The sequence below is a fragment of the Polypterus senegalus genome, chromosome 7 (genome assembly GCF_016835505.1).
Source record: "Polypterus senegalus isolate Bchr_013 chromosome 7, ASM1683550v1, whole genome shotgun sequence".
In the NCBI taxonomy this organism is placed as follows: Eukaryota; Metazoa; Chordata; class Cladistia; order Polypteriformes; family Polypteridae; genus Polypterus; species Polypterus senegalus.
Genome location: NC_053160.1, coordinates 152,300,412 through 152,444,590, shown reverse-complemented (window position 1 = coordinate 152,444,590; position 144,179 = coordinate 152,300,412). Strand labels below are relative to the sequence as shown.

At 38.1% G+C, this 144,179-nt stretch overlaps 2 protein-coding genes across 5 annotated transcripts in view; both read right to left on the bottom strand.

Annotated features, from left to right (window-relative positions):
- LOC120532918 (myosin-IIIb) overlaps positions 1-67,186 on the bottom strand; it is a 173,347-nt gene extending 106,161 nt beyond the window's left edge. The window contains exons 1-4 of the mRNA XM_039759409.1: positions 66,720-67,186; positions 41,729-41,794; positions 34,726-34,856; positions 7,013-7,115 (exon numbers count right to left, since the gene is read on the bottom strand). Coding sequence (XP_039615343.1) covers positions 7,013-7,115; positions 34,726-34,856; positions 41,729-41,794; positions 66,720-66,821 — 402 coding nt within the window. The 5' untranslated portion in view covers positions 66,822-67,186. The remainder of the gene's footprint in view (positions 1-7,012; positions 7,116-34,725; positions 34,857-41,728; positions 41,795-66,719) is intronic.
- A 12,163-nt stretch (positions 67,187-79,349) lies between these two features.
- LOC120532916 (protein FAM221B-like) lies at positions 79,350-143,378 on the bottom strand. 4 transcript variants are annotated; one of them, XM_039759405.1, is made up of 8 exons: positions 142,536-143,378; positions 142,199-142,342; positions 139,015-139,125; positions 105,918-106,109; positions 93,672-93,836; positions 83,761-83,832; positions 80,992-81,067; positions 79,350-79,527 (listed from the first exon to the last, which is right to left on the bottom strand). In XM_039759405.1, exons 1-8 carry the CDS (start codon positions 142,903-142,905, stop codon positions 79,476-79,478), a joined length of 1,182 nt encoding a protein of 393 aa, XP_039615339.1. In that variant the 5' UTR covers positions 142,906-143,378; the 3' UTR covers positions 79,350-79,475. The 4 variants fall into 4 exon arrangements, with proteins under 4 accessions (XP_039615339.1, XP_039615340.1, XP_039615341.1 ...); XM_039759406.1 differs by lacking the exon at positions 139,015-139,125; XM_039759407.1 differs by lacking the exons at positions 79,350-79,527; positions 80,992-81,067; positions 83,761-83,832; positions 93,672-93,836; positions 105,918-106,109 and adding exons at positions 129,192-129,385; positions 131,244-131,363; positions 134,279-134,482 and having other exon boundaries at positions 142,536-143,351.
- Positions 143,379-144,179: the final 801 nt, after the last annotated feature.

Genomic DNA, 144,179 nt, shown 5'->3' with positions numbered 1-144,179 from the left:
AGACCATTGAAAGTGGATGCAAGAACAAACCATATAAGAAAAATCTGTAGACACATGTGGATGGTCTGAGATCCAGTGATCAAATGATCTCAAATTAAACCCTAACAACATTTCAGGCCAAAAATGACAGTTTTGTGATGTAAATCCCTAGGATGTTTAGGATGAAACCTTATAACTGAAACACATTAAAGATGAGTTAAAAAAATCCTATAATTTTTACCAGTTATGAAAAATGTTACCTTTCAATGTCTTTTGGGTCAGTGTTGAACCACAACTGACTTGTCATTTTACTCTTTATTTAAGGTAGTTTGTTTGTTCACAACCCATGAAAACATCCTAAATGTCATTTGTTCTAAAAATTAAGATTGTCAGGGAGTACAAAATAAGATTATGGTGAAATATTTGATGTCCCAGGCACCTAAAACTGGGTGTCAGAATCAGATAATTTTTTTTTTTTTTTTTAAATCTCCATCGAGTCAGCACTCAAAGATTTGGTGAGGGTTAATATAAACTAGTACAAAATGTATTTTTCTACCTTACAGAAATGTTCAAAATTTCAACATTCAGTACATTTTATTAGTTTTATTTAGCGAGAGCTGCTGCTGACATAGTCACTCCTGAAAAGACAGTTAAAAAATCCTCCAACACTGTTACACCATGGAAGACCCACAGAGTGCCCGTTTTAAAGAAAGCATGCTAGAGAGCAGAGTGTAAATGGTGAAAAACTAAATTGATTACCCACTGTGAGATTTTGAAGGCTAAAATAACAAAATACAACAACGTAGTCTGTCTTGAGAGGTGGTGCTATTTCTCTAAAATTATAAATAATGATGCTAGTAATCAGAGAATTTTATTCTCAACTATTGATTGTTTGCTAAAACCAGGTCACTCAATGGAATGCCTTCAAAAAACATCCAGTGAAACCTGTGAGGCTTTTGCTACATTTTTAAATCACAAAATTAATGATATTAGAAATAATATAGTACATCCCCCAATACTGACCCTCTTAAACCCCTGTATTCCATTTTAAGCAAGTTAAATTCTTTTACCAAGATAGATTTACCTGATTTATATAAAACAATTTCTTAACCAAGACCCTCCACCTGCGTCCTTGACCCAGCACCAACAAGTTTTTTTTCGAAGTATCATACTAATACAGCATTTTTCTACTTAAATACTGTACAGCAAAAATTAGACAACTTATAACTTCACAAAATGCATAAAAATTAGTTTACATTTTTGTTTTAAGTCAGGCATGTCCAAAGTCTGGCCCGAGGGCAAATTGCAGCCCGTGTTCAAATTTCCACCGGCCCGCTGCCTCAGTCATAAAATCAATAATATGCATCCCGCCGGCACTGTTGACCACAGTATAAAATACACATGTACAAAAAAGCTATTTTATATTTCACCAGAATATGGCAGTAGACCTGTGGCCGCATTCTCGCCGCGTGACCCTTGTGTGATCCTTTCCAGCCCATTTCTAAAATGGCGATTAACTGAAAAAAGGAAAGTCGACAGCAAGGGCCGCCGCTTCCAGGACAAGTGGAAATTGGAGTATTTTTTCACTGAAATACGAAACAACTGTCTGCCTAATTTGCCAAGAGACTGTGGCTGTTTTCAAGGAATTCAATATCAAGAGGCAAAACCAGATGAAACATGCTAACTACAACAAGCTAACTGGGAACAAACGCGGCGAAAAATTGAAGCAGTGCAAACAAATTTAGATCTCTGATAGTGAGCTTTTGAAATAACCCAGAGCTTCACTTCTAGATTTTCTAGTTTTGGTGATTTTTGACCTTGCTTTTTTTAAGATTTGCAAGTTCATTCTTGTAGTTTAGTTCTTACTGAGATCTTCAATTTCTGGGTTTTTTTTTTTTAGCAACTGGAAGCTGTTTTAGCAACACAGCAGCCCTTTTGCACAAGAGCTCATTAGTCAAATGAAAATGCCACAATGGCGAGCTCTTCTGAGGGGAATAAACTCTAAAATCTCAGTTAATTGATTTTTTGTGATGATCAAAGCCACAGTTTTGAATATTCGCCGAGTCTTTTCAATCTGTGTATCATTTGTTCTTTTGTTTTTCAATTGACAATCAAACTGGGTCTCGTAAACCCGACAAATTAAATATTAAAATCAAATTCGTTCCGGCAGCCTGTTTTTCCATTTCGTATTTTTGATCAGAGTCTAAAATTGAAATAATAAAAAAAAAAAAAAACAGCCTTTTGTTTTTGATATCCGATTCAAAGTCAAATAACATTTTGTTTTTTGATTTTTAATGGTCAATTGACAAACCAAAGAACGAGTGATACATGGATTCAAATGGCCCTCAATGTTTTATAATTCTGAATAAGATAACTGTTAAGTGTTATTTTCCTGTTCACGTTTTGAATTTAGAAGTTTACAGTGAGCATTTAATAGTGAATAATATGTAATGTTTCAAATTAACCTAGATATGTTCAATCTTCCCGAAATTTTTTTTCCCCAGACAGACTTTTTCTTCATTTTATGTGGTCTTCAAATATGAAAGGCAGAGTAATTTTGGTAAAAACTTGTTTAGATTTGTGTTTTGTGTGAAGTATGCCATTTGCAATAAAAATAGTTAATTTGCATTTAATGTTAATGGTTCAAAGAATGTCAGGCTGAATGGTCGGCCCACACACATTTTTACCTCACCAAATCTGTCCCTCTTTGCAAAAAGTTTGGACACTCCTGTTTTAAATCAACTGGATTACTGCAACACACTCATCTCAGGACTACCCAAAAAAGACATCAATCGATTGCAAGTAGTCCATGCCGAAAATGATGCCAGAAAACCATGAGGACTGATTTAGATCATTTATGTTAGGTAGAAGGCCTAGTGGGAGCTGGCCAATCTCATGGACTTGGAACCCCTGCAGATTTTTTTTGTTTTTCTCTCCAGCACTCTGGAGTTTTTGTTTTGCTTTTTCTGTCCACCCTGACCATCGGACCTTACTTTCATTCTTTGTTAATTAGTATTGCCTAATTTTTCTATTTTTTCTGTTATCTTTCTTCATCTTGTAAAGCACTTTGAGCTACATCATTTGTATGAAAACATGCTATACAAATAAATGTTATTACATAGCTTTAAATTTTCAGTTTGTATATTCTTTTTCATATTTGTAATATAGTTTTCATGTTTCAGTTCAAATGGATAAGGGCAACTTTTAAGATTTAAAGAGATACTTTATTAATTTTTCACACAAATCACTACAGAATATGTACTTCAGTTGAAGTCTGAAGACTTATCACATGGATATCACAAAGCAGCAGGAGACATCTGCCATTTCTCAAGTTTTATTTTAAATCCTCCATTCATATTACTGCAATGTTTAAACATTTGAGATTTCAAAATTGTTTTCAGCTTCTTAGTTAATAAAACCAAGTACAGCATCTGCCAATAAAATATTACATAGATCAGTAAAGTAAGGAAAGAGGCAAAAAAATTATCGGCTCCTTATTTATTTTAAAAATGTCAAAGTGCAATTCCAGTGAAGAAGTGGGAGCAATCAGTTGTGGACAAGGATTATCAAAAACGTAGACAAAGTATTTAAAACTAAAAACAAAGCTGAAGTGTTTTTCAAGCTACAAAAATTTACTTTCCATTAAAAGCAGAGTTTAAAATTTTAAACAGACATTTTAAACATCACAGTGAAAATGAACGGAGGCCAATGGGACTTAAAAGTGAACATAATTTTGTGGAAAACTCACAGACCATTGTGATATAGCAGTCTATTTATTATATGTATTCACTGATGAGTATTTTTAGAGCTCTGGAGTGAGAGAAATACAGTATATCATCACTGAAAAGCCATTATGCCACAAAAGAAAGATTAAAATGTTTACTACTGTAGCAGAAAATTCCACAATTAAGCATAATTAACAAAATAGAAAATTTATATGGCTTAATTTACACTTTTACCATTGGGAACTTTATTTTTAAGTTTATTTTCACTTTCCATGAATGAAGCCAGAACAATCATGCATAAAAGCAAAAATTAAGTTTTACCAAAAAAAGAGTTTTCTTGAATTTTAATGTGGTCTCTTCAATTCACACATCCTTTGAATCATTCTCAAAATAAAAAAAAAAACATATACAGTATGTTTAAGAAATAAAAAAATAAAAATATTTCTAACTTGACCTACTGTTTTTTTTTATTAACCATACCCTCAGTAACATGTTCATTAAAAACATTTGTAATTCAGTTTTTCATTTATTTCAATACAGTTTACAAATGATACTTAAGAATTTGCAAATAAATGTAGTGGAAAAAGAGCAATGAAGATTGGAAAGTTATTTAAGAGCATTCACAGCAAGAATGGCAGGATTAACAGCTAGGCAGATAGGCAGAGAGATAGACAGAAAGATTTTAAATAGTGTGCCTGTATAAAAGGTGACAGCTATGTGAATAACTTCAAACCAATTTAAGTTAAAAATCATTTGTAGAGTTAAAAACCTTTTAGTGGCAACTGTAAAATGTTAAGTGAATGTAACAGTGTCAAAGCATAGCACAGTTTTATACCAGTATGCTAGAGAGCAGGAGGTCCAGTGGACAAAAGGTGCATCAAATCTTAACCTGACAGAAAGTATGAGACCATGGAGGGTTATAGCAGATGGTGGGAACACCTCCTTATCTAAAAACGGAAGCACATTTTCCTCAGTAGAATTAAACAGTCTTATGTTGCCATTTCCAAAAGGGGTATGGGTACTGTGCAAATCTAATTATGAAAGCCCAATAGGTGGCATAAGGGAAGTGCATCACAGGTCAATACAAGTGTTCTAGCCTAGTGTTCCTGTTGCAAAAGTAGAGCAACCCTGCAGGCGTTTCCGGCACCTGGTTGAAAATGTCAAACTGATATGGGCTCAGAACTGCCTTAGTACTAGTATTCAAGTGGCCTTGGTTCTTTCAAAAATCTACCTGTTTTGACAAAAACATAATGTAGTGTAATCCTTGTAATGGAAGTGCAATGGAACTCTCACATGCACACTTGACCAACACACATAATAATGTCAAAACTTGGTATGGTTTTTTCTCTATAAATTATAACAAATGACAATGTAATTAGCAAAAAGTGGCCCCTGCCACAATCACCCCACTATTATGATACAGAATGTTTACATTTTTCTGACCTTTTTTGGCATCTGTTTGATTTCTTTTTACTTTTCTGTAAACAATTTTATTCACAAAGTATCCAATTTTGGCATTTAAATTATGACTTAGTAAATATATTTTGTGTTCATAAGTATTCTTTGTCTCTCTAAAATGCCATTATTGTTTTATTATGGGTTTTGCCATATTTGCTTAGGGTTACTATGGCTACGCTACCTAGAGATGGCCGATACTGCATAGTTTGGTTTAAAGGTTGGTGCTGTGCATTTCCCGGTCATCCAAAGTTGCAAATAAAAACAAATGTGTGCTTTGATATGAAATACTCCGTTACTGAAGCCTTTGCTTTGTTTTTGTCTTAAAATTTCTGCTTAGCATTAATGTTTTTATGACAGAGAGGACAAATTTTGACAAATCAGCAACCGATTTATTGGAGCATCACTAGAAGAAAAAAAAAAAAATTGATAGAGGCTGACTTGTTTAGTTTCGGAAAATGTTACTTAACTAAATGTCACACAAGGTGATATCCCACACAAGGTGAGGCCCATGAAAACTAGCAAGAGTTTTCTTTTTTTATTTTGTATAAAATTACAATTGTATTGCTGTAAATTAGATAGTTCAAGTTAGTTAATTTGCCCAATATTTCCTTTCTGAAATGTTCTGGTGTTTTATAATGAAGTTATGTTCCATCCTGTACACATTATAGAGAATGTAGCTCTCAAAACAAAAGTAATGCATGGATAATTTTTATTAGAATATTCATATGCAATGCAAAAACCACCCCAATGGCCAAATTTTGTTGAAACTCGGTACACATTATTTATAAAAGTCACATTTGTCACAAAAGTTAGAATTCCATGTAGATACTTCAGATACTGTTTAATGTGTTGTACACGTTTTAAAAAATTTAAAAAGTACTGGGAGAATTTCAAAAGTGTCCATTTCAAAGTCAACCTTTTGTGCGATTTTCATTACTGAAAAATTAACTGTTTCAAATTTACCTTGAGAGAATTTACTTCAATTTCCATATATTAAATACTTTCCTCTTTCTTGATAGTACAACAAATCCCAAATGCAAGTTACTGAAATGCCACCTGAGGCACATAAGTGGATGGGAACATGTCCCCAGTTACATCAGTTTCTTGCAAGAACTTCTACATATACGTTAACCATTCCTGCTGTCTGAAGTCAAAACAAGCAAGTTAAATAATCTTTATGACAGTAAAGGTAATGAATCAAATAGTAAAGCTGCTGTCTAAAAGTAACATTGTAAGTCATACTAGCATACAGGTGTTATTTACGTTACACTAAACACAACCTCATAGCTGCATTACCTGCAGCTTAGAATTATAGAGTTTGCTGATGCTTTCATTTGCAATAAGAACCACAATAACCTGCTTATCCATCATGGTCAGTTGCAGCCAACAATTTTAACTTGAGAATTTTTAAAGTGAGACAGTTTTTACTTCTCCATTGGTTTTTTTTCTTTCAATATTTTTGTTTAAGACACATGAACTACCATAAAGCCATACATAATCAACAACTAACTATACAGGAAACAATTTTTTTTTAAAAATCGTTTTGAGTTAGAATCTGCTCTCTATGAAAGTTACTGCAGTCACTTCAAGCCTATTAGAACTAGGTTTTTAACTATGATATTGTAAACTGCAGTTTTTAAGTTTGAAGCTATGCGTCATGACATAAATGAGAGAAAACACATGAACAATTCACTAATCTAAAAGGCATTCCATTCTTTTTTAATGTGCTTAACAAGAGTGCACATTAGAAAGGAAAACAGGTAGACTTAAAATTTTACTTTTTAGTTTAGTAGCTTTTTAGTTCAGCATTTATTTTGTTTCACAACAAACACATTCCTCTCTGCACTTACCTGCAGTATTTGCCGCTCAAGCTGTGAGTTTGCTTTGCACAATTCCATGATCTGCCTTAGAAGCAGTTTAGTGCTTTCAGTCTTTCCTGCTCCACTTTCTCCACTGCAATAAGCACAAGACAAGAGGTTACACTTAATTTTGTCTGCAATCGTGACATGTTCCTATAGTTTCAACACATGGCAAAAATGTCTTACAAAGAAACAAGCATTAAGCAAATGGCTCTGAAGAGATAATAAAAATACTGTATATAAACGGTGCGTAATTGAATGTTAAGGTTGTTTTGAAATAAATTAAAGAATGACTGTTAATACTGTACTATGTGACAGGTGTTTCTAACCTTACTTTATGAAAAATCCAATTGTGCAAGTTCTACAAATACCACCGACAAGAACCGAACATACAGCTTGTGAATAGGAAAGCAACACTTAAGTAAAGGAGAAATGCCAAAATACAAAATTAAATTAACATTGTTAATAATGAAAAGGATAACCTTTCATTTTTCCCATTACTACTGCATTAAGTCTACTGTAGTAGTAGCAGTAATATTTTAAATCAAGATACCACTCAAGCATATTAAGGAAATGAACAGAAAAATAAATAACCCTTAATTCACATGTTTGTGGTTTTCGCCTGTAAAGAGTTCACTGACATGCCAATTACTGATAACTCAAAAAATACTTAACCATTTTGAGACTATACATAACTAACTAAGTGGCATTACTGAAATAACTGACATCAGAATTACCAACAAGTGATCAAAGAAGAAAAAAAAAAGGTGTATAAAAAACATTCTTTCCATAAGGATTTTATGACATTGCTCAATACATGGGGAATTTCCAGTATCTAAATGCTAGAAAATGTACTACTATATGTAAAACTGATTGGGCCAACCCAGTTAACTTCAGAACAGTTACGTGGATATGCATCACTTGACAATTAATGAAAACAATTAAAAGACACAAGACTGAGCATCTGCTAACAGTTTTTGCTATAGAGTTGAGAAACATCAAGGGGTAAGGATTTCGATGACTGTGTTTCACTAATATGCCACTGGCACATTTCATGACTTAAAGTCAGAGAGCAGTTTAGACTTAAAAGGTTACATTTGCTGGATCATGTTGACTTGAGGACGTCAAACTATAGGATTAGGAAAATAAACGGATGACAAACAGAACTCTGTGATGACTTTTCAAAACAGTATTTACATTTCCAGTTTTAAATTTCATGAGCTAATGGAGGTGCTGCCTAACAGAACCAGTGCAAATGCTTTCTATGTATGGCAAGTCCATCCATAATTTGGGCCCTTTTTTCCTTGCTTTTCATTTTTTTGTGGTATGACAAATATGAAACAGCAAACATAGGAGTCATTCTTCTCCTTCCTTTCCTTCATTCCTTTCTGCTGCTTGAATGTATAGTACCTCTGTGCGAGTACTCTTTGGTTCTCAGCCTTTTCACACACAAAAGCCCCACCACCAGTCACACTTGGGGTAAAATCAAACCTATCTGATTTTGTCTAAGCAAGCCGCAGACTAGTCTGACTGAGACACAGGATATTTCAAACTGTCCATCTATATGTCATCGGAGCCCATAAACTTTATAAGGAAGCAATTAAGCATTTCTTTAAAATGTGGCATACAATATTACATAAAATATCTTGACTTTCAAAAGGCTTTTAATAAGATACCACATAAGAGGCCAATCATTTACTTATCATATGCTGGTATTTAAGAAGCAGCTCTCTTTCACATACAAGATAACTGATAATTTAAAGTACGAAGAGCATTTTTAGAACTGAAGTCAAAAGAGGGATTCTACAAAGGGCAATGATAGGTAGAAATTAACATAGCAGTGATTCGAAGTCACATGTGATCTCTGCTGAGTGTATTTTGTACATAGCTAAAAATTTGTAAAATGTTAAATTACTATGGGTATTGTACGACTATGACCCCAACTAATATTTATAAATCTGAGAAAACATTCTTTAGCTAAAACAAACTTGGAGATCAAAGAATTGTCCTTCATATTTAGTTAGTCATGACGGAAAAAAAAACACACATACTATATTCAGCATTAAGATGGATGTATTCAAGATACTCTCTAACCAACAGGGACCCAAGAGTGACAATGATTAGCTCTTAAGGTTTAGTTTTTCTGTGAGTCACAATATGGAGGAATATTTCGGACAAAATGAAATAAATAAATAAATGCGTAAATAAATAAAAGTACTGTGAAATGTGAGCATAAATAAATAAATGTATCATGAAATGAGAGCCTTAATAAATAAATATGTCATGAAATGAGAGCATAAATAAATAAATGTGTCACGAAATATGTTTTTCGTTGCTTATTTATTTATTTCATTTTGTCCGTAACATTCCTGCAAACCGTCATGAAATACGGCTTGAAATAAAACTGTCACTTTCACTCGTCAAAGTTGAGAGGGTGGGCTCTAACACGCCCTCTAGTTACTGATTGGTGAATCGCTAGCACAAGAATTAATTAGAAAAATGCTTACTACTGCCGATGAAATGGATTCTGCCGAAGATATTACGTATTTCAGAGAGAGAATTGAAGATTTATCGGAAGAAATTACAATGTTGGCGGCCCTTTTAGAACTGAGTATTTGACCCTTGTTTTACGAGTATAAAGTCAGTTGCATATTCGCAGCTACTTTTTCAAACAACTGTACAGCTCTGATCAGTGGTAAAGTTGCTCAGTTCAAAATATTAGTTGGAGCTGCTTTGGGCATTCCATGTCAAAGTACCTAAACTAATACAGCCGTTGCAGCTTATCAGTATATCAAACTGGCTCATTAAGCCTTGTGATCGTCTTCTCCGATACACCATATAGATCTGCAATCTGTTGTACTTTTAAACCGCATAACAGAAGGTGTTCTATTGACTCAGCTGGAATGTCAAAGGTTGGACGTCCAGAGCAGGGAACTGCGTCACCTGAACTGGAATGTAGTAGAGTCCGTTCCACCTGTTCTTCGATAATTTCAAAAACAGTTTCATCTATATCGGAGTCTAAAAGGGCCGCCAACATTGTAATTTCTTCCGATAAATCTTCAATTCTCTCTCTGAAATACGTAATATCTTCGGCAGAATCCATTTCATCGGCAGTAGTAAGCATTTTTCTAATTAATTCTTGTGCTATCGATTCACCAATCAGTAACTAGAGGGCGTGTTAGAGTCCATCCTCTCAACTTTGACGAGTGAAAGTGACAGTTTTATTTCAAACCGTATTTCATGACGGTTTGCAGGAATGTTACGGACAAAATGAAATAAATAAATAAGCAACGAAAAACATATTTCGTGACACATTTATTTATTTATGCTCTCATTTCATGACATATTTATTTATTAAGGCTCTCATTTCATGACACATTTATTTATTTATGCTCACATTGCAAAGTACTTTTATTTATTTACGCATTTATTTATTTATTTCATTTTGTCCGAAATATTCCTCCATACTACAAAACAGGTATCTTATTATAAATTTAAGTATTGTTTATTATTTAACTGTTTTTTTCCCAACACAGGTTTATTTTCAAGTAAAGCTGTTACTGTAGTGGAAAATATGACTGAATCTCACTATTTGACACTTGTTTGCTACTTAATCTGATGTTTATCGTCAACATTTTTCTTTTGCTGTCTTTGCGTGTCCTGTGGGTTTTTTTTAATCCTTGTACTGAATTCTTCTGCTAATGATAACTGCTTGGTTTTCCTGCTAACATAAACATTTTTTGCTCATAAAACTATCTGATATTTTTAACTCACTGGCGGTTAAGTTAGAAAATGTACCATACTTGTCACCTACACTAGTTTCCCCAGACAGTGTTAAAGGGTTAAAAGTTTGATTATAAAAAATATACATGACTCTATAATTCAGTACTGCATCAGTAAAAATAATTCCCATTGCACTAACATAAGGCTATTCTGGTGCTAGTACAAGCCTAACACAAAATCAAATAACCAGTACATCTCTAATCACTACTGTGCAGTACTGTGTACTGTTTCATACTTCTGTCCCATTAAAAACATGTACCGTTTCATTTGTTCACACTGCTCCCTGGTTCACACCTTAACTCTGTCAACTCAAGGCCATGATGGGCAGACAATTGGAGCTCCTAGCTAAGACGAAGGGTCTCATTGTATGTAAGTAAATGTATTCAGATCATATATTAAAATACAAAAATGCTCTCTTTTCTGCCAGAACTGTATACTATTCTAACATTATTTATACATAAGGAAAAAATACTAGAGCTCTAATTTCTACAATGAACAGGCTAATTTCACCACCAAAAAACGGCATTCACCATAACCTCACCGTTAAGCATTGCTGTACTTTTTTGTATTTCTTCAGCTCAAAAATTGAACAAAATCCACCAACAACTTGCTTCTTCTATTTCTGTAGAAAATGTCATACTTTCCACTATCGTCCATATTCCCTTTTCAATCACCTTATTCTGAGAGTTCAGTCCACCAGCTGAAAATACTGTATCTCGGAGTTTATAACAAAGTCTAATTCTTCCACTTGCCAAATGGATCCAGTCCCTACACACCTTGTTAACACTAGAATTACCAGAGTCTATGAAAAAACTCGTAGATCCAGCCCACCTTAAACCCGTTCTCATCTCTCCGCCAGCGTCCTTTGTCTTCTAAATGTGCCGAATAAGACAAGCAGCTGGCTATTCCATCTCCCACCGTCACAGAACATTCACTAAGTTTTCCCAGCTCATGCCTTGTTTGATTATCTGGGAGTGACTCAACTGGTGGATTTTTGGAGTGGAAATAATAGATCGTTATTTGGAGCACACGCATTTCATGTTGGTTCCGTTTCTACAGTAGTCTGTGTAAACATATTGTTAAAACAGAAACTTTGTCATATTTTAGTAATAAATTTTACAAAATGTAGGCATAAACTATAGAATGTAAAGCCTGATTTCAAATAAAAACTTTCACAAAATGTTCAAGAACCACACATAGTTTTGGAGTCTGTGGCCTTGTCCATCAATGATTTCCTTCTTGCCTAATGCAGTCGTTACGCAAGGAATTCCACAGGGCTCGGTTTTGGAACCGCTTCTTTTTCTCATCTACAACTTCCTAATAAGTAATATCTTTCAACATCATGATATTAAATTTCATTGTTATGCTGATGGCACACAGCTTTATCTCTCCACTAAATCCACTTCTGTTTTCCATTCCAAATACTCTTATGGCATGTCTCCAAAACATAAAGGCACAGATGACTTTGGCCAGTTCTTACACAACACTGAATTATTGGTTAATGCCTTAGTCACTTCATGTATAGATTACTGTAATGGTATTCTATTTGACATCCCTAAAAAACTTATCCATTACTTTCAACTTATACAAAATTCTTTTGCTAGAATTACCGGTTCTAAATCCACATGTTACACCTATTCTCTCCCAACTTCACTGCCTACCTGTTTACTACTGAATACAATAAAAAATACTGCTCTTAACATTTAAAGCTCTCCATAATCTTGCTCCTCCCTACCTTACTGATCTCCTACAGACTTACACTCCCTCACGGTCACTCATTATTCTATGGGCGCTAAAGAATTTTTTCATAGTGCCCCTCAACTCTAATTCTCTTCCTCTCATATCCATCAGTTAGGCTCAAAAATGGAATTTAACACTGCCCTCAAAACATATTTTCAAACTGGCAAACCAATTATGAGTTTTTCACTGTTACATCTTTGATGTTTGTTACTACTTCTGTACCTTTATTGCTATTTGACTTTATTGTCCTATTTGTTTTTATCTGTTTTTACTGTTGTTTAATTCTTCGTAACGTGACCTTGAATGCCAAGAAAGGCACCTATTAAATAAATTGTATTACAGTAATCCTCCTCGATCGCGGGGTTGCGTTCCAGACCCCCCCGCGATAGGTGAAAATCCGCAAAGTAGAAACCATATGTTTGTATGGTTATTTTCATATATTTTAAGCCCTTATAAACTCTCCCACACTGTTAACATTATTAGAGCCCTCTAGACATGAAATAACACCCTTTAGTCAAACGTTTAAACTGTGCTCCATTACAAGACATAGATGACAGTTCTTTCTCACAATTAAAAGAAAGCAAACATATCTTCAGGAGCAGAAAATGTCAGAGAGAGAGAGCTCGCAAAGAAAAGCAAACAATCAAAAAATCAATACATGCTTTTAAGTATACAGAAGCACCGCGATAAAGCGGCATTTTGTAGAAGAGCGTCCGTGTCCTCTGTGCAAACAGCCCCTCTGCTCACACCCCCTCCGTCAGGCAGAGAGAGCGAGAAAGATAGAGAGAAGCAAACAAGCGCCACGCGGGAAGCATATCTTATAGCATTGAGGAGTTTTAGTTAATATGTAATACATGCTCTGATTGGGTAGCTTTTAAGCCAACCGCCAATAGCATCCCTTGTATGAAATCAACTGGGCAATCAAACTGAGGAAGCATGTAACCTAAATTAAAAGACCCATTGTCCGCAGAAAGCGACAAACCAGCGAAAAATCCATGATATATATTTAGATATGCTTACATTTAAAATCCGCGATAGAGTAAAACCGCGAAAGTCAAAGCGCGACATAGCAAGGGATTACTGTATTTTGTATCCTTTGATATTATTCTCAAATGAGTTAGTGAATTATAGGAGAGGATAGATGACAACTACCGGTACTTGTATCTCAATACAGAAAGAACTGTAGACCAGGGCAATATCGCTGCCAATTTTTAAGTCCATTGGACGAACCATTAGTTTTACTAAATCAACAACTTAGACATAATCTTTGACAAGATCATGTCTTTTAAAACACATTCGTTATGCAGTTCTAAGTTAATTCAAAATTCTACTGCAAAAAGTGCTACAACAGCTAAGAAAGTATGACCATTTCATTCCTGTTCTCCAGTCTTTACACTAACCTCCAGTTAAGTTTAGAGCCAATTTCAAAATTCTCCTTCTTACATGTAAACCCTTAAATGGTCAAGGTCCTGTTTATCAACATACCAGCCTACTAAAGATTTCAGAGAGAGATAGATAGATAGAGAAATACTTTATTAATATATATGAGATGTCCCTTTAGTCTCAGCTTTTAAATCCATGCCGAATACTTACTTAGTCTTGCATATCCGGACTAGAGATGCTCATAGTTTATCTAATTTTGTTAGTCATATTTACAAAAATATAAGTATTTCAATAAGATGGACCATTGCAAACTTTTCTCTACTCTGTTTCTCTTCTTTGTATTTATATAAGAAAGGGAACAATAGACTATTTTCTTAAGATACATTACTTCAAGGGAAGCCCACTGAATCAACAAGCTAATTAAAACAGCAGGCTCAGTTATGAGACATATTCTTAACCCCCTGAAGGTTGTAGTAAAGGAGACAATGAAAACAAAACTAGCATTATGAAAAATGCTGCACATCCGGTTTCTGACATACCAGCACGGAGTAATTTCAGCAAACAAATTATACAGCAGAAGTGTGTCAAGAAAGGCTATTGGGGCTCATTTAAACCAATGTTAATTCACCAGCCTGGGACTGCAACTGCCAACTCATGCCAAGTTAGAAAGTGTTATCTTTTTAGTCTCTCTCACATACATTTAAAAGGGAGTCATTTGTCATATAACAGTATCATTTATTTATTTATTGAGCTTATGTAAAGAGTCAAAATTAACATGGTGGACAAATAAAGTTGTATCCATCTATTCTGCTTTGTTACTCGGTTGTAACTGTTGGATTTCAAAGCTGTTTTCCTGTTCATGGAAAGACATTTCAGATACTGTGAGCCTTGAAATCAATGGATGGATTCTTTAAGCCCAGCACACATATACAGGCAGTCCCCGGGTTACATACGAGATAGGGACTGTAGGTTTGTACTTAAGTTGAACTTGTATGTAAGTCAGAACAGGTACATTATTTTGTACAATAAATGCTGTTGTTGACTGACTGTAACCAAGTGTTCTGCCAATGAATGATGCAGTTTCACCTCTCTCTGACCTTTTTATTATTTCTACTTTATTTTCAATGTTGATGGTTTTTCTCTTATTTACTGTATCACCAGCACTTGCATCAGATTTGTGTTTCAGAGACATTCTTGAAGGGTGAAGACAAAAGGTTAAGATGAGCTCTTCTGCACAGCACTGTACACGCTATCACAGCAGGAAGGCACCCCTCGTCAACACGTCTGATGTACTGACAAGAGACAACTTCCTGCTATGTACGTAAGAGTACAAGCAGGCTTGCTATTGAGAATGAATGGGGGCGGCGAAGGGTGGTTCATTACCAGCCCACCTCACAGTCACCTTCACTACAGTATGCTGCCTGCAGTGTCCGTCCACCGAGAACGAACACGAAGCGGACAAAGGCGGGTAGTGAATCGCCCACCACCGCCCTCATTCAACAGGCAGCCATCCGAGGCACACTACAATGCTACCCTCCGCCGCCCCGTTCACCCTCAATGGCCTCCGTTCAGCAACAACCGGGTCACTGGAACAAACAGGGCAGCTGTGTGTGGTGGGTGGGCAGTGAAACCGCTTCCCACCGGGAGCCGCCTAAGGGACACTACACAAGCAGCGATATAACCCCGCCCCATACCCCCTTTGACATTCACAGCTATAATTTACCATGGATACAACAGAGGTTTGGTTTACTTTCTCCACGGATGTTACTGACTGGAGGTTTTGTTTTCCTCTCCTCAGTTATGCGATTTGTCCTGTAACACTTGTCCCAAAACTGTCCCCCAGACTGATGTTTATTCATGTCAGACAAAATAGGCATTGTCCATTTGGCTAGGCTTTTAGTGGCACACAAGGCCTGTTAAGACAGCAGACTTAACAGAGATGTAGACATTCATCTGCACCACCTGCCCCCATCTACATTCCGGAGTAAATGGCTGAACTGCAACTTTAAAAACACTTTAGTCAGCTCAGTACTTAACCTGATAATAAAGATATAAATCTTGAGTTGACAACTCTGCAGCGATTCCTTCTGACAAAAAGGCATCTAAATGCCCATCCATTTCAGGCTTGTAATTGCAAACTTAACTCTGGCTAGATGTGATGGAAAAAATAAGCTAGCTAAGGGCCTGCCTTTACCCGCCTCTACACGACCAGAAATTTTTAATTTCCCATAAATTTATATCAAATGTAATATAATTTTTTTCTGTTATCCATTGTCAGCTAACCTTTACGTCATATATTCAGTTTTTATAATTTAAATTATTAATATAATAAAGCAAAAAATTAAAAACTTAGACAATATGCATACAGTGCATCCGGAAAGTATTCACAGCGTATCACTTTTTCCACATTTTATGTCATGTCACAGCCTTATTCCAAAATGGATTAAATTCATTTTTTTCCTCAGAATTCTACACACAAACACCCCATAATGACAACATGAAAAGTTTGAGGTTTTTGCAAATTTATTAAAAATAAAAAAAATTGAGAAAGCACATTATAATAATCTATGGGAGCTATTGATCCTCTACAATATACTCATTTACATACTGGATGCCACTTTAGACTGAAGATGGACATGACAGACATTCAACTGTAAATTTCAATTTACAGAGGAGCAGGTATTTTGATAGCCAAGTCCATTCTCTTTTAGATTCTCAGTTTACAGTTGATCCTGGAGTCCACTATGAGGCTGTAGCTGAAATATAGTACAGAGCAGGGGCTTGGACCATACCTGAATACTCTCATTTGCAATTAGTCTGAGTTTAAGTGCCTCCCCCCCCCCACAACATATGCATTTGCATATGCACTTAAAGTGGATTTTTGACCCAAATGGTGATTATTAATACAGGTAATTATTTTATATTGACTGCATTAGTAATCCATGATTTATTAAAGACTTATAAAATATGCAACACAAAGATATTTTCCTCCACTTGCACATCTGCCTCTTTAGTGCTAAAGTCTCTTAAACTGATTATGCCTTCATTGTTAGGTGCAATAATTATGAAGCTATCCTAATCTCCAAATCATCCTCCAATCATAACGGAACTGTAGTCACATATTAACCTTTTCAATTCCTACCTTGATATAACTCATTCCAACTAAATGACCATTCCTTCCTTACAAAAGGTCTGACAGAAACAGTTTTATTGTTAAGTACATTTATAGTTTCACATACATATCTATGGCAGTCTTTCAAGACATATACTTTGATATTAAAGACTATATCTTGTACTCCGGACTCTGATCTCAAAAAAAGACTAAATAAATCCTTACTTATACTATGAATACAGAGATGAGGCAAATGAACTACAACCTTTCGCCAGGAGAGATTAAGTCTTGTGGAGCAGACATAATTGCATCCTCCACTCTAATCTTAGTCAGTTAGACAAACTGCAGTGGGGTCAGGTGGTCTACCACAACAGGAATCATATACAGTGGAACCTCGGTTCGCAAACGTTTCAGAACATGTACAAATCGGTTTACGACCAAAAAGTTTGCCAAACTTGCAACTGTTCACGACCACAGACTCGATATACAAACCAGTTTCCCTTTCGGTTTGTGCGCGCCAATGATTTCCGCACGTGTTCAGTCTCTCCCTGTGCTGAGAAAGAGAGAGAGAGACACACACATGCGCGAGACACACACACACACACGCTAGCGAGCGAAAGAGAGAGAGAGAGAGAAAGACGAATGGAGCATTAAAGCAGAGAAGGCAGTTAAAGAATACATCAGGCTTGTTTATAAAGAGACAGATCCAAGCATTGTTTTAACCTTGTTTTATTTAATGAAGACTTTTTTCTATTGGATTTTAACCTCCACTTCACTTCCGTTTACAGCGATTGGTTCGTAGTGTGCATTGTTGCAATGTTACTTTTCTTGGTGGTTTATTAAATTACGGATTTTTCAAATGTTCATTTTTTTTCCCTGTGCTTAAAACTCATTTAAAAAAAAAAAAAAAAAAAAGGGGTTTTAGCGAAGGGTTTGTAGCGGTATAGCGCGAACTCTTGCGGTGTTAGTTTTCTCTGTTGTTCAAGGTTTGCTCAGCGTTATTCAATGTTTTTACATTTAGTTTACTATTACGCGGTGTATTCTATGGTGTAATTAACTATATCTGTGCTTAAAAATCTTTAAAAAAATATATATTTACACACAGTTCGTACGGTCTGGAACGGATTAATTGTATTTACTTATAATTCTATGAGGGAAATTATTTTGGTTCACGACCAAGTCGGTTTACGACCAGAGTTTTGGAACGAATTATGGTCGTGAACCGTGGTTCCACTATAATCCATGGCCAGCCTCTCAAAGATCTTCATGATGGGAGATGCAAGTGCCATTGGTCTGTCTTACGTTTTTGGTGAAGCAGTGCCTGCCTTCTTTTAAAGTAGAGGGCTTTGTATAAAAGCATTTATATAATTCATTTATGTATTTATATGCATTGATTATATCCACTTGCTTGCCTATTGCTAGTCTATTTGCTTAGTATATTTAAATATGCATACTATTTATGTATTTTCTTTAAATATGTTTTCTATGTATGTTAGTTTATTTTTCGTTTTGATTTATGCATTATTGTCACTATTGATACTGACCCCTAATTATATTTAGCTTTCTAATTTATATTTCACCGAAGCTTTCAGCTACTTTGCTGTGGAACCCACGCAACCTGGAGGGTCTGCAGTTGTAAGTCATACTATAATGTAAGAAGAGCACAGTCTGGTGAGATAGCAGAGAGTACTATAGTCACAGGCTTGGACTGACTTAATCTTGAAGCTTACTGAGGTCAGGCATAAAGCAGCTCAGTCAGTCATACCAATATGTAGCTCACTTAAAGAAGTCTGGTCACAAATGCCTACCTGCTGGAATAAGGTTTTAAAAAAAAAAAGCAGCAAAGTATAAGTGTGTTTTTGAAAATGTGTTTTAACCTAAAAGTTTTCTACTGCACAGCTAAACAAAAATAAAAAACTATATACATTTTACAGGGTTTCTGATCTCTACTTAGATATAGAGTGACTACAAGAGCTGAAGGTTACAGAACCTGAGAAAAAAATTATACATAAAGTAGAAGGAAAGAGTTTGGAAAAATTAAATTGCATGAACATATGTCTCAGGCTTTGGTTGCTATCTTTTTAAACCAATGCTTTTCTCATAAGTATGAGGTTAGCAGACATTCATGTAGTTCCTCTTCTACACACACACAAACATATACATATATATATATATACACATATATATACATACATATACACACATACATATACATATATACATATACATATATACATATACATATATACATATACATATATACATATACATATACATATATATATATACACACATACACACATACACACACACACACACATCTATACTAATAAAAGGCAAAGCCCTCACTCACTCACTCACTCATCACTAATTCTCCAACTTCCCGTGTGGGTGGAAGGCTGAAATTTGGCAGGTTGATTCCTTACAGCTTCCTTACAAAAGTTGGACAGGTTTTATATCGAAATTCTACGCGTAATGGTCATAACTGGAAGCAGTTTTCTCCATTTACTGTAATGGAGATGAGCTTCAACGCCGTGGGGAGTTTCGTGTGACATCATCACGCCTCCCACGTAATCACGCAGTACATAGAAAACCAGGAAGACCTCAAAAAAGCGCTCAAGAAAACATGCATTATATAATTGAGAAGGCAGCGAAACAATAAGAAGCGAGTTCTGCTACTTGAAACAAAGCACGATGTAAACCTACACTTTAAATTAAGTTCATAGACAGGCTGCCGCTGGCGTTTGTAATTTAGTGCCTGCCCATATAAGGCCATCCGTCAGCGGCAATCCAATAGCAAACTGCCACGGGTAAATATTCACGGGTGAAGGACTGTGCTTATGGAGAGGAAGATGAGATGGTCAGGGTGGTGTTTGACACAAACTCAGCGAAACTGCCAGAGAAAGTTTTAAGTGCCAGGACTAAGGTAACATTAAATAAAGCTATGGACATAGCACGAGATGGCACCAGCACAGCTGGGAACCTTCGATGCAAGTACACCGAGTGGCTCACGTGAACTGATGCAGTGCACAGATAAAAGCAACAGTTCCAAAGAGCTGAACAAAACCGAATTACACAATTGAAAAGGCAGCAAAAAATATGAAGCGTCTGATAAGCATATTCATAAATGCAGCTACTGTGGAAACAAAGCACACGGTGGAAAAAGTCAATGTCCCGCTAAAGGAAGACAGCGTAAAAAAAAAAAAAAAAAACCCGTGCATGCAGTTTGTCACATCACAGATAAAAAGGAAGACGAGCTGTTTATTGATGCAGTAAGGAACTAATCGATGAATGAAACCTCTTATCTTTACAACGATTGACAAACACGGAATGTAACTTGAACACATCGTACAAATACGAGCCTGATTGAAAGAAATAATGATAATCAAATCCTTGATGACAGCAACATTCAATAACACTCACAAAACAATTACTGTATATTGACAATCATGTTACGTTATTTTTAAAATGTTCCCTTTTCTTTTCATAACTTCTACTTCTCCACTGCGATACGGGTATATATATAAATGTATATCTATAGCCCGATCTACAATACATACTTTAGCATAGACAAGCGGTGGTGCAATTGTAGAGTCTTAAGCCTCTAACGCCGACATTGAGGTTCGATTCCGAGAGGGATGTACTGACTATGTACTGCGCTACCGATTCATTTTACCTTCCCATCTCCTTGGTTTGGGACGTATGAAAAAATATTAGGTTAGCAGAATCATGTTACGTTATTTTTAAAATTTTCCCTTTCTTAGCACAAGCACAGTTGAGAAGCTTCGATGCATGTACTCCATAACGCGTTAAAAAATAACGCATTTAATCACACTTTCAATTCCAAGCAAGCGGGAACTTTTGTCAATGCATGATTTCCTGGTACATCCATTACACTGATGCACACATCACAGCTACAAAAATGTTAGAGTCGGAATAAAGCGCGTTCCTACGACTGATCATTTCGACTACCCGCGAAGCCTTGATAAAAGCATGGTTTTGTGCACACTGAAAAGCAAGCAAAATTAGATGCATTACAGAAAGCGGACTTTGTGGCTCTTACTGGGGATCATTGGACTTCCGTGACCGTTAGTAATTCTAAATACATCTAATTACAAAATGTTCAATGATCACACTGTTTTAGCCTAATGTACAAAATAATTTTGGCTAATGTTACTCAGAGTTTAAAGAGTAAGCTGGTCAAATTACCTTTTATGTTTCTGACTTATTTTTTAAGAAGAAAAACTGCACTTTATGGTGAAATTTTGGTTATTATTATTTAAAGACAATACTATTCTGAAAATGTACTTAAAGTACTTAAACTACCACTTTATTTTTAAGTCTGCCCAATTTTAACCAGGGATGATATTTTTGTTTCTGTTTTGAATTCAAATGCAGTTTAAAAGCTTTTTTCAGAAATTAAAACAGCTTCAGTTTACAATATTCATGTCCATGTCTATTATTTGATTCTGTAAGCCCACTAAAACCGTTTTAAATAAAAAAAAAACATTTGCGATTTGGGGCAAATTTACGTGTCGATTACATACGATTAATCAAGATTAATTCTTACACAGCCTCTAATTAATTGGATTAATTTTTTAATCGAGTCCCACCTAATATATATATGTAGATATATATATGTAGATTTGTATATATATGTGTATATACAGTATATATGTAGATATGTATATGTTGTATATACAGTATGTATATATGTGTGTATAGATGTGTATATATATATATATATATATATATATATGTATATGTGTATATATATATATATGCCAGCAACACTCATATCAATGACAAAACAATTACATTGTCAATCATGTTACGTTATTATTAAAATGTTTGCTTTTCTTTTCATAACTTCTTTAACACACTACTTCTCTGCTGCTGCTGCTGGTATTCTGCTAGTACATATATATACACACACACACACATACATATATACACACACACACACACACACACACACACACACACACACACACACACATATATATATACACACACACACACACATACATATATATACACACACACACACACATACATATATATATACACACACACACACACATACATATATATACACACATATATATATATATATATATATATATATATATATATATATATACACACACACATACATATACACACATATATATATACACACACACATACATATACACACATATATATATACACACACACATACATACATATATAAACATATATAAACATATATACATACACACGTGGACAAAATTGTTGGTACCCTTCAGTCAATGAAAGAAAAACTCAAAATGGTCACAGAAATAACTTTAATCTGACAAAAGTAATAATAAATAAAAATTCTATGAAATTTAACCAATGAAAGTCAGACATTGCTTTTCAACCATGCTTCAACAGAATTATTTAAAAAATAAACTCATGAAACAGGCCTGGACAAAATGATGGTACCCTAACTTAATATTTTGTTGCACAACCTTTTGAAGGCAATCACTGCAATCAAACGATTCCTGTAACTGTCAATGAGACTTCTGCACTTCTCAGCAGGTATTTTGGCCCACTCCTCATGAACAAACTGCTCCAGTTGTCTCAGGTTTGAAGGGTGCCTTTTCCAGACGGCATGTTTCAGCTCTTTCCAAAGATGCTCAATAGGATTGAGGTCAGGGCTCATAGAAGGCCACTTTAGAATAGTCCAATGTTTTCCTCTTAGCCATTCTTGGGTGTTTTTAGCTGTGTGTTTTGGGTCATTGTCCTGTTGCAAGACCCATGACCTGCGACTTAGACCAAGCTTTCTGACACTGGCCAGCACATTTCTCTCTAGAATCCCTTGATAGTCTTGAGATTTCACTGTACCCTGCACAGATTCAAGACACCCTGTGCCAGATGCAGCAAAGCAGCCCCAGAACATAACAGAGCCTCCTCCATGTTTCACAGAAGGGACAGTGTTCTTTTCTTGATATGCTTCATTTTTCCGTCTGTGAACATAGAGCTGATGTGCCTTGGCAAAAAGTTCAATTTTGTCTCATCTGTCCATAGGACATTCTCCCAGAATCTTTGTGGCTTGTCCACATGTAGTTTGGCAAATTCCAGTCTGGCTTTTTTATGATTTGTTTTCAACAATGGTGTCCTCCTTGGTCGTCTCCCATGAAGTCCACTTTGGCTCAAACAACAACGGATGGTGCGATCTGACACTGATGTTTCTTGAGCTTGAAGTTCACCTTGGATCTCTTTAGAAGTTTTTCTGGGCTCTTTTGTTACCATTCGAATTATCCGTCTCTTTGATTTGTCATCAATTTTCCTCCTGCCGCCACGTCCAGGAGGTTGGCTACAGTCCCATGGATCTTAAATTTCTGAATAATATGTGCAACTGTAGTCACAGGAACATCAAGCTGCTTGAGATGGTCTTATAGCCTTTACCTTTGACATGCTTGTCTATAATTTTCTTTCTAATCTCTTGAGACAACTCTTTCCTTTGCTTCCTCTGGTCCATGTTGAGTGTGGTACACACCATGTCACCAAACAACACAGTGACTACCTGGAGCCCTATATATAGGTCCACTGACTGATTACAAGATTGTAGACACCTGTGATGCTAATTAGTGGACACACCTTGGATTAACATGTCCCTTTGGTCACTTTATTTTCAGTCTTTTCTAGGGTACCATCATTTTTGTCCAGGCCTCTTTCATGAGTTTATTTTTTAATAATTCTGTTGAAGCATGGTTGAAAAGCAATGTCTGACTTTCATTGGTTAAATTTCATAGAATTTTTATTTATTATTACTTTTGTCAGATTAAAGTTATTTCTGTGACCATTTTGAGTTTTTCTTTCATTGACTGAAGGGTACCAACAATTTTGTCCACGTGTGTATATACACACACAGCTATTTCATATCAGTGCAATACGCTGCTTGTTAAAATGGATAACTCCCACTCTTACGTGCAAGTCTGCGTGGATATTATGAACTATCGTATTTGTTCAAGTTCTATTTAAATTTTAAATAGAAGGAATTTTTATTTAGTCGACAGAAATATCTTTGGTAGGAATGGTAAAAACAGACAGGAATATTATTCGTGAATAAATCAACTCAAACCTTAAATAACTTAAAAGAACAAACATTCAAATTTCTTTACTCTTATGTAAATTTATATAAAAATAAACTTAGATTTTAATATCCCAAAAGATTTTGCTCTCCATAAAATATATCCTTTCAAAATGATACAAATTCAAATATGAACATGCTGCATAACAAAACCTGGAAATATAAATAAAATGTGTTCCTTTCAGCAATAACAAATCAAATCATTAAATTGTCTTTGCTCATATGTCATTTTAGAACTGGACGCCTGGCATCTATTTTTGGCAACAGGTTCGTTTATGTTTGGTGTGAGGTTCTGTGTTGTGGAGATTCTCAGGATGGATTGCAGGTGCTCATCAGTGAGGTGACTCCTGTGTGCTGTTTTGTTAGTCTTCATGACTGAGAAGAGCTTCTCACACAGATATGTGCTACCAAACATGCACAAGGTTCGAGCCGCATGTAGACGGACTTTTTTTGTTCTTCAAAGTCACCAAAGCGCCGTGCAAACTCAGTGCGCTTGGTTTATCAGCAAAGTCGCGTTTGGGAACACCATAGTGGCGACTTGGTTTAACATTACTTGGCAACAGGGAAAGTTGCACTGGTGCATTTGTGTCTCCCATAAAAGCAACTTCACTTGAAATCACTTTGTGATTGTGCACGGTAAAACGTCGCTGGTGTCAGATTCTTATTTAATTCTTCTGCTTTCTGTATCTTCTGCATTGCATTCAGGTCTTTCAGCCTCACTGATGAGCACCTGCAATCCATCCTGAGAATCTCCACAACACAGAACTCCCTGATGTTTTGTCTCATAGTGCCGTCTTAGATTAAATTCTGTAATTACAGCCACATTAGCTCCACAAATGACACACGGGTTCAGTAAACATATACGGTTTTTAAAGGCTCTATTTTCACAATCAACTTTTCTCTTCAGCATCGTGTGAGCTAGCTTCGCAATAACTTGCAGCATTATAAGCTAGACTTGATTAACGCGTAAGTGTTACGGCAAGGCAGCTGAAGCGCTGCATTATGGGATCTGTAGTTTATTGTGTTACCAGCGCTTCATATACCCGGGCCATTAATAACAATAATACAGTATATAAAATGACTAGCAGAATACCCGCGCTTCGCAGCGGAGAAGTAGTGTGTTAAAGAAGGTACGAAAAAGAAAAGGAAAAATAACGTAACTTGATTGTTAATGTAATTGTTTTGTCATTGATATGAGTGTTGTTCTCATATCTATCTATCTATAGAGATAGATAGATATAGATATATATACTGTATATATATATATATATATATAGATAGAAAGATAGTTTATCACACCACTGTAGATCTATCTATTTGCCCCTTCCTGATTTCTTATTCTTTTGCATGTTTGTCACACAAAATGTTTCTGATCATCAAACACATTTAACCATTAGTCAAATATAACACAAGTAAACACAAAATGCAGTTTTAAATGATAGTTTTATTATTTAGGAGAAAAAATCCAAACCTACATGGCCCTGTGTGAAAAAGTAATTGCCCCTTGTTAAAAATAACCTAACTGTGGTGTATCACACCTGAGTTCAATTTCTGTAGCCACCCCAGGCCTGATTACTGCCACACCTGATTCATTCAAGAAATCACTTAAATAGGAGCTGCCTGACACAGAGAAGTAGACCAAAAGCACCTCAAAAGCTAGATATCATGCCAAGATCCAAAGAAATTCAGGAACAAATGAGAACAGAAGTAATTGAGATCTATCAGTCTGGTAAAGGTTATAAAGCCATTTCTAAAGCTTTGGGACTCCAGTGAACCACAGTGAGAGCCATTATCCACAAATGGCAAAACATGGAACAGTGGTGAACCTTCCCAGGAGTGGCCGGCCGACCAAAATTACCCCAACAGCGCAGAGACGACTCATCCGAGAGGTCACAAAAGACCCCAGGACAACGTCTAAAGAACTGCAGGCCTCACTTGCCTCAATTAAGGTCAGTGTTCACGACTCCACCATAAGAAAGAGACTGGGCAAAAACGGCCTGCATGGCAGATTTCAAGGCGAAACCACTGTTAAGCAAAAGAACATTAGGGCTCGTCTCAATTTTGCTAAGAAACATCTCAATGATTGCCAAGACTTTTGGGAAAATACCTTGTGGACTGATGAGACAAAAGTTGAACTTTTTGGAAGGCAAATGTTCCGTTACATCTGGCGTAAAAGGAACACAGCATTTCAGAAAAAGAACATCATACCAACAGTAAAATATGGTGGTGGTAGTGTGATGGTCTGGGGTTGTTTTGCTGCTTCAGGACCTGGAAGGCTTGCTGTGATAGATGGAACCATGAATTCTATGGTCTACCAAAAAATCCTGAAGGAGAATGTCCGGCCATCTGTTTGTCAACTCAAGCTGAAGCGATCTTGGGTGCTGCAACAGGACAATGACCCAAAACACACCAGCAAATCCACCTCTGAATGGCTGAAGAAAAACAAAATGAAGACTTTGGAGTGGCCTAGTCAAAGTCCTGACCTGAATCCAATTGAGATGTTATGGCATGACCTTAAAAGGCGGTTCATGCTAGAAAACCCTCAAATAAAGCTGAATTACAACAATTCTGCAAAGATGAGTGGGCCAAAATTCCTCCAGAGAGCTGTAAAAGACTCATTGCAAGTTATCATAAAAGCTTGATTGCAGTTATTGCTGCTAAGGGTGGCCCAACCAGTTATTAGGTTCAGGGGCAATTACTTTTAACACAGGGCCAAGTAGGTTTGGATTTTTTTCTCACTAAATAATAAAACCATCATTTAAAACTGCATTTTGTGTTTACTTGTGTTATATTTGACTAATGGTTAAATGTGTTTGATGATCAGAAACATTTTGTGTGACAAACATGCAAAAGAATAAGAAATCAGGAAGGGGGCAAATAGTTTTTCACACCACTGTATCTATCTATATATATAGATAGATATATATGATCTATCTATCTATCTATCTATCTATCTATCTATCTATCTATCTATATATATATATAAGATATATATATATATATATATATATATATATATATATATATATATATATATATATATATATATATACACATACCAGCTTGGCAGCGAGAGTAGTGTGTTAAAGAAGGAAAGAGAAAGAAAAGGAAACATTTTGAAAATAGCGTAACATGATTGTCAATGTAATTGTTTTGTCACTGTTATGAGTATCACTGTGATATATATATATATATATATACCGTATATAGCGATGTCATGTGTTAAAGAAGTTATGAAAAGAAAAGGAAACATTTTAAAAATAATGAAACATGATTGTCAAAGTAATTGTTTTGTGTATTTGGCAGCGTCACAAATTTTTTCGTCTACCTGCATCAGAAAATGTACCACAAATGACACGCCTTTTTTAGTGTTTTCTCACAGCTTGGATTGCTGCTGTCATATATATATATACACACACACACACACACACACATATATATAATTTATATCTATATACATATCTACATATACACATATATATATATATATATATATATATATATATATATATATATATATATATATATATATATATATATATATATATATACATATATATATACACATACACACATATACATACATATACTTGTGTGTATGTTTGTATGTGTCTATATGTGTGTGTATAGCTTTGGTCACTGTGTGCAAGGGAAAAATAATAAAATATAGTCTATAAGTTATTAAACAGTAAAACATTAACGTTTTAAGAAGTACAGGTACATTGAGCACTACTGGAGTGGTTTCAGGTAAACTACATTTTAAAGACGGTGTAACACAACAGGTAAGTAACTAACAGCAGCTAAAATGTATATGGATCATCTCTCGTAGTAGATCCCTTTTGAAAGGCGCTACACGGGCTGTGGTATAGAAATTACATTTTCTATGTGAGCGTTCAAATTTGTGCCTCTGGTAATGTGCCTTACCGGCATTTAAAGAAAATTAGTTTTGTGTCCTCTGCACTGTTAAGAGAGAAGGCTTTGGTTTTGGATAAAAGGTGTAAAGAAAGGAAAGTTGCCTTTTCTTTTATATTGTATAGAGATGTGTTCGCTGGCGTTATGATCGCCTTTTGGGGACAGTTGCGTTGGGTCTTGTGTAGACTGGTGAAACGTCCCTGCCATTAATCAGCTGTGATGACACTGTCAGTCCTCCACTCGTGTGCGTGTCTTCATAATCCGAGGTGAGGATCTCATAATCGTTACGTGCAAAAGAAAGTGTGAATCGCCTTAATATTATTTTTCCGTGGTGTAGAAAAGGGGTCCGTGTTTGCACTTGTCTGGGCTATAGCGCAGGGGGAGGATGAAAAAAATTAAAAGTGCTCATTTTGACTTAAGGCAGAAGCGCAGTCAGCGTCTCAAAGGCCGGCACAGCTATGTACGCGCGCTGGCTGTTCGACCTTTGCTGGGCAGGAGACCACAGTTTTTGCAGACACGTTCATGATATCAAAAGTCTCAGCGCTCTTTGGAGGTCATTCATATAATATATATATAGCAAAATACCAGCGCCTACTGCGGAGAAGTAGTGTGTTAAAGAAGTAATGAAAAAGAAAAGGAAACATTTTAATAATAACGTAACATGATTGACATTGTCATGAGTGTTGCTGTCATATATATGCCTGCCTAAATAAGTCACCCTCGCTTTGCTCTTACTTTATTTACCGTTCATTTAATCATGGCTATTGGCGGAAAAATTATAAAATGGAAGGAGGATGGCTTTACCAAAACAATTATTGATGGCGAATCGATTATTCATAAAGCTTGAATTGGTGATGTTTTTCTGTGTTAACCTCATATTTTTCAGACTTCTTCTCAAACTAAGGTGGTGCCAGCGTATCTGCGGAGAAGTAGTGTGTTAAAAAGCTAGAAAAGAAAAGGGAACATTTTAAAAATAACGTAACATGACTGTCAATATACAGTATTTGTTTTGTGAGTGTTACTGAGTGTTGCTGTCATCAAGGATTTGATTATCATTATTTCTTTCAATCAGGTTCGTATTTGTAGGATGTGTTGTGTTCATGTTACATTCCGTGTTTGTCAATCGTTGTAAAGATGACAGGTTTCATTCATCGATTCGTTTCTTACTGCATCAATAAACAGCTCGTCTTCTTCTTCATCTGAGACCTGACACACTGAATGCACAGGTTTTTTTTACACTGTCTTCCTTTAGCGGGACATTGACTTTTTCCAACGTGTGCTTTGTTTCCGCAGTAGTTGGATTTATGAATATGCTTGTATGTATGAGGCGCTTCATATTTTTGCTGCCTTTTCAATTGTGTAATTCGGTTTTGTTCAGCTCTTTGGAACTGTTGCCTTTTATCTGTGCACTGCGTCAGTTCACTTGAGCCACTCAGTGTACATGCATCGAAGGTTCCCAGCTGTGCTGGTGTCATCTCCTGCTATGTCCATGGCTGTATTTAATGTTACCTTAGTCCTGGCACTTAAAACTTTCTCTCGCAGTTTCGCTGAGTTTGTGTCAAACACCACCATGGCCATCTCATCTTCCTCTCCATAAGCACAGTCCTTCACCCGTGAATATTTACCCGTGGCAGTTTGCTATTGGATTGCGCTGACGGACGGCCTTATATGGGCGGGCACTAAATTACAAGCCAGCGCAGCCTGTCTATGAACTTACTTTAAAGTGTAGGTTTACATCGTGCTTTGTTTCCGAAGTAGCAGAACTCATGAATATGGTTGTATATGTCACTCGCTCGCTTCTTATTGTTTCGCTGCCTTCTCAATTATATAATGCATGTTTTCTTCAGCGCTTTTTTCAGGTCTTCCTGGTTTTCTATGTACTGCGTGATTACGTGGGAGGCGTGATGATGTCACACGAAACTCCGCCCCGGCGTTGAAGCTCATCTCCATTACAGTAAATGGAGAAAAACAGCTTCCAGTTATGACCATTACGCGTAGAATTTCAATATAAAACCTGCCCAACTTTTGTAAGGAAGCCGTAAGGAATGAACCTGCCAAATTTCAGCCTTCCACCCACACGGGAAGTTGGAGAATTAGTGATGAGTGAGTGAGTGAGTGAGTGAGTGAGTGAGTGAGTGAGTGAGTGCTTTGCCTTTTATTAGTATAGATCTATAAGCATGTTGCAACTACATAGGTTGCACTGACCAAATAATGTCTGGACATTGCTGTTCCATTGCAAATTGACTGGGAAAGTGCAAGAAGCGTTTTTTGCTCTTTCTGTGCTATGAATAATCATTCTGTGAAAACTGCTTGTACCTTTATGACTCGATTCCTGAGGCATACTAACAAAAGTTTTAGAAAGCGCTAAAAATAGAGAAATCAGACTTTTGTTGAGTTTGCTTGAGAAATAGAATCTTTGATAAATTTTGTGCTTCTCAAAAGAGATGTAATTCTGTCGGAGGATCTTAGAAATTCACCTCCTAAACGAATCATGGGCTACATAAATGAGCAAAAACAGCTAAAACTCTCGCAAACCCACACCCACACACACCAAAGCCTTTGTGGAGTGAGAACATTTTATGAAAATGTAATCCTTAAAAATGTGCTTTTACTAAGCAACAAATTCTTGCCTGTATTTTATCTAACACTGTCCTCGACTTTATATTCTGATCTAATTATTTCTCTCAATACTGATAACAGTACTGCGGTTGCTAATGGCTTTCCTAACCAACTGCAATGTCCAACCAGATAAAAGCAGATTAAAATAAAAATAGAATATAAATCGGCAGAAAATATATAGTTGTGGTGAACAGAAAGGTACCTATGTGCCTTGTTTGTAAATAAAGTGTGGTGGTAGTTGTGTGTTGCTATATTCCAACCCAGGCTGGGTATACTATATAAAGTTCTATTTTTTGTCACTCAGTAAAATGAAATTTGAAAACCCTGGTTTAGACAAAGGGTTGACTGTGCCACCTCTGAATTATTTTAAAGTAGAACAACAAAGGGAAATAAGTCCTGAAAACTGAATGTACGACTGCAATACAGCTGATTAATAATAGTGAACTTTTTATCACTAATGGATTTGTAACAATATCTAATAACCCTGATGACCATAGGCCTGTTAAAGGTTTACTAGTGCTGCCCAGTTTTTGTTTTTTTTATATAATTCAAAGTGGTCCTGCTCTGCCTGATACAACATTGTATAGGTCAAGTGTATTAAAACAAGGGTTTGAAGTGGGCTATGAATGTTCTACTCCATACTGAGGATTTTAGATCTGATTTAGCATTGGGATGCAATGCTGTTGAAGTGCATATTACATTGCTTGTAGAGTGGATTACATTTATTTGAGCTATGGATTTGATAGTGCTATATATATTCCTGTGGTCATCAGGAAACGGTTGTTAAATCCAGAATTAGATTTGAGTGAGCTAGCTGTGGGTTTGTCAAATGCCTTCTTTAGCGATACTGAACACACACTATCTTCTCTTTAGCCATGTTATTTGTCTGCATGGATGACTGAAATGATATCCTGCCAAGATGACAAGAAGCAAGTCAAAAAGCAATGTATAGGATGGACCAGGAGATTAATGGTAGAAAGGGGGTAATAAACTTTTTTTGAAAAGGGGTAATATCCACTATACCTAATGTGTAAACCAAAAATCCATGTCAAAAATTCTAGGAAAATTCCAATCTATCTAAAGAGAAATATTTTTAGCTAGGACATACTATACAAAGACTTTTATAAATGAATCCAAAAACGTGGACTAAGTGTATAGTGTACCAAAAACCAGCTCTAATTAGAACTGTGGTTTTGAAGTCGCACGTGGTTGGATCTGACAATTCTGCATACAGTTATAAGCCATTCATTACTCAGGTAGACCACCCACCCTTATGTGATAGAGAGAACCCAAACAAAAAAAAAAAAAACACACTAAAATCATATGAAAAACACAAATGCCATATTAAATAAATCCATTAAAGAAAATGTAAGCAGCTGCACAAAACTGAAGCAAGGTAGAAGGAGAACACCAACTAAACTATGTAGTTTAATAAAACGTTACACACAAGCCACTATTCTAACATCTTACAAAGCAATTAAGACACAACAGATGAAGATATACAAAACATTGTCTAGATAAATCAAAACTTAAATAAATCAATTTAAGGAAAAGCCAAGCCATCAAAACCTCTCTCTTGATCTACTGAACATATGCCATCTCCTCTTTCTCTTCCTGAGAAATAAACGAATTTTATAGAATATCGGAAATCTTGGCTCAATCACAATAAGACAACTTATCAGCCAACCAAATTGAGCAAGCATCTCAAACAGGACAACTGCCTAAAGGAAGGAAGTTGGTGTGAAAGAAGTGAATTTAGAGTAAAAATGCACAGATCAACTGAGGCATGTTTTTCTCCGATTGATGTAGAATGTATATTATAAATAACCAAATTCCATTCCATGCCTAAGACATTGTATTGAAAATGTACCTATAGTACACCTTTTGATCAGCTATATCTTAAATATCCTGTGTTAAATGAATTCCATATTTTATTTACACATTAGAAACCTTTGAAAAGAACCAAGCATCCCTAATTTTCATTCAATATCCACTTATGAATATATTTTACTAGAACTGTGATAGCAGTATGCATCTCTAGAGAATCTTAGGTAACACTGAGAAAGGAATCTCCCCATTAATAAATATTTCTTTTCATTCACTGTTATCAGCCATTTGGTAATTCCTACATGTACTAAAACAAAGTGTGTTGTAAAAGGAGCTTTAAAGAGTTTTTTTTTTTTTTTTGTAACTAAGGTGTTGGAAATGACAATACTCTGGATAATCTTGGTACTTACTGATTCGTACGTCACTAATATAATAAAGCTTGGAATCTGACTTTGTTAAAATTGATATTAAACCGTATTTATTTTTCAGGAAGCAAACAGAAAATGGCAGTTAATATATTTACCAGGTGCCGACAGTGTTATAAATCAGAACAGGATTACCATATTATTCTTTATTAAACCCACACGGATATCTGTAACCTAAGCCATAAATCCAGAGAGGGATCTCCATATCTGATCTTTGCCTTTAAGAATTTAGATAGAATCATACATTTACTTTTTAATAACAAAATCAACTGACTTTCTTCTTGAAGCCTAATCTATAGTAACTCTTTTCAGTCTGAATATCATCTTTTGATTCATGGCTCCACATTTTCTTTAACATTACTAGTACCTATTACTATATACCTTTAATATTGTATGAAGTTGAAATATTTAACAAAATGTTTACTCTTTTATTTTGCCTTCATAATGTTGCCAAATTTATAAAAAATATGTCTCAACCCTTAAACAATAAATCACAAAAACTGACAAAGCAGAAGTAGGCTTCTTGCAACTATGAAGATTGGACAATCAAAATTAATAAAAATTCATAGCTAGACAGTCACCGCGGGGGAACTAAAGAGTAAAATCACTGGTGAGGAAAAATGTGTTTACAATTAATAAAAAGCAAACAACTTGCTTATTATAATAAAAATACAAACATGGAAAATCAATTACCATATGTTTAAAGGTTATTACAAAACAAAAGGCATGTACTCTTCAGACAGCACAGCACCATACCAATATGCAGCTCACTTAAAGTCTTATTACAAATGCCTACCTGCTGGAATAAGGTAAAAAAAAAAAAAAAGCAGCAAAGTATAAGTGTGTTTTTGAAAGTGTTTTTTTTAACCTACAAGTTTTCTACTGCACAGCTAAACAAAAATAAACTATACACATTTTACAGGGTGTCTGACCTCTACTTAGATATAGTGTGACAGGATGTTGTTCAAAAAGAACTTCATAAGCTGTTAAGCTGTGAAGGCTTATATATTTTCCTGCACCAAACAAACACCTACATCCAATGCAAATCTAAAAAACATCCTTTCAACAAACTACACTATGCAGTAGTTTGCATCCCTATTTAAATTCTGAGGTGAGATGTTAGACTGAGGATTGACCAATTTGACTATGATTTTCTTGTTTATTCACAATGCAATTATCAAAGCCCACTTTAAATCTTAGACTATATTATAATTAATGCAACATGAATTGCAAAAGGCTGTAGGTATTGCTATGTATAAATTCATATTACAACACATACACATATTGTTGTATTATAATACTGCATAAGTGCATTTTTCTATCTAAAATATATGTATTTTTTTTCCCTAAATACATACTGGGATAATCTGGTTACTAACCACATACCTGTAGTGCCACAAGCTACCCATTAATTGCTCCTCTCACTCCCCACCCAGTCTGACATAAGCATAAAAACTGGAAACCTTTGCTGAAGTAATAAATAAGACAGCCTCTCAAGCTAAAGGTTCTTAAAACTGCAATGCTAATGTCAAAGTTGCCACTCTCATGTAAACAGCACTGCATAATAGGTTTAAATATAACCTCACCTCAAAGAATGCCTCCTGTCACATTTTAATACACTAAATAAATAGAAATACCCCCTCCGTTTTACAGCAAGCCATTTCCTTTCATTATGCACAAGCTTTCCAACTTCAAAATGCATTACTGTGATTTTTAAGTAACACAAGAAGCTTTCACAAAAGGGATTATTTCAAACCAATATTATTTTCACATCTGCACTCACCTTATAACAATACATTGATTTCTTGGTCCTGTTGCTAGCTTTCCCAACATAGACTGATATGCTCGATCAGCAACAGAGAATATATGAGGGGGCAACAAAGATTTCTCATGGCATTTATATAGGTCAGATACCTTCAAAAGGAAATAAAAAAAAATGAAATAAATAAATGCCTGCTTAACTTTTCCAAAATCCAAAATCTAGCTTTTAGACAATCATGACACAGACTGCAACAATCAATTATTTTTTGATGATAGTGAGAATAATTTGCCCAGGAGATTCAAAAACACAAGGTCATGTGATAAAACAAGTAAGGAAACACCCATGAAATGTTTTTTCCCTTTATTAATATTTGTGAACTTATTAAGATTTGATCTTCATATGAACAGTATCTATAGGTAAAGCTGATGTATGGGGGGTTTGGGGGACCTTTACTGTGTAATAATTTCTTCACTGAAAAATGAACAGATATGTGGTTTCTGTCTGTAGGAAAAAGTAAATAACCCATAGCTCTAATAGCTTGTATTGCCAACTTTGATAGAAATAATTGCAAGTATGCCTTTCCAATAATTGGCTACAAGTCACTGGCATCAACTGGGAGAATTTTTTTTCAAACTGCTTCTTCTCCAAGGTTCAAATAAGACAAGATTCCTCCAGCATTGATGTACTAATCATAAATACCTGGTGATCCAATTCATAATTTTAGTAAATGTCTGTGGTTGAAATAAGACAGGTTATTCTAGGGTTCTCTGTAATGATTTTCTAATTATTAAACCCTGATCTCATGCACCCATTTATAATTTTAGGTATTTAAGGTGATAATAAATGTAGGGGTGTACTGACTTTTTTCCATATGCATTTATCTTGAATTAAACTATACAATGGACTACAAAATGTAAATCTGCCATGATTTGTTATATCATCTTTACCTATAGATACTGTATAATAAAGATCAAATGTAAATATCCTCATATATTAAAGAAAAAATATTTCATAGGGTGTACTTTATCACATGACTGGATAGCGAAGCAGACAGACACTTGAGTAATAGTACTTTAAAATTCACCTAACAGTCAAAAATGTAAGGCCTGTAAATACTGAAGTGTTTTATTCCAGACTTTTTTTATTGTATGTTTAACTGATTTACAAACTTAAATGTTCACAAATATCACACAGAAAATGATTACTCTTATTATCGGTTTACTAGTGAATAAATGCACGGATTTTGATAAATTTTTCCACTTAGACATTGCTAAAATAACAGGAACTTAAGTTTACTGTTTCTTGTAGCAAAATGTAATAAATATTACATTTAGAAAAATTACTCTATTTAAAATGTCTTCAGTATTTATGTTTCCCATCATTTCTAGTACATTTACATTTTACATTTTTAACAAAAAATATTGTTATACACTGTTATATGAAATTATGGGTATTTTTTGTTGAAACATTCAAATAAAAGTTAATGGGAAGAAAAACTTTCTGTATGTTAATTTTTTTTGTAAATCCACCACCACGTTTGAAGAACGAAATTATCAAATTATCTGCAAAAACTCCCGACATGTCCACATGATAATACACCATATATCTTTAGATTCCTGCCCTTGACAGAAGTAAACTTGGCAAAAATGTCTGTCAAGGGCTCTCCGATCATTTTTGCTATTTACATACAGTGGTGCCTCGGTTTGCAAGCATAATTCGTTCCAGAAACATGCTTGTAATCCAAGCATTAGTATATCAAAGCAAATTTCTCCATAAGAAATAATGAAAACTCTGATTCATTCTACAACCAAAAAATATTCATATAAAAATGATTAATACAATATAAGGTAAAAATATGTAAAACAAATTAACCTGCACTTTACCATTGAAAAGAATCATGGCTGGTGTGAGAGAGACGAGAGAGAGTGAGAAGGAGGAGGAGGATTATTGTGTAGGACGAATTCCACTCTGACTACTGGAATCATTGCTATCTGTTGGCTCACTTGAATCTTTTTCTTTTTTTGTGACTTTAACAAGGAACCTATCCAATGAAAGTTGCTTTTGCCTGAAGAGTCACTACACTCGGACACAAAATTTTAAAAAAATGCTTTACACACCGTAAGGATTCTAAACTCTTTTGGGATTCCCCCCACAATGGTACGACATGCAGAAGAGAGAGTGTCCCGAAGCAACTGCAGGCTCCCAGCTCTGTAGCAGTTTGCCGTAAAGATCAGTCGCTCTATAGGTGCCCGCCGCCGATGGTTGATGCAAGGAACGTTATAAATGCAAGGGCACAGTATTACTTGGCCACTAACCTGGTCATGACCCTGCCGGATTGCTGTGTCTGTATTGGAGAGCGGTAGATCCCGCTAAAATAAATACCCGTGACGTTCCCGTTTCAAGCTGAATTAAAGCTGGTTTTGCTAAAGTACTGAGACTCAGCCTCATGTTTTGGGATGCATGACAGAGACTCACATGATGCCGCACACACACACGTGGTCACCATGATATAGTAAACCGTATACACTCGTACGGATGTTGATTATATGAGTGAGGCATATTACCCAAAATCCCGCGGCGAGAGAGAGAACCAACATCGGCTCAGTGATCACGTGACACTTGCCCAACGAAGTGTATACGGACTACTCGTATTGCAAGACCTCGCTCGTTTATAAAGTTAAAATGTATTAAAAAAAAATTAGCTTATCTTGCAAAACACTCGCAAACTAAGTTACTCGCAATTCAAGGTTTTACTGTATTTGGAAATTGAGCACAACTGTGCTTCCAAAAGAAGTACTGTAGAGAGAAAACTACACGAAAGACATATACAAAGCAATTGTTTAATTGCTTGTACAAGATGCATGGACATTAAAATCAGCACAAAATACACATTTAAAATTTTTATTTACTGAATCTCATCTGTCATGTTAACACTAGAATCCCTGAAGCCTACAAAAATATTTGTAATGCCAGGCCACCTTAAATTCCCTTGCACCTCATCATCAGCGTCTGTTTTGCAAAAATGTCAATCAGCACTGGCAACAGCCAGCTTGCTCACTCATCCCCCACTGAGGTAACAGAAGTCAAGTCAGACTCAAAATACTCAGAGCTGCTAAAGTCTATTTATCTGGGAGTAAGGTGTCTGGAATTGTATAGGATAAACAATATATCGTTATTTTGAATACAAATATATATTTCATGTGTGTTCTGTGTCTACAGCAAGATGTGTAAATATACAGTAGGATGACAGGAAATGCAAGGCAAGAAGTGTTGAACAAGACTAAAACAAACTTTTTCATGGTATAGTAATAATAACAAAACGCTTACATGAAATGTATAATGTGTGAAGGCTGAAGTTCAAATATCAAATAAATACTTTAATAAAAAGGTATAAAAAACAAGTGTGCTTTTATTCAAGAATATAATAAAAGAAAAAGAAATTATTCAACTAACTTGTTACTGGCAATGTGTAAATCTGAAGGCCAACTATCAATTGATATGAAATAGACATGCCCACTTGGCTGGTTCAGAGGTAAGGACTGCTGCCTCATAATGAAAAGGTTGCAGGTTTGATCCCAGGTCCTCCTTGCATTTACCATTTTGAGTAGTGAGCTGCTATTATTGTTACAATTATATAATAAAAACATACAGTGCTATGTAAAATTGTGGGCACCCCTAATAAACATCACTATATCAATTTATAACTTTATAAGCTTTTGGAGGCAGCAACTTAAACTTTAACATATTTTATACCTTATGGAAACAGCAGCATTTCAGTAGTGAAATATTTGTATTGGACCAATACAACCAATTTAATGTGCATTTAAACAAAAATAGGCAGGTGCATGAATTTAAGGCACCCCAAAGGAATAATCCTATCAATATTTAGTAGAACATCCTTTTGCTGAAATAACAGCCTGAGTGTAGACACCTCCAATAGCCACTGACAAGTCCCTGAATTCTAGCTGGTGGTATTTTGGACCATTCTTCCATACAAAATGCCTCCAGTTAAATCAGGTTTGATGGCTTCTGAGCGTGGACAGCCGGCTTCAAATCAATCCATACATTTTCAATGATGTTCAGGTCTGGGGACTGAGATGGCCATTTTAGAACATTGTATTTGTGCTTCTGTGTGAATTCCTTGGTAGATTCTGAACAGTGCTTTGGATCTTTGTTGTGCTGAAATATCCAACCCCGGCGTAACTTCAACTTTGTTACTGACTCTTGAACATTTTTGTCAAGAATCTGCTGATACGGGGAGGAATTTATGCGGCCCTCAACTTTAACAAGTTTTCCGGTACAGTACCTGTGCTAGCCAGACAGCCCCATAACATGGACCATCCACCGAATGTTACAGTAGGCAGCAAGTTCTTCTACTGGAATACTGTGTGTTTTTTTCGTCATGCATAGCACCTCTGGTTGTGACCAAATAACTATCTTTTAAAGTTTAAGGTTTCTTTATTTAGTCATGTTTACACAAGAAAACATGAAATTTGCTTTCTCAGTTGCATCTAATAACAGACAGAATAAAATAAAACAGACAAATAGAAACAAGAACGGTTAAGGTAAGGCAGTTAGATAATACATATATACACCAAAAGAAAAAAAAAAGTTACAGGATATATATATATATCTCTCTCAGATAGATAGATAGATAGAGATAGATAGATAGATAGATAGAGAGAGACAGAGAGGCCAAGCAAAATGACACCTTTTATTGGCTAACTAAAAAGATTACAATATGCAAGCTTTCAAGGCAACTCAGGCCCCTTCTCCAGGCAAGATGTAATACAGAAACTGAAGTTCCCTGTGTTTATATCCACACACTAGGACAAGAAACAACAATGGTAAATCTTTAAATGAAAAATCTTAAATGTAAAAAATTAATAGGTTCATTCAGGCTAAGATTAATATTAACAAGAGAGAAGAACAATGTATGGTCAAGATCTTTGGATAAGATAAACTGTCCAACAAAGTCCTTTGAAGTCTATGATGAGTTTTTTCAAAACAATATGGGTCTGTAGACAGGTTATCTGTGTCAGTCTGAGAGATGCAAACAGTCCTCATACCTGGCTATAAAACTCTTGTCTCTATTCAAGCCATGCTGTAAAGTATTAAATTTAACATGAGTTTAACTTCCCATTCTTTTCTCTCTTGCTGTGTTTTGAAGTTGCCCATAAGCACTGTGACTTTAAAGTCCCTCTCACAGTGTCCATGGCTGTTGAAGTGGGCCACTACAGGAACATCTGTGCTGCCATGTTTAATGTGGAATCTGTGTAAATTCATTCTCTGACGGAGTGTTTGTTTAGTTTCTCCCACATAGAATGCATCAAAACCTCAATCATTATCTCCGATATTTCTTATTAAAAAGTCTTATGGCACTAGGAAGAAAGGAGTTTCTGGAGCGATTTGTGTGGGTTTTCAAAGCGACTATCCTTCCTGATTTACTGAACTTTAGTTCTACATGTAATGGATGACTGTCATGAGTTGAGATGATTTCCAGTTTCTTTAACATTGCCTTCTGACACACACTAGTCAAATCATCTACATAAGCCCCAATAACTTATCTTAGTCTCATCTGTCCACAGTATTTTTTTTCCCCAAAATGTTTCTGGTTAGTCCAGATGCGCTTTTGCATACCTCATGCAACTCTTCTTGTGGCAAGTACTCATAAAAGGTTTTTAGAGCATCACCCTTCTACCAAGCTGTTCCTGGTGCAAAGTGTGCTGGACTGTGGAACGATGGTACAATGACACCACTAGCATCCAGATGTTCTTGTAGCTCTTTGGAGGTGGTCTGTGACCATTTTAACCAGCTTTTGGCTGTGCCATTCTGATATTTTTTCTTGGCCTACAACATCTTTCTTTCACAAGGACTGCCCCTGTGCTCTTCCATTTCCTAACTACATTTCTGATTGTAAAGACAGACAGTCCAAACCTTTGTGATAATTCTTGCACCCTTCTCCTAATTCATAATGATGAATTATCTTTGTTTGTAGGTCAGTAGAGAGTTCTTTAGAGGTTCTCATGTTGCCACTCTCTAAGAGAGAACCAAGGACAAAACACAAATAGCAATTACCTACTGTATGTTAGCCTTTTTCATGATTGGTTGCATCTGTCTTTGTGGTTTAAGATCTAATGTGATAATCAAAGCAATTTTGTGCTGCAACCTGTCAGCATTAAATGACTACAGGTATTCAAATTAATGCAATTAAAAGGGTGTCCAAACCGTCGCACATCCCAATTTTACATTTTATTTTATACAACTCAATAATGCTACACTGAGAATTTTGGTCTGACAAACATCCCCTTGTCTACATTTCTCTAGTAAAAAATGGCATATTGCTGTGATCTTCTCTTATGAAGACAGAGCAAATTATTATTCAATATCAGTGGGGTGCCCAAACTTTTACATAGCACTGTATATTTGATTTGAGTCTGTTAACAGCCAGTGTAAATTTATGGTACTTGTAAAAGTTAGCTTGAAGGGATAAAAGTAGACATACAAACGCAGCTCAATCATTTCTTCTTGGTGTCTTGTTGAGCAAACAAGACACCACAGTCTATGGTGAATGTTATTTTTCCTCGCACATGGACATTCACATCAACATGCAATTTGAATGATTTTTTTATTCAAGCATCCAAGAATAAAAATGAATAAAAAATAATTAAAATTAAGTTTTATTCAAGAAAAACTGTTCAAATGACATATTGATATGAATGCCTATGTGTGAGGTAAAGTAACATGGGGGTAGGGGATGTAGCAGGCGGTGTTCTTCTAAACCACACATCTGCAAAACAAAAGCAGGCTATTCTGGCAGTGTTAAGGAGCTATGAGCTTCTTGGTGTATGTCAGGAAAATGTAAGGAGGTCGGGGACAACAAAAAAAAAAATTATAAGCTTCAAGTATTCTAGTGTTACTTTTTGCACAACAGTTAAACAGCATCATACAATAAATGGAACTGCTATATTGTAAATTGGTTTCCATAATGAAGATTAAAAATAAACAAATAATGCCTACTTACTGTTTTTTCATATAGAGGAAGATATTTAAAAGGATTAACAGCAATCAGAATGTCGCCAATGTATGTCTGAAATGAAAAACAAAAATCCTTTTAGTAATGCCATTTTAAATAAAGGACAAAGCAAAACAAACCAAGCAAAAATCTGCAGTCTGCAGCATTCTACCATGAAAAATTCAGTTCTTAATATATAAAATATATATAAAATTCTGCTTTATTAATGGAGGAGATAACTTTTGGCAAATAAAATGATTAAGATGGTCAGTCTACCTCTAAACATAACTTTCTGTCTGGATTTCCACTGAGAAAAGTTTGCCACATAAAAAGGAGATGGTCCAGTGAGGGCTTACCAAAGACAGGAAAATCCACACTGACAGAAAGAATGCAAATCTACATGCTAGACCTGGACAAAAGTATAGAACTTAGGGGCACCAAAATTAACCAGACTCTTTCAGTATAACAGGAACTAGGCTTTCATCAGTTGCCAGGGAAAGAAGAAAGAGAGAAAAGAAAGACCATGAAGCTTTGGGATATGGCTAGAATACCCTATCCACATATATGCTACATATGGTATCTAGCCTCCCATGATGCCCTTGAGTTTGAAGTCCAAAAGGAAAGAACACCATTTTTAACTTTCCAGCTTATTTGGTGGTAGAACATGATTCCCAAATGGGGATAGTTAGACCCTTTGAACTTTTAGACCACCCACAAACTACATGAAGGACATGTCAATTTTAGGGCTACTGAAGATAAGGGGAGGAAAAATACCAGTAGCTGCTTGAGGGGTCTAGGCCTTGTGTCTCTACAGCCAAAACAGGGTCACCCTGGTCCCAAAACCTACTCTAAGCTTTAGCTGAAGGTGTCCCCATGAAAGGAAACCACAAGTCAAAGGTGACTCAAATCTAGCATCACAAAAACAGCTAGAACTAAAAGAACAGGACTGAGAGAGACTTGGTAAGTAAGCAAGCCACTCTAGCTGACTGACAGGAGTTCAAGTCCTGCACAGGTAGACCCTAAGTATCAGTTTATTTACACAAAAATACATTGTGCACTGTGAGCACTTATGCAAAGCCTTTAAACGTGTTAGTAGTCTGTGTGTTACTTTTTTTGAACAATTGTTTACAAAAAAAATTGAATATGTCATTTTTTTTTAACTTTATGTATGTTTACAAAAAATTGCAATACTTATTCAATTAACACTTAATGGTAGGGCTGTTCGATATAACGATATATATCGGATGACAATATAAAAACGTCTATCGCTGCACATTACGCTATCGTTTTTTTCGTGGTGTCGCAAAATAAACTGTTTACGGCAATATTTTTTTCATTGTTTTGATGGCCACCACGTGGATGCAGACACACTAGCATGGCTGATGAAGACGAGGCAACACCAGGTAGCTCCACACAGAAGGACCTTGTTCCTAAATGAGGGGCTACCTCTGTAGTATGGAGATGGTTTGGATTTGAAGAGTCTGACACGGACCAAAAAACGGTACTGTGCAAATTATGCTGCAAACCGATCACTACCACAGACTCCAACACGACAAACCTCTTCTACACCTCCGCAAAAAGCACGTGAGCGAGCATGCAAAGAGTTTACAACTGAGAGGCAGGCCACGTAGGATATTACAGTTGTAAAGGTACTATTTAAAACGAGCATGTTAAAAGCTCGGAAGATTAATTGCTACCAAAACAATTTGCTTAAGGCATAATTTTCCCTGCAGCGTTTGCGGTCAGCGTTAATCTTGTTAAAATTACGTTTACGCCACAACTGCATTAACACGGCAAATCTCCGTTAGCGAGTTACCGCGGATCGCCCGTGCTTGGGGCTGGGCGGCATCAACACGTTAGCGCCGTCCAGTCCCACGCGGGCGATCAGCTGTAACTCATTAGCGGAGATTTGCCACACTACGATGTGCAAATTAACATTTTACTAGAATGTAGCCTAAAAAATATTATATTTAATATTATATATCTATACTAATAAAAGGCAAAGCCCTCACTCACTCACTCACTGACTCACTCACTGACTCATCACTAATTCTCCAACTTCCCGTGTAGGTAGAAGGCTGAAATTTGGCAGGCTTATTCCTTACAGCTTACTTACAAAAGTTGGGCAGGTTTCATTTCGAAATTCTACGCATAAGGGTCATAACTGGAAGCTATTTTTCCCATATAATGTAATGGAGTCTTGAGTTGGAGATGGCGCGGGGGAGTTTAGTGTGACATCATCACACCTCCTACGTAAGTGCGTAGAGAACAAGGAAGAACTCCAGCGATGAGCACAAAGCGCCATTTCACAATTGAGAAGGCAGAAAAACATTATGAAGCAAATGATGCATATGCGGAAACAAAGCACGGCGTGAACCGTAAGTTTATATTAAATTAAGTTCATAGACAGGCTGCCACTAGCGTTTGTAATTTAGTGCCTGCCCATATAAGGCCGTCCATCAGCGGCAATCCAATACAAACACTGCCGGTAAATATTCACGTGTGAAGGACTGTGCTTATGCAGAGGAAGATGAGATGGTCAGGGTGGTGTTTGGCACAAACTCATTGAAACTGCGAGAGAAACTTTTAAGTGCGGGTCTTAGCTGACATTACGAGATGGCACCAGTACAGCTGGGAACCTTGATGCAAGAACACCAAGCGGCTCACGTGAACTGGCGCGTGCACAGACAAAAGCAACAGTTCCAAAGAGTGCTGAACAAAACCGAATTACACAATTGAGAAGGCAGCAAAAAAATATGAAGCGTCTTATACATACAATCATATTCATAAGTGCAGCTACTGCGGAAACAAAGCACACGGTGGAAAAAGTGAATGTCCGCTAAAGGAAGACAGCGTAAAAAAAACCCGTGCATGCAGTTTGTCACATCACAGATAAAAGGAAGACGAGCTGTTTATTGATGCAGTAAGGAACTAATCGATGAATGAAACCTCTTATCTTTACAGCGATTGACAAACACGGAATGTAACTTGAACACATCCTACAAATACGAGCCTGATTGAAAGAAATAATGATAATCAAATCCTTGATGACAGCAACATTCAATAACACTCACAAAACAATTACTGTATATTGACAATCATGTTACGTTATTTTTAAAATGTTCCCTTTTCTTTTTCATAACTTCTACTTCTCCACTGCGATACACGGGTATATATATATATATATATATATATATATGTATATATATAGCCCGATCTACAATACATACTTTAGCATAGACAAGCCACACGCTGTGGCTAATTGTAGAGTCTTAAGCCTCTAACGCCACATTCGAGGTTCGATTCCGAGAGGGTGTACTGACTATGTCAGCGTACCGATTCATTTTACCTTCGCATCTCCTTGGTTTGGGGCGTATGAAAAAATATTAGGTTAACGCAGAATCATGTTACGTTATTTTTAAAATTTTCCCTTTCTTAGCACAAGCACAGTTGAGAAGCTTCGATGCATGTACTCCATAGCGTTAAAAATAACGCATTTAATCACACTTTCAATTCCAAGCAAACGGGAACTTTTGTCAATGCATGATTTCCTGGTACATCCATTACACTGATGCACACATCACAGCTACAAAAATGTTAGAGTCGGAATAAAGCGTTCCTACGACTGATCATTTCGACTACCCGAAGCCTTGATAAAAGCATGGTTTTGTGCACACTGAAAAGCAAGCAAAATTAGATGCATTACACTGGGGATCATTGGACTTCCGTGACCGTTAGTAATTCTAAATACATCTAATTACAAAATGTTCAATGATCACACTGTTTTAGCCTAATGTACAAAATAATTTTGGCTAATGTTACTCAGAGTTTAAAGAGTAAGCTGGTCAAATTACCTTTTATGTTTCTGACTTATTTTTTAAGAAGAAAACTGCACTTTAATGTGAAATTTTGGTTATTATTATTTAAAGACAATACTATTCTGAAAATGTACTTAAAGTACTTAAACTACCACTTTATTTTTAAGTCTGCCCAATTTTAACCAGGGATGATATTTTTGTTTCTGTTTTGAATTCAAATGCAGTTTAAAAGCTTTTTTTCAGAAATTAAAACAGCTTCAGTTTACAATATTCATGTCCATGTCTATTATTTGATTCTGTAAGCCCACTAAAACCGTTTTAAATAAAAAAAAAAAACATTTGCGATTTGGGGCAAATTTACGTCGATTACATACGATTAATCAAGATTAATTCTTACACAGCCTCTAATTAATTGGATTAATTTTTTAATCGAGTCCCACCTAATATATATATATGTAGATATAGATATATATAGATTTGTATATATATGTATATATATATATAACACTATATATGTGTATAGATGTATATATATATGTTTATATATGTGTCTGTGTGTATATATATATATATATATATATATATATATATATATATACAACAACACTCATATCAATGACAAAACAATTACATTAACAATCCTCTTACGTTATATTTAAAATGTTTGCTTTTCTTTTTCATAACTTCTTTAACACACTACTTCTCCGCTGAAGCCTTGGTATTCTACTAGTTTAATATATTTTTGTCGTAAGCCTTATTGCTGCTACAGTTTGAAGTACAATGTTTACATTTGGTTTTGACAGTTAATGTTAGACTTGTATTTATTTTTTTTAAAGGGTTTATTGGCCTTATATAGTTTAGTTGTTAGTGCTTTGATCCTTTTATATTTAATATATGTTGTGAGAGTTATTGCTGCTACAGTTCACATTTTGTTTATGTCAGGCATTTTATATAGCAGTATTTTATATTGGGCCTTTAATAATTTGTTTTTGAAAAGTGTTTTATATTTGATACATTAACATTTTATGTTTACATTCTATGTCAAACATTTGCTCAAATGTTCTAAATAAAAGAACAGAAATAATTACAAGTTGAGTACTTCTCATTTTTGATTTTTTTAATTTAAATGAAACAAAAGGAGTGGTGATTATATAAACTATTCACTGAATACAAAGAAAATGTACTATATCGTGATATCGGGATATGAAATGAAATATCGGGATATAAGATTTTGGTCATATCGCACAGCCCTACTTAATGGCATTTGTAACAATTCATTGCAGCAGTATTTGTTTTCCCCCATTGATATATTACATGTACCGTAGATCCCGGAATACAGGCCGACCCGGTATATTAGCCGAACCCCTTCTCTACCTACTAAATTACATGTATTTGCCGATGACCGGTATTTAAGCCGACCCCCTTCTCCAAGCAAAATTTTCGAAATTTCCTTAAAAGTGTCTCTTCGGGTATATTTATAATGTTTATCGGCAAGAATTTGAGACTGCCGGCATTTTTGATATATAATATAATGTGCATAATTTACCAAAACACCAATCATTTTTCTAATGTACTAACCAAAAAGTTATAAAAAGTGCCAGGCCTACTTTGATTAAGCTAGGAGCATGGCAGCAGCGGCTCAGGGCTCTCCTTTTCAGTGCACTTTTTTGTTGTTTTTGTACTTTTTTTTTGTCCTTGTTTGTGCACGATGGGTTTGGCGAACATCCGCTACACTATTCAGAACCTTGTACACATCAGTGTCCAGAGCCAGACATCTGTTTCGAGTGTTTTTCATCACACACACACAACATCCCAGACAACATAGCGAGACTAGCGGGCTCTCCGTGGATTGTTGTCGGGTCTAGGAGACAACACAGACGGAGGAGGGAAAGAAAGCAGAAGCGGGGCGCAGATCCGGCGTTATGCTAAAGCTAAAAAACAACCATACAAGCCCTATACAGAACTTTTTTCTGCACTGAAGGAGCTGCTTTTAATCTCATTGTAGATGCGTATAGTAACAATAAAAGGCATTCTATTCTAGAAACAATTTCATACTGTACTCACCATTTAATTTGACATCTTTGGGCTGCAGTAAGGGAGGAGATATTTCCACACAATGTCCATCTTCGTTTCGATTGCGATTGCTTACTTTTACCTTCTCTTCCTTCCTTAGCAATTATGTGTCTTGCTTGCATGGTCTTAATGAATTATATATATAGGTAAATCATTGCAATGACGGAAATTACATCCACAAACACATGTATCTGGGCTCCGACTGACGCTAGTAACGCTCTCGGTTGTTTGTTTACAATCGCAAGCGGATACACGTGACGCATCCGTTTAATAGCGCAAGATGTTGATCGTAAATCAAAACAAAAAATTTCATTTTAAACTTCCCGATAATTTATTATAAATTTTATTAATAAAATCAACAACTAAAACACTTTTTTGAATAAATTCTTTATTTAATTTAAAGTACCGGCATGCAAAGTTACTTCTTCATCTGAAAGATGGCTCTGTGGTTTCGTCATTATTTACTTCCGTATTTATCGGCAAAACCGGCATTGCGCTGGAAATCTTGAATCTGAAACGATACTCGTTGTATAAACCGACCCCCAAACTCCAAGCCAAAAATCTAGGACGAAATTCTCGGCTTATATAACGGGATCTATGGTAACAGAAACATGTAAATATTAAAATATCAACATAAATACAGTAGGAAAGGTGTGTTTAGTGTCCACTGCCTTACTGATGCAGCTACAGTACAGAACATTCATATCAGATATTTTGAGACAGTCACCAAAGAACAACCGAAACGTTACAATCGAGACAGCAGAAGTGCGTTTCTTTGAGCACTTTCCCAAAAATATTTTTTTTTCTGTAGCATGCACATGAGTGGGTAGAATGCCAGTGCCCAATGCTCATAATGGACCACTTGTTAATGTACCATAGTACAAGGCATAGCGACTTCATTTCTCCCAACATCCTGCCCTTCCACTTGATCACAATCATTTTGCCTTTTTGCCACATACAGTGCCCCTCCATAATATTTGGGACAGACATTTTTTCTTGATTTACCCCTCTGTTTCATAGTTTAAAATTATAAATCAAACAATAGAGATGTGAGTAAAGTGCTCTTTGTAAACTTTAGTTTAAGGGTATTTGCATACATTTCGCCCACACCATATAGAAATTACAACACTTTTTAAACATGGTGTCATAGGTTTTGTGATGAAATTACCATACATTTTATGACAATTTGGTCATACAGTATGTATCTGTTTTTCTATTTTTGTCAATGTCTGATGACCAATTCACATTGTCATCACTAACGTTTCATTCATCTAATGGTAGTTTCAGATTGTTCCAAAACGGACTTTATAGCCTCTCGTTTACATATGTTTTAGTTGAAGGCTCTGCCCCCTCATGAATTTTGATGTTAGAGTGGCAGAAAGCATAGAAATAATTTTTTGCAACATATTTCATCCACTAGGTGGCAGAAGAATACTGTCCCGAGAGTTATTCAGTCTTCACACTGTAAAGCAGATGATTAATCATCACCCTAGAGTATAGCTTGTGGTTAACTGTAACTACATTGAATTCTGAACCAGAGTCACACTCAGGGTTAACGCCAAGGAGGTTAATAACTAAAATTTCCATTATGTGCGTTCAGCAATGTAAAAATTTTAATGCATACAGAATTGTACTGTACATTTTTTTATTGAGTTGCATAATCTATTGTTGCGGTAGGGCTCCTGCCCAGGTTTGCTTCCTGCCTTGCGCCCTGTGTTGGATGGGATTGGCTCCAGCAGACCCCCCGTGACCCTGTAGTTAGGATATAGCGGGTTGGATAATGGATGGATGAATGGATAATCTATTGTACTGCATATCGAAATCCAATTTCAGTACTTAGTCGTAAAGATACAAATTTTGGTATCATAACTCTACAAGATACAGATGATCCCTTACAGAATTTCTCTTGTTCACAGGCACAGGTTAGAGGTAATTGTTTGTGACCAAGTCCAACATACATGTACCTCAACTGATGGAGCAGCACACCTGGGAACAGATTTATAAAATCTGTGTATGCAAAAAAGAGAGGGTTATAATATTGGTAAAGACGTTTCAGAGCAAACCTTGGTATTTATTTATTTATTAACATTTGATTAACATTTGATGGGAGTACGTATGTACAGTGCATCTGTAAAGTATTCACAGCACATCACTTTTTCCACATTTTGTTATGTTACAGCCTTATTCCAAAATGTATTAAATTCATTTTTTTTCCTCAGAATTCTACAAACACCCCATAATGACAATGTGAAAAAAGTTTACTTGAGGTTTTTGCAAATTTATTAAAAATAAAAAAAACTGAGAAATCACATGTACATACAATGGTGTGAAAAACTATTTGCCCCCTTCCTGATTTCTTATTCTTTTGCATGTTTGTCACACAAAATGTTTCTGATCATCAAACTCATTTAACCATTAGTCAAATATAACACAAGTAAACACAAAATGCAGTTTTTAAATGATGGGTTTTAAAAAATTTTCCAAGTAGTAGCCCAATGGCACATTATGCTTTAGCACTGTCAGCCACAGATGAGAGTGGGCACATGGGAATATGACAGGAACCAAACAGTAGACGTATCGGCAGAAGTTCTGCTAACTTTATACCTGTACAGTTCAGTGGTATAAAAATCTAGGTCCAAAAAAAAAGTTATTATTCAAAGTGGGTTTCCTGTGTAGGACTGCTGCTAAATGAATTCTTTGTAATGGAATAGGAACCTCAGAACAAAACAGCTGCTTCTGCAGCCACTGTGCTCCTACCTGTCAATTCAACACAAGCACATGGAGATGCTGCTAATGGCACGATATCCACAAACTGTGTTTTACCACTAACACTCACACCAAAACAAACAAGTGGTCAGTGCAGAACAATGATTTTAAATCTTAAAACTGAACACAGGCATTTTACTTTACAAAACCAAATATGAATTCTTCTTGCCAGGATGTGCAGCATTTACTTAACAAAACTGATGATTACTAAAAAAATCATCTTGCTTTTCAGTAATTGAAAATAAAACTTTAGCCCATGGCATAGCAGCACATTGGTGGTGCTGCTGCCTTGCAGTAAAGAGACAAGGGTTTGAATCCCTGGTTCTCTCTGCGTGGAGTTTACACATTCTCACAGTGTCTATGTGGGTTTCCTCCAGGTGCTCCAGTTTCTGCCCACAGTCCAAAGGGATACAAGTTAGGTGGACTGGCAATACTAAATTGGCCCTGTTGTTTGGTTGGTGTGTGCGTGTGCATGTGTGTTCACCCTGCGATAGACTGGCATCCACCAGTTCGTTCATGCCTGGTACCCTATGCTGGCTGAGATAGCACTCTCCACAACCCTGTTCAGGACTAAGCAGGTTAGAAAACGGACTTTAACACGTATCACAGAAATAATTTAACTGTTGTCTGTATGACCAAAAAAGTTTAAAATAACCAGTAAAATAAATATTATGCAAGAAGAAAAATAAAAGCACAGTAAAATCCACATGCCTGTAAACCCAAACCATATAATGGAATGGGAGAATGCTTTTTACATTCAAAATTTTTAATATAACTACATATTCTCACAAGTGACTCTTATGAAGTTAATAAAGCAGTTCTTTCAAAATACATAAACTAGTTAAAATAAAATTATTCAAAATATAAATCACAAAAAACACAAAAAGCCATAGATTACAAAATTAGTTGCAATGGAGATATCCAACTACTATACTAATCAACTCAATTAAACATGGTCTTTAATCCACCCTAGGCTCTAAAAAATTTTGTTTTTAATTCAGACAAAAAAAATTGAATGTATCATTTTAGATTCCAGAATGCAGAGTCACCACCCTTCCACATACATGTTCATTTTAAACTGAATATGAGAAATGAACTAAAAACCTCAAAAAAGCAAAGCTAGTCTTCAAACATTACCAACAGGAATGCCAACCCTAATATCAAATATCCTGGAAGGCACAGGAGTATGTCTGATGTTGACAAAGTACAATTAGGCCTACTCAAGTCTGAAACGCTGGGCACAGGCTGGCAAATGGAATGGAAACAGGAAAAGAGTGACAGGCGGCATTTAAAGACTTGCCATCTAGCATTCATGCTGGCCACTACCATACCTCCATATTCACATACAGTATTTGAATTTTGTTTTACTTTTTGATTTGTATTCATGATGGATCATCCATGAGTGCTGAAAACAGAAAACGTGACTGAACTACTACATACAAGCAGGTCTCAGATTATAACTATTACTCAGATACAAACCAGCACATAAAACCCAAACATTTTCCATTCAATTGAATTTATTTTTTTTTTTTTTCCCCCATTTGGCGTCCTCTGTTTTTTTTACTAACAAAGCATACTAGTTTTGGTCAAGATGAACATATAGCAGCTGACACTAATGATGCAGAACACTACTGCATACTAGTATAGTCTATGTCACCACTGCCAGTCATTTTGTGGTTTCATCAGCACATATTGCCAGAAGTGAGACAGCACACACAGCCACACAGTAAGTTGTCACATCTAAGCAATGTTTTTGGTCGCTGGCCATTTGGCTGACCGGTACAAACTACTGGTAGAAATTCCCAGCATCCTAAAGTTACGAAGTATTCATTCCAGACAGATATTCTCTTGGAATATAAATTGCTGGGAGGGCAAGGTACCACTGAGAAATTCTTCAGCAAAGAGAACACGTTTCACTGAATGTAACCAGCAGCAAATGTGGCTGTGCAATGACCTCACAGATAAGCAGCTCAATTGACCGTTATTTAGCCGAATGGTCTAAACCGCTGCTTGTAATCCCTAACATCCTAAATTCCTAAGTATGCATCCCAGCCAGGCACTCTTATGAAATATAGGGCAAGGTGACACTGAGCAATCCTACAGCAAGACAACACATGTCACAGAATGTAACCAGTAGTACTCATGGATGCACAATGACCTCTATCACAGATAAGCAACTTGACTGACAGCTAGTCGTTTGGGAAAGTGGTAGAAGCTGCTGTTTATACTTCTTGATATGGGGGTGTCAGGAATTACAACTGCTGGAAGGGAGAGGTGACACTAATACCAATCCCTCAGCAAAGGCAGCAAGTCTCTGTTGAGATATTATTCATCAGTTGTTGGATTTTCATACCATTATGCCTTTTACAACTCTGAGGTATGGAATCATTATCAAAACCTGTATAATTTTTAGGCATAAGGGCTGCATAAACTGTACATACCCATGGCTCTTTCTATTTAAATTATTTGTCTTTTGTGATTTAAAGTTTGCTTCATTCTCATTTTATTAATTTATCTGAAGTATTTTTCTGTAAACTAAGAAATGACTGCATTAATTAGGTCCTACCTAGTGGCATCTGTGTTCAAGTTTTGGCACGTGACAGCAGGCAACAAATCGTCAACTCTTTGAAAATGGATATGGAAATGTGCAAGACGAAATGGAAGCAAATTCAAGACAGATACGTCTGTGCAAAGTGGGAAACGTCAGAGAAAAGTGGGAATTTGGCTGTTGCAAGATAACAGTGTGACAGCAAGCCACATTGCAGATCCAACAGGATCAATAAGGGAGCTTCGATGTTTGATGGAAGGTTCAATGCGGTGAAGCAAATCAAACTTAAATGCATCGCATATTCCCTATCATAATGACACTATACGTTTAAAGGTTTCACATACCATCCTCTGTGTTGCGGTCTTTTTTTGCACCTTCGCAAAAGCATCAGAATCTAAAGAATTTTTATCTTCAACATCTTTTTTCTCTCAACCACCACCACACCAAAACTGGACATTGTTTTCTCACCATGATGATGTCTCACACTGCCACCTGGTGGAATCCTCCAGATTTACATAAAGTACGCACGCAAGTATAGACAGTACACTTTTTCCATAGCAGCAACACCCGCATAACGCCAAGTAATTCCCGTCCCTTAAATAGCTGCTGGTTTGTCACATAGTGCCAAAGACAATGAGGTGTAACTGCTGATGTAGTTCTGCGTCTGCTTTGGAGGAACCAAAAAGAGACAGAAAATAAAACAAAAACTAAAAGACACTGTAAAGACCCTGACTTCATACTGTGACAGTCTTGCTCTTCTGGGTGAGGATGCAAGTGCCAAATGCCCGTTTTCTTTTCTGAATGCTGTAATATTAATGGGTGCCCTGCTGCTGCACATTGGCCACCTCCAAACTAATAAAACAAGTCCGCATTCAATCTGCCTGCATATTGCTTGCCCTTTTACTTCAATTGCTATTCATTCTCTGTTGCTGTCTCACTAACTAAATCCTACTCTTGATCTTAAACAGCTTAGGGATACATCTGCACTGCAGGAGCTCACCTAAGCTTTGCAAGTAGACCCAAGCAACAGTGTCATAAGCATTTCATGATTTGCCGGAGCACAAAATAAAAAAAAACGAAAAATAATAATAATGCAGCGCGCATGGTGCCACTGCATGATGGTCATAAGGACTTCAGCTCCTTTTCGTGGCTGCATTTATGGTTACCTGCCCTAAGATGGACTTTCGCACCCAACTGTCATTATGAAAGTCATCAGGCAGTTGCTCATGATTTTAATAGCTGTTAAATTTAAAAACTCCAGCGGTATTTGGGCAACTATTATTTATTGTTTTTGGTGTTGATTCTTCCTGTGGATAACACTCTGGACATTACCATAAAAATAAAGTATAAATAAACACATAAACATAAGTAACATCCAGAATCATTAACCTCGAATATATAATATTCAAACCTTATTTTTGCTTTATTCAAACCTTAATTTTTTACCGTACTACATTCTGACCTGTCATTGTCATTGTTTACACACGTCTTAAACAACTATTATCATACACTGATAATTTTTGTATTATCTATATCTATTATTTATTATATTACATTTCTTACACATCAATATAGCTGCTACTTCTTTGTCCTATCTTTGCACAATGTCTTGTCTTGTTTGTGTTTTAATTTTAAATTTTTATTCTATTTTTAATTTACTATTTGAACATTATGTTGTTACACTGTGGACCCTGAGCTTCGCAATTTCGTCTATCTGTATACTTGTATATGGTTGAGATGACAATAAAGTTCACTTTGACTTTGAATATCAAACGATGCCAACCATTCATGAGACCAACTGCTGAATTTTAACAAGTCATCCGGGATAACCCTCTTTTGACACTGATGTTTACTTTCCTGGTAATCTTCAGAAAGTTTTCTGATTTTAAGGCAAAGGTACATTTTTATTTAGGACTATACATCCAAACTTTACTCCTCATTTGTATTCTAGTTTTTTTCTGCTTTTACTACTCTATTTTTAAAAAATACTATTTTGCTGTTATATTTCTTGCATATGTTGTATAACTGAAGTGATAAGGTCAATACTGTGTGATAAGGTCAATACTGTGCACCTGCTCTGGGGTTAGTAGGCTGAGATAGATAGATAAATAGATACTTTATTAATCCCAGCATACTGATAAAGAACAATACTAAATTAAAAAAAAGAGTGATAACAATGAAGGTATAACAGACAGACAATTTTGTATAATATTAACGTTTAGGGGGTGGAATTGAAGAGTCACATAGTGTGAGGGGAGGAACGATCTCCTCAGCCTGTCAGTGGAGGAGGACAGTGACAGCAGTCTTTCACTGAAGCTGCTCCTCTGTCTGGAGATGATCCTGTTCAGTGGATTTTCCATTATTGACAGGAGCTTGCTCAATGCCCGTCACTCTGCCATGGATGTCAAACTGTCCAGCTCCGTGTTTACAATAGAGCCTGCCTTCCTCACCAGTTTGTCCAGGCGTGAAGCATCCCTCTTCTTTATGCTGCCTCCCCAGCGATCTTATTTTTTTAGTGAGTTCACATTTCCCAGGATCAAAGAAGGCACCGAAGGTTTGTAGAGCCACTTTCTCGCTAGACGCTTGGCTTTTATCTTAGAGCCAGCTATGCTGCCCCAATACCGCCTTCTTACATCGTCAAGTAAATTTGGAAACACACTGGCGTGGGCATTTGTTCTCAGCACTTAAAGTTAACTACTTGAATAGACGAGTCTTGGCGTGTAAAAATTCATGTCCAGGTAGTAAAAGTAGTAAAAGTGTCCAGGGAGCGAATCCACATAAAAGAAAGTGGTAGAAATAATCAGTGAAATAGAGAAAAATAGAGAAAAAAGGTAGAAAGAAAGTCATACATGGAGCTGCACTTTGTAAGTAATATTACCCAAGGTGTAGCAGTCTTTATTAGGGATGCTCCGATCAATCGGCCGCTGATTTAATTGGTAAATTTTCACTGTAAAAGACTCAATCAGTGATTGGTAAATTGGCAAATCACAAAATCCAAACTTTTCTGCCACTGCTTTTCTAAAGGTTTACGATAATTTAGTTGCAGTGCTCCTTTGCAAAAAGTACTATGGTAGTTGAGACAGTGCGGTCAAACATCCTGCAAACAGCAGTCAAGGCTTGTTTAATCAGAGAGCTTGGCCTTTACGTTAAAGAAAGTGGAGTAATAAACAGAGAAAACAATCAGAGAAGTCATCCTGTGTTTTTAGACAAGAGGCTAGAAAAACTACTTTCAGAAATTCAGACCTTTTTATTCTGTCCTTTAAATTAAAACAGATACCATTTCAGTTTGGACAACAAGATTGTTTTAAGCACAGCAGCTTACATTTTTAATTGGAAAAAGAAAAGATTAAAAATAATTTGAAATTGCTGCTTAGTAAACAACAGGCATGTTAGCTTAACAGCAAAACATAACTTTTACTAATAAATCCGTTAGAATGTTAGTCTAATGTCTTCTTGATAAACAACTTGTAAATATTTGACACATTTGCAGCTTTATTAAAGATTTGTACTGTTTATTTCAGTTTATCATACAGTATACACTTTGGTAAGACACAAATGGTAATCCATATTTTATAATTACATATCAAGAATTATGAATGTCTAGCTGATAAAATAAAAAAATAAAAATATAGTAAAATGTATATTTTAACAGCAAAAAAAAAAAAAAAAGCTGGAATACAATTAACGACTAAAAATGATTTCAATCTGGAAGTACATGCATATTTACATTTAAGCAGTGTTTAAATTGCCAATATTAATTAATTGATTGTGTGAAAAATATATATATATATATATATATATATATATATATATATATATATATATATATATATATATATATATATACAGTTGAATTCTAAAAATACCAAAAGGTAACACTTTAATATAGAACACAAGATTTCTATGTGTCTGGTTATGCAGAAACTTAGCATAAAACGTTTTTTAAAGGGATGATTAAAAAAATTCTGAATCAGTATCAGCATTGGCTGGTCAAATAACATGAAATCAGAGATAGATTAGATAGATTAGATAGATACTTTATTAATCCCAAGGGGAAATTCACATAATAAAAATAAATAAATATCAGTATCGGCCTCAAACAAACCTGACTAGAGCACCCCTAATCTTCATGTGTATAGGTTAATCTTGAGGACCAAAGCAGCTTTTTGGCTTAAATTATGCTTGAGAACGCCCATGTGATGTTCAAACCAAAGACAGCGAGTTCCTATGTGGAGTACTGACAAGTGTCAGGCAGTGCAGGCATCACACTAACCGTGAGCAAGTGGATAGGGTCTGTGTGTGCGCTTGTTAACCTTAAGGTACGAGAATAGTCCAATCCAAAAACAAACTTTGCAAGTTCCTCTCACCAAACAATAATACATCTTGCTATATACTCTTCAGCCTCAAGTGACAGTCCCAGCTTTGTAACGCTTATGTGTAGAGCTCTTTTGCACACCATTCCTGTCTAACTGTATTTAAAAGTTACCCATCTGTAAATCATATCTATATGAAAAAGAAGAGCATTTATAAAGAATCTCTTTACAAGTTGTAAAAGAAGGATAAAAAATAAATGTATGCAACAAAATGAATTTAGGCTGCAGCTGTTACAAGTTGCTATCAAAAACATTCACAAAATTAAAACAAAATTTATAAAAATGTATGTCGTTTCCTTAGAGACAAGTACATTTTTTATTAGAATTCAAATCCCCAAAAAAACTGTGCATATGGAAACTCACCTAGGAGAAACATCTAAGTAGACTTCTTGCTCATTCTCCATTACAAATGGTATGGCAAACCAAAATATAGTCAATTCTTCATCTTCTTACAGGAAAAAAAATATATATGCTTTCAGTATGGTGCGGCTTTACTGTATGTGACACAGAGTCTGTCCAGGTGAATACATTTATTGTATACCACATGTATTACAACATTAATAATGAAAGAAATCTTTGGGAGTTTTCATTCGTTTTTTAAATGATAAAGAGTACAAAATTTAAATTGGCCTTTACTCAGCAGACAAAATGATATATTAGCATTACCTTCTAATAAAAAAAGTATGAAGAGTCCACATAAATAAAAATGAAAATATATGACAGAACGGAGTGACAGTGTGAGCTGATCGTACAAAGGTGTCATTTATAGGTTGTTATAAGTACAATGGTTTAAAATGCATTAAGAGAGAGATGGTCATATTTTGAAGTGTGATCTGAATGTGATCAAAGTAAATCTAAAGTTTTTTTTTTGCAAACATCTCACATAATTTAGAGCACTAATGTCTATAGCTCCTTAAGTCAACAGCAGATTTCTGAAAGAGATATATATGGAGCAAAAGTAGTAAATCTAAAGTTTTTTTTTTTTATTTCCTTTTGCATTTGGTCTATATTAGCAATCTAAAAGTATTATTTAGACCTAGCACTGTATGTGTCCAATATGTTCTTGCCTGCTTTTCTCCTGGTACTCCCACTTTTCATATCCTAAACGCACACAGGGTGGTTTGACTGCAAGCTCTTAATTGACCCAGAGTAATGGTACATACAAGCTTACCCTAAAATTGACTGGAACCCTGACTACAGTTCTTTAAAATCTGTACTAACCCCTACTCTCTATTCCGTTTCTTTTCCCAGTTTTCTGTGGTGGCGATCTGCTCCATCACCACCTAATCAAAGAACTGTGATGTCCTACACTGATGGATTAAAAGCCAGAAGTCTACATGACCATCATCATCAAGTTCTTCCAAGAGAACCCTAAATACAAAGAGGACCGTTTCATTTATGTTAGGTAGAATGCCCAGAGGGGACAGAACGGTCCCATGGCCTGGAACCCCTGCAGATTTTATTTTTTCTCTCCAGCTCTCTGGAGTTTTTTTTTTTTTTGTTTGTTTTTTCTGTCCTCCCTGGCCATTGGTCCTTACTCTTATTCTATGTTAATCAGTGTTGTCTTATTCTAATTCTTACTTTGTCTTTTATTTTTCTTTTCTTCATCATGTAAAGCACTTTGAGCTACATTATTTGTATGAAAATGTGCTATATAAATCAATGATTTTGTTGTTGTTTCCAAACTCATGCTGGCAATCAGGGAAGCCTCAAGCTCCTCATGATTTTGAAGATAATTATGCAGATTCTAGAAATAAGTGGATGGATATGTAGTCTGAAGATACCTCACGTGGAAAACCTACTGAAATGCAAAATTACACTAATTCATTTAACAGATACTAAAGTCCGGACAGGTTATTATCATATCAGAAGAGGAGAGGCTGTATACGAATGCTGCTACTATTTTTCAAATTATACCCGGACTTCTGCAGCGAATATGACAATGAAAAAGCAGAGTGAAGTTAAAGTGAACAATACAAAGGGGAACAGGAAGATCTAGCAACTTCAAATCAAGTTTTGCTGCAGACAGTACACAATGCTGTTTTGCATTATATGTACCTTTAGGAAGTTAACTGTCAATGTTACAACTGTCATTAATGGTACTGAGGTAGTCTGACAGCTTTTTATAGGACCACTATGCATCATGTACCACTGAATGAAGCTTCTACATGTTGATAGTGAACAGTAATGACCCAAGCACTAATTAAAAACCACTGTAAAGATTTAGGTGTGTATCCAGGAGTATCATGGTACAGTAAGCCCCCCATAATTTTAGTGGAGGATTATACAAGACTGTAAAACAGGACTTGTCATTCTTATCTAGAAAGGAAGAGTGATCGTCTGGATTATGGCAACTACAGGGGGATAACAGTGTTCTCAGTGCCAGGTACGGTCCTTGCTAGGGCCATCCTCAGCAGGACCCATGATCACTTGCTCACCTACAAGTGACCGGAGCAGTCTGGTTTTACGCCTAAGAAGTCTACCATTGTACTGAGGGTTCTCATGGAGAGCAAACGTCAATTTTGGCAGAGTTTCTTTGCAGCCTTTGTCAAATTTTGTAAGGCATTTGGCTCAGTTGATCGAGCTGCCCTGTGGGATACATTATGAGACTTTGCGAGAACACCTCAAAGTTGCTGGATATAATGGCCGGCCTATACATTGGTACTGTGAGTGCTGTGCAGAGTGGAGGCATTTTTCCCAGTTGATTCTAGGTTTCATCAGGGGTGTGTTCGCTCCCCTATTCAATGCTTGCTTGGACTGGGCTTTGGGCAAGGTCGTGCAGACCAGTGGCTGTGGGGAATCTGTTGGTGAAGAAAGATTCACTGATCTGGACTTTGCTGACAATGCTGTGATTTTCACAGAGTCAACAGAGGCTGTGATCGGGGCTTTCAAGAGACTGAGTGAGGAGTCTAAGTGTCTTTGCTTGCGAGAGTCCTTGATAAAAACCAAGATCCAGGCCTTTAATAACCTCTTGGGCACAGCCATCAGCAGTGTGTCTGTGGAGAGTGTGTCAACCTTGTCAAGAGGTTTACTTACCTCAGCAGCGACATTCAGGTCTCTGGTGACTCTTCCTAAGAAGTCAGTACATGGATTGGGAGAGCGGGGTATGGGGGAATGGGGTGGGTCATGATGTCACTGGAAACGGGTGTGTGGCACTCCCAATATCTTTGCAAAAGGATAAGGGTCCAAGTCTTTAGAGTCCTGGTGCTTCCTGTCTTGCTATATGGTTGCGAGACATGAATGCTATTCAGTGACCTGAGACTAAGAGTGGACTCCTATGGCACTGTTTCTCTTCAGAAAATCCTTGGGTACCGCTGGTTTGACTTCGTGTCAAAAGAATGGTTGCTCACAGTCTTTAATGAGGCACATTACCTGCACTGTGAGGGAGTGTCAGTTACAACACTACGGCCATGAAGTGCAATTCCCTGAGGGCGATCTGGCTCGCAGGATCCTCATTGTTGAAGGCCCAAGCCAAGGGGATACCCATGTAACACCTGGGTGCAGCAGAGAGATGGTATTTTCCGGAGGGTGGGACTGGACCACGTGTCTGCCTGGGGAGTTGCCAACCAGGATCCCGAGCGGTTTCACTGTGTGCTGGGTGTGGCAACGCGCTGTACCAGTGTATGCTCCCCAACCTGACCTAATTATATAAAGATCAAATTTACAGTACAGACAGTACCTAAATCTGCTATGTGTTGCATATTTACTATTATTACACTTTAAAATAACAGCCAATTCACAAACCAAACATTTAATCACTGCTTAGGATAAGCCTAAGAGCGTCCATTTTTCACATTAATACAGACAGAGTTCTTGTGTACAACAAACAGTGTACTAAATGTAAATAAAATGCCCCTTCAACTGTGTCCCACTAATTGACATTGTGTTTATGGTAACATTTATAAGGATATAAGAAAAAGAATTGAGGTATTTCACACCCACCAAGCAAGAGCAATTTTTGTTGTATTAGCAAAATCAAATAAATGTTAATTCTCTGAGATTTTTCAGATAAAAAAAAATAAAATTTCAAGGTAGTAATTTAAGGCAAGTAAGTCAGACGTTTCAAGGTAGGGTAATCATACTTATTAACCACAGTGCTGGAGAATGGTAACATGTTGTTTGTTGATTAGCACTTGCTAGTAAGAATTTCACTATACACTGTATACACTCACCTAAAGGATTATTAGGAACACCATACTAATACGGTGTTTGACCCCCTTTAGCCTTCAGAACTTCTTTAATTCTACGTGGCATTGATTCAACAAGGTGCTGAAAGCATTCTTTAGAAATGTTGGCCCATATTGACAGGATAGCATCTTGCAGCTGATGGAGATTTGCGGGATGCACATCCAGGGCACAAAGCTCCGTTCCACCACATCGCAAAGATGCTCTATTGGGTTGAGATCTGGTGACTGTGGGGGCCATTTTAGTACAGTGAACACATTGTCATGTTCAAGAAACCAATTTGAAATGATTTGAGCTTTGTGACATGGTGCATTATCCTGCTGGAAGTAGCCATCAGAGGATGGGTACATGGTGGTCATGAAGGGATGGACATGGTCAGAAACAATGCTCAGGTAGCCCGTGGCATTTAAACGATGCCCAATTGGCACTGAGGGGCCTAAAGTGTGCCAAGAAAACATCCCCCACACCATTACACCACCACCACCAGCCTGCACAGTGGTAACAAGGCATGATGGATCCATGTTCTCATTCTGTTTACGTCAAATTCTGACTCTACCATTTGAATGTCGCAACACAAATCAAGACTCATCAGACCAGACAACATTTTTCCAGTCTTCAACTGTCCAATTTTGGTGAGCTCGTGCAAATTGTAGCCTCTTTTTCCTATTTGTAGTGGAGATGAGTGGTACCCGGTGGGGTCTTCCGCTGTTGTAGCTCATCCGCCTCAAGGTTGTGCATGTTGTGGCTTCATAAATGCTTTGCTGCATACCTCGGTTGTAACGAGTGGTTATTTCAGTCAAAGTTGCTCTTCTATCAGCTTGAATCAGTCGGCCCATTCTCCTCTGACCTCTAGCATCAACAAGGCATTTTCGCCCACAGGACTGCCGCATACTGGATGTTTTTCCCTTTTCACACCATTCTTTGTAAACCCTAGAAATGGTTGTGCGTGAAAATCCCAGTAACTGAGCAGATTGTGAAATACTCAGACCGGCCCGTCTGGCACCAACAACCATGCCAAGCTCAAAATTGCTTAAATCACCTTTCTTTCCCATTCTACCATTCAGTTTGGAGTTCAGGATATTGTCTTGACCAGGACCACACCCCTAAATGCATTGAAACAACTGCCATGTGATTGGTTGATTAGATAATTGCATTAATGAGAAATTGAACAGGTGTTCCTAATAATCCTTTAGGTGAGTGTACATGACAATAATGACCCTATAGCCTGAATGTTTTAATGCATCTAATGCATGAAACTCTAAACTTCTTAGTCTTAAGAGACTATGACTTTGCCACAAAATTGCCACATTCAAGGGAGCTACTACATATGTGGAAGTACAGTATGTTAAAACACTTATAATTATGAAAGCACGAATTTAGTTTTAAGCAACTAATGTTTGTAACATTTCTGCTGAAGTGCTATATAACACAGTATCTTTAAACCTCAGAGCAGCAACTCAATGCATTTAGGCACGTAGATATAGTCAAGATGACCTGATGAAGATCAAGCTGAGAATCAGAATGGGAAAAAAAAAAAAAGATGATTTAAGTGACTTTGAACATTGCATTGCTGTTGGTGCAAGACAGGGATTGACTGGGATTTTCACGTAGAACCATCTCTAAGTTCACAGAGAATGATCCAAAAAATGGAAAATATCCACTTAGCAGCAGATGCACAAAAATGCCTTACTGAAGCCAGAGGTCAGAGGAGAATGGCCAGAAAATCTCTGAATGCGCAACACGTCACACCTTGAAGCAAAAAGGGCTAGAGCAGTAGGAGACCACAAATATATATCTTTATTTATTTAAAGAGCTTCTGTGAAAAGCCAAATTTCCCCTGGGGACAAATAAAGTTCCATCTGTTTAAACAGCAGATTGCAATTTGGGGTCACTCCAATTCTATTGAAATATATACCGGTATCTGATTTCGATGGTTTTATCAGATTTTAGCTGTAGTGATGCACGCCTCACTGTCTTTGAAACTCAAAAAGCCTCACAAGTATAGTGTTTATAATTAAATTTTTGGCAATTTTTTCATAATTTTTCAAACAAGCCAAATAGGAGCTTTTATGTGCAAGAGGAAAAAGTGCTATTTTGTGTTTTATTTTTTTTTTTTATGCTGCCACCGTTATTGGTTGCAAGGACATTTGCAAAACATTAAAACAAGTTTGTCTTTGCATTTTTGATCACATCTGTCTTCACTCCTTGTATAAAACACTTAGGCTCTGCTTTTGGTACTAATGCATCTCTACAGTAATCAAACATAGCCCCTCACTCTCGCTCTCTTGGGACGTACCATATGCTTTCCCAAGATGTTTTTCCCTCCCTCTCTCTCACACACACACACACACACACACACACACACACACGCCTACAGTTCTGTACACATGAGCCAGTGTGTTATAAATGTGCCAGTTCTGAAAGACCAAGAGAGGAATTTTAATTTGGAATGAACACAGTGTATTAAGTACAAGTATTTGCTTGATAACAACCACATAGGGGTAAAAGCACTGAATTTAACACTCCTTGACAATGTTCAATGTCTATATGTGTCCCATGCTAAAATGCCAATTTAACACAAACTATTTCGACATATAAAATAAAGCAAACTCTAAAAAATGAATTAATAGCTAAGGAATGTGGCTATCCATTACAAGCAAGAACTTTAAAGGAAGTACTGTTTATAAAATATCAACAAGGAAAATTCACATGCAATAAATATGTTAGTCATTCTCTTCACTGATTTTTTTGTTTCTTTCCCTTACCACAGCTTTACACTGAAAAGGCACCAGTTTCAGCTAACTTCTTTAATATTATTTGACTATATGCTACATTTCATTACAAACTGAAATGTGCAAATCAAGTTAAAAGCACTATGAATAAGAACATGCACTTCATCTTTGGTTTACCAGTATTGTGATGCCAGCATTTAATCAAACAAGGCATATTCAGAAATCTAAGAACAACATGCAGAAAAATAATGCTTCAGATTCTGACCTTGTCATCTGCATGACAACACAAGTTGAAGCCAACCTGTAACCGTGATGTCTAAATAGCTTGAAGTGTTTACAAGTCAGCACAGATCCCATATACCAAGCTGGAAGTAAGAATGCTGAGCAATTTTCTAATTGGGCAGGATTCTCTAGAAAAATGTTAAATGCAAAGCAGAAACAAAGTTTAGACTTGATTCTGGTAATAGTGAACAAGTGGCAATAAATACGCAAGTTTTTTCCACTCTAAATGAAAAACCGTACTAATTAGGCTGTGAAAATTAGATAGAACGATATAAATAAAAATGTTTAATGAAATCCAGAGATAGATCTTTGCTTAAAAACTAAAACACTAAAAACTAGCCTCAGGAATACAATAGGCCAAATGTTTCAAAACTATAAACAGGACAGCTTTTGGTAGATGGTTGTTCCTTATAGTTCTGTTGTACTGCCTTGTCTGACATAATTCATCTAGAAACAATATGTCATGAGGCTTTGAAAGAAGAATGATCAGTGTTCCAAGGGGTACCTTTATACAATTTGATAGCCTATACATTACTTCTCCCCTTTATGGTATATCCATATCAGAGACTCCACGGCTTTAAAATTTTGCTGCTCATAGTATGAAATAATTTGTGGTTTTATCTTTCTACCTATATGATAAACCCACTATAGCATTTTCTGTCACATTTCTGTATAGATACAAGATAAAACACAGTGATCATTTTGAATGTCACTGGAGCTTGTTGGTTATTTTATTTTCTTTTTGTTACGTTGAGGATTCAAAACCAAACAGTTGTCACAATTTTAACACTTAGATTTTAAACATAAAGCTCATAGTAAAGATGCTATATAATCAAATCATATTATGTGATATCACCTACTATTAAATTCTGCTCCATAATATTTTTATACTGTATTGAGGTTTACTTAAGTTCTGTTCTGTATATTGTATTGGCCCCCTTCTTTTGACATCCACTGCAAGCCCAACCTACCTGGAAAGGGTCTCTCTGAACTGCCTTTCCCAAGGTTTCTTCCATTTTTTTCCCCTACAGGCGGTTTTTTTTGGGAGTCAAGGCTGGGGTCTGTCAAGAGGCAGGGCCTGTTAATGCCCATTGCGGCACTTTGTGTGTGATTTTGGGCTATACAAAAATAAATTGTATTGTATACAACTGCTACTTCCTGAAAGCACTTTCAGCCTGAATCCTAACTGAACTGTACGTGTCCACTGATAGCCAATTAGTGCCATTTACTACAACTGCCAGAGTACCACACTTGCCAAGTCAAGAAGATGCCTCATCACCAAAACCAATCCCTTTAGGTTGTTACCCGTTTGTACAACCATTAATTTAAAAGGAGATGCTTGTTCAAGTTCATCTGATCTGTAACTCCACTTAACCCAGATAAAAAAAAAAATCTGTTCCCGAAAGGAGTTAATTGTGTTCGGCATCACAGATGACACGGTGCCTGTTGAGCCTGGAAACACTCGGGCCTGAACTGCACGCCAGTGAATCTCCTCGAGGTCCGGTATGACAACATTCCTATGGCTGAACAAATCACGCAGACTCCTAAAAATGCACACCGGACTGTTTTGTGAAATTTGATGACGAGGTCCCTCAGGCTAGGGTGTTGGTTTTCTTGCTAATGTATTCGCTTTTATGGCTCGTTTTAATTTACATTGTTGGATCCTGGTTGCATACCCATCCAGGCTCTGGATGTCATTGCCGCCCAAGGTATACACCACTGGATTTAACCGCTGCGGGGCTGTCAAAGGACTTTCAACACGTCAAGGGCGTAATTGGAAGGACAAGTATCCCAATGGCGTGCTGCCCAGGTACAAGCACGTGCAGGGTGCAAGTAAATCTATGACGCAGACTTGCTCGCTTTAAGATGATATTCAAGTGTCCACAGCTCCCAGATGTACCCGGCCTCAGCATATGTATAATACACACTCGAGCCTCAGATAAAAAGAAAACATGTTTCAATTAAATTAAAGCCCCACCTCGCTCAACTCCACGCTAATCCCAATGTTTGCCGTTTAACCAGAAAAACACACGTGCATCCCAGCACAACAAAAGCCGACAAACAAGCAACCGGGTGTTTTATCGTGACATGCCGTTTATATTTCATTGATAAATCTCAAAACATAATTTAATCTTTTTCACAGTGTAAATACATTTTTTCCATATACATTTCAACCCAGGCATCTGACACAACTTCTTATCAAACAGAAACTATTCGACTTACATAGATATGGTTTTGCGTAAATCTGGTGCTAAGGGCATCCAGCAAACTTTTCTCATCCAGCTCGCAGAGAGTCGCCAAGTCCTCTCGAGTCTCCTCAGCCATTGCCAGTCAGATGAACGGATTTTAAGAAAGTCTCCGACCGCTTGTCGATAGGTGTCAGTCCTGCCAAAAATTCAATTCCTAACACAAAACATTTCCTGTCTTCTCGGCAGTTAGTGACATTCACTAGACGTCTTCTTCCTGCCCGTCTGCCAGTCAGTTTTGGGGGGCTTATCGCTTAGAGCTGCGTCGAGCAGGAAGCTTGTAATATTAAGAACGAGTCTGTAAAATGCTATTTAAAAATTGACAAAACGAAAAAACATTGAATAACTGTGCTGTTCTGATGAAAGTTAACCAGTACGCATCCCAGCATGTAAACTGCAGCACTCAGAAAAAGAACATGAGACTTGGTTGCATTCGTTTTTTAAAAAGCCAATAGACGCCTCCCCCACATTTTCCAAGCTATATAAGATATTATTGAATTATTTAAGGTGGCTCGTTGAGTTATGGTGGTCTAAATGTTTGTCTTTGAAATAAATGCAGAAATACTCTATTCGTGAATCTTACAGACACATTAGTGTACTATTTATTTAAGTTCATTGTAAATTATTGCCTTATTTACATCCGTGTATGTACCAGCTTTCCCCTTAAACATTTCCACCTTAAGTTTGATAAGATCCGCTATTAGGATGGGTATAAGGCGTCAGTTCATGGGAACCAAATAAGAAGATTGGCTCCTGGCTATATTTTCAAAGTAATGAAAATATGGCACTGCTATCGGGTGTATGCAGCTACTTCATTTGTATTATTATTTGCCAAATATATTGTAATATTCATTCCTTTCATTTGCTAACTCTCTAATTTCAATTATCCGTATTGCTAGCCTGGGAAACAAGCCTGGAACAAACCTCGTACGGGGCGCCACACAACCGCATATTGTTAGTTAAATAAATTCTCGCCTTTTAAAAATAAAATGAAGTGTCTTGGAATCCATGAATATGTATTCTGCTTATCATTGTTTGTTAGTAATGCGATTTAGGAGCGGAGTAAATTGTCTTAAAGGGGCGAAGGCTAATTAATAACAGTAATGCAGTGTGTGTAATGTATAATTGAATTAAACTAAAGATAACTCCAGTTTTAATCAAAACGGTTAATTTCTTTTATATTTATAAGATAAAAATTTTATAAGATTAAAAATAAAGATCTCCAATTAATAGAAAAATTATCCCATATCTTAGCTAAGAGTGGATTAAGGATTTAATAGAGACAATGTGAGGATTTCTATTTGTTGTTCTTTCAGCTGTAGTCAAGGTGAAGTGTCATTGTGAGTAATGCAAACCATTGACACTCCATGTCACCTTAATACATAGTCCACACAGGTCCTAGGCAGGCATTTAAACAAAAAGAGCAATTAACAGAGGTGGAAAGCAAACTCCTGTATAGTATTGATTGCTATGACTCATTATATTTCATAAGTGAAAGATGGGACACAAAGGAGCAAAGGTCTCTTTTAATTTGGTTAGGGTGTATTCATGAGCAATATCTGAAGTTACGCAAAATCTTGATAAGATAGCCCACTCTGCAACCCCTACCCATGAGTCTGTTCACATGTGGTGCAGTGTCTCCTATTCCCTTAGATTAAGTCAGGGACTCATTCCAGTTTCCTCCCACATCCCAAAGATGTGCAGGTTGATTGACTGGTGGCTGTAAAGTGGCACTGAAAAGGGTGAGTGTGTTTGTGCTCTTGAAAAGACTGGCGTGCAGTTAATCCTCACCTTGTGCCTGATGCTGCAGTGACTGACTTTGGCTAGCTACAGTACATACGCTCTTAAAAACCAATGGTTCTATAATGGCACTTTATGGTCAGTCAGTTTCCAACCCGCTATATCCTAACACAGAGTCACGGGGTCTGCTGGAGCTCTACAGGTTTATGGATTGTATGATTTGTCTTAGAGCCACTATGATAAACCAAAGAACCATTTAGTTGCAGGAAGAGTTCTTTTCATATGAAGTTGATTTTTTACACTTTGAAAACTTCCCATTAATAAAAAAAAAACTTTTTTAATGTATTGTAGGCTACCTAGTAGGACACTAACAGATTCAGAAAACCTGGACTTGGTCTACGTTATTGTATGCATCAAGAGTCCTCAGGACCGATTGGTATTTCACAAATTTGTTCATGATTATTTATTAAGCCTGTTACCGATCTAAATAAATAAAGGTTCTGTCTAGAACCTTCACACTGATGGGTCTTTTGGTAACCAAAAATGTTTCCCCTATGGCATTGCCCTGAAGAACCACTCTGGCACCTTTATTTTTAAGAGTGTATAGGAATAATCCAGGAAGTGGACTAATGTCTAATGTAATTATACCACTATAAAAAAGGGGCTAAGGTACTTACCAAGTCTTTCTCCTTTCAATCCCTAATTTATTCATTCATTCAATTTCAGAACTTTGTATTGCAGTATAGGGTTACTCTGAGCCAGAGCAGTCAGCATAAAACAAGAACCAGCACCATATAGGACCCCATTTGACCACAGGGCACAGAACAGGAAGCAACAGTTAGAGCTGTCAGTAAGTCCATAAGTTGGGATGTGTAAGGAAACCAAAGTGTACCAATAAAAGCAACATATACACAAAAAGAACATACAAACTCTGCATATAAGGCAGCCCAAACAGGAGCCAAAGTGTTGTGAGGTGGAAATGCTACCAGCAGCAAATTGAGATGCCATTGATTATAACAAGTGAGAATAACTAAGGCTATCAAGTATTAGTGATAAATAAGACAAATGTGGTCATAATAAATGAAAACTGTATGCAGCACTGCAAGATTTCTAAAGTCTTAGCTAGTGTAACACCAGAAAATATATTTATTGTTCAAGGCCTACACTCTTAGAATGGTTCTTTAATGGCACTTTATAGTTCTTTACTAGGTTGTGTGGTTCCTTGTAGAACTTATAGTTTGACAAGGCACTATTACATTTTGCGAAGGGTTCTTTGCATATGAAGTTAGTTCTTTGTGCTTTGAAAAACTTACTAATATGTAGAAAAAAATTAACTCTTTAAAATACGGCTACATAGCAGGTCACTAACAGATTAAGAAAACCTGGACTTACCCTGCGGTATTGAATCCAGCAAAAGTCTTTTTTAAAACTAGGATCTATTGGTATTTCACAAATCTGTTACCATCTGTTCATGGTTATTTACTGCATGGAGGCTGTTATTGATCTAAATAAAGGAAGTTTTTTTCTGGAATCTTAATGTGGATGGTTCTTTCGGGAACCAAAAATGGTTCACCTATGGCTTTGCTCTAAAGAACCATGCTGACACCTTTATTTTTTAAGAGTGTTGACTTAATCTTTCTCAAAGCAAGTCACAAAATTCTAATTGCACATACTCTGAAAGGAAAAAAATATGAGACAAAAATGGCCACTTTCCCTGCAATACTGATTTAAAATATACAAAGCTGCCCTTTTATTGAGTTATAGTTAACTAGATATTTTAGCATTAGTGAGCTCTATTTAATGGTATATAATGGTACATGGATTATAAATTTATTTATGTGGTTATACTTTGGTGCAAATCAGATCAAAGCTACATAACAGTTCCAACTCTAGTTCCAATTAACTATTTGAACAAAGCTGAAGCAGAAATTTTAATTTGCAATTGAGTTAGGTCCTGCTGTTCTTTGCATCTATGATCATTTTCATTTTCTTTCCACCTTTCCTTCCATGGGCTGTGGTAGCAACATACTGAACTTTGCTGACCTGTCCTTCCTATCTTCAGCAACTTTCTCCACACTTTCCTGGAAAATACTGTGAACTTGAACCCGGCTACAGACAGACACGGACGCCAAAAGTCCCAAATACACATGTTTATTATCCACGTAACACACAACACAATAAACACAGTGCACCAACCAGCCACAATGCTCAGTCCTGCCCTTTTCTTCTTCCTTCTCTTCTGCCACCTCCACTCCTCCCAGCAAACTCTTTCCTCTACCTCCCAACTCTGGCTCCCCGAGTGGAGTGAGGCGGCCTCCTTTATACTGCACCTGGAAGTGCTCCAGGTGTTTCCTAATTAACATCCAGCAGCACTTCAAGATGTGGCAGAAGTGCTGCATGCCAAGGCTCCAGAGCTGTCCAGGCACCCCTGGCGGTGGCCACGTACTCCCACAGGGTTGAGCTTCCCAACTCCGTATCCGTGGCCCTGATGCTATCCAGCGTTGCCGCCCTCTTGCACCCCAGGGAAGATATTGACCCTCTCATGGTCCTTCCCTTCCCCAGGCTTCCCGGTTGGGCAAAGTCCCTGGTCGTCTGCTACAATACTCAGATGCTACTGAGACGCCAGAGAGATGTAATCTGTATCGTATTCTGGGTCTTTTCCAAAAAGGCTATACCTTCTACACCTCTGCAGGAGGCACCCTTGGATGTTTCATACTACATGTCCAAATTACCTCCACTTAATCTGGAGAAGCAGTGGTTCTACTCCAAGGTACTTCCAATATTGCACAGCTAGTCAACTCATCGTGGAAAATTAGCCCAGAAACCCTGCAAAGGAACATCGTTTCAGCCACTTGCACTTTCAATTGCATTCCTTCAGTTAGTACATAGACATCATGACCAAAGTGGGAATAACTGTCTGGCATATCAACAGTTTTATCCCATACTAGGATTATGACCTTGGTGTGGTGGTGGTGGTGGTGATGACGATTGTGGGGCTCCTGATAGCTTGAGGAGTATCTGTGCAAAACCTTACCCTGTCACTGTTTATGTGGACTTTTCTCCCATCTATATGTGTGTTTCTCCAGATAATCCAGTTTACCGCTCCAACGCTGATGGTCTTCAGGTTAGACAGACATACTGTATGATATAAAAAGGCTGTCTCATTTAGTACTGACCTGTGTTTGAAGCCTGAAAATGCAGAGAACTTGATATTGTAATACAATTTCAGGGGCAAAATGAATATATTAATATAGGTTTTGTCAATAGGTGTGGGTCGTACATTGTGGTGATATTATGTACTTGTGATTTTCTAACCCAGCAAGCATACTGCACAATTCAAGAACAAACTCTGGACATGGCCCCAGTCCCTCACAGGCCAAACACTCACCCACACCCACTAGGGCTAATTTAGCTTTGCCAGTTAACCTAATATGCATGTTTTTGGACACTAGGAGGAAACCCACACAGAACATGCAAACTCCCCTCAGGGAGGATCCAGAATGCTAACCATGGTCTCCTTAGTGTGAGGCAGCAGCACCAGCACTGTGCCACTTTACCGCCCTATATTATGTACTTGTTTGTTCTTATTTGACCAAAAATAAAAAAAAAAATTAAATTGTTTGTCTTGTTACAGATCTGTGACTTGTGCTGTTGACTGATTCATGACAGTTCATATGTATACTACGTGTACTTCCTATTTTATTTAGAATGTCATTATTATTTGTTCCATATCAGAATGTTAAATTGCTTATTTGCTATTCCACCACCCCTTTATGTAAACATTTTTTTATCTTAACTTTCTCTGAAAATGTGCAACACGGCCACTTACTTCTGAATTCTTACTTCTATTATTAATCCTTTAAATTCAGCCCCATTGTTTTAGATCCACCAGTGGAACTGAACAACAATGCAAAATTTTTAAAGAACTATATACAATTATTCATTTCCTCATTGCTGGCTGTTCAAACTGTTCTCTATACAGCCTCCAGTTAATCCAAAATGCGGCTGCAAGAATTATTACAAGAACAAGAAAACACATAACTCAAGTTCTTAAATCTTTACACTGGCTCCCAGTTAAGTTTAGGGCAGATTTCAAAATCCTCCTTTTAACATATAAAGCATTAAATGGCCAAGGTCCGGCTTACTTGTCTGAACTTATCATGACTTACAAACCTGAGCGCACATTAAGATCTCAAGATGCCAGTCTGCTTAGGATTCCAAGGATTAATAAAATAACAGTGGGAGGTCGAGCTTTTAGTTACAGGGCCCCTAAACTGTGGAATGGTCTTCCTGCTTCCATAAGAGATGCCCCTTCAGTCTCAGCCTTTAAATCCCAGCTGAAGACTCACTACTTCAGTTTAGCATATCCTGACTAGAGCTGCTGATTAACTGCACATACTGCATCTCTGTTGTTAGTCATTAGCACTAAAACATAAGTAACATAACATGATAATTATATTTGAATACTAACCCTCACCTATACTGTTTCTTTCCTCGGTACCCAAATGTGGCAATTTGTGCCACGGCCCACCTGCCAAGTTGTTTGCCTGCCTATGGTAAAGTCATCCCTGATGGAGGATCACAGGAATCATGGGAAAGAGGGGTCCTTTCATCAAAGCAACGTTTCAGCCGTGGCATGGCCAAATGGGGAGGCAGCTAGATGGATGAGGTCTCCAGGACTCTAAAAATATCCAAACCTAATTATGTCATATCATCTACTGTTAAACCGTACTTCTAAAATTTTTATTATTATGCTGTCTTAAGGAATTGTTCTGTTCTGTATATTGTATTGTATTGACCCCCTACTTTTGACACCCACTGCATGCCCAACCTACCTGGAAAGGGGTCTCTCTTTGAACTGCCTTTCCCAAGGTTTCTTCCATTTTTCCCTACAAGGTTTTTATTGGGAGTTTTTCAAGGCTGGGGGGCTGTCAAAAGGCAGGGCCTGTTAAAGTCCATTGCGGCACTTCCTGTGTGATTTTGGGCTATACAAAAATAAACTGTATTGTATTGTATTGTATTGTATATCTGACGTAGTGTTTTGCCATTAAAATGCCATGTTGAATGCCATGATAGTACATTGTGATGTTTTTCTTTCTGCCTGAAGAAGGGGCCTGAGTTGCCTCGAAAGCTTGCATATTGTAATCTTTTTAGTTAGCCAATAAAAGGAGTAATTTTGCTTGTCTTTTCTCTACATTCAAAGAAGGCCAAATTGTTATATCACAGCAACACCTGCTTCCAACCTCCCCGCCATGCCTTTCTTGAATATTCTCATTTAATTTTGCACAATTTGATGGGCAGACTATTATCTGCTAAATGAGAGGGGTATTTCAACTTCCAAATGACACCACATTTCTCTTTCAATGTTTTCCTTTCCTTTCATTGTATGCCTAGAGGGGGCTGGACGGTCTCGTGGCCTGGAACCCCTGCAGATTTTATTTTTTTCTCCAGCCATCTGGAGTTTTTTTTTTTTTTCTGTCCTTCCTGGCTATCAGACCTTACTTTTATTCTATGTTAATTAATATTGCCAAATTTTATTTTTTATATATTTTGTCTTTTTTCTCTTTCTTCATCATGTAAAGCACTTTGAGCTACATCATTGGCATGTAAATGTGCAATATAAATAAATGTTGTTGTTGTTTTCCACTTTCTGTGTTTCAGAATTATTTTTTTTTTTGTAAAGACATTTTTTAATTGTGTTGTAATTTGGATACACAGTATCGTTTCTTTACCAACTATATATATTTTGGCAGAGTAAGATATACCCTTCAAAAATGATACATTGGCCAGGGTTCTTCAATAATGAACATGTATGCTATGGATACTTGAAAACAGTAAAAGCAGAGAAAAAGAATCCTGTTTTTGTACTGCTTCAAATCACTAAAACTATTATTACTTGTAGACATTTCATTACTATTTTTTTTTCTGAGTATTTCTTACACATTCACTGACACTTTTGTGGTGTTTGACAGCTTATTCTAACACCGACGGTAATAGGAGTAACATTCAAAGAGCTTTTTTGTAAAAACTTTACTGCAATTATCTAATTCTCCAGCTTTAGGAAGAGAAATGTCTGACCTTTATTTTGAGGGATAGAACATGAACATTGAGCAAAGGATGATGACGTTATAGCCACTTAAATCAAAGTAGTTGAAAACAGACAAAAATAAGGCTTAGTTTAAAGGGTTAAATGCACTCAATCTAATTTGGTGTCACATATAGTATTTATTTTTTATAGTACCTTTCAAAGGTGGGCTGGCACATTGGTGCAGTGGTAGCACTGCTGCCTCGCAGTAAGGAGACCTGGTATGCTTGAGTCCTCCCTGCGTGGAGTTTGAATGTTCTCTCTGTGTCTGCGTGGGTTTCCTCCGACAGTCCAAAGACATGCGGGTTAGGTGCATTGGTGATCCTGAATTCTCCCTAGTGTGTGCTTGGTGTGTGTGTGTGCCCTGCGGTAGGCTGGCTCCCTGCCTGGGGTTTTGTTCCTGCCTTGCGCCCTGTGTTGGCTGGGATTGGCTCCAGGAGACGCCCATGACCCTGTAGTTACGATATAGTGGGTTGGAAAATGACTGACTGATGATGACTGACTTTCTAAGGTGAAACACCATGGAAAAGCATGTTACAAGTACAGACAAAGAGCACAACTGGTGCACAGGAGACTGGCTCAGCATCACACAGTGAGTCAAAGGTAACCTCAGAAATCCTGGGGTTTAAACTACAAACCTTAAGGTCCAAACACCACAGAGTTTTCCTCAGAGAGCAAGAATCAACCCCAGCATCATCAGATACAAAACTGGAACCAACCTGGGACAGGGAGCAAGTCCAGCATAGACTGCTTATTTTTGCCCTTTCTCCTTCCACATATACATATCATTGACTGGACCTGTCCAGTTATCTGATGCTGTGGCTTATAAGGAAAGGGCAGGAAGTCCTAATAAGGTGGGCAATCACAGTAATGTATAATTAAATACACATATAGGTTTTTAATATTAGAGCAGAGAAGTGGTATGGGAGACGCAAAATCGACAGTCTTGTACGTCTGAAGTTCAGTGCCTTAACAAACTAGACGACACTGTCTGACAAAATATAAATTAAATCTGTATAAAATATACCAAGTAAAATAGAAACAGAAGCCTGCAGCAGAAGTTTTTTAACTTCCTGTAAGACTGCAGGAGTGGTATTTTTTACACCGCATTCTGTTCCTGCTGTCTGGAAGGTACTCAGAATTCAATTTCACATTTAATAGTATAGGGAAGTTCATTTTGTGAAACGGAAGCCATTTCATAAGTATTCGTGTATGAAATTTAATGTTGAGTGCATTTTTATTTTAGGTACTGCAAAAAGGCATCTGTTACTCGTTTACATTTATGTAACAAACACTTATTTGGGTCTTTATAACAATTACAAAGCATCAGTAAACTGTTTATTCATCTCTGCAATGTGACCTACTAATAAATCGTAACTTTGGAGTGGTCGGAGGTGCCTTAACCGAGACACATTTCTCTTGATATTACCTATTTTGTATAAGACCTGCAAATTCTACATATTACCAAGGAATTTTACCATCACATCAATATGCCACATTGCACAGACATGAATAACCTAACTACTGATGTTTTATAAGCCTTATGAAGCCCAAAAGAAGCCTTGTTAAGGTCTTGTTCCATAAGAGTAAATGAGTAGATGCAGAACTTAAAGTGTTACCAAATGTTGCCTTTTTATGTTTCTAAGCTTGTAATATGCCTTTAGCCTCCAACACCACACCACACATATTTAATCATTCATTAATTACCACAGTAGTCATTCTTAGTATTTTCAGTGGACAAAGGATGCCCTACACTACTCATAGGAATCTGCCTCTGTTGTGGACACCTCTGCCAGTGTGGAACTGACCCTTCAAAAGAGTCTGAACAATTTGCAGTGGGATAGTAGAAACAAATGGGAGAACAGAAGCTGATAAACACCCCAAAGAACAACACCAAACCCCAAATCAGCAGCAGCAATGCGTTTATCATCATATAAAACTCCCAGGTGACTTTGTCCATCAGCAAGGGTCTAAATGTCCAGCATTGAACCATTTATGACAATGCATAATTATTGAGTTTATACCATAATTTTACTCTAGTGATCCAATTTCCATCAGTTTAATTGAAGTTTAAATATATTTCTTAAGAAAGGCTGCTCAGTAATTGTTTACTTCTCTCTGAGAAGAAACACTGTTTTTCTTATATCAAACACATGCACATTTAACGATAATCCCATGAGCTAAAGTGCTTTAAAAGACCCATCTGTCCATTTAGTGAACCCACTTAATCCACTTTTGTGGTGGAAAGGAGATGGGTCCCCCTCCAGCAACATTAGGTACAGGGCAGGAACCATGGCTGGATGTGGTGTAGCGCAGCACTTTCAAAGATGGAGCAATGAGATAAAGATAATCCCACTTGCACTTAAACTATATTATTATATACAGTGCATTCAGAAAGTATGTACACCCCTTCATTTTTTTACAAATCTTGTAATGTTGCAGCCTTACGCTAAAACCTTTTACTGTAAATTATTTTTTTCCTCATCACATTGATGTAAGTATTCAGACCATTTACTCTGTACTTTGTTGCAACACCTTTGGAAGCCATTACAGCTTGGAGTCGGCTTGGGTGATGCATCGAGCTTCACACATCTGGATCTGGAGAGTTTCTGCCATTCTTCCCTGCAGATCCCCTCAAGGTTGGGCAGAACGCCTTTTTCAGTTCTCTCCAGAGATATCTGATTGGGTTCAAGTCTAGGCTTCTGGCTGGGTAGCTCAACAACATTCTCCTTTAAGCCACTCCTGTGTATGTGTTTTCTTTACGCATAGAGCCATTGTCCTGTTGGAAAGTGAACCTTTGGCGCACTCTCAAGTCTAGAGCACTCTGGAGAACGTTTTTTCATTAAGGATATAGCTATACTTTGCTCCATCAATAGTTTCTCAGTCCCTGCTGCTAAAAAGCAGCCACAATGTTTCACCACTGGATTTGTATGTCACAGGTGATGAGTGGTGTCTGGTTTCCTTCAGACGTGACACTTAGAATTGAGACCAGACCTCAGGCTTTAACCTTGGTCTCATCAGACTAGAGGAACTTGTTACTCACAGTCCAAGAGTCCATTAGGTGTTTTTCTGCAAACTCCAAGCAGCCTTCCATGTGTCTTTTACCAGGGAGAGGCTTCCGTCTGGCCACTGTGCTATAAAGCTTAGATTAGTCCAGAGTGCATCCCATAAAGGACAGTCAGTCTCAGTTAAGAAACACACTCTGGACCAGCTGAACTTAGTAGCAAAAGAGAGAATTAAAATAAAACTGAGTGCCATGACGAACAATACTGCACATCATCTCTCTGACACACTAACACTGAGGACTTTCAGCCAACAAATCATTCAATAGAAATGTGTCAAGAAACACTACTGGGGCTCCTTTATACCAACAGCAATATGCCTGCATAATGCCTCATTATGACTGTGACTGCCAGGACAGAAGTTTTATTTCTTTTTAAATTTTTCTTCATTTTTAGTCAATCTGATGTGTGTTTAGACCATAGTATGTGTGTGTATATATATTGTGAAGCCCAGGGACTATATAGCCGCCCTAACCCAACACAGACAGCCAGGGCGTAGAGTTTCACCACACAGCACATAAATTATTTACAGTCGGGAAAGCGTGTCTTCTTCGCTCCCCCAAAGTACAGCCCAGTCTATTCAGCACCACAGTCCCTTCTCTTTGCCAGTCCTTTCCGCCTCCACTCCTCCTCACGAGCTTCGTCCACTTCCTCCCAACTCAGGCCATCAAGTGGTGGTGACTGGCTCCTTTAATAGGTCGTGCGAGTGTTCCAGATGGCTCATCAACATTACCTGGAATCATTTCCAGGTGTGGTAGAAGACCATTATAGGGCTCTGCAGCTCCCCCTGGCAGCCCCCATGGAACCCAGAACTCCAGCTCCCAGCGTGCTCTGTGGGAATCCATATATATAATGTATATATCTATTTAAAGAGCTTCTGTAAAAAGTCAAATTTCCCCTTGGGGACAAATAAAGTTCTATCTATCTATCTATCTATGGTTGTCCTTCTGGACGTTTCTCCCATCTCAACACAGGTTCTCTGGAACTCAGCCAGAGTGACCATTGGGTTCCTTGTCAAATCTCCTACCAAAGGTCTTCTCCCCCAATTGTTTAATTTGGCTGGGCTGCCAGTTTTAAGAAGAGTCATTTTTGTTCCACTTTTTCTATTTAAGAATTATGGAGGACACTGTGCTCTTGGGAACCTTCAATGGTGCAGACATTTTTTGCAACTTCCTCAGCTGTATGCTTCAACACAATCCTGTCTCTGAGCACTGTAGGCAATGCATACTTGCATTAATGTGATATTTCAGTTTTTAAGTTTAATACATTTGCAAAAAAATCCTGTTTTCACATTGTTATTCTGGGGCATTAAGCATTGCTTGATGATGGGAAAAATGAATTTACATGGTTTTAACTTAAGTCTGCAACCTAACAAAATGTTGAAAAAACGGAAGAGGTTTGAATATTTTCTGAATGCACCATATTTTGTGTATATTATGTTAAATGTACATAATGTGATTGATTATTTTAAAGTAAATGTTTGGGTCTTTATTGGATGCAGCACACAGACATGTTTTTTACTAATGTATCATGCACAAATACACTGCATATAACATATGAACTGTGTTTGAACCTTATTTTTAACACAAAATACATGTAAAGTGTGTTTTTGTTTGTTTTTTATTTATGAATTAGTACAAAAATTAACAAATAATTGAATATTTTAATTGACATTGTTAAACAAATGTGAATAATTTTACATTATAAAAAAGCCACTTAATTAATCTTTTATTTAGCATTATACATTCATCCCATTTGCAATTTGTCTGTGTTAAATAAAAAAAAGATCAATTCACCTCGCCCCCCCCATAAGTAACTTCCCTCACGCAAACAAACATTACAGTTTTCATGCCATTTCCAGTTTAGTAGCTCCTTTCTTTGCTTTTGTTTTCTTCCTCCTGAAAATAAATAAAAAATATTATTCTATGAATATAGACAATTTCCCCCTAGGTACAAATAAAGTTCTATCTATCTATCTATCTATCTATCTATCTATCTATCTATTGTCACTCAATCATAAAGAAAATATAGTTACCAGGAAAGTGGAAAAATGGGTTGAATGGAAATAAATATACTTCTAATACAATATTTTCTTCTGTTCACTCAGTTGCTTACATTGTCACAATGGCAGTTTCTCAACAATCAGCTCCTGAATCATTTCCTGTGTAGCCAGGACACGCTGCTGCCACTCGCAACCCTAAGTTGCTCTACATGGTGTTTTAGATAGATGGATGAAAATGTTTCCATTTGAGCAGTACACTATTCTCTCTTAGTATTGCCTCCTATGATAGAAATTGACACATATGAAAAGGTGCTAAAATGTTTGCAGGATACACAGGGATGCTGAGGGAAAGAGTGGTACCACCTTGACTAAGAGCAGGGAAAGGGCCCATAGACACACTTTAGAGCAAGAGATTTAGAGAACACTCCTCTGTGCCAATGAGAGTGGGTTGGGCCCACCTATGGGAAGTATACCTTGTCTATACAGATGGTATGTAGGAAGTCAGTCCTTAACAAGGGAGAGGCCCTCAAGGACTGGCATCAGGGTAGTGAAACTCATCCAGGTTAGTAGGTAGTAACCACTTCAGATGGATCATGTTGCTTTTTCATGACAGTAAGAAGCCTTAAAGTTATTATATAGAGTTAGACCATTAAGATCAATGGTTTAGGGGGCCATTGTGACCTTGAAATCACTCATTCTTTAGATCTGTAACAGCATTTCATAAGAGATTCTAGGGCTTGACCCAGATGAGCTCCAGATGAGATTTAAGCATCACTGTATGACAGGACAATAAATTCTAAAATTAGGACAGTTTACAGATAATGAGGAAGAAAGAATGGAGATAAGATGAAGAGTACTGATTTTTAGTTTAAAATGGTAGTAAACTAGGAATGTTATCTCCACCTGGTTAACAAGACACACATATCCATGCAAGGTAACTGACAGAGCAGAAAGGTTTTATTTTTAATCGATTTGTTAATGCCTTCCTGATTGGTTTACTATAAGCTATCCATTTTATGAAACATTACATGTTGCAGGTAGCTGAAGTTTGTCCCAGCAGAATCAGATGAAGGCCCCCAAATGGGACAACAGCCTTTGATAACACTATTACCTTTGATAAGTACTTTGTTTCAAGCTGGAGCAACCTTAATGGATGCAACATTGACTCAAATAGCATACTGAAGTGAATCTGCACACACCCAACTTGAATTCCAGGCTTTTTTCTAATTATATAGTACATTTACCTGATCAATGGTTGTATGCAAAGATTAGCTGATGAGGTGTGTTTACAATTCCAGTGACATTTGCTACCCTGATATTACTTCAATTACAGTGCTATGTTTGACTGCTTGTGACTTACCAAATAACAAAATAGGAGATTGCAGCAATAAGTGCAATGATGAACATGCAGCCTCCTATAATTCCCACAATTGTTCCTAAAACAAGAAAAAAAAAGAATTCTTCAGGCATTCATCCATCTACTGTACCTGCTTATGTCACAAAAAACTATATCACAGGGAGTCAAAGCCTAACTCTAACCCTGCACTATATATAGTGCTGGCTCTACTGTTTAGCCAAAATAGGTGACTGTCAAGGGCAACAAATGTTTGGGAGGCAGCGATTTTGTAGACATCACAGACTTAATGTACAAAAACCTGGACGCAAAACAACATAATGTATAATAATGTATAATGTATGTTTCGCAGTGCACATATATATATGTTGAAGGACAGCTGGGACTGTTACCCGGCTGGCACACCTTCATAATGGAAGGACCAGTGGAAAGAGCTTGCACAGGGCAATACCTCCTGTGGGACGATACAGGGCAGCCCCCTTGGCCACCTGTGGTGCCACAGTGGTGCCAACCTCAACACTGTCAGGGCCCATGGAAATGGCTGAGCCCTCTCCTGCAGGGCTGCCACGTTTCCTGGAAGTGTGGCTGGAAGGAGATTGTGGAACTTCCAGATGCTCTATAAAAAGGGGATGCCTTCCTCCATTCAGGGAGCCAGAGTCGTGAGGAAATGGACAAAGCTTTGCTTTAGGGAGGAGTGGAGATGGAAAAGAGAAAAGAAGAAAGTACTGTGTGCGGTGTTGGTGTTTATTGTACTGTGCTTGCTGCAGAGGAGTGAAGAAGAAGCAATTCCCACACAAATAAAAAGGTGTCTTGTGCTTGATCTTGTATCTGTGTCTGGTGTGTTCAGGTTGGCTGGAGTGCCCTGGTGGTCACAATATATTTATATATAAGGTTTATAATTGCCATTTAGAGCTATATCTAGGGTACCAAAACTGCTAAAGCCAGCACTGAACATACACCAATCAGCCACTAATTAAAACTACTAATAGCTGAAGTGAATAAGTTTGATTATCTTATTACAATAGCACCTGACAAGAGGTTGGATATATTAGGCAGCAAGTGAACAGTCAGTTCTTGAAGGTGATAGGTTGGAAGCAGGATACATGGGCAAGTGTAAGGATCTGAGTGAGTTCAACAAAGGCAGAATTGTGATGGTGCCTAGACAACCGAGTCAGAGCATCTTCAAAATGGTAGGTCTTGTGGGATTTTCTCAGTATGCTGTGGTTAGTACCTACCAAAAAAGTGGTCCAAGGAAGATCAACCAATGAACTAGCGAGAGGGTCATAGTTCATTGCTGCGTGTGGAGAGCAAAGGCTAGTCTGGCTGGTCCAGTCCCACAGAAAATCCACTGTGTGTGCATCATTTACCCACGGAAAACATGACAGCGAGATGCACTATAGAAAGAAAGCAAGCCAATGAAGACAGTGTGATGCTTTGGGCAATGTTCTGCTGGGAAACCTTGGGTACTGGCATTCATGTGGATGTTACTTTGGCATGTACCACTTACCTAAAGGTTGTTGCAGACCACGTACAACTCTTCATGGTAATGGTATTCCTTGATGGCAGTGACCTTTTTCAGCAGAATAATTTGCCCTGCCACATTGCAAAACTGGTTTAGAAATGGTTTGAGAAATATGACAAACAGTTCAAGGTGTTTACTTGGCTTCTAAATTCCCCAAATCTCAATCCAATCGAGCATCTGTGGGATATGCTGAAAAAACAAGTCTGATACATGGAGGCCATACCTCTCAACGCACAGGGCTTAAGGGATCTGTTGATAAAATTTTGATGCAAGATACCACAGAACACATTCAGAGGTCTTGTAAAGTCCAGACCTTGATGGGTCAGATACTGTTTTGGTGTCACAAGGGGGACCTACACTATATTAGGCAGGTGGTTTTAATGCTGTCGCTGATTAGTGTATGTATGTGTGCGTATATGTGTGTGTACAATAATTCAGATAATATAACCTTAAGATATTTTAATGCAATGAGTAACATGTATATTATATGCATTCATGCATATAATAATGTTAGCATTTACTCCCCCGGGTGGAATTGAAGAGTCGTAGGGGAGGAATGATCTCCTCACTCTGTCAGTGGAGCAAGACAGTGACAAAAGTCTGTCACTGAAGCTACTCCTCTGCCTGGAGATGACACTGTTAAGTGGAGGCAGTGGATTCTTCATGATTGACAGTAGTTTGCTTAGTGCCCATTGCTCCACTACAGATGTTAAACTGTCCAGCTTTATTCCTACAATAGAGACTGCCTTCTTAACAAGTTTGTCCAGGCGTGAGACGTCCTTCTTCTTTATGCTGCCTCCCCAGCACACCACCACGTAGAAGAGGGCACTCGCCACAACCGTCTGGTAGAACATCTGCAGCATCTTATTGCAGATGTTGAAGGACGCCAACCTTCTAAGAAAGTATAGTCGGCTCTGACCTTTCTTACACAGAGCATCAGTATTGGCAGTCCAGTCCAATTTGTCATCCAGCTGCACTCCCAGATATTTATAGGTCTGCACCCTCTGCACACAGTCACCTCTGATGATCACAGGGTCCATGAGGGGCCTGGGCCTCCTAAAATCAAGACCAAGGAACTGGTGGTGTTCAGGTGTAAGTGGTTTGAGTCACACCATTTAACAAAGTCTTTGATTAGCTTCCTATACTCCTCCTCCTGCCCACTCCTGATGCATATATAGTTCTAGTTTTTAACAATCTTGATTTTCTTTACCAGCCCACCTCTTATCTTATCCTTGCCTCCTACAATGTTTTACCTTCATCTGTTGAGGTACCATCTGGTTCTTCATCTTGATTTGATCCCCCGGAACCCATTCTTCCAGAGCTTGCTGTAAAAATAAATCATAATGGATTTTGTCAATGCATAGGAAGGAAGTACAAACTTAAAAATTTGAATAGACAGAGTAATCTGAGCGCCCTGTACTTATGTTAGACCTGCACATACTAAAGACAAAGCTCACACATTACCTCCTGAACGTTAGTCCTGGATTGCCAGAAAGTCTTCCTAATAGTGAAACCTTTACGTTTTCTTTTTTAATAGGAAAATTCATAAAAGATTTGCATTCTATGACAAAACTATTAAAGAGCTACATTGTCAGATTTTGGTAGATTGCCAGGTTGAGGCCATTATTGACATCATTAAACTTCATGCACCCTTAGAGCTTCTGTCAGTTTGCAACAACACTTGCTGTTGTGCCATTTGGTTGATTTCACACTGAAGACGTGCTAAGCCATTTAACCTAACGCAGGAAATGATAACAAATTATTTTATCTCGGTATGCAGAGATATAATTTCTGTAAATTAACAAAAAAGAAATAAAGGTCAGTGCTAATCTTAATCAACATTCAAGTCTGATGGCTAGTGGTAACTAACAAAATGACTCCATTAAATGTGCAACAAGCTCAAATTGTTCTGTATGAGAATTATTGAATTATTATTTGCATTTGAATGTGAGATTAGCTAACTCATGGTCAGGGGTGAGTCCATTTCCTTTAGGCTATTGAGATAAAATTAGGACAGGAAAATGAGGTCAATGCTGCAGTACATTTATTTTTTTATGAGTTAGGCCTATTGAGTCTGCAATCAAGATTACCTGTTCTAAAAGACTAGGGTGTTGTACCGTGTTAGCCATTATGTTCTAAAAGAGTAAGCCAGCAGCTTTACTACTGTCTCTGAGTGGTAAATTATTAACGGAGATTACCACACCTTAGTCAGGTAAGGAACGTAAAGAGGAAAAATAAAATGTGTTAAATAAAAAGCATGGCAGGTGACAGAGACTATTTCCATTAACTGTCTCCCCATTCTAACAGCTTATCACATGTTCTGGTTAATGACAAGCTATATACTTAGGCATGGCTACTCTCAGATAAGGCTGACGCAGTGTTGCAGTTAGCTTTATTGCCTCACAGTTGTAGAATCCTTACTTGGCTAATGTCTGTGTGGAGGCTGCATGTCCAAACTGCATGTTTGTGTTTACTTTGTTTTTCTTGCACCTTAAAGACGTTTTTTGTTAACTGGTGAAGTTAAATTGGCTTAGTGTGGTTGTGTACAGAAGCATGCTCTGCAATGGACTGCTACCTCATCCAAAGTTCACTCCTTCCTGGAATATGCTCCAGCCCACATCCCTAAATTGAATCAAGCTTGTTTGAAATGAATGGGTTCAAAAGAGGGAGGTCATGTTTTATTGACATGCTGGAATTCTAGGAGGAAGCAAACAAAAGTTATGATCAAAGTGGAGCATATGAAATTATTTATCTTGACTTTCAGAAAGCATAAAGTGCCACATAAAAGGTTGAGCATCAAACTAAAAGAAGTTGAAGTTCAGAGTGTTGTTTGCAGACGAGTGCGAAATTGACTCAGACACAGGAAGCAGAGGGTTGTGGTGCAAGGAACCTGATCAAATTTGTCTGATGTTAAGAGTGGTATTTCACATGGGACAGTGCGAGGCATGCTGCTGTTTTTAATATATGAATGATTTGGATTAGTTTATAAATACCAGGTTGGTTAAATTTGCAGATGATACCAAGCTAGGTGGACTGGCTTATAATGAATCCACTGAATAGTTACAGAGGGACAGCATATAGGCTTGGGTAGATTTGTGGCAGATGAAATTTAACATAAATAAACGTAAAGTATTACATGTAGGAAGTAAAAATGTTAGGTTTGAATATAGTGGAAGGAATGAAAACTGAAATTACACCTTATGGGAAGGATTTAGGAGTTGTACTGGACTCAACACTATCCACTGCCAGACAATGTTCAGAAGCCATTAAGAAGGCTAACAATGTTAGGTTATGTGGCATGATGTATAGAGTACATGTCCAAGGTTATGCTGAAGCCTTAAAACCCACTGGCGAGGCCTCTCCTGGAGTACTAGACACAGTAGTGCTGGGAAAAGTCCAGAAAAGTGTGACTAGGCTGAGTCCAGGGCTATAGGAGATGAAATGTGAGGAAAGATTAAAAGAGCTGAGCCTTTTCAGTTTAATAAAAATAAAGTTAAGAGGAGAGGAGGAGGTTGGGAGCATGCACTGATACAGCACATTGCCGCTCCCACCACATAATGAGAGGAAACATGAATGTTTAAAGTTATAAAGGGAATTAGTACATTGGATTGAGACTGTTACTTTAAAATTAGTTCATCAAAAACATGAGGACACAGTTGGAAACTTGCTAAGGGTGTATTTAGCACAAACATTAAGGAAGTTTTGCTTTACACAGAGATCCACAGACACATAGAATAAACTACCAAGTGGTGTGGTAGACAGTAGGATTTTAGGGACTTTCAAAACTCAACTTGATGTTATTTTAGGAGAATTAAGTAGCTCGGACACAGTTGGCAAGCTTTGATGGGCTGAATGGCCTGTTCTCATCTAGATCATTCTTTTTTTAATGAGTTTATTAAAAGCAAGTTAACATTCCATACAAATACAGTAAGTCAAACTTAGATTGTTCTAATGTTCTAGATGTATGTCATTGAAATATCTGTCTATCTATCCTTCAGTTTTCAGAATTTGTTCATTCTTGGTCCAGGTAAAGACAGTCTTGATTTATGCATAAGATGTTAGCAATTAGGGCGGCACGGTGGCACAGTGGTAGAGCTGCTGCCTCGCAGTTAGGAGACCCGGGTTCGCTTCCGGGTCCTCCCTGTGTGGAGTTTGCATGTTCTCCCCGTGTCTGCGTGGGTTTCCTCCGGGCGCTCCGGTTTCCTCCCACAATCCAAAGACATGCAGGGTAGGTGGATTGGCGGTTCTAAATTGGTCCTGGTGTGTGGGTGTGTTTGTGTGTGTCCTGCGGTGGGTTGGCACCCTGCCCTGGATTGGTTCCTGCCTTGTGCCCTGTGTTGGCTGGGATTGGCTCCAGCAGACCCCCGTGAGCATGTTTGGATTCAGCGGGTTAGAAAATGGATGGATGGATGGATGTTAGCAATCTGACAGCACACTCACACATTTCCACACTCACTCACACTTGGCCAGTGTAATATTAGCAATCAACTCAGAAGTGATGGGCTGAATGGCTTGGAGTAAAATGGGAAAGCAGTGGTAGAACATGTAGACTTCATAAAGAACACCCTTTAGCCAAAATAAAAAGTCAATAAGCTCTGTAAAGATGTAAAAATTTGCTGTTGCACCCAACCACCTATCCATATATATAAAATAAAAAGGTCTGTCTGTCTATCAAGCGGTTACTCATACACTACTGGGGTTAGCATCTTGATCTTGGTCTTAGGGTATTACCTGAAATATTTTGGAAACTCAAATAATTTGAAGTAACATCAACCTCGGCAATGTGACCTGTGGTCATGGGTTTATTACAGCATAGTGATTGTAAAGGTAAGTGACAAGGTGGAAAGAAAAAGAAGAACAGCAACATCTGCTGAGCATCAAACATATGCAAAAGGCACTTGTGTGATGACAAATGAAAAACAATAAGAAGATAAGACACTGAGGCATATAGGCAGCAAGAAGTAATCCTGAATATGGACAAATTCACCAGCAGACAAACACAATGTATGTAAGACCAAGACCAAGAAAAGCAGGAACCATACAAGCCCATCTATTGATAATCTCCCAGGACACAGTTCATGTATACTGAGAATTCATAAAGAAATATAAGTATTGTGTTTACTGCTCAGTGAACTTTAAACTTCATTTAATGTAAAGACATGCAAGACAAAGTCCAGAATACAGGAATGCCCCAGATGCAGAAATGCATGGCGACAATCAAGGGATTGTCAAACAGCCAACAATGGCAACCATATGAAAGTATTGTTTTCACATCCTTACTTCGATAACTAATTAGAAAACATAGCAAGTGTTAACAGCTCCTTATCTTCAACTTGATTTTTATTTGCATTTTATTTTGGCACGATAAGTCTGTGTGTTTCATGAGTAGAGTATACAGTAATATACAACACAATTATAACATTCTTAAACTCATTGAAGCCTTATCAGGATTCTGGTGGTCGAGTCCAGTAGCAAGTGGAGATAAGGTAGGAACCCACCTTGGACATGGTGCTACTCCATCACAGGGGCCATTCACTCGCAAGCCCGGACTCTCAAAGAGCCAATTTAGTATCACCAATGAACTTGTCATGTATATCTCACAAAATGAAAGAGTCAAAACTCGAGTACCCAGAAAAACACCCACACAGACATAGACAGAACATGTAAATTCAACACAGTAACTGAATGTGCCACTGAAACAAAGAACAATGGACCTGTGAGGCAGCAGCACCATGTTCAATGTTCAATTATTTATTATAATAAAGTTACATGAGATATTGTTTATTGGATAAGGGTGTATGATGGATTGTTGAAAACAAGGTAATTCTGCTAAAACTATTCATTATTCTTGAATTTTAATCTGATTCTCAATGGAAATGCATCTTTTCCAGGGCACATTTACTTCTGGGATAGTTTCCATCTCATATGGGTTTGAAAATGTATGGATGGAAAGATGGATATCATATATCACACTGATCTGACTTTATGTAGTTTGTTGAAAACATATAAATTTTGTATGACATGAGCCAACAACTGATTCCCAGCCTTTAGGAGTTAACTAATGTTTCTAGGGATTACAGAAATGCATTTCAAAAGAGGATCAGTTATGCCAGCGTTTCTCAGCCTTTAAGTATTTGCGACCTGAATTTTCATAACAGTTTTAATCGCGCCCCCCCCTACCATTTTTTTGAAATGTAGATGCATATTTTATTATACCTACTTAACTTTTATCGACATTTATCTAACTCTATATTTATTGTTCTAGTTTCAGAATGTAGTTTAGGTTAATTTGTTTTGGTTTCAAAAGATGTTTTTTTCATAATTTTGATTCTTGTTTTCTTTTTTTCACATCTTCACGCCCCCATTTTTGTTACTTCACGCGTTCCACAGCTTGATAACCATTAAAATATGCCATAAAAGCAAAATCATCTCCATTGCTCTTTACATTCCTTATTATTAACCTGTGTGCGAGTGGAAACATAAAAGACAAACATCGTTTAACAAGAAAAACTGTCAGTTAGAATGAGGGTTGGATTTGAAATGTAGATAGCTGAATTGTTCACCTTTGTGCATTGTTGAGTGACATAACATTTCCATTCCAAGAAACGTACTGTACTATCTGCATATACTGTATGTTGAAAAGAATGTTGCAAAGGTTCAAAGGTTGAGAACACCAGAAAAAACGTACTGCGTCTGTTTTCATGTTGTGACTGATATTTCATAAAAGGCTTAGGCACTTTACTGCTATTAATTTAACTTCTGGAATGTCCTCAGTTAGTTAATTTATGATTACAAAAAACACTCAGGAGAGTTATAGATAAAGTACGTGTGCTTTTGCAGGACTGGCTTCAGCACAGCTGTCATTGTAGGAAAACACCAACCCAACAGAACATTCACTGTACATCTTTCAACTATGGACAAATATTCTAAGGAACTACATTTTTAACTTTTGCCATGAAGCTACTCCTGCTAATGTTTATTTAAAGGTATCCCATCTGGGGCATATACTGCTTGAAGGTCCCTCCATTCGCCTGCTTCCCTTTCATTATACAATGTGTACATATATACAGTATTTATATACCTGTATATATACAGTATGTAGAGTATAGACGGTTTCCTCCCACCGTCCAAAGACATGCAGGTTAGGTGCAGTGGCGATCCTAAAATAGTCCCTAGTGTGTACTTGGTGTGTGTGTGTGTGTGTGTGTGTGTCCTGCGGTGGGCTGGTGTCCTGCCCGGGTTTTGTTCCTGCCTTGTGCCCCGCGCTGGCTGGGATTGGCTCTAGCAGACCCTCGTGACCCTGTGTTAGGATATAGCGGGTTGGATAATGAATGGATAGATGGATAGTCAAATCCTACCATGCTCTGATCAGGCAAACACCCTAATAATAAAAGAATTACAATAGGATTAGTGTAGATCTGAAAGCATCTAAATGCCGCCTTAGCCACTATGTCCATGTCTACCTGCTTTAATTACCTATACTTGTGGGGATGTGTAAATCCTCCTCAAAACCTGTCATTTATCTGAAATTTTGAAGGATGTCCAGACCTTGTCTACCAAGGTACATAGTCTAGGCTTAACCAACATAGCCATGGGAAGCCTTTTTGACACAGAGAGTAGCTGGTCTGTTCTTCGTCCACTTCCTTAATCAGAGTTTTGGAGGGATGTCAACTCTCCGGACATCATCAGGTACAAGGTAAATAGTTATAAATAAACGCCCGCCTTCTTTCTCACATTCACTCTCATCCAGAAGTGTATCATATTTGTCCACTTCAACTCTTAGGCAGATGGAGGCCATTTAAATAACAACTCGAGGATCCCACTTTGTATGATTACTATAAGAATACTCATTAATATCCAGAGAAGGAAAAGTACACAGTGGATTCAGAAAGTATTCAGTCCCCCTCATTTTCTGCATGTTTTGTTGTGTTGCATGCTTTCAGAAAGTTTAACAAATCTATTAAAAAAATCAAAACCTGAAATTTCTCATTTATGTAAGTATTCAAACTGATTGATGTGACACTCCATCCATCTGACTGTCCCTCTCGCCCATCTAATCTCCATGGGGAGCAGAGCATTCAGCCATTCTGCTCCCAAGATCTGGAACTCACTACCTACTGAGATTAGAAATATTAAAATCATTTTCAACCTTCAAATGTAAATTTAAAACCCATCTGTTTAAAATGGCTTTTTCTCTATGATTACAGTGGCTTTGTTTGGTTTTAATTTTTATATTTTCTGATGTTTTAAGTTGTTTATAATGTGTTATTTATTTATTTATTGTTTGTTCGGTGTCCTTGAGTTCTTGGAAAGCCGCCTTGTATAAATAAAATGTATTATTATTACACTCCAAATTGTGCTCAGGTGCATCCTGTTTGATTTAATTGTCCTTGAAAGTGTCTAAAAACTTGATGGCAGTCCACATACGGCAAAGTGCATTGATTGGACATAATTTAGAGAGACACACACCTGTGTATATGAGGTCCTACAATTCACACTACATTTCAGAACAAAAACAAGTCCATGAAGTGCAAGTCCTTCATTAACAAATTATAGTGAAGCAAAGATCAGGTCAAATTTATAAATTCATTAGTTAAGCTTTGGGTGTTCCCAGTAGCAAGTGTCCTCAATAATTGTGAAATGGAAGAGGTTTGGAACCACCAAGAATGTTCCTAGGGTTGGTCATCAAGCCAAATTGAGTAATCGGGCAAGAAGGGCCTTGGTCTGACAGGTGACCAAGAAACCAACTCTAATAGAGCTTCAGAAGTCTTCCACTGAGATGGGAGAACCTGTTGGAAGAGCAACCATCTCAAGAGAACTCCATCAATCAAGCATTTGTGGTAGAGCAGCTAAACAGAAGCAACTCTTGAGTACAAAAAAGTCAAATGACATTTTAAAGGACTTATTGGTATAAAGAGACAAAAATTGAACTCTTTGGGCAGAACCTCAAGTACTGTATCTGGTGAAGATCAGACACTGGTCTTCACCTATCTAATAGCATCCCTAGTGTGAAGTATGGTGGTGGCAGCATTATGCTATGGAGCAGGTTGACTGGTCAGAATTGAAGGAATTCAGCCCAATACAACAAAACCCTGCTTTTGAGTGCATGCAACCTTAGGCTGAGGTGAAGGTTCACCTTTCAACATGGCAATGGCCTGGATCTTGCAGCCAAGACAACACTGAATTGGCTTTGAGAAAAATCTCTTACACTGTGGTGGGCTGGTGCCCTGCCTGGGGTTTGTTTCCTGCCTTGTGCCCTGTGTTGGCTGGGATTGGCTCCAGCAGACCCCCGTGACCCTGTAGTTAGGATGTAGCGGGTTAGATAATGGATGGATGGATGGATGGATGGAAAAATTTCTTACTGTTCTTGAGTGGCCCAACTAAAACGCAGACTTAAACCCCTTAGAAAATCTGTGGAGAGACTTACAAATGGCAGGTTACAGACCTTTCCTATCCAATCGAACAGAACTTGAAAGGATCTGCCAGGAAAAATGGGATAAACTGCCCAAAACCAGATGTGGAAAGCTTGTAGAGACTTACCCAAGAAGACTCAAAGCTGTAGTTGCTGCCAAAGGGGCTATTACAACGTACTGAATTAGTTTTTGATTTCTAATGAATTTGCAAACCTTTCTGAAATATATGTTTTCATTTTGTCATTATGGGTTATTGAGTGCAGAGTGATGGGAAAAAAAGGTAAAATTATCCATTTAAAATTAAATCTCCAACACAGTAAAGTGTGAAGAAAGTGAAGGGATCTGAATACTTTCTGAATCCACTGCCATTCAATTCCCTTTAACTAATTATGTTACTTATAAAGTCAACTGTTTGCATCAGAGTCTATTTAGTATGTCATATTAAAAGTAACACTTCTTCTTTATTAGCATATACCACAATGTTTTTGATTGCTTGCTCCCAAGGAAGAGTGATAGCAATCATAACCACAATAAATAGCAGTTTAGCAGCAGGTAAGAAATATGGGGACATAACACATCCAGGCTTCAATATGACAAACAGCTGCCTGAAGTGAAAATGCAAATCGTATTCGTGTAATTGTTTATTCAAACTACATACTGCCTGAGGGTTAAAACAGACTCTAAGCCAATCAGTGTGTGTCCTGATGACAGAGTATCTTCTGGAAAGCTGATGGGCTGTGAACAGGTAATGACTGGGTTTGCATGAGTCCTAGATAATGTTCAGCACATTGTGTAACCATTTTAATATAATCCAATTGGAAACTGGTAGTATATTTTATTGATATGGAAATTTGTGCAAACAGCCATTTGTTTTTAAATAGAAAGTTTCAATAAAAGTTTGCTTTTAGCTGTAGTCTATTTACTAAAAGATGACAAAAGTAGATACATACTGGTGGCCCTTTTTAAGTGCAGTACAGGCCATACAATGAAAACATAAAGTTTGTAAGTAGCTGGCACCCTCCTGTGGTCATACTGGAAAAATAAATGTCACACATAAGCACAGCAAGTTTGGGGGTTTTTCTTATAGTTTTGTCAGTTTTACTTAAAGAAGTAACAGAAAAAATGTTCTGAATTTAAAGGCTCAGAAAACAAATGGTTTAGATGAAGGTAACAATCCAGGTCTACATAGTTGGTCTTCTGTTTGTTTTCTTAAAAACACTGAATTGAATAAAAGGCTAATATAATCCATATCAACTGAGTAATCAGGTTAATCATTAGACCTTCTTAGTGACAAGACCCTATAAAGCTGTAATTTTATGATTAAAATGCTGCTAACCATGTTATGTACAAGTTCTTCAGTTTCATCATCATCATCGTGTCACCAAGATTTATTTGTTCAGATTATGACAGTATATCCACCACCCAATTTTCTGATATCCATAAATGTGACGAACTCTCATATAAAATAACCTAACATTCTCAAACCTGCTTGATGCAGTTCAGAATTGTGGAAGACGGATGTCCATCTTAGCAGCATTGGCTACAAAGTGGAGACTAAACCTGAATGAGTCATCTGACCATCACACAGCAAACATATCTACTCTTACTGTACACTCAGACTAGGAAAATTTACTTCAAGAGTAATTAAAATACTGTATATGTAATAAAAAAACATTTAAATGACATACATCACCTTCTTTAAAAGATGCATATAGGCTTACATATTCAACAGGGTGCAGTTTTATACTTACGCGCACAAAGATCCTGGCATTGCTTTTTTGTTTCAAAATTGTTTCCATTTCCCTTGCAGCCACCATAAATGAAGGTGTGACAGGTCTTTGTTTTTGTATCAAAATACCACTTAAGCATTCTCGCTAAGCACATGCCAGGGTCAGGTTCCAAAACACACATTTGTTCTGTTAAAGACAAAAACAAACAGAAATGTTAGCTATAAAGTAAGCAGGATTATACATACCATATAAAGTGGAAAGGCAGCCACAAACATAACATAAGATGACATTCTCAGATGATCTTAGTCCACAGTCAGGTATCAGGTGGGGACAGAACCTGCTCTGGCAGAATCGGGAACAAGGCAGTCCTGGACAGGGCACCAGTCTAATGGAGGGTCTAATCACATTCACGTCAACACTCACTCTCACACATAGTACTTATTTTACATTTTCTGTTAATTTTATTTTATTTAGGAAACAAAACATTGTAACAAAATACAACTCAATCAAGTAAAAACACCATGGCAAACAGACAAACAGATGTTACTATGTTAAACGATGCTAAATAATTTTAGTAATCAGGGTCATGTTTACAGAGGAGAAATCCAGCACCTTAATGATGTTGAGTGCCAACATTAATCTTGGCCATGAATATCATGAAGACCAAGGAGCTTGTTGTGGACTACAGGAAGTGAAAAGACTGAGGGCACACTCCTATCTAAATCAACGAGATTGCGGTTGTGTTTGTCACTAGATTGAAGTCCCTGGGCGTTCATATTTCCAAGGATCTTTTCATGGTCCTTCAAAACTTCCAACATGGTTACAAAGACACAGATGAGGCTGAAGAAAATCTGTCACATTGGATTCTAGTGAACTTCTACCATTGCAACACTGAGAGCATTCTGACCAATTGTATTACAGTGTGGCATGGTAACTGCATGCACTCAGAACAGAAGTCTCTGTAGTGGGTGGTGAAAACTGCCCAGCACATCACTGGTGCCTCGTTACTTGCCATTGAGGATCTCCAGAGGACGCATAGCATCATCAGGGACCCATCTCACATAAAGTAACCCCTTTAACCTTCTGAGAGGCAGTTGAGGTGCCTACATGCCAGTACGAGCAGACTTACCACCTCACATTAAAATTATACTGTACACGCACACTTGAGGACTATCATGTCTGCATTATAGTCTTGGACTATGCCTACCTCAGGACTATCAGCGCTCTTCTGTACTTCCCCCTATACACCACTGTCTGCACATTACTGTTTCTATTATTTAAACTATTTTTATTCTTTACTGTACTTAATGTATACACTGTCCATATTGAATTTAATTCTCATTCTGTATATGCTCTTGACTTACTCTTGTCTGTACAATCCCTCACTGCTGTATTTATTTATACTGCATTTATTTATTTAAAATGTATATGTCTATTTGCACTTCAGTTTGGACCCAAAACTGCACTTTGTTGTCATAGAACTTGTGCTTTGTTCAATAAAAATGAAACTGAGTCTAATCTAAGTATAGCATCACCTCAATCTAACACTTTTGTAAACTTAAAAAAGTAGATGAAAGTAAAAAGACAAGAAAATGTAAAGGCTATTTTTGCATTCATAAATAACATTGACAGAACATTAGATGTGGAATATGGTGTGTATTAACTTAGCACTACCACCTCACAATTCCAGGGTCCTAGTTCTGAGTCTGTGCTTGGTGGGCAGTGCACTCGCTCCCTCTCTGTTTGCATGGGGTTTCCTGCACAAAACGTGCACATCACATTGGCTATCACATTGGTAAACTGGCCCAGCATCAGTCACATCCTGCAGTGAACTGGCATCCTAATTTATGGCTGGTTCCTGCCATATTGTAAATACTATCAGGGTGTTCTCTAAGCTCCCAGCGACCATAACCTACAAAAACTGGGTTTAGAAAATTAATCAACAAGTAAAACATTAGCCCCTTTTTCTGCCTTTTACAACAAAAATTAGTAGTAGGGTGTTGCGCTGTGTTAGCCATTATGAATGCAATGAAAAGTCAAGCAAGATGACACCTTTTATAACAACAGATTACAATATGCAAGCTATTTTAAGGCAGCTCAGGCCTCTTCTTCAGGCAAGATGTTCAGTTAGCCAATAAAAGACATCATTTTGCTTGGATTCTCATTACAATAGAAATTATAATAGACTCAACTCACTTGGTGTTCATCCAGATGAGAGCAAAGGAAAGAAACATGAAAGCTCTGGTTAAAGGAATACTCCACCCAAAAATAATATATATATTATTATATATTATATATATATATATATTATTATATATTATATATTATATATATATATATATATATATATATATATATATATATATTTTAATATGCTATGTATACCATATAGTTTGCAATGTTGTCCCAGAAAAAAATATAACTCATGTAATTATTTGTGATATAATGGAGCCTTAATGACGACCAGTGCTGCACAATGGCAAATGATGTAAAAAATATCCTTGAATATCTCTCTATAATAATAAAAAAATCCTAGGGTGAGATGTGACTTTTTCAGAGAGTTACTTTCACGTCCCACGAGACAAGACTTTGTGCCAAGAGATTTAACCACACCCGGGGCCGGAAATAAAAGTCAAAGAGTAGATGACAAAGTAGAATGTCGTAAAGAATTCAAAAACGTTGGCTCAATACACATGCAGAGCAGGTTAGAGATAATGAAAGTACTAAAATTCGGAAGTCTCAAAAAAATTATAGCAATGATCGCATTAGCACAAACAAACAGAAATTATTACTCGGTGAAATAACGGAACAACGAAAAGAGATCGAATATATTGTTTGGATATAAACTTTAAGTCGGAGAGTTGTAGATCGTCTAATTTGTGTTGCCATCAGGGAAAAGTAGTATTTCTTTCCAAAGAAGAGGCGTATCTGCGAGAATTAAAAGATTTGTTGTTTGGTGAAAGTGAAATCCACATACGCTGTGATGCTTGGGTGTCTAATTTGCACAGATACACAAGAGATTTTAGAGACAGAAACTTTATTCAAACACTTCAGACAAACATAAGTCTCTTTCAGGAGTGAATCGAGCTCTGTGTGTAGTTGGCGGGGACAGTTCCATCTCAATTAAAAGAATAGAAAATCTCAATTTTTATAGGGGCGCGCTTTGGGAGCGGGACCCCAACAAGAGCAGAGGATGTCTGGGGGAGAAGAGAGACAAGTGCAGTGAGACAAAAGGACAGCTGCTGTAGAGGCTTTTAAATGTTTGAATCGCTGCACGAGATGCAGATCACGCAGCACAGCAGCAGCAGCAAGCCAGCAGCTGATCGAGCAAAGAGGAGGAAAAAAAAAACTAAATTTGTTTCCCATTGTATCACCGTTTAAAAGGGGGTTTTGGAGCAGCGACCGCGTCTCCTTGGGGTGCCTTCAGCCCCCCTCTTTACGATGTGAGTGGCAGAGACGTGACGAGGCTGGCGCGTAGCGCAGGCTGGGGGTTGGCAAGCGAAGCGAGCGGGGGTGAAGCCCTCTAGTGAGAAGAACCCTGCTGGCTTGGAACTCCTGCAGATTTAACTTTTTTCTCCAGCTGTCTGGAGTTTTTTTTTTGTTTTTTCTCTCCACCGTGGCCATCGGACCTTACTCCTTTTCTATGTTAACTAATGTTGTCTTATTTTTATTTCTTGATTTGTCTTTTATTTTAATTTTCTTCATTATGTAAAGCACCTTGAGCTACTTTTTGTATGAAAATGTGCTATATAAATAAATGTTGTTGTTGTTGTTGAAAAAATTTCTTATGTCACTCATGTTGTATAATCTACATTCCCATTATCCAGTTATATCTAAATTGTATCTATATTGTTGTTTTTGCTAAAATATTACGAGCTGTTACTACCAGAAAAAGCAGCATAGTACATAGGAAAATGCATTCCCATAATTCTGTTCCTTTAAACAAAAGATTATCCTCTTCCCCTCATTCATTAATCCTGTCTTCAAAACAACAGAATTACGTGAATACACTTTTCCTATTTATGTTGTACACTGATTTTTCTGGAAGTAATATTTTAGCAAGAAATGCATGTGCTTTGCACGTCTTGAGCATACAATTGGATAACAGACATGTGGATAATAGACACAAGTGTCAAGAGGATTTTTTTCTTTTTTCCATGGATGTTTTTCATATCATTTGCCATTCTGCAGCATGGGTTGCCATTAGGTTCCATTATGCAATAAACTTTTTTCTCTTGTTCTTTATAGAAACATTAGATTCAAAATTGCTCTCGGCCATCGCTACAAACTACACAGAGTAAAAAACATATAAAAATATATCATTTTTGGATGTGGTATTCCTTTAACAGCATTCATGGAAAAAATAAACTTTTCAGTGGAGTGGAGGGAGTCCTCTGGAGTGCAAGCTTAACAGATGTCATAAAGTGTCTGGTAATGTCAATTTGTGCATAAGATAACTGTAGTGGTTAAAAAATGGTTCAAATGCTCCTTGCTACAATGAATATTATAATTAATTAATAAAGACCCAATCAAATGTTATGTTATCAGTGCACCAACGTAAAAAAGAAATGTAAGGGAACCTGCACCTACAGCAAGTTCTTACAGAGACCACATTTCGTGCCCTTTAACATATTCTCAAAAGAATAAGTTAATATCATCGGTAGGATTTTCAAATCATTAATTATTTCAGATTTCTTCAAACTATGCTTTTTGCGATAGAATCATCACTTTATAATGCAAGTTAAATAGAGTCCGTTGATATTTTCACTTTTCAGATGACCGCATTTGAACATGTCTATATAATGTAGTATTTTGAGAGGAATCACTGTAAATAATTGCTTTATTTTGTTTTATTTTTCTGACACTGCTTGTAGTTAAGGATACAGTACAGCCATTTACATGCATTGTTTTCTAATTGTCCGGGTAAGTGACTTGAGTGAGTTACAAGTGAAACTAGCAGCCCACCACATTGTTTAATGTCCAGTGCCATAGCCACATGCATGGCAGACCACATTAAGATGTGTGGCTTGTAAATTTTGCCCAGATGGGTTTCTCCAAAATTAGAAGTGAGAATGGCTTAGCTCTTACAATCTGAAATTATCGCACCGATGGTGGTCAATGGTTAAAGTCTGCAACACCAAAACCAGTGCTCTTTATTTTTAAATGTGTAGGAAAACCAAATAAAACAGAGTCATAGACAACTGTAATAAACTGAAGGATAGCCATCTTAGTACCCAAACTCTTTACTGCTGCCGAGTTGCACCATGTAGGGTTGATTTGTTCAACCACAGATGGATATAATTTCAGTCCACTGCTGTAATGGCAATAAAACATCAAGGCTGCCAGTGGGATTACAACATCTATTATATGCATTGCAAGCTGTGTTTGCTTGTTTTACTGAGACAAAAGGCTAATAAGATTTCCTAGGTCTTAATGACATATAATAAATACATAAATCAATTAAAAGACAAAGAATGAAGAAGAAGCCCGGTTCACATCTAGACAAAAGGTACAATAGTGATGCAGAAAAACCAAATACTTTATATTGCTGAGGATAATTCACAATGTGTGCACTGTAAAATATAAATTAAAAATGATCACATTCTGTCAGCCTAATATAACGTACATAGGAAAGATGCAAACTTAATGTTCAATACACATGCATTGTTTAAATAGTACCCATTTTTCATTAAAAAGAATTCTTTCATAATAACAGCCAGCAAATCCTGTAAATTTACATAAATTGCGCACAATTTTGTTTGCACAAATGTTCAGGAATTAATATCAACAAGCTTTAAATGTAATGCGTTGAGTCATGACAAACTAAAAGTTTCTGTGTATTCCATAAGCAATCATTTTTCACTAGTGATGCCTGTCCACCAGGCACAGCCTGGTTTCTCTGTAATGTTGTGACCTGTAGGGGGCGCACCTGCACTCCAAACATCCAGTCAGTCAGTCAGTTATTATCCAACCCGCTATATCCTAACACAAGGTCACGGGGGTCTGCTGGAGCCAATCCCAGCCAGTACAGGATGCAAGGCAGGAACAAATCCCCGAGCAGGGCGCCAGCCCACCACAGCCAAACATCCATGCACTACCAAACCACACAGTCACCACACAGTCATGGGTTCAAAGTAAGAAGTTTTTACTCAAACAAAATGCCTTTTATAGGTTTTTTATCACGTGGTAAATCAACAATTCCACTTCATTCCTTTCTTATGCTTTTCCACCTCCACTCTCCGTCCCCCCCGAGCAAACCTTATCCACCTCCCCCCAACTCTGACTCCTCGATGAGGCAGAGCGGCTGCTTTTCAACATGAATCCTGGAGTGCTTACAGGCCACCTGGAAACACTTTGGGAACCTCTTTGTTACAGAGGAGCCTGCTCTCAACAGCTCCCCCTAGTGGCATCTGAGAAACCCAACAAGGCTGCCCAGCAAAACTACAACTCCCATGCAGCCCTGCGGGGTGTTCAAATGGATGCCATACTAGAGGAACACTGCTACCAGTCCTTCCCTCACAATGGCCTCCCACTAACCAACCTGGGCAGGATTCTCATCCATATCCTTCCTTTATCATGTCAACCCATGTCATCTATGAAAATGTTGAGGAATATTTTTTAAAGATTTTTGGAACCACATATGAAATCTCACTGTTCACTCAAACAGAACCTGTGCTGATCAGAACTTCATTCAGCCTAAACCATAGGCTTGTCTATAAGTTTTTTTTTTTTACTTGTGTTATCATGCACAGCGTAAGAATTTAGAAAAGTATTAATTCCTTAACTTTTTTAAAAACTTAATTTGGTGGAGCCTTGAGGTTGTCTTGCACCCCTTGTCTTGTATTGTGCACAGTGCTGCCAGGATAGGTTTCAGCTCCCCATAAATTTCAACAGGATTAGGCCTGCTTGAGAATTGTGCTGAGATAAAATGGGATGAAACATCAGTTGTTTTAATCAGTTTTGCCTTATGCAATACTTACTTTGCGGTACAAGATACAGTTACAAGTGCTCTGGACTATCACAAAGTGTAAGCCTTTACTTATATACTGTCAATCCATAGGCAGAATATTAATAAGGGAACTAAAAAAGAAGTTGAAAAGTATAAGCGCCATACAAAGTGTAAAAGTATGTGAAGAAAAATAGCTAAAAGAAGAAATAGTTCTGTAGTATTTTCTCATAACTTTTCTATATACAGGTAGTTGCGAATGAGTGTGTTTGATATAATCAATGAACAAATCATGTCCCAAGTATTCGAACTTGTAATGGAAAAACACATGAACCAGGGCTATTGCTCTTGAACTTATTCCTGTGGTTCTTACTATTAATGGAAAAGAAGTTAAATATTTACACGGCTGCATCCCCCTTAGTTTGGTTAGTAATTTTACTAGATAAATGTGTCTATGTCTATGTTTGTTCTATGTCATATCTGTTGCCAGTTATAACAGACAAATTGGGATTGAAACAATATTTCTTTATGATGTTTTACATTTATTATAATATTGTGTCTATAATCCTGAGTTTTGCATATATGTAATAGTTTGAATTATTAAAAACGTGCCAGCGCGCGTGCATAGCTGTGCCGGCCTTTGAGACGCTGACTGCGCTTCTGCCTTAAATGAAAGTAAGCACCTTTAATTTTTTACTCCTCCCCCTGAGCTATAGCCCAGACAACTGCAAACACGGGATCCCTTTTCTAGACCGCAGCAAACTAATATTAAGGCGCTTCACACTTTCTTTTGCACGTATATGATTATGAGGTCGCGGAAGACACGCACAGGAGTGGAGGACTGACAGTCCCATCCCGGCCGGTTAATGGCAGGGACGTCTCTCCAGTCTACACGAGACCCACCGCAACTGTCCCCAAAAGGCGCTCATATCGTCAGCGAAGACGTCTCTCTACACTATATAAAAGAAAAAGGCAAGTTTCCTTTCTTTACACCTTTTTTCCTTTTATCCCAAACCAAAGCTTTTCTCTCTTAACAATGCAGAGGACACAAAAGTAATTTTCTTTATTTGCTGGTAATACCGGTAAGGCACATTACCACAGGCAGAAATTTGGACGTTCACATAGAAAATGTAATTTCTATACCACAGTCGTCGTGTAGTGCCTTTCAAAAGGGATCAACTACTGAGAGATGATCCATATACATTTTAGCTGCTGTTAGTACTACTTACCTGTTGTGTTATACCATCTTTAAAATGTAGCTTGCCCGAAACCACTCCAGTAGTGCTCAATGTATCTTTACTGCTTAAAACATTAATATTTTACTGTTTAATAACTTATAGACTACATTTTATTTTTTTCTCTTGCACTCAGTGAGCGAGGCCAATGGGTAATCAGCTATATATATTTATATATATATATATATATTGTGAACGCTGGCCCGGACACAGACAGACGGACATCGTTGGCTCCACCACACACTGTTTATTTACAATAAATATTTACAAAAAAGTCACGTGCACAAACCCCAGTGCCTCTTGCACCGATCCCCCAATTGTCCAGGCCACACAGTCCTTTGTGCCTTTCTCTCTTGACCGCCTCCCGTCTTCTCTCCAGCTCTGTCCACTTCCACCCGACATCCACTAATGACTGGAGGGAGGCGGCCCCTTTTATAGGAACCCGGATGGGCTCCAGCTGCTTTCCGGCAATCTCCCGCGGACACACCACCGTGTGGCGGAAGGACTGGCTGCGCACCCGGAAGCCGTCCGGGTGTCCCCTGTCGTCTTCACCCCGGCACTTCCTGGTGTGGCGGAAGTGCCGGGCTCCCAGGATAATCAGGCACTGGGGCGCCGCCTGGCGGTGGCCACGGGTCCCTACAGGGCTGGGCTTCCAAGCCCTCTAGGACGGACACCCCCTCGCGGTCTGGAGGAGGCACAAGCCCTCGGCCGGGGACCACAATATATATAAAAACAACTTTGTGACGCTGTTGCCAAATACTCACAGGCAAATCCACAACTTAATAGAGACGCTGCCGCTAAATACTCGCATAGCGATTTGGGTAATGAACACTTCGATGAATGAAACCTGTTATCTTTACAACAGTTGACAAACACGAAATGTAACCTGAACACAACACGTTTTCCAAATACGAACCTGATTGAAAGAAATAATGATAATCAAATCCTTGATGACAACAGCACTCATAACAGTGACAAAACAATTACTTTGACAATCATGTTACGTTATTTTTAAAATCTTTCCTTTTCTTTTTCATAACTTCTTTAACACACGACTTCTCCGCTGTGAAGCGAGGGTATTTTGCTAGTCTACTATATAATGCCTTGCCTATCTTTATATCTGTCTATCTACCTATTGTGAGTGCTGCAGGAGATGGATGCGCATCCCAGAGCGTGATTCTATGTTTGTATTAGACACCATGCTAAAAGAAATACAAAGGACAGGCTCTCTGATCAGATGGGAATAAGAATCCTTACCTGGCAGGGAGGCCAGTATGTTGAGAGGAACAGGAAAGACACCAGGATCCTGGTACTATGTCCTCCAGTATGCTAGAAGGCAGTGTCCCTGGAATTTGTATCCCCTTCGGATACCCTCAGTGCTTAATGGGAATTGGAGATCCAGGACACAGCCCTGTTGGGTTCCATGGGTGCAGTGGGTGCTGCAGTAGTATATGGTCCTTACTTTATGGAACTCCTATCTGACCCAGAAGTAACCATAACCCTACAGGCAATGTCCTTACCCAAGCAGTATTCTCGGGTCAAAGATAAAAAGATCCATATCAGCTTGATCAAGGAGTTGGGAGGAAGTGGATGAGGCTTGACGAGAGAAGTGTGGAGGAAAAGGATGAAGTGCTTTGAAAGGTTAGTCATGTCACACATAAAGACAAATCTCCCTGCATCCCTTCAGTTTGCATACCACTCAAACAGGTCAACTGAGGATGCCATATGCTCTGCCTTTCACCTCTCCCTGACACATCTGGATAAAAAAGACACATATGTGAGGATGCTATTCATAGACTTTAGCTCCATCTTCAACACAATCATCCCTCAAAAGCTGGTTGTAAAACTGAGCAGGTTGGACCTGAACACCACCCTCTGCAATTGGATCCTAGACTTCTTGACAGAGAGGCCCCAGTCAGTTCGGATGGGCTGCAACACTTCCAGCATCATCAGACTAAACACTGGAGTACTACAGGGCTGAGTGCTTAGTCCACTGCTCTTCACCCTGCTGACTCACGACCGCACAGCCATGCACAACACCAACCACATCATCAAGTTTGCGGATGATACGACGGTGCTGGGACTCATAAGCAGGGAAAATGAAACAGCATACAGAGATGAGGTAGAACGGCTGTCCGCATGGTGTGAAGACAACAATCTATCTCTCAATGTTGACAAGACAAAAGAGATAATCACATCCTGCCCACATCCCACTCCGCATCAACGGTTTAGATGTGGAGACTGTTAGGAGTACCAAGTTCCTCGGTGTGCACATAACTGAGGAACTTACGTGAACGCATAACACCTCATCACTAATCAAGAAAGCCCAGCAGAGACTACACTTCCTGAGGCAGCTGAAGCGAGCAAGTCTTCCCTCTCCCATCCTCACCATGTTCTACAGAGGCACCATTGAGAATGTTCTGACCAGCTGCATCACGGTCTGGTATGGCAACTGCAACATATCCGACCGCAAGCACCTGCAAAGGACAGTGAAGACAGCAGAGAACATTATTAGGGTGCCTCTCCCTTCACTACAGGACATATTTTACAAACACAGTGTCTGCAAGGCCTGCAGCATTGTGAGGGACCCCTTACACCCCTCACATGGACTTTTCACACTTTTGCCATCCAAGAGAAAATACTGCAGCATCAGAGCCAGATCTGCCAGGCTTCAGGATAGTTTTTACCCCCAACATGTCAGACTCCTTAACACCATGCTGCCACCTGGGATCTTCCACACTGCCTCAACCACCTCTAAAAACAGAACTTTTATACATGCAAGCCACTTTCCTGCAAAGACTTGTGTGCATGTAGAAAGGAACTGAAAATCTCATACTGACCTTTAAGTATTTTGACGCTCTTGATATCCTTCCACTGTGATAATTTCTGTATTATCTATATCTATTATGTATTATTTTTTTTATTATATTACATATCTATTGACTATACAGTATTTATGTATCTAGATTGCAAATACCATACATTGCATCAATGTTCATATTGCTAACTACACGTTAATATTGCTGCTACTTCTTTGTCTTGTCTTTGCACAATGTCTTGTCTTGTTTGTGTTTTAATTTTAAATTTAAATTTTAATTCTATTTTTAATTTATTATTTGCACATTATGTTGTTACACAGTGGACCCTGAGCTTTGCAATTTTGTCTATCTGTATACTTGTATATGGTTGAGATGATAATAAAGTTCACTTTGACTTTGAGTTCTGGGCTGTTTGTACTTTGGTAGTTAAAATCTGTTTGTAAAAATAATGTTTGTTAATAACAAGGGACTATCTTTGAACCTGTGACTGGTTTGGGTGTGATTGTGTCTGTGGTTTGGGGCTCAGTGGCTCCCTCTGATGGTTACACTCGTATCTATCAATCTATCTCTCTACCTACCTACCTACAGTGGATTCAGAAAGTATTCAGACCCCTCCACTTTTTGCACAATTAATTGTGTTATAGATTTAACTTTAAATGGACAAATTTACAATTTTTGCCCATTAATCTACACTCAATAACCCATGTTTTCATAAAGGTTTGCAAATTTATTCAAAGTCAAAAACTGAAATCTCTCATTTATATAGATATTCAGATTATTTGCTGTAGCATTCTGCATTGTGGTTGGGTGCATCTTCTCCGCTTTACTTCTCTTTGAGATGGGTCTAAAACTTGACTGGAGTCTATCTGTGGCAAACTGAATTGGTTGGGCATCATATAGAAAGACACACACACCTGTGTATATAAGGTTGAAAGTTCATACTGCTTGTCAGAACAAAAACCAAGCCATGAAGACCAAAGATCTGCGATCAAAGTATGGTAATGCATACAGTAGATCAGGCCGAGGGTATAAACCCGTTTCTAAAGCCTTCAGCTTTGATATAATTTGCACCACAGAGTGCCTGTTTATTTTGCCTCTACGCAAAGAGCTCTTGACAATTAAACAGGGACGACCGTGTTGGTACCCCAACATTTATTCTCTCTAGTGTGTCATTCCTCATTCAACTACAATGGGGAGCTAAATACAAAATGAGCTGATGACTTATTGGATTTCATTGTGCAGTGGACAACAAAGGAGCTTCACTTACTTCCCTCAGGGTAGATATCCTGGGTATTGCTTGAGCAGTTCTTCATACACTCCTTGTCAGAATCAAAGCGATTGTTATTTCCACCTTCTCCTTTGTAGATGAATGGATAGCATGTGCTGTCAGTTGAAGAATAATAGTACATATGAAAGACTGAGCTTCCAGTTCCTTCATCCATATTTTCATTGCAGAAAGCTATACAGTAAGAGAACAAAGAATAACACATGTGCATAAGAAAAACAGTTTTCCCAGAGTACAAAATAAGTGATGTAAAACAAACTTCATTTGACTTCCATTAGGTTCCAATTTGTTGTCATGTGTACATAGTACAAAAAATGTTTACTTGCACATCTCATTGTAAAAGTTACAGTTCTGAAATACAACAAAATGAGACACACACACAAAAAGCACACATAGAATGCAACATATCAATTCAATTATACACATTCATCCATCAAACTTCCTTATCCAAAGCAGGGTCATGAGGAAGCTGGAGCCTATCCCAGCAAGCACTGGGCACAAAGACAGATACAATTCTAATTATATATTGTCACACTCACGGGCATGGAAGACAGGCTAAGGGCTTAACCAAGGGCAAAACACGAAGGCAAGGATTGATGAAGTGCACTAACCTCTCTTCTCCTTCTTCTGTAGATCACCTGATTAGAAGCCTGCTTGAACCTTGACCAGCCCCTGCATTCCCTTCCTTGCCACACCCACCTTCTGACCTCATTTCCGACTTAAACCCTCACAGACCCGCCTCTTCCTCCCCTACAACTATAAAAGCCAAGCACTTTCCCTTTCCACCCTGTACTGTGTTGGATGTTGACCCAGAAACTACTCTGGAGTTATTTTGCTTTATCGTGCAGTTATACACAATGTACAGGGTGGATCCCAAACTCTTTTTCTGCTTTATGTCTCTTATTTTACTATATATATAGTAAAATATATATCCATCCATCCATTATCCAACCCGCTACATCCTAACTACAGGGTCATGGGGGTCTGCTGGAGCCAACACAGACAGACGCTGCGACATTATGTGGAGAGAAGCCCAAGGATCTGCCAGTCTGAGCCCACTTTGCAGAGGTAACCTGGTTATTTTTTGTTTCATCATTTTTATAATTACCTTTTGTGTTAATAGCAAATTTCAAGCCTTGCTAATGTCAGAGAATGTTTTAATATTCATGTACCTCCATCCATCCATTTTCTAACCCGCTGAATCCGAATACAGGGTCACGGGGGTCTGCTGGAGCCAATCCCAGCCAACACAGGGCACAAGGCAGGAACCAATCCTGGGCAGGGTGCCAACCCACCACAGGACACACACAAACACATCCAGCACACACTAGGGCCAATTGAGAATCGCCAATCCACCTAACCTGCATGTCTTTGGATTGTGCGACGAAACCCATGCAGACAAGGGGAGAACATGCAAACTCCACGCAGGGAGGATCCGGGAAGCGAACCTGGGTGTCCTAACTGCAAGGCAGCAGCGCTACCACTGCGCCACCGTGCCGCCTATTCATGTACCTGTAAAGATGAATTTTTTTTTTACTTTCTTTCTTTTTTAAACTACTAAACAGGTTATACAATAAATCCGATTGTCCCTTCATCTAGGGGCGATGTCATATTGGTCGCCCAAGCCATGCACAAAGAAAAGTTTGGCGAAAGAGTAAAGAAGCTTTTTGCTCCTGAACGTGAAGCAGCACTGAAGGCGATACAAACAGGTTTGAAAGTCATTTTTTTCCCAACAGACTGTCCATTTTTAATCAACCTACAGTACCCTCCGTTATGCTTGGGGCAAAGACTCATTTTTTCCTTGATTTGCCCCTGTGCTCCACAGTTTAAAATTGCAAATCAAACAATTGAGACGTGATTGCACATTGCGGACTTTCATTGAAGAGGATTTGCATATAATTCGATCACACCATGTACAAATGACAACACGCTTTCTACATGGTCCCCTCATTTCAGGGGACAATATAATGTTTGGGAGAATTGGCGTCACAGTTGCATGTGACTCCTCAGGTGTGTTCCATTGCTTCATAAGTTGTCTAGCTTACTTCTACTCTTTGGAGTTCGAAGTTTCCATTGTTCAACATGAGGATGAGAGCTGCGCTAATGAAAGTCAAAGATGCCATTATGAGGCAGAAGAATAAGAGTAAAACAATTAGAGACCTTGGTAAAAAAAAACAAACTCCTGTATGGCCACCATTTTTGCACCAACCAATTTCCAATTTAGTGTTACTTATTTCTGTCGCTTCTTAATAATCTCATTCTACCACACCAAACAAGCCAAAACTGTTTAGTTTAGTTTAGTTAATTTCTGCGGGCAGCATCAACTGTTTTGTGGATCGAGTGCAGATCCCAACTTCACTTTAAATGTTTGTGCCAAAATGAAAATATTTTTGCTGTTAAGGAGACAAGAGAAGAGAGGATTCAATTAGCAAAGGAGGAACCTAAGCTGAGGACAAGTATTAGAATGTAAATTAGATTGGACAGCGAAGAAAAAAAACACTAAAGAGGAAAGCAGCAGATGAGGCAGTGCCATGTGCACAGAAGTACTAGAAGCCATGTGAGTACAGAGGTGACACTTAATGGCCAAAAGACAAACTCTTTTGTGTTGTGGGCAAGGTATAAGATATATTCTAAACACATACTGTACAGGAACTGAGTAGCGTGATAACTAGTTTCTTTTTTTTTTTGAGCAACACGTGATTTTATTAAAGTAAGTATACATCCATTACCCAACCCTCTATATCCTAAATACAGGGTCATGGGGGTCTGCTGGAGCCAATTCCAGCCTACACAGGGTGCAAGGCAGGAAACAAACCCCAGGTAGGGCGCCAGCCCACCTCAGGGTGCACACACACTCACACATACCCACACACCAAGCACAATTTAGAATCGCCAATGCCCCTAACCTGCATGTCTTTGGACTGTGGGAGGAAACTAGAGTACCAGGAGGAAACCCACACAGACACAGGGAGAACATGCAAACTCAATGCAGGAAGGACCCGGGAAGTGAACCCAGGTCTCCTTACTGCGAGACAGCAGCGCTACCCACCGCGCCACCCTATATATGTATGTATAGTAAATATATAGTATATACTGTATACATCTACATATATAGTATTTATATACAGCGAAGGTCTGTGATACGGTTTGCATAATTGTAACTGGTGTGGTGGTCATCCACAGCCACTACCTGGCCAGGATGCCAGCTGGATGGAAGGACCAGGGGAGAGAGCATCGGCAGGGCAATACCTTCCCCGGAACACTAAAGGGTCGCCCCCCTGGGCAGCTGTGACACCATGGATTCCAGGAAGGACAAGTGAGGAGCTGGAGTTTGGCACAGCCCTCTTGGGTTCTGTGGGGGCTTCCAGGGGGAGCTGCAGAGCCCTACATTGGGATTTCACCACACCTGGGAGTGATTCCAGGTCTGATTAATGAGCCATGGCCAACATAAAAGGAGTTGCCTCACTCTGGTCGGAGGAGGTGGACAAAGATGGCCTGGAGGAGTAGAGGGGAAGGACAAATACAGGAAGAGGAAGAAGAGAGAACAAGTGTGCCGTGCTTTATGTACTATGCTGTGGGGAGCACAGAAAAGCACTTCCCAGCTATAAATAAAACATGCTGGACTGTGTTGGGATAGGGCGGCTGTACACACCCTGGTTGTCCACACTGGAAACCCACAAAGGGAGAAAATTTATCACGTATATTAAAATATTTATTCCTAGCCTTTCGATTCCTACCACGAATTATCATCAGAGGAAAATGATTAGACTTACAGGAATCCAAGGCAATATATAACACATTAGGAGGGGATGAAGAGAATTGGTGAGGTGGGGTTTGGAGGGTTTTGGTCATAAAGTCTTATTTATTGTTTACATTTTTTTTCTTTTCAAGCCTGCATATGATGTCCAAATGTCTGCTGATGACATTTTCATTAGATAGGCCTGTTTCAGCCAATTCTCTGGCAATTTTAGTATTAGCCTTGAATTTTACTTGCACTGATTCCCATTTAAATGTGTGTCTGGACAAACTTAAATATGCGTAAATTGGAGACCATGGGTCCTTTCTTCTGACCACATTGCAATGTTCCTGTGTACATGTGGCAAGTGTTTTTGATGTTTGTCCAAAATATACCACTGGGCATGCATTACACGGTATGCTGTTAACTGCATTCTATGTCTCTGCTGTTGATTTCGTCTTGTTAGGATTACAAAGGACTGTGCGGAGCGTGTTTGTAGGCTTGTGCACTATTTTGATGCCCACTCTGGACTGGATACATGCTGTACTTTCTGATACAGGTGTTGGGGAGATCAGGTTAGAGTTGATCGTTTGCTAGGGTCTCTGGTGTCTTCTACGTAAGCATTGTCTGATGAATGTCTTTAGGTAGTCAATAGAAGAAGCAAGAGGTCAAAAACGAATGAAACTCGTGTGACAAAATTTAGCAATGTTTCTTTGTAGGTTTTATTACCTGTAGACTGGATAAGAAACATCTCCCCAGCCAACCTTTAAACCGGTCATGGCGATTATGAACAGATCATGACCTCTGTGGCCACACTCCTAGAAACTTGGACTGTGGACCAAACAATGGGTTCTCAATCATGGTGACAATTCGGGGCATAGAGGGCATTAGAGACATAACAAAAACAAAACAGCATTTAAATCATTAGGAACATCAAGAAAACAATAACAAGTATGGAATCCTTGACCTTAAAAAACAAATTCAAGTACAAAATATAACTGTTTAAATCTAAATGAGGCAAAAGCCCCACAACAAAGCCAGATTATAACGGCTGTGAAGTAACCTTAACCTTCCCTGAATTGACTGTTGTGAGTGCCGGTGGTCCTGTGCTGTTTGAGAGGAGTGAGAAATACACCTGTGCAGGGTGGTTAATCCCATTATATATACTGTTTGCTTTTCTATGGCAGCTAAGTGTTGTTTAGGCCCTGAACAGAAGGCAGCTGGATGCCAGTGATATTCTGTGCCACCTTCACTACTGTTTGAAGTGATTAATCATTTTGAGCCAAGCAGGTGCTTTATCAGGATCCATTTTTGAATCTCACCTAATGCATTACCTAATTCTGAGGAGTTATGTTTGTACTACAGTTAGGCTAGCACTGGCTAGCCAGGAACTGACGTGAGATAAAAGTGCTTTGCCACTGTTTTGCTCATGATCATATGTTAAAAAGTCTATTGGTCCTTCTCTAATGATGAATGAACCTGACAGGGTCTGATTCACAGCAAATTCTGTGAAATCGTAAAATGTTTGGGAACTTCACAGAACTCTGCAAAATGCTATGAAGTCAATTTGGAATGAAGAACTGAACTTGTTTTTGGATTATAATGATGCAATGATCTTTTAAGTATCCCTAAGGGCTAGGAAGTGTTTATGTGCCACAAACAACAAAAGATGCAATAACCACAAACAAAATAAAACTAATGGTCACAAACTAATACAAAGTAAATTTGTACATATAGTACATGTATATATCTTTGCACTCACATCGTTCCAGTCGTTGCAGCTGGTAAGTCTTTTCTGTCTCTGATCTATTGGTGCAAATGTTTTGTGTTTTCTTCTTCCATCAAGAAGATAGAAAAGCCTTGTAAAAATGTTATATTATTTCACAAGGTCTCATGTGTTTTATGACTTTGAGTCGGGGATGGCAACTTTAAGGTTTGTTTTGACTTGTCGCTGTGCCGCATGGCTAATTGAGTATGCATTCAGCCAGCATGCACAACTAGCCATGCAGTGCAGTGGCAATGAGTTAGTGTACAGAGATCTGTACTCATAATAGTCTAATTATAGTCACCTAATGTACCCCTCAAATGAAAATACTGCAAGTTTTGTTTTTTTTTTTTTTGTATTTTATTAAACAAATGCAGGGTAGCAAATCCAGAATGAGCACCTATCAGGTAAAAAAAATCACACACGCTTGAAGCAGATTGGCCAGCTCTGTAAAATGTGAGGTGGACTACGCTTATAGTAAGCAGGTGTAAAAGTAATGCATGGTAGTAATATCTCCATCCAACATGGCTGCTACGGTTCTAGGATGTTGTGCTGGACACTGAAAGTATCAAGAGGTTTGAAGAAAAAATTGTTAATCTAAGCCAGCCGCATGGTGAATTTCCAGGAAAATATTCGGTAAACATGGTCACTGGGCGAACTAGGCATACTTGCAAAGAATGTTTGGAGAATTTCACTTATCAACACTAGTTCTCATAGATGTAAAGTTATGGCTTGTAGTGAACCAGTTGTTAAACCTAAAGAGGTCTCCAAAAGAATCTCAATGATGTGTCCTCAAAGATGTTCTAAATTAAAAGTTACCAGCATTAATCCACCAGCTATTTAGCATACCCTCTAACCACAGACAAGCACCAAGGATAATCAAACACATACATGATTCCAAAATAATCCAGAGAGTTGGTTCTCAAACTCAAATAATCAGGCCTAAGTGGTAAGAACAACTTCAACAGCAAGTACAAGAAGAGGAAAAAAAGAGAAGAAGAGCAGAAATGACCCTCTGGATAGTAGGGTTGCGAATTCCAGATGTATGACAAGGGCCAGAGTGTCAGTCACATGAGGGTTGACTCACACTTCAATCAAACAGCACTGTTACTCCATATGAACAGAAAACATCACAGTCTCCTGTGATGCTGATATTAATGGCATATATTTATATATATATATTTACATATATTTATGTGGCTAGATTGCAAATACCATACATTGCATCAATGTTCATATTGCCAACTACATATTACTATTGCTGCTAATTCTTTGTCTTGTCTTTGCAGAATGTCTTGTCTGGTTTGTGTTTTAATTTTAAATTTAAATTTAAATTTTAAATCTATTTTTAATTTATTATTTGCACGTCATTTTGTTACACTACGTACCCTGAGCTCAGCAGTTTTTCCTATCTGTATACTTGTATATGGTTGAGATGACAATAAAGTTCACTTTGACTTTTTTGACTTTAACATAGCAGAACATAGTGAAGTCAAAAACTATTTCACATCAAAACAGCTCCAAGCCTGCAGAATTGAGGAGACCTGTCCATTGGTCCTGGCCTGATAATGACTGGCATATAGGTGCCGGTCATAAAATTAGAATATCATGACAAAGTTGATTTATTTCAGTAATTCCATTCAAAAAGTGAAACTTGTATATTAGATTCATTCATTACACACAGACTGATGTATTTCAAATGTTTATTTCTTTTAATTTTGATGATTATAACTGACAACTAATGAAAGTCCCAAATTCAGTATCTCAGAAAATTAGAATATCAATTAAGACCAATGCAAAAAAATGATTTTTAGAAATGTTGGCCAACTGAAAGGTATGAACATGAAAAGTATGAGCATGTACAGCACTCAATATTTAGTTGGGGCTCCTTTGGCCTGGATTACTGCAGCAATGCGGCGTGGCATGGAGTCGATCAGTCTGTGGCACTGCTCAGGTGTTATGAGAGCCCATGTTGCTCTGATAGTGGCCTTCAGCTCTTCTGAATTGTTGGGTCTGGCGTATTGCATCTTCCTCTTCACAATACCTCATAGATTTTCTATGGGTTTAAGGTCAGGTGAGTTTGCTTGCCAATCAATAACAGGGATACCATGGTCCTTAAACCAGGTACTGGTAGCTTTGGCACTGTGTGCAGGTGCCAGGTCCTGTTGGAAAATGAAATCTGCATCTCCATAAAGTTCGTCAGCAGCAGGAAGCATGAAGTGCTCTAAAACTTCCTGGTAGACGGCTGCGCTGACCTTGGACCTCAGAAAACACAATGGACCAACACCAGCAGATGACATGGCACCCCAAACCATCACTGACTGTGGAAACTTTACACTGGACCTCAAGCAACGTGGATTCTGTGCCTCTCCTCTCTTCCTCCAGACTCTGGGACCTTGATTTCCAAAGGAAATGCAAAATTTACTTTCATCAGAGAACATAACTTTGGACCACACAGCAGCAGTCCAGTCGAGACGCTTCTGACGCTGTCTCTTGTTCAAGAGTGGCTTGACACAAGGAATGCGACAGCTGAAACCCATGTCTTGCATACGCCTGTGCGTGGTGGTTCTTGAAGCACTGACTCCAGCTGCAGTCCACTCTTTGTGAATCTCCCCCACAGTTTTGAATGGGTTTTGTTTCACAATCCTCTCCAGGGTGCGGTTATCCCTATTGCTTGTACACTTTTTTCTACCACATCTTGTCCTTCCTTCACCTCTCTATTAATGTGCTTGGACACAGAGCTCTGTGAACAGCCAGCATCTTTAGCAATGACCTTTTGTGTCTTGTCCTTCTTGTGTAAGGTGTCAATGGTCGTCTTTTGGACAACTGTCAAGTCAGCAGTCTTCCCCATGATTGTGTAGCCTACAGAACTAGACTGAGAGACCATTTAAAGGCTTTTGCAGGTGTTTTGAGTTAATTAGCTGATTAGAGTGTGGCACCAGGTGTCTTCAATATTGAACCTTTTCACAATATTCTAATTTTCCGAGATACTGAATTTGGGACTTTCATTAGTTGTCAGTTATAATCATCAAAATTAAAAGAAATAAACATTTGAAATACATCAGTCTGTGTGTAATGAATGAATCTAATATACAAGTTTCACTTTTTGAATGCAATTACTGAAATAAATCAACTTTGTCATGATATTCTAATTTTATGACTGGCAACTGTATATGGATTAAAATCAAAAGAAATCATCCAATTACAAACAAATTAAAAGCAAAACTGCCACAATGAGTCTTTGTTAACAATCAGTAGAGACATGAGAGCAATGAACTCCGGAGCAAAGGTTAACTAAATAACCATTTGCTTTGTTTACCAGAAGTGCGGTTCTCCAGTCCAACAACTGCCAAGTGTAGATAATCTTACATTTACATTGATTTGCTTAGCAGACGTTTTTATCCAAAGCAACTTACAAAAGTTGTAAACAATCGAGTAACATTAGGCTAGGGCTTCTTTGTTCAGCAAATTTAATAGAACAGGTAACACATGTTGAGTGCCACAAGTGAAAATAACATTTAAAGCAATTACATTTAATCAGATAACCAAGAATATAAAGTATTGCAGCACAAAGTGTGTTTTTTTTTTCTTTTCAATTCGACAGATATTCACAGAACAGATGGGCCTTCAATCACTGCTTAAACACATTGATGGGAGTCAGCAGTACGGATGGAGATGTGCAGCCCATTCCACCAACTCAGAACCACACAAGAAAAGAGACTGGATTGAGACTTGATGCCACATAGAGATGGCATCTTCAGATGCTGTACCCTGGCAGACTTCACCAGTGTCTCCATATACTCAGGTGCTGACCCATTGACTAACTACCCTATAGGCAGGCATCTTAACATTTCTTTTGAGTTTTGCTAGTGTTGGTGTTTTACATTATAAATTATGAATAAATTATTTCTGTGCAAAAAAAAAGGGATGAATTAGATGTTTAGATTTCTAGGTGGGCTGTTTGCTACAACATGTAATGTTAAACACAGATTTCTACAAATTAAAATTCTCTAGTATTTACTCATCTACTTTAAAGATTAATTAGAGCCTACCTTTATGTATAATATGCTACTGTGGCTGTCCGTTTGTCTATCCAGGATTTTAAATCACCTGCAGCTCGCAAACCGTTTGACCTATTGACCTGAAATTTGGTACACGTATACTGCGTGACGTCTACTATCCACTTTCAGGGCAATGATTGGCCTCCAAGGTTATTCCTCTTTTCATCTTTATTTTATTTTATTATAGAATCAACTGTCTGCAACAGCGCATGCATACGGGCGCCGTTCTCATCCCTACCACCTTCATTGTCACTTCCCCTATCACTTCATATCTTAAATCATTCTTGAGGCAGATTGAAGACTTAAGTGCCAGCCTAAGTGAAACATTAAGGAAAACACACTAAGTAATTGCAACTCAAACACTGGCTTAATCAGTTTTAACACAAAACGATGCCAAGAAACGAAGAGAAGAAGCAGGCTGCTAGGGTGGAGAAAAGAAGAGCTGCTCAGGGAGCAGCAAGCGCATCAACCTCTGAGCAAACGAATGCTAAATATACAGAGAAACAGTATGAAAACTATGAATACTCAAGTCAAGTGTATTCACTGCACGTTATTGTCTAGTACGCCGTTATTGGTATTCTTAATAATGCATGAACCCCTCCCTCATCCTTCCACCTAATTCTTCCTCTGAGCGTCCTTACTATCAACCTTTAGGGAGAAAACGAGGACTTCCGGACCAGAAAATGCAGATTAACTCGTCATGCACATCAGTTTACCCAGATTAACAATAATTCTAAGCTTCTGTGAACCCATAATTATAAAAATCCATATTTTTTGTTACGATAGTATAAATCATAGCAGAAACGACTGTGAATTCGGTAGAATATAAAAAAATTAGGTTTACAGCATCGGATAGGCCCCTTCATGTTATTCAAACTCCATGACAAAGTGAAGTATTCTGGATCATAACGTTTTGCTCTAGTGAGCAGCAACCTCTGTACACTGTGGGGATTTTCATTTTAATAGCCACGAACAATTTGTAATATCTAATGACAACTAACTGTAATATTCTGCTCATTGGTAATTCTTGCATATTGTATGATATAACGTAATTTGGTAGCTTAAAAATACAACAAATTTTGTAAGCCTGAGAGTTAGTGCCGCTCTAAAATGGAGGAAATGTGGAAGAAGAAAGCACAATTAGTAGCAGGACGGATATCAAAAGTAAAATTTGACTTTAGAATTCAGTGCTGCTATTTATTTTATTTTACATCTTAAGTGTTGATGTGCTTCTCATAGCAAGCACTTCCACAAAACCATCTTTCATTTCTCATCCAACAAAGAGTCACAGATGGCCCAAGAACTGCCATTTACAAAATAGGAAGCGACGCAAGCAACTGGACAGGAGATATTCACATGCACACCAACATTCACTCACATTAAACAATTTAGAGTAACCAGTTAATCTAAGCTGCACTTCTTCAGGCTGTGGGATAAAAACTGAGTTGCCAGAGAAAAACCCCACCGACATAATTGAGGACATGGCAGATCTGTGTAGACAGCGCCCAGGAAGTGACTCAAATCATATACTGTTATATCTAATAGTGAATACATTTTAGGCGAATAAAAGCACAAACAACGTACCGTTTGTTTCAAAGGTGTGTGAAACCCAGAGGAAACCGACAACGAGAAAAGCAGCCACCTTCATGGTGAAGATCTTTTGTGGTTCAATGCCTTCTTTGTTACAGTAATCGAGGCCTTTCACGGTTTTGAGCAGAGGGTTGTCCTTTGGATGTGTAATGATGATTACGTACACTCTTTTTACAACATTTGAGTTTCAGTCATTTACACTTTTGGACCTTGTCAGAAGTATTCAGGCTCATAAACCTTCAGTAAGGACAGATACTGATAATTACTTAGCAACCATTATATTGACTTTGAAGTTTCGGCTAATATTTTATGTCTTTTTCCTCAGTAGAGGAACTTAAAAATGACTTGTGGGGTACTGAGAAAGAGCATAGAAACAGAACTTTGTGTATTTTTTTGAAAAAATATACTAAAGGTTGAGCATCAAAACACAGTTTTCTTGAAGTCATGGACATTAGCACTGTGTTTATTTCTTTATTCTCTAAATATTTTGGCTCCCAAGCCCCCCATATGCAGTAGATTGCCATTTTTAAGTTGTAATTTACCAGATAGGCCCTGGAACCACAGGAAGAGGATTTACAAAATGCATTATTGTAAAATAAAAAAAAAATAATAATACAAGTGACTTTCACCTAATATTGAATTTTAAGTTTTAGAAAAGTCTATAACATCCACATATTTACAGCCATTGAATACTTTGTACTTTGTACAGCACCATACTTTCTGTTGTTCTAGTTGTGGTGATAGGAAACCCAGCCTAACATTTTTAAATTATAAGCTAAAACGTTTGTGAAACAATGACGATCAGTTTGATACTTATTTAGAATACATTTTTGAATCCACCATGACACATATAACCTTAATGCCATCAAATAAAAAAAGCTGTTTAGTTTTATTGCTCCCTGTAGGAAGGCTATTAAATATTAACCAAGGCACACCTTGTTTGTGGTTTCACCTGAAAGAAATTCTAAAGCAGTAATCAGATCAGCTCTCACGTCCTTCTCATCAATATAAGTTTCAGTCTTACAAAGAATCGGAAGGATACTGAAATACATAAAGATAAGTCATCAATAAAAGTATTAGTAAGCCTTGAATATCAGGGGAACGGTTACAGTGCCACAACATACTTATTGTGTTGACCAAATGAAGGAGATTTTGAAGAAACAGGGTTGTGTACAAGAGTTTCCTTTTTCAGAGAAAAAAATTGGACAGTTGAAGTTTATGACCCAAGCCATCCAACTGAAGAAAATGGGAGAAACTGACTATCATGACACTATATAGTAGCACCCAAAGATTACAACAAATGCATTTTTTAAAGTTGCACTTCACATATTAGTTACTAAAAAGGGTAAACACTAAAGAGAATAAAGTGACTACACAGATTATTTTGTTTGTATACCGGCACTGACTGCAGTACTCACAGACCCAATGATAGGAAAATGTGCTCAGATGTAACAAGTGACATCAGTATGCAGAAATTGTATCCATGAGCCAGTGGTGCACTTGTACGAAAGGACAGAAATTATACTAGGCTGAAAGAAAAAGACATGCAGTTAAAAATGCTAGGAATACTGGAATATTATATACTGTACGTATAAATATAGAACGAAAGTACTTTCCAAAAATCTTAGGCTAATTCAAGAAGATTATTTTATATCTAGGCAGTGTTTATTTGTCATTTAAAGCACACATTACAAAACTATCTAAACACGTTTCCATCTTAAAAATGTTGGAAAATCAAGACATTTTCTAAATATGCAGGACTCTAAGAAATTAATTTGTGCTTGTATTTCTAGTAGCATTGACTACTGCAATGTGGTGTTCACTGGCTAATCAAATCGTTCTTTATACAGCTTTCAGTTCATTCAAAATGCTGCTACAACAATTATTACAAGAATCCAAAAATACGAACACGTAGCTCTAGGCCTTAAATCCTTACCTTGGCTCCCAGTTAAGGTTAGGGCAGGTTTCAAAAATCTCCTTTTAACATATAAAGCCTTAAATGGCCAAGGCCCTGCTTACTTCTCTAAACTTATCGTTGTTTACAAACCAGAGCGCACACTGAGATCTCAAGATGCTAGTCTGCTTATGATTCTAAAGATTAATAAAACACTGGGAGGTCGAGTTTTTAGTTACAAGGCCCCAAAGCTGTGGAATGGTCTGCCTGCTACTATAAGAGATGCCCCTTCAGTCTCAGCTTTTAAATCCCAGCTGAAGACTCACTACTTCTATTCAGCATACCCTGACTAGAGCTGCTGATTAACAGTGCATACTGTGTCTCTGTTGTAAGTCATTATTACTAAAATATAAAAAATATGATATTCATAAATTGTTATTAACCCCCACATATTCTGTTTCTCTTCTCACTATCTTCATATGGCACTTGGTGCCACTGCTCTACTGCAAAGTTGGTTGCCTGGCTATGGAAAAGTCATTTCAGATAAAGGAGCATTGGAATCATCGAGTAGAAGGGTCAGCAATGACTTAGCTGTAGAATGGCTTAGAATCGCTAGTACAGGGGAGTCAGCTAGTTGGCCAAGGCCTCCAGGATTGTGACTGTGTCTGGCTTGTCTGACCTTTTCTACAATATGGCTGTGGTTCTGTAATTAGCTAATGGACAGATAGTTTTTTTTTTTTCATTTGTGTTAATCGGTTTCTACTTTGTTTTTGATGTATTTGAACAAATCTGTGTCTTCATACAGTGTGTGATAGTTCTGTATTCAGTGAGTGGTATAATCTATTCCTGCATTTTGCCTTGTAGTTTGTACTATTGTATTGTGTTTCTAAAGTGGCAATGATAGATTGGACATCTGACTCTGCTAAGAGGGATACTTGTGCTCTGTTTTTTGTGTTATACTTACCCCATGTGCTCGCTTTGGCAGCGAATATACTAAAAAAAGTTTTGTACTTAACTCCATTTTATGCATCAGTTGTTCCTCTGCTTGGCATAAATCCTAACTGCTCCTCGCCTATGGTGATCTCTTTCCTGAGTCTTCTATCTATGAATCTATACATTTTCATTGAGTGTGTCATCAGCTTTACCGCTCTATTGTTTCCATGTGAGAATTTTTGACATTTTTAAACTTGTGTTCCAGGTGTAATAAATATCACCTGTAATGAGTAAGAAATCGGTGCAGGCAATATTACATCTCCTCTGCATTTTCTTAGTTCACTTATCTGTGTGTTTGCTGTATTTATTGGGAAAGCACATTTTGAGTATGTGTGTTCAAATAAATTGACATGTAAAATAATCATAGAACAATATCCTATTGCTAGTGCTTCTGGGAAACTCACAATTCCTTAATTGGTGAAACATTGGCACACTTCTGGTTCTGTAAGCAATGCACGGAATCCAAGAAACCTTTCCATCTACGCTCCAGAGGGTGCCAACTGATAATGCAGATTGTATGGAAAGAATTTCTCGTAAGATGACTTGATGTTTATCACAAGAGCATGTATGTCATAATTTAGGGCTACTTTATTGTATGCTATTCAGTATATTTGTACTGTGCAACTCTGCATTTTAAGTGACAGCGTCTACACTACTTTAGTTAGGTCAACTTATATAACCAAGTATGGCCGTGGTGTTTTTAGGTGAAAATTCTGTTGGGGCTATACCAGAATTTTACTTTATGTGTGTAAATGTCCATAACATTATCATTAAACTTATCTAACTAATAACATCTCCCTCTCTTATGCTAATGACTAGTGAGGTGACCAAGTTCACATCAAAATCAATCAAACAATGGGATGCTGGTGCCTGATCTGTCTCGAATGGCATATTGTTGTGATATCATCCAAAATTGTTTGACAAAATACAGCAATGTACAATAAGTAACTCATGTGCACATGGGGGACAGTTTGCAGGCTCAAACAGTATTATTTGTCCCCCAGACCAGGAGTCTGCGCTCTCAGCTATTCTTCTCTACTCTTGTTCCTGTGCAGTTCAGCCAAAGACCCTGCCTCCCAATGACATCACCACTGGTCCACCCACTGTTGATGTCACTTCTGTCAACCCCTGATGATGTCATTTCCAGTAGCCAGAATCCATCTTCCTGTCAGATCAGTTCCTGTTTCAGCTGCCTTGATTCTACCTCTTCCTCTTATCCTCCATATTTATAACCCAGAATCAACCTGTTAGTCAGTTTACTTTTGAACTCCGCTTCTGTAAAGACGTGTTTCTTTTCTTTTTGCTGATTTTTCTGTATACGGGGTGGCCATCCCCAAGCCCTTTTCTGTCTAATGCCTAATTTTTTATCACAACATTTAAATGTTAAGTAAACAGAGAGCCTTGAAACTACTTGCTGCCCAGGAAAATAAATATTTAAGCAATGAGCTGCCTAAATTGAAAGAAATAACACCTCAAGTTCAGGATCAGATCTTTTTGAGGTGTAACATGGACAGAACATTAAGACCACACACTCTGCATGACTCAAGGACAACAATGGGGCTGCCCTGTAGCAGCGCTAACCACCACACCACCAGGCGATTGCTGGACAGAGTGAGGCTGACAATCGAACAAGTGATTTTCTATACAGTATACTTGTTCTTTCCACTCTGCACTTCTTTCAAATGGAGATAATCATAAAGAAGTGGAAAAAGCACTCATCAGGCTTCCTTAGTAGCTTTTTCAATTTTAGTGCAATCAAGTTGGTGAAGCTCAAGGTGCCTTATCGATATAATGTCTTCTGCAAGATATAGTTCTGATATTGATCTGCTTTCTTTTTTTTTGTAATTTATATAGCTACTTTATTGAGGCAGATGATTCTTTTCCTACCTCTTCACTGGCAGTGTAGTATTAGCTGGAAAAAGCTGGAAACGGATATGCAAATGAATGAACAACCCTCATCTTATGCTGAGCTCTGCCTTTTAAATCTCATTCCTAAACTGGAAAGTCCAGGTAGCACATGGGCAAACACACACACACCCAAAAGGAAATCGGTAACACTCAACACTACAGAGCCAGTACAGCGAGTCCCTTCAGCAGGAAACAGGATTGCAGCACCAGGCATGAAGACAATTTTACATTCCACAAAAAGCAATATTTTCCTAGATAGGAAATTTCAGTGTATAATGGAAACTAGAAAATTGCTTAAGAAGACAAAGCTGATGGCCTTTGTATGCATTTTAATACGGCAGGCAGTGTGGTATAGTGGTTAAAGCTTTGGACTTCAAACCCCGAGATTGAGTGTTCAAATGCCCCACTCACCCCCTAATGTAGAAACATCACTACATTGTATACATATACAGTGCCCTCCATAATGTTTGGGACAAAGACACACTTTTCGTTGATTTAACACCCTGCCCCAAAGTTTAAAATTACAAATCAAACAATTCAGACGTGATTAAAGTGCACATTGCAGACTTTCGTTTAAGGGCATTTGCATTCACTTGGGTCACAGCATGTAGAAATGACAACCCGCTTTCTACATGGCCACCTATTTTTCAGGGCACTATAATGTTTGAGACAATTGGGGTCACGGGTGTTTGTGATTCCTCTCGGCTTCCTTCTATCCTTTGGAGTTTGTACTTGCTATTGTTCAACATGACAATAAAGGCGGTGTCACAAGAACGACAAAAAGACGTTGAAAAAGGTTTAAGGTAGCCACCCATATGATAAACCCTGGCTGCAAAAGGTTAAAATTTTGTGAGATATTCACAAGTCAGAGCCCAAAACAGAACTGATGGCAGCTTTAAAGCCCAGTATAGGAAGTGACATCATCGGGACCAGAACTGGAAGTGATGTCATCGGAACTGGAAGTGACGTCATCAATGGAGTCAGAACCTAGCGGGATTTCCCATGGATGGTATGCAGAGGATTGAGAGAGAGTTAGTGTAGCTCACCACTTAATGGTCTGGCGTGGTACTGCTATTACTCACACCCTCTAGCGGCCTCCCAATCGCATTTGTGTGACAGCAGAAAAACAAGAATAAAACCATTCAAGACATCAGTAACACCTTAGGATTACAATAAATCAACCTGTCCGCAATATCATTAATACATTCTTGAGTGGCCAAGTCAGTCACACGACTGAAATCCAATTGATCATGCCTTCCATATGCTGAAGCGAAAACTTGAGGGGACCTACCCCCGAAATAAGCTGGAGCTGAAGATGGCTGCATTAGTGGCTTGGCACAGCATCACCAGAGAAGTTACTCAGCACCTGGTGAGGCATATGAATCGCAGCCTTCAAGCAGTCATTGCATGCTGGGATGCACAATGAAGTACTAAACATGACTACTTCATTATACCTGCCATTGCTGTGTCCCAAACATTATGGTGCCCTAAAATGGGGCGACCATGAACAGTATAAAAAGTGTTCTTATTTCTACATGGTGTGACTGAAATGTATGCCAATGCCATTAAATTAAAGTCTGCAATGTGCGCTTTAGTCACATCTGAATTGTTTGGTTTGTAATTTGAAACTGTGGAGCTGAGACGTAAAACAAAAAAAATGTCTGTTCCAAACATTATGGAGGCTGTTGGTTAACATGAAATCAGGCTGACATTCATCCAAAAAGGGTAGGCACTTTCACAACACCTGGAGTTATAAGCCACAGTTCAGAACTGGACATGTTCATTTATATCATGAACTGCCTCCTTAGTGCTGAAATCTATCTATCGTGGCAGATGGCCGGGGCCCTTGCCCAGCCAGGACACCTCTTCTTTGTTTGGTCTTGGGGAACAAGCATAGACAGAACAGTACCTCCCTAGGACACTAGATGGCAGACCCCATGGGTGGCAGTGGTGCCTCGAATTCCTGCAGGGCTCCATGGGAGATGGAGTTCTCTACAACCCTCCGGCTGCACTTCCGGATGTGGATGTGTGTAGAGAACTCCATCTCCCATTGAGCCCTGCAGGAATCTGAGGTACAAATCTATCTATCTATCTATCTATCTATTTATTCTTCAATCAAACGCTAATAACTGGATGAGTATGGATAATGCAGTAAATTTAGGTCTGAGATTTATTTACCAACACCTTGATAAGCCAGGTGCATATGTGAGGATCTTGTTTGTTGATTTTAGCTCTGCTTTCAATACAATCATCCCAGTGCTCCTGGATAAGAAACTCACCCAGTTCAATCTGTCATTGGATCACAGACTTTCTTACAGATAGGAAATGGTATGTGTGGTTGGGTACACACATGTCTGGCCCATTAACCCTTAGTACTGGTGCACCACAGGGATGTGTCCTTTCCCCACTACTCTCACATTATACAAATGACTGTACCTCTGGCAATTTTTTTATCAAACTTCCTAAATTTGCAGATGACATCACACTAATAGACCTCATTTCAAATGAAGTTTATTGTGTATACAGACGAGAAGTGGAAAATTTGACATTGTGGTGCAACCATAATAATTTAACATTCAAAACACTCTGGAGATGATCATAGATTTCAGGAAACAGTCACCTGCACACCTATCACTTGTCGTACATGGCTCAGCCATTGGGACGACAAAGTCATTTAAGTTACTGGGCAGAAAAACTTAAGTGGTATAATAACATCACTTATTATTAAGAAAGCCCAGCAGAGTATGTTCTTTTTGTGACAGCTGAGAAAATTCAATCTCCCTCAAGCAGTAATGGTCCAATTCTGCCCAGCCGTCACTGAGTCCAATCTAACCTCATCAATAACTGTCTGGTTTGGTGCTTCCTCTCTTCAGGCTAAGGACAATCTGCATTGTATCATCAAAGCCTTTAAAAGAATCATGGGCTTGAACTTATCACACATTCAAGGAAGAGGGCCACAAAGATCTGACTCACCCAGGGCATGACCTGTTCTAAAAACTTCACTCCGGCAAACATCTTCGTGCAATGAAAACTAAAACAACACGTCACCAAAACAGTTCTTTTCCATGTGCAGTTATTCTGACAAATCAGGTTTGATATTCTACTCAATATCTATGTATACCTTAAAATACCTTAAAAAAAAACTTAAAAATATTAGGTTTGAATACACAATGGGCGGTCGGAAAATCGAGAGTACACCTTATGAGAAGGATTTAGGAGTCATAGTGGACTCCAAGCTATCAACTTCCAAACAGTGTTCAGAAGCCATTAAGAAGGCTAACAGAATGTTAGGTTATATAGCACGATCTGTGGAGTACAAGTCCAAGGAGGTTCTGCTCAACCTTTATAATGCACTGGTGAGGCCTCATCTTGAGTACTGTGTGCAGTTTTGTCTCCAGGCTACAAAAGGACATAGCAGCACTAGAAAAGGTCTAGAGAAGAGCGACTAGGCTGATTCCAGGTCTACAGGGGTTGAATTATGAGGAAAGATTAAAAGAGCTGAGCCTTTACAGTTTAAGCAAAAGAAAATTAAGAGGTGACTTGATTGAAGTGTTTAAAATTATGAAGGGAATTAGTACAGTGGATCGAGACTGGTATTTTAAAATGAGCTCATCAAGAACACGGGGACACAGTTGGAAACTTGTTAAGGGTAAATTTCGCACAAACATTAGGAAGTTTTTCTTAACACAAAGAACGATAGACACTTGGAATAAGCTAACAAGTAGTGTGGTAGACAGTAAGACATTAGGGACTTTCAACACTCGACTTGATGTTTTCTTGGAGGAAATAAGTGGATAGGACTGGCGAGCTTTGTTGTGCTGAATGGCCTGTTCTCGTCTAGATTGTTCTAATTCTAATTCTAAAACCTGCACACTGCCTGGACATTTCAATCCTACTATCTCTTTATTTTTTGTATTGCCTTTGTATACTGCATCATATTTTATCATTTTATATTTTATCTTTTTATTTAGGGCGGCAAAGTGGCCCTATCTATCTAAGCAAGAACTATCAATAACAGCAATGATTGGTTTAACTATCAATAACAGCAATGATTGGTTCATTTCCATTCTGTATCTACATGTTTCTACTAGGATGTTCAACTCACAAACATAAACTTAACCTCAATTCAAGCATTAGTTTTCTAAACCAAGCTCAGCAAGAGACGTTAGCCATGGACAAGCTCACTGCCTCCATTAAATCAATGTATAGTTGTCTGGTTACTTCTTTGTCATCACATACTGACAACATACAGTACAACTCGACTTTCCGACAGCTTCAGCTCAGCTAAATCTCTCTTTACACTAACAACACAAACTCGACTTGAAACTCTGTACACTCTTGACAGTACAGCTCGGGGCTAATTCAGTTTAAATGTGGGTTGGTCTAACCTGACGCTGCAAAAAAATCAATATGGGTGCACTCTGAGGCGGACGTGTGACATTGCAGAAGTTCCCATACTTGCTTCCCCATGCCACCACACCTTGTTTTGTTTCCAGTTAATAAAACAAAAAATACTGGCAGGACATGAAAGGAAGGCATTCTGAAAATGAGGTGGTAATAATGAGTGAGGTTTCATTATAGATTGCAGTTTAGGTTTATTTATGAAGTGCATCCTCCCAGCTTACATACATTTTGGAGCCTGTACAGAGCAAAACGTCATCACTTACGACAAGCAAAACAAAAACAAAATACCTACATATATTAGCACTTATGCAAAAAAAAAAAAAGTCAAATGTACGTCTAGCAGGAATGCATCTCAGCTTGCTGAAACTCAGCTCCGCTTCAGTTCAACCTTTAATCTGTCACATATAAAAATATGTCTGACTTCACCTTTATTACACCTGTATTATGAGCACACTTCCCGTTTCAGTGGCCTTTCTGCTCATAGTATATACATGTTACAGAAAGTACAGAACAATACTTGCAGAATCTATATTTGGAATAACCACTCCACCCTCAGCCATTCATTTCTTAAATCTGCTGTGGACCACCAGGCGGTATACCAGCCACGCTACCCAACAGACACAAGTTCTGTCCAACACACACCTTTATTTCAAGTGGGGCAGCGCTTTCCCTTCACTACCCACTAGACAGCACAGTACACAAGCACAGTAACAGTCCTTTCTCCCCTCTCTCTGTCTGCTGCCTCCACTCCTCTCCCAGCCAGCTTCATCTTCCTCCTTAAATGGATTGAGGCGGCCCCTTTTATAGGGCACCTAGAAGTGCTCCAGGTGCTCCCAGATCTTCTTCTTCTGGCAGCACTTCCAGGTGTGGTGGAAATGCTGCAACCCAGGTCTCAGAAACTGTCCAGGTGCCCCCTGGTGGTGGCCATGCGTCACAGCAGGGTAGAGCTTCTAAGCTCCAAACCCGTGGCCCTGCTGTGAGCCAGGGGGGTTGTCCCTCTCGTGTTCCAAGGGAGGTATTACCCTCAATATGCCCTCTCCCCTGGTCCTTCCATCACAGGGGCGTCCTGACCCGGCCTGTCCACCACAATGGTTATTGTAATACAGGTATAAAAGACGGCCGAGTCCATCTAGGCAGAAACAGGTGCAAGAGACACACCAACTCTCAGTCCTCTTCAAATCTCTTCTACTAAACTTTTAAAACTGTCAATTCCACTGCCAACTTAATTAGCACCATCTTAATATATAGTGCTGGATTACCTGCCATCTCAAAGTTCTACTGTACAGTGCTTACTAAATGTTTCCACAGCTTCACCCTTCCTATTCATTCAAACTGCCAACATCTGCAGGTGAAGCTCTATCCACCACAATATTCAAATCATGCCCCAAAAGCTGATAATGTCTGTGTTGAACTTAATATTTACCATTCCTTCCTCCATGTTTAAACTCACTTAATAATCGACTCTTCAATTCCACCCGGGGAGTAAATGCTAACATTAATTTTATTTTAATTTTTTTCATTTTTATTACTATTTAATTTAATATTGTTTTTTTGTATCAGTATACTGCTGCTGAATTATGTGACTTTCCCCTTGGGAATAATAAAGTATCTATCTATCTATCTATCTATCTATCTATCTATCTATCTATCTAATACATTTTGGAGTAAATGGAGCAAAAGTTCATCCATGCAGCATCAGGCACAGGGCAGAAACTTATTTTGGATGACGCTCTCATGCATTGTACTATAAGTCACACTCACACACAAAGAGCCAATTTAGAGTCTCCAATTCAGCACAATGTGTTTGCAATTCTGGCCAAAAACTGAATTTACACGAGGTAGTATTTGCTCTTCCTATTCATCATTTTTTTCAAATGGCATTTAGAGTTGGAAGGTTTGTTGCACACAATTTACAACATCAACAAAGCAACCACAAAGAATGAAAATAATAATAATAATAATAGCATAAAAATAGATTTCTAGAACATTAAATGCAGAAAAGTATTGAGAAGGAATCAAATTTAATTCACAGATAACAACTTCACTACCTTGTGGTGTATCCTGCCATTTCATTAGCATAAATTGATCAAAACTGCTCAAATGATTAGTAATTATAGCAAGCTTAATTTTAAACTATAACAAAATTATAATGACTTTAAATGTGTCCTAAATGTGTCAGGTAACAAAGTCCCAGATTTGTTTCACATACTGTTCCATTTTCAAACAATTTCTTTTAAGCGTTCCTCTTTATAATTTTGTATCAGCTTACACTGTTAGAAATTTCTGCCCAGTCCAAATACTTAGCTTAAGATTCCCCATGTCAGGAAGTTTTATTTCGGAAGTCAACATTCAGTGAATCCAACTAATACAGATCTCAGTTTAATGGTTCCTAAAGAATGGATTTACAAATGATGCCTGTAGCGTCTGCTATCTCACACACCACCACTCTTTGTTTCTCCATTATAATTCACAGGAGCATTTTCTTCTGCCATTGATGCTGAGGGTCAGAAAGACTTTGGGTCATCATTGGGACTTGTCCAGCAATTACAGAATCCTGCAGTCCATCTCATATGCCACACTCAAAACTTTATATCTTTAGGATATAAAGTCTCGAGTGTGGCATAAGAAGAAAACTCATTCTGCTACCATGTCGTGTACACAAGAACCAACCTGTGAAGGCTTCCTGTACTTTGGTGTTAGAAATTCACTGATAGCATGACACTTGATTTTACTGTTTTTGTAATCCATGTTAACTTGGTTCTGAACACACATTATAATCCATAAATGCAAGAAATTTGCAATTCAAAGGTTTTAGGGCTTGGGATTGTAGTACTCACTTACAAAATCGTGACCATTGAGAATGTCATTCTGGTTCAAGCCACATACATTTTGAACACCATCTGTCTAAAGTTCTTAAAAATATTTATTTTTTGCACTACCTGACTTTAATAGAAGTTAACATTTGTTGCCGGGCAAGTAAAAACCAATGCTATTCTGCATTTCCAGTTATAGCTTTAAACATGGAGTCATCATGTTCCTTTCCAGTTAAAACCGCATTTCTTAATCTTGGCATCTCAGCAAATGGTAAGAAATCTTCCCCTGCAAAAAAACAAAAGTAAGCCTTTAACTAGGCTGAAGTAACCTTCAAGCAAAAGTGACCAACCTCCATTCTTCCATCAATTTTCTAACCCGCTGAAACCGAATACAGGGTCACGGGGGTCTGCTGGAGCCAATCCCAGCCAACACAGGGCACAAGGCAGGAACCAATCCTGGGCAGGGTGCCAACCCACCGCAGGACACACGCAAACACCAAGGCCAATTAAGAATCGCCAATCCACCTAACCTGCATGTCTTTGGATTGTGGGAGGAAACCGGAGTGCCCGGAGGAAACCCATGCAGACACGGGGAGAACATGCAAACTCCACGCAGGGAGGACCCGGGAAGCGAACCCGCTACCACTGCGCCACCGTGCCGCCCAAGTGACCAACCTGGAAATTCCAAATAAGTGACTTTTTAGAAAAATAGACTTAAGTGTAATCCACATTTCCCCTGACATGAATATTTACAGTTGCTGCAGTGTGCACACTGCTTAGGGAGCTAATGTCTTTCTTGTCCTTACACTTGATCGCAATTATTTTGTCTTTTTAACATAAAGATACTGCACTCCACAGCAGCTTTTCGTGACTGAAGTCACTGGGCACATCATGGTGGTTCAGTTACACAGTGCCATATACATCAGTTTCACTATCCATGTCAACGTCTGGTGCCCAATTAACACTGTCATTACTATGGCTTAATTCAACTAATGGTTCAATTTCACTTTGTTCTAAAACTGGCTTTACAGATTTTCACTTGCATGCTATTGTGTGCTTTGGTTGAAGGATCGACCCCGTTAATAGACATTGGGAAATTGGTAAACAGTGGGAAATATTCATAAATTTTTGGAAAATTAAGTTATTTGAATTCATTGGATGGAGACAGAATACTGTCCCAAGCGTTATTCAGGCTTAGCACTTTACATTGGATCATAGCAGCCTAACCCAAGAGGCACCCAGGCTTAATAATTTTTACATAGAAGTCCAAGCCTGACAGATGCTCAGGGTTAATGCTAAGGAGGTTAATGTAAAACAAAACTTTACAAAAACTTCAAAATTCAATTATATCGGTGAGCAATGTTAAAATCCATGAAATCTGGTAGACATTTAATATAAAGAATCAGAAATGCATAAATGTTTACAGTCAGTTGGAAGTAGTCAGGTGCTCTGCAGTTGCCAAGAAAATTCTCCACAAGACGCTTGTATGCCTTCCATAGAAGATCGACCAATCATTTTTCATTGATGATGTGTTTGATTTGTAGACGTAAAACAATGCATTCCTTAATCTTAACATCAATTATTCTTGAAACTGAAAACAAGAAAACTGAAAATGCAGAATTCCAAAATTTTATATGAAGAGGAAGCAGAAATATCTTTGATGGGTCGACAAGTAGTTTATGTGTCCCACTTTTCTGCACTGGAACCAAATACTTCAAGAGCAGCCAGGTCTTTTTAATATGATGAAAGTCTTTATTACGGCTGACTGATTTGCAAATCAAAGGACAGGATGTGGTAGTGGCAGTGCTAAAAGTGTTTAAAAAGCAGAATCTTCTCTGTCCAGTGTTCTCAAACCTGCTTTATACAATTCATGGTTACAGTGGCTGAGAACTGAATACAGTCTCCTGAAGCTATAGGGCAGCAGCACCAAACAGTGCACTACTGTACCACCTCAGGATGGTGACATGTTGAATATCGGTTGGACATGGAAGTAAGAATTGCATTGTACATGTGGCAATACTACTACTTCTATCGTACCATGTGTTTTTTAAATAATAAAAGTGATTTAAAATGTTCAATTAACAATAGGAATATCCTTAACAATGAAAAGGAAGTAAACTTTAATAGAATACAAACATATGTACCATAAGGAAGGCCAGATTGTTTTCTTGAGGTCTCTGTATCAAAAAATGTTTCATGTTGTTCCCAATGCCGATCACATGACGCACAAAGAAAGCTGGATTCAAAACTCACACATCGACAACCTGTAGGGTCAGAATTGTTGCAAGTTCATTAGTGCCAAATATTAATATAAGCTTTTAATATAAAAAAATGTATATTTTGATGAGGTCCATTTACTTTTTATAATATGACAATTATTGTGGAATGATCTTTCACCTTAGGTTAAGGACTTGCATTCAATAAAGTTTTTTAAGTAGCAGTATAGTCCTGAATCTTTCAGATGAAGTTTGCAGTTTTGGACGATTTGTTAACTTACTGTATTATGATCAATATTAGCAATAACAGAAATGAGGACATGTGACAAACACAGTAAGTGTGTTTTGTAAAGGGGTGTCCTGGCAATCACCACCAAGATGGCACAACAACTGAGAGAACCACATTGACCTTCAGTATGGCCAGGGCAAATGAGAGCAAACCAGTAACAAGGTACCAGTTATGTTTCCATGGTATAAACTAGAGGCTACAAAACCTAGTTTATAATAAAGGTGCCCTGACCCTCTAAGCAGACAGAAGGAGAAAATTCATGGGCATCTGGCAAGTGGAGTTGTCCCATAAAGGAGAGACCAGGTTACCTTCTATTAGAATAATGAAATTTAGTGGCCAAAAGACTTCCAAACTGGCATGTAGAAGAAGATAACTAACAGCTCGGAAAATTGTTGTTCAAGGGAGAGAGAGAGAAAGAGAACCAGAAGCTTGGGGACTGCCTTTGAGATTAGGCCTTTAAAAAGGCTTGTTAATGCTAAAGGGATGCAGATATACTGCTGTCCACTATGGGCAGTTCTAACATGGTTGACTCCAAGAGATGGTTTATATAGTCAGTTTTTTTATTCGCATTACTGAAAAGAACAAGGAAACAGAAACCACAGATACTGAAATACTAACTGTATGGGGAAAATGCGGTTAAGTACTGGTGGGGCGCTAACTCGGGAAAGACTGGCAGGGGGTGATAGGATTGGGTGAACATACCATCTGCTCTTGAGGCTCGATAATGATCCTTCTACAGGTTCACTTATTGAAACCTTGTTACAAGTTTTATTTCCTCTATAGTCAAATTCAGTGAGCGACCTCAGCTGGCCTGATCCAATGACCCCACTAAACCATCCAATCAGTAGTAGCAACAGGCAGGGTGTACAAAGGTCAGAGACTCAAACAGTGTAAGTGTAAGACCCACACTTACTAGGAATTCCTCATTTGAACAATTGGAAGCTCTAGCCCCATCTCAATGCCAGGTAGATACGTTGATCTATTCCGTGTACCGGCACAGACATCTAAGGGCTAATTAGCGACCTGTAATTACACAATCTCATTTTCAGCTGCTACATGATAGGCTTCTATGAATTTGTTTCCTGCTGTGCATAGCCACAAGTAGACACGGGTAAACCACTCGTGTTGCTAAATAGGTTACACTTTTATAACACCAGACAGAGAGGATTTACTCTATATACCTCAAACCAGAACTGTGATGAGTGTAACAGCAGACAGAGAGGAGTTACTCTATATACCTCAAACCAGAACTGTGATGAGTGTAAAGCTGTGCAATTAGCTAACACTCACTGTTAGGAAGTGATGCCGGCATTGTAAAGGGGTGAGAGAGAGAGACTGCCATAGAGAAAATTAGAACAATCTAGACGAGTACAGGCCATTCATCCAAACAAAGCTCACCAGTCCTATCCACTTTATTCTTCCAAAATAACATCAAGCCCAGTTCTGAAAGTCCCTAAAGTCCAAATGTCTACCACGCTACCTGGTATCTTATTCCATATGTCTGTGGCTCCTTGTGTGAAGAAAAACTTCCTAAGGATTATGCCAACTATACCCTTAACAAGTTTCCAACTAAGTCTCTGTGTTCTTGGTGAACTCATTTTAAACTAACAGTCTCAATCCACTGTACTAATTTCATTCATAATTTTAAACAATTCATCAATATCTCCTTTTAATCTCCCCTTGCTTAAACATTTAATATTTCTTAATTAATTCCCTGTAGCACAGGAATCAGCCTAGTCGCTCTTCTTTGGACTTTTTTTAGCGCTGCAATGTTCTTTTTGTAGCCTTGAGACCAAAACTTTACACAGTACTCCAGATGAGGCCTCACCAGTGTGTTATAAAGCTTCAGTATCACCTTCTTGGACTCAAGGAGCTATTATAACCTAGCACACTGTTAACCATCTTAATGGCTTCTGAACACTGTCTGCAAATTGATAGTGTCGAGTCCAATATGCCTCTTAAATTCTTCTCATAAGGTGTACTTTCGATTTTCAGACCACCCATTGTGTATTCAAACCTAACATTTTTACTTACTTCATGTAATACACTACATTTACTTACATTAAATTACTGACAATCCACCTAGCTTGTTATCATCTGCAAACTTGTTATTTATAATCCTATCCAGATCATTCATATATATTAAAAATGGCCACAGCCCTAGAACTGACCCCTATGGGACACCACTGTGAACTTCACCAAATTCTGATAGGGTTCCGCGCACCATAACTCTCTGCTTCCTGTGTCTGAGACAATTTTACATCCATCTACTGTACATACAACACCCTGAACTCCCACTTCTTTTGTTTGATGTCCAACCTCTCATGTGGTATCTTATCAAATGCCTTCTCAAAGTCAAACTTTAGTGTGGTACTTGTGAGGTGAACAAATGGGAAGGAGGAAGGTCAAGTCACACGATAGACAGGGATAACATGTAACAGAAGGCCCAGAGATAAAACAGGAGTGGGTTTATCATTTGTCTTTTACTTTATCACACGCATCTTGACTTTTTTAGACTGTCCAAAATATCTGGAAAGATAAGGTTGCTTTTAAAATTTCTATTTCAGGATCTTAAAACACATTTATTAGAAAATGGAGCTTGGAATGAGCCAAATGATATAAAACCACAAGTATCTCCTGGATTTAAATACACAGTTAAACCAACAAGGCCTACCTTTCTTCTTGCAGATGTGACTAAATGATGCGTCATGCTCCTCATGGGAATGCTTACATTTGCACATTGCTCTCCAAGTGTCTGGGTCAAAACCAGGACGCTTTCTTAACCAGAACTCCCCGACATCTTCAGGTCGTGAAGCGATAAAGGCAAAGGCTTTACACCTACATGACTGGACAGCACAGGGCACATGGACACTACTTCCTACAATAAACAATGAATTAGACACAGTAACAATGGAAGCCCACTGAGACCCCCATACACTGAGCAACAGGGAACTCCTACACTTGCATAAAATGCAGGTGGCACACTTCCTGATGTCAGCTGAGTGCTTTCTCACTCTTAGTCCCCCTTTTTAAGCAGCACAGGCACTACAGCGGTGCAGTAAATATGACATTTTACCAAAAACGACAGAGCTCCAAATTATAGATATACACCAAAGTTTACTGACAGCAGGTGCACTTCATTCTGAGTGACTGAAGCAAACAATTTTCCAGCATGGTCAAACATGGGCATGAAATGCTGAGTAGGTCTTCTTGCCTTCGATTATGTCTAGCATGACTAGTTGTTTAGACCTCAGCAAGCCTGGAATATACTAAGTTCTTGAAATGTTTAATATCAAATTCTGTAAGAATTTGTGGTTGCGTTCATGTGCTATCTGCATTTCCAGAGTTACCATTTATGACATCTTAATTTTCAGTCAGCATTTTGGGAGAAACATGAGGTTGTGGTTGTTAAATTTCAAACAAGGTTTTTCCCTTGGCTGGGGTTCAAATTCATGTTTTATGTCTCTTTTGTTCATTTCTGATTCTTTTATTTATCTTGATTATGTGCATTGTTCTTTATCTTTGATTGTGTCTCTGTATATAAGCTACCCTTGTTATGTTCCGTGTTTTGTTTGTGGTTGGCCAACCAGGAGGCAGGGCCACTTGCCAAACACTACTAGAAACTACACTTCACGCTATAAATCGTGAGGGTCTTCCACAATACCTGGTAGTTCATTAACTGTGGAGCTGATGAGTTCCTGTGCCCTTTCAGAATCAGAATTCACTTTATTGGTCAGGAACAGTAATGTGTACTAGTAATTTGCCTTGAGTGGATTGGTGCAACATACAAGGACAACACAGAATACATTCATCCATCCATTATCCAACCAGCTATATCCTAACTACAGGGTCACGGGGGTCTGCAGGAGCCAATCCCTGCCAACACAGGGGACAAGGCAGGAAACAAATCCCAGGCAGGGTGCCAGCCTATCGCAGGGGCATGCACACACACCCACACTCCAAGCAAACACTAGGGACAATTTAGAATCGCCAATGCACCTAACCTGCATGTCTTTGGACTGTGGGAGGAAACTGGAGCACCCGGAGGAAACCCACTCAGACACGGGGAGAGCATGCAAACTCCATGCAGGGAAGCAAACCCGGGTCTCCTAACTGCGAGGCAGCAGCGCTACCCACTGCGCCACTTTGCCACCCTAAATAAAAAGATAAAATATAAAATGATAAAATATGATGCAGTATACAAAGGCAATACAAAAAATAAAGAGATAGTAGGATTGAAATGTCCAGGCAGTGTACAGGTATACATAGTTTGTGTTGTTAGTGTAAACAGAGATTTAACTGAGCTGAAGCTGTCGGAAAGTCAAGTTGTACTGTATGTTGTCAGTATGTGATGACAAAGAAGTAACCAGACAACTATACATTGATTTAATGGAGGCAGTGAGCTTGTCCATGGCTAACGTCTCTTGCTGAGCTTGGTTTAGAAAACTAATGCTTGAATTGAGGTTAAGTTTATGTTTGTGAGTTGAACATCCTAGTAGAAACATGTAGATACAGAATGGAAATGAACCAATCATTGCTGTTATTGATAGTTAAACCAATCATTGCTGTTATTGATAGTTCTTGCTTAGATAGATAGGGCCACTTTGCCGCTCTAAAAAAAAAGATAAAATATAAAATGATAAAATATGATGCAGTATACAAAGGCAATACAAAAAATAAAGAGATAGTAGGATTGAAATGTCCAGGCAGTGTGCAGGTTTTAGAATTAGAATTAGAACAATCTAGACGAGAACAGGCCATTCAGCCCAACAAAGCTCGCCAGTCCTATCCACTTGTTTCCTCCAAGAAAACATCAAGTCGAGTGTTGAAAGTCCCTAACGTCTTACTGTCTACCACACTACTTGGTAACTTATTCCAAGTGTCTATCGTTCTTTGTGTAAAGAAAAACTTCCTAATGTTTGTGCGAAATTTACCCTTAACAAGTTTCCAACTGTGTCCCCATGTTCTTGATGAGCTCATTTTAAAATACAAGTCTCGATCCACTGTACTAATTCCCTTCATAATTTTAAACACTTCAATCATGTCACCTCTTAATTTTCTTTTGCTTAAACTGTAAAGGCTCAGCTCTTTTAATCTTTCCTCATAATTCAACCCCTGTAGACCTGGAATCAGCCTAGTCGCTCTTCTCTAGACCTTTTCTAGTGCTGCTATGTCCTTTTTGTAGCCTGGAGACCAAAACTGCACACAGTACTCAAGATGAGTCCTCACCAGTGCATAATAAAGGTTGAACATAACCTCCTTTGACTTGTACTCCACACAACATGCTATATAACCTAACATTCTTTTTGCCTTTTTAATTGCTTCTGAATATGTTGGGAAGTCGTTAGCTTAGAGTCCACTATGACTCCTAAATCCTTCTCATAAGGTGTACTCTCGATTTTCCGACCGCCCATTGTGTATTCAAACCTAATATTTTAAAGTTTTTTTTTTAAGGTATTTTAAGGTATACATAGATATTGAGTAGAATATCAAACCTGATTTGTCAGAATAACTGCACATGGAAAAGAACTGTTTTGGTGACGTGTTGTTTTAGTTTTCATTGCACGAAGATGTTTGCCGGAGTGAAGTTTTTAGAACAGGTCATGCCCTGGGTGAGTCAGATCTTTGTGGCCCTCTTCCTTGAATGTGTGATAAGTTCAAGCCCATGATTCTTTTAAAGGCTTTGATTATACAATGCAGATTGTCCTTAGCCTGAAGAGAGGAAGCACCAAACCAGACAGTTATTGATGAGGTTAGATTTGACTCAGTGACGGCTGGGCAGAATTGGACCATTACTGCTTGAGGGAGATTGAATTTTCTCAGCTGTCACAAAAAGAACATACTCTGCGGGGCTTTCTTAATAATAAGTGATGTTATTATACCACTTAAGTTTTTCTGCCCAGTAACTTAAATGACTTTGTCGTCCCAATGGCTGAGCCATGTACAACAAGTGATAGGTGAGCAGGTGACTGTTTCCTGAAATCTATGATCATCTCCAGAGTGTTTTGAATGTTAAATTATTATGGTTGCACTACAATGTCAAATTTTCCACCTCTCGTCTGTATACACAATAAACTTCATTTGAAATGAGGTCTATTAGTGTGATGTCATCTGCAAATTTAGGATGTTTGATAAACAAATCGCCAGAGGTACAGTCATTTGTATAATGTGAGAGTAGTGGGGAAAGGACACATCCCTGTGGTGCACCAGTACTAAGGGTTAATGGGCCAGACATGTGTGTGCCCAGCCACACATACCATTTCCTATCTGTAAGAAAGTCTGTGATCCAATGACAGATTGAACTGGGTGAGTTTCTTATCCAGGAGCACTGGGATGATTGTATTGAAAGCAGAGCTAAAATCAACAAACAAGATCCTCACATATGCACCTGGCTTATCAAGGTGTTGGTAAATAAGTCTCAGACCTAAATTTACTGCATTATCCATACTCATCCAGTTATTAGCTTTTGATTGAAGAATAGATAGATAGATAGATAGATAGATAGATAGATAGATAGATAGATAGATAGATAGAAATTGTCATTTCTTTTCTGAAAGGCTAAAGATGTTTGCAACACCCTTCATACTAAGTTTTCGCAATACCTCTGGTTTTTTTCATTCATTTTTGCTTTTTTTTAAGCTTTTGACTAGTTTATGTCTGTTTGAACAGGGGATATATTTATACTGCCTCACAGTTCCTGGAACCTGATTAAATTCCTGACTTCTGGTGTCCAGGTTTGTGTGAATTTGTTCCAGGGTCAACAATTTAGAGGCATCAAATTGGTAAAGTTTGGCCTAATGTGACAGGACAGGCTCTGGGTTCCAGAAACTGAGTACTGCAAACAGTTGATTCAGTAATGGATATATTTACATGTAAATTCATTTTTATCACACAGTTAAAACATGTCCAAATGCATGTAAAAATAGTAAAGACATTCTTCCTTCGGGGTCTAAAAAAATTCCCTTCATCCACCCATTTTCTAGCAGGATTATTCCAATTACTGCGGTGGGCTGGTGCCCTGCCCAGGGTTTGTTCTCTGCCTTGTGCCCTGTGTTGGCTGGAATTGGCTCCAGCAGATCCCCGTGACCCTGTAGTTAGGATATAGCAGGTTGGATAATGGATGAATGAATGGATTATTCCAATTAGGCCCACACTTTACACTACTTGTCTGTGTCTCTTTTCAAACATCCATCCATCCATCCATTTTCTAACCCGCTGAATCCGAATACAGGGTCACGGGGGTCAGCCAATTCCAGCCAACACAGGGCACAAGGCAGGAACCAATCCTGGGCAGGGTGCCAACCCACCGCAGCTCTTGCAAACAAAGGTACTTTTAACAAGCTTCAGGGAAGGGGCGTTGTAACAAAGACCACACTGAACAGAACTATTACTGAATCTGACTAGGCATACCTGTATAGTTCTTGTGCTCTTTTAGCAAGTGTCCACAAAAACACTTTGAGCCATCACCAACTCGAAAGCAGTCCCAGGTAAACTCTGGACATCTCCAGCCAATGTACACACCTGCCAAACAGAGCATGGCAGTTAAAGGAAATTACAGATATTTATGAAAAAGAGAAACACAGATGAATGAAATCGGGTTACTGGACCACTCTTACTATGATGGTAACAAATAGCCAATCCTGGAAGGGTATTGCAGGCAGGATTTCTTATACATTTTTAAAGAAAACAGTTAAATACTTCTGTAAAAAATTGCTTTCCACTATAGAAGGTTGTCTACTATGTTAAATAACAGTGAATGTTGCATATCCAAGTGGCCTGATATCTGTAGTGAAGCTAACTTCCATGAAAAAGGGAAAAGTGCCATGACTGGACAGCTTTACCCTGCTTACTTTAGACATCGACCTGACCTGTTGCTGCAGTTTCCGCGCTTTCCTCAGACATAAAACAGCAGCGATACTTCTTTCTAAATATTACAGTTAATTATTGCCAATATATTAATAAATATATTGAGTAAAACTATGCATAAATACAAACTGAATTTCTTTTGCATTACCTGAAAATAACATGAAGAACCCTTTATATGTCACAGACTCAACCTTTGCAGTTTTCTTTATCACAGACAGGGAAATGAGTGATGAATCTGGTCATTACTCTGACATGCAGAACTAGGAAAAAGGGTATTAATGTGACAAAAACCTTAATCCTTAGATCTCAGAGGTAATCCTCACTAACACAATTCCTAGTAAACAGAGGTTTATGGCCAGCCTGTCCAGTTTTGCCAAATAAAACCCATTCCCAAAGTGAGATCCAACGTAAAGCCATCAAGTTTTATGCAAACAGTATTTTTTTTTAATTATTATTTTGAAATAACACTCAGGCACGAGGCACAGTGGTAGCACTGCTGCCCCGCAATAAGGAGACTAGGGTTTGCATCCCAGGTCCTCCCTGCGTGGAGTTTGCATGTTCTCCCCATGTCTGTATGGGTTTTTTCCTGGTGTTCCAGTTTCCTCCCACAGTCCAAAGACATGCATGTTAGGTGGATAGGTGATCCTAATTTGGCCCTAGTGTGTTTTTGGGGTGATGGACTGGCACCCTGTCCAGGGTTTGTTTCTGCCTTGTACCCTTTGCTAGTTGGGATAGGCTCCAGAAGACCCCCATGACTCAGTTCAGTTTAGAAAAGGACGGACTCAGGCCCACATTCTGTCATCTTTTAGGATCAACTGGCCCAAATCGACAATGCTCCAGCTAAATCATTAACATCAGTAGAGAAGGCAGCATATTACACAACTTCTAATCGGAGGGTGTGTCAAACTTGGTGACTGTAGTTTGTGGATCTTGTTGCCCTGAGGATGTCAGATTACACATGTCAGAGCTGCATGGGATGAAATAATACATGACTCTGTGACAACGTTTCCAGACAGTTTCATATTTCCAAAGTATTGTAACCATGCCACGCGCTGACAGCCAACTAATGTGCTGCCTGATGGCACTGGTGGGTATAAGAATGCTACCCACGTACATATGATGAGTTCAGTTGCCATCTCTGTGTTTTTTAACCTTTTTCCATTCTGCTATATGAGACGAGCCTCTGTTCTGTTTCTGCAGTCCACAACACCCATGTTCCTTATTCCTGGTTGCTTTATTCTTGCTTCATTTTATGAATGGTACTTCCAGATGAGCGCTCACTAGTTGTCAGCTCTCACACACCGACCTGCCTGCCATGCATGAGTGTGTGATTGATGCCCCACACAGAGCTGATTCCTCTCTTGGGCTTCATGCTAGCAGAATAGTAATAGTAGTAATAATATTTAATGCTTACTTTAATAGGGCGGCACGGTGGCGCAGTGGGTAGCACCGCTGCCTCGCAGTTACGAGACCCAGGTTCAGTTCATTTCCCGGGTCCTCCCTGCGTGAAGTTTGCATGTTCCCCCCGTGTCTGCGTGGGTTTCCTCCCACAATCCAAAGACATGCAGGTTAGGTGCATTGGTGATTCTAAATTGTCCCTAGTGCGTGCTTGGTGTGTGGGTATGTGTGTGTGTGTGTGTGCACCCTGAGGTGTGCTGGTGCCCTACCCGGAGTTTGTTTCCTGCCTTGTGCCCTGTGTTGGCTGGGCTGGGATTGGCTCCAGCAGACCCCCATGACCCTGTATTTAGGATATAGCGGGTTGGATAATGGATGGATGGATGGTTACTTTAATAAAATCATGTGTTGCTCAAAAAAAAAAAAAAAAAAACTAGTTATCACGCTACTCAGTTCCTGTAAAGTATGTGTTTGGAATATATCTTATACCTTGCCCACAACACAAAAGAGTTTGTCTTTTGGCCATTAAGTGTCACCTCTGCACTCACACGGCTTCTAGTACTTCTGTGCACATGACACGGCTTCATCTGCTGCTTTCCTCTTTAGAGTTTTTTTTCTTCGCTGTCCAATCTAATTTACATTCTAATACTTGTCCTCTGCTTAGGTTCCTCCTTTCTTAATTGAATCCTCTCTTCATCTTAGCACAAACATTTAAAGTGAAGATCTGAGAAGTTGGGATCTGCACTCGATCCACAAAACATTTGATGCTACCCTCAGAAATAAAGAAAACTAAACAGTTTTGGCTTGTTTGGTGTGGTAGAATGAGATCATTAAGAAGCGACAGAAATAAGTAACACTAAATTGGTTGGTGCAATTTTTTTTTTACCAAGGTCTCTAATGGTTTTCCTCTTATTCTTCTGCCTCATAATGGCATCTTTGACTTTCATTAGCACAACTGTCATCCTCATGATGAACAATGGAAACTTCGAACTCCAAAGAGTAGAAGTAAGCTAGACAACTTATGAAGCAATGGAACACACCTGAGGAGTCACATGCAACTGTGACGCTAATTCTCCCAAACATTATATTGTCCCCTGAAATGAGGGGACCATGTAGAAAGCTTGTTGTCATTTCCACATGGTGTGATCGAATTGTGACTTCAATGAAAGTCCGCAATGTGCAATCACGTCTCAATTGTTTGATTTGTAATTTTAAACTGTGGAGCACAGGGGCAAAACAAGGAAAAAATGAGTCTTTGCCCCAAACATAAAGGAGAGTACTGTAGGTGGATTAAAAATGGACAGTCTGTTGGGGAAAAAAACGACTTTCAAACCTGTTTGTATCGCCTTCAGTGCTGCTTCACGTTCAGGATCAAAAAGCTCCTTTACTCTTTCGCCAAACTTTTCTCTGTGCATGGCTTGGGCGACCGATATGACATCGCCCCTAGATGAAGGGACAATCGGATTTATTGTATAACCTGTTTAGTAGTTGAAAAAAGAAAGCAAAAAAAAAAAAAATTAAATCATAAGGCCATCTTTACAGGTATGTGAATATGAAAGTATTCTCTGACATTAGCAAGGCTTGAAATTTGCTGTTAACACAACAGGTAATTATAAAAACGACAAAACGAAAAATAACCATCTTTGAAATCGAAAGGGGCGATACGTTACCTCTGCAAAGTGGGCTCAGACTGGCAGCTCTTGCGGGTGCCACCTGCAGATCCTTGGGCTTTGCAGCGTCTGTCGCAGGTGTCCTCTTTCCGGGGTTGCCCCTTGAGCCGGTCGTGGTGCATATTTTTGGGAAGTCACGCCTCGGTCCCTGTATCTTGGCCGCAGAAGCCCTGCTTTCACTTATGTAGCTCGTGCCGGCTGCCTCACTCACTTTCTGGGCATCGCTGATTCGAGCCGTCCTTTCAGCAGCACTCTTTGAATCAACCACTCCGGTTTTTCTTCGGTCTTGGCATTTCGTATCGCTTGTGTTGCCGGAATCGTCGCCAGAAAAACTCTTCACAGATGTCGCGCATTTCTTTTTTCTATCCATATCCACAGGTTTAAGAACTGAAGGATTGGATCATATTATAAAGAAACAAAACTGTCAGCTTTAAAAAGTGTCTGTTACGTCATGTGTTGATTTTATATATTATATATATAATTTTTTTTTTTCCTGATTTGGATTTCCCAAATCCCTTTAAAAATCTGTCCCAGCTACATACACTGTGTTGCTATTCTGCAGAATCGCAGTGAAAAGGGGCGTCGCTTTATGCAAATATATACATTTATCGCGCACTTGGGCATGGTCATATGTAAACTTCGCGCGGTCATATTCTAACAATGTTATTTCAACATGTAAAAGCAGTTCGATTTTGACAAACACAGCTATGAAAATCAGGAGCCCCTCAATTATTTCCTATTCTGTTCAAATTATAAAACAATAAGACCTAAAAGCGCCCAATCAGGCATCACTGACGAGAACTAATGTAGGCGGAGTATTACACTAATTCGCGCGTGGCAACTGTTGCTAAGGGAGGGTGGCGAGTGCCGCTCCCGGAAGCTGGTCACTTGAGCACATTCATGCATAACTGCTATCTTAGCCTGGCGTAGCTAAAATTAAAATTATAAAACGGGATTTTCTAATGGTCAAATATAACCTAAACAATTGTTCAGCCTTACGTATGAAATGTAATCCCCCAGGATTTGGTTTGGAGTGTACAGCAGTTTGTACAATCCTAAGCAGAACATGCGTGAGGCATCTTTATCCATTACTTCACTCCACAGCAGTGCCACTCGCAATGTGGCGGCGATGTTGACGTACGATGCTGCTGGTCATGCGGTGTCTAGTAATTCTATGCCTATGGTGTGGCCACCGAACCTCGTGAACACAAAGCAAGGTGGGTGTCAAATTAAGTAGATTTGGCAGAAAGTGTCACTAAATGATATAGTCGACAGACTGGGATACAGTTCGCTAGGACAGAGTGTTAATGCAATTAACGCAACATAAGAGTGAGGGTTCTTTTTAACTTTTGCTTCGTGTTGTTATCATACGTAATAAAGAGGCAAGACCCGGGTAAATATCTAGAACTAACACACTGAGTATTTTTACGAATTTTCCTTTATAGAGTCTATTGGCACTCAGAAACTATAATGGTAGCATTGTGTGCAGGACTGGAACCAAACTCTGGATAGGTCACCACTTAAGGACACACTATTAAAAAAGAAAAAAATTGGACATACAGTGGATTCAGAAAGTATTCAGACCCCTTCACTTTCTGCACAATTTATTTAAATTGTTGTAGACTTCATTTTAAATGGACACCT

Bases quoted from the DNA above. Each gene is read 5' to 3' on its own strand.
- LOC120532916 (XM_039759405.1), bottom strand. From the start codon at position 142,905: ATGGATAGAAAAAAGAAATGCGCGACATCTGTGAAGAGTTTTTCTGGC. The intron at 142,343-142,535 runs GTAACGTATCGC...ACTACTAAACAG, and splicing joins TCTGAGCCCACTTTGCAGAG to GTTATACAATAAATCCGATT. The intron at 139,126-142,198 runs GTTTGAAAGTCG...TCTGTTTGGCAG, and splicing joins ACTGAAGGCGATACAAACAG to GTGTGTACATTGGCTGGAGA.